Consider the following 144179-nt stretch of genomic DNA (forward strand, 5'->3'; position numbering starts at 1 on the left):
CGCGTTATAGGCTAGGTCCTTTGAAAAACTTTGGAATTTATTGTTATTAACATTTAGTAGTACTTAAGAACAGTAAATTTTTCTTTTTTTTAAAAATTTTTGGCAAATAACCATACATTTTTCTTCACAATTATTTTGTTATCGTTGACGGAATTCAATAATTTGAAAATTAAATATATATTTTTATATGATAAATAAAAACATATATTAAGTTATATAATAAAATAGTAATTATTTTTGATAAGTACATATATATATATATATGCAAATGCGTTTGTATTATGTAATTTGTAAATAATTAATATTTATATATATAATTTTTATAATTAACAAAAGATGAATATATTAATATATATTAAAACATAAAAATAAAAAATATTTTAATAAAAAATTATTTAATATGATTTAATTTAAATTATTCCTATATTAATTTAATTATAATATTAAAAAATAATTAAATATAAAAATTACTCTTATACTATACATTTTCTATCAATTTGGTATAAAAATAAAATAAACTTTTTAGTTTAGTACTTCAACTTTCATTTCACTTTAATTTTTTTAATTTTTAAAAGTATTTCAGATTTTTTAAAATTTTTTACAATTTTGAAGAATTTTTTAAAACTTTTTTTATTTTATATGATAATTAATTATATAACATTGACTAAATTTTTTTAACACATATTAGTATCTTATTGATATTTATACCACATCAACGAATTCACTAATAATATTAGTCTAAAATACCAAAATGAATGATAGAATTGAAGTACAAAAATAAAAATTTTATTTTTTATAAATCAAACTGACAAAACATATAATATAAAAATTATTTTTATATATAACCCTAAAAAACTCCAAGCAAAGTTCTAGTAACAAAAGTTCTTCTCAACAGGGGTACCAACCAATTGAGCCCAAACTTTAGTTTTATTGCTTAGACAGGTGAGCCCATTCCACGATAGTTTCAGGCCCCTCTTATCTTTATTATGGATTGAAAGACACCGCCTGGTTCTGTTTATCAAAACAAAATTTTGGCCCAATCTCTTTATAAATACAAAAAATTAATTGTGAAATTTTTTAATTTTATAAGTGAAATTAATAGAATAACATATATATTTTATTATATATTTTTTAAAAAATAAGACATGTATTTCTTAGTTAATTTTATTTGTAGAGTTAAAAAAATTACAATTTATTAAATAATTGCTCATATATATCATATAGAAAAACTGTTATTTCTAAATCATGAATTTTGAATTATGGATCCTAAGATGCATATGTAATTACGTGTTCTTCCTTTTGTTTATGTTGTAGATTATACAACCCAAAGTTTTCTTCTTTTTTTTTTTTCTTGTGTATGCTAATAAAAATGATGAGCACTCAAAGCATAGCCAGGGCAAACTCAAACACAAACGAAAAATATGTGGGTGCAATGCAAAGGTGCAATGCAATCCGCCAAGACCTTGATTTTTGACGAGTCAACCCACTGCCATGCAACAAAGTTGCAATGCAATCCGGCAATCATTATTTTAATTTCAAAGAGGTATCTTTGCTGAACATGTCTCCATTTTTCTCTTTTCTTTTGTCTTCCACAACATCTTTTCATCGGCTTCAAAATTAGTATGAAACAACGGATCGAGTGGTTTTAACAAAATCAAAAGGGTAATCAATAATATCCCAAACTATTGTCCAATTCCAAAATCACATATAATTAGTTTAGTTAACTTCATGTTTAATAATGAAACTGAATTAATTAGTTTTTGTCGTTAAAATAATGTGAAATAAATTTGTAATGAAAGAAAAGAAAGCAAATTTGAATTTAATATAATTGGTTTATATAATTATTTTTATATAAAAATGACATTCAGCATGTCCAATATTTAAATTTTAGCATTTATAATTATTTTATCTATTCTTAAATTACAACTTCCTTTGAAAAACAAATGCAACCTTCAAATAAAAACAACACTTATTTGGAAAGTTAATTTTAGTATTACAAAGGAAAATATCAAGATACGTATGTGGAAAGTTCGATAAAAAATAAAGTACATATCCGAGCTCATTGAAAAGAGCGAACTGAGGCTTTGACTAGATAGAACTCTTTGATAGTTTAGAATATTGTGCATCCTGAATAGATTTAATATTCGTTTTAATCATTTATAGTTTAAATAATTATATTTGATTAAAAAATTTTGTTTAAAATAGTTATGTAACAAAAGAGTTATAACTATTAAATGAATAATTATGTTAGAACAAAAATAATTATTTATAATAGTTATTTAACAAAAAAAGTTATAATTATTTAAACAAACTAATATGGTTATTTATCAAAAGGACATGTATGTTCATCACCTATAAATAGATTTTTATGCATAACCATTTTTATTACTTTTAATTGGAGAGTTTGTGGTTTTATTATATTGTAAAGACATAATTGCTCTTAAGAAAGTATTCTTCATACTTCAAACTAAAATTCTTTCTATTTTTTATATTCTCTTATTTATTTTTTCTAAAAATTTAAAGGTAATTATGTAAAATTCATATTTCACATAAAAAAAGATACAAAGAAAACAAATGATAAAAACAACTTTTGAAACATGCATGAAATGTTTCAAATATCTAAATATTTTTTTGTTTTTATTTTTGCATGGAAAGAAAATTGCAAGTATTGCAAATTCATTGCTGTTTAGGTATGCAACTAATTCATTATTTCATCTTGTTGCATGTATTTAATTTCGTGATTATTTTTATATTGCTTAGGCTAAAATTTATTAATTGATAATTTCAAAAGTTCAATTGGAATAGATTTGAAATTCTGATGGGTGGTACTGCAAAATTAATGGGTTGGAATTGTCTTGTTTGGGCTTTTATAAATTGCTATATCTATAATCAGGTGTAATTTATTTTGTGCATAATTGCTTGTAAAAAAAATTTGACTCGATGCAATACATATTTTGTTAAATTCTTATATCAAAATATTGGTTATATCCTGATCATACCCAACCCTTAGCTTTAAAAGAATCAATTCCCAAAGAATGAATGTACATGAAAGAAATGAAGTAATTGGTGACAAGTTCTAACTTGAAACTTGAAACTGAATGAATAGCTGACTTCTGTCCAGTTTTCTTGAAAACCATTTGAAATTAAATTTATGTATATCCATAGATATTATCAAAAAGTGGTATTTCATGGATTATTTGATAGATAATAAACCAAACAACACTTTATTATATATAAGGCATGTCATTATGGTAGCCCCAAAAGTTTAAAGTATTATCATCAAAAGTGTCGGTAATGTGGTAGAGCATGTCTTCTACTTGCTGGATGTGTTGTATTAGAAGTGGTTTTTGCAAAAAAGGATTTTGTTGTGGACCAATACAAAGTGGAAATCATAAAAGAGTCAGGCTGCACGGAGCGCTATTACTTTCAGAATATGGGAATTGATAAGCCAAATTAATAATATATAAGACATTTCTAAATAAAATTTGTAGTCCACGTTAAAAGGATTAAATAAAATTATGAATTTAAAATTATTTAAACTATTTCATATTTGCCAAATAAATTAATGTTGGCTTTATGAAAGAAAAAGATTGGACTATCTTGTAAATTCTATTATGGATTAAGAAATGATTTTGAATAAAAAAAATTATATACTATTTGCATGATTGAATTTTCTAATCAAAGTAGAATAGTGAGAAAATATGAGCTTTTTATAATAATATTACTATTCTGATATAAAAAATAAAATTTTCTATTGAAATGTGTTACAAGGTGGCCCTAAGTTTAGACCAAATGATGCTATTTTATGCAAAATGACTCTTTGGAATCATGTTTCATGACTTACTTTGGCATGGTGATATGGATATGACCATATAGATCACAAAATGATTATAAAAGCATTTAAATTTAGAGTTAAATATACCATTAACTCTTATTATGCATAGGCATATTGGTCCTATGAATAAAGTTTGAATTCATTATATATTCATAAATGTTATGACCAATTAAAAGTGATAAGTGATAAATGATAAAGATATATACTTAGGTTGCACAATGGTGGAGAAATAAAGTTCTGATAAAAATTTGAAATCAAATTTGGAAGTTTTCAATAGCCATGAACTTGGAATTGATAATTAGGCAGTTAATGTGTGCATTTGAAACTTATGGATAACATTTGAAACTGTTGTTTTTCACTAAAAGCCATCAATACAAATGAAATAGTCTCAATAGCAAGATCTACATGATTTCTAGGTAGGTGTGGATTATTTTGAGCCAAAAATGATGCCAAAATCTTGATCGCATTTTGCTAATTTTGGTTATATACATGGTCTAATTCATGGCTTGCTCAAAAAATTTATCATCTATTGTTTTATTAAATGTTTTGAAATATAGTGAAAATTTAAAAGTATATTTACTTTGGAAGCTATGAGCGATTCAAAGATTTTGTGAATATAAAAATTTTTTATAATAGCAAAATAAATGTTATTTGATCTTTTTGGGTGATGGAAATGGTTTTATTTATGGTAATAAAATTATTAATAATATCAATGATGAAATGGATTATATAAGTATTTTTAAGTTGGCATGAAAGTCTCAAAAGGAGATTATAAAAGCATGAGTTTACTAAAAGAAAAAATAATTTTGAGGGCAATTATATTTGATATCCTACTTATTGATGTATATTTTCATATTGAGTTCAAATAAAAGTTTTGAAACTTTTATGAGAAGCCAACATTAAAATATAAAATATTTGTTAGTTATTTTTCACTATGGATGGATTTAGGGCCTTCTACTAAAAAAAGGGTCAAATAGTGAAAAGATAAATGAAATATCAAATTGATTATATATATATATATATGATATCTTGATAATTGAACAGGACATTCTTTAATAAAAGAATACATATTTGCAAATGGCAGAGGTAACAATTTCTTATAAATTTTAAAAATAAATAAGTAAAAGAAAATTGTCATCATAATGTCGTAAGATTTTAAGTATAATTTACTATGAGCAAATTATACAAGCTAATAAGTTTAGTGAAACTTATTAAAGTATAATCATAAAAAAGTCATTAAATAGCATAAAAGAACTAAAATGGCTTGGTCAACTCATTCAATTTATTCAATTGTATTAGAAGTATAATTGTATTAAAGATGTATAAAAAAATATATGAAAATGGAATGGTTAAAATTTGTGAGTATACAGTTGTGCTCACAATCAATAACAACTATTTTTTAAAATGACAAAAATGAGGTAACAATATCTAAAGTATATAAATAATATGCAAAATGAAATGTTTGGATATGTTGTCATAACATTCAAGTCTGAGAACCTACTCATTAGACACAAAAAATATGAAATTGCCATCGATTTTTTTAATTAGGTGTGATTGGCCACCAAGTAAATCTGTTTTTTTTAATGTTATCTTAGGCTTAACTAAAGGTTCCTAAAAAGAATAAGTTATGGTATACACCTTCAAAACTAAGTTTGGGAGTCAATTTTTGTAGAAAAGGTTTTAGTATCCCTATAACACTCACAAATCGATACCAAATTATTCTTATGTTATCTTGTATAATACTTAATCAAAAATGGTTTTTTTATAAATTTCAATATTTAAATATCGAAAAAAGTCTTTAAGCTTTCACTAAAAGGAAAATTTCCTTACCTTAACTGTATTCAAGGTGAATTCATTGTTTACTTGAAGAGACTCCGTCTCAAATTAAATATCTTATGACAAAGAAATCAATTTATCTTTTTCATTTATTTACAAAATAATTTTATACAAAAATAAAATAAAAAATATCATAAAAAATCATTAAAACATCATAATAAAAATATCATAAAAAAATATCATGGAAAAAAATCATAAAACATCATGGAATAGTATCATAATAAAATCATGCAATGATATCATAATAAAATCATGCAAAAAAATCACAATAAATATCATTCAAAAATATAAAAATTCAATCAAAATTTCTTTATCTTTTCATATTTTTCCTCATTTTTTCAATTAAATAAAAAATAAAATAAAATAGTAAATAAATATATACCAAAATATAATAAAATTTAAAATAGCAAAATTTAAAAAAATAAAAAAATAAAAAAGGGAAAACTTACGATCGATTCAATCTGAAACCAGTGCAGTACAAAGGTTTGTCAACTAAGGCGTGAGTTAACAGCTTTTTTTACTCAAAACCCAACTGTTTGATCCAAAAGTATTTTTAAAAAATAGTTTTTTTTACTTTTCATCTCCACTTTCTCCATACAATAAATTCTCTCCCTTTTTTTTTTCAAACTTATCAAGAATATCAATAGCCTATCCTAGAAAATGGTGAAATGCCATTGCACCACCACTATTAGTTGTTACCTTTAGTCATTACGTGCTATTGTTACGGGCTAAGACTTTAGCTCCAAGCTTGTGCGACTTCTGGGTTTGGGAATGGACTCATCTGATGCCCAAGATCAGCCTAACACTTAGACTAGTGCTTAGGTACTCAATTCTTCAGGACCAGTCACTTAAGCTACTTCTAAACAAGGTTGCACATAAAGTGTTTAAAGAAAAGCTAAAGAGAAAAAAGAAGATAAGGCAAGACCAAACTTGTATTCATTTAAGTTGTGTACATCATGAAGGTAGGGGAACCCCTTATTTATAGTTGAAGTCCCTTTATATGAACAACTAAGATTAATCTTATCTAATGGCTTATAAGGAGTCTAAATATTACAAGAGATTACAATGGAGAGTTCAAAATTACAAAGATTTTATCTAAAAAAAGTTTGAACCTAGTGGAACTTTTCTTTCAATAGTGCCCACTTATGGGCCCCTCTCTAGGCCCATACTTGGATCTATTCTACCCACATCTAGGCTCGTACTCATACCCTTACTTGGGCTTGCCTGAAAGTTGTCGAATAAGATCCCCTAGCCTAGGCTCTTAGATCCTATTTTAGCACCTGCACACCTTTTCTAAGTCATAGTCCTACCTCCAAGACCTTCATTGCATCTTTAGGCTAGTTCTTCCTTACAATCTAACTCAGTCTTGCTTAACTTAGAACTACTTCTTATCTTAGAGAGAACCTCTAGGCCTGGTTTATCCTGTGGACTATGATAATGTCCCTTACTCATTCTAGTAATGCTCTCATTACTAAGGGGATATTAAGCCTGAACTGTACACTCTTATGCACGTCAGCTCCATCTTTTACCCTAGGACCATTTTTTTATCATTTAGGTCCTAAACTTGAACAAGTATTCTACTAGTCTTCACTGTTCTCAATCAGAGTATCAGTAGCACTATGCTACAATGGTCTCTTTTGCTATGCTTTTAATGTTTCCTTTTTTTCTTCTAAGTTGCCTATTGCACACATTCTCTAAAGGGATCTAGCTGCACCTAGGGACTTATGCTGTGGCATTTTGCTACCACTTTCTTCTCAGCTCTTAAAAAGGTCCTAACATCTTAATAGAATTGAAAAGCACTGAGTTGCATCATTTTGAGCTCTTCCTAATGCTCATCAGTATTATTACTCTTACCTTCGAACAACATTTCTGTCCGCTCAAGGTTGAAAGCTTCGCATGCTTCAGGCATTCCCTAACCCTATATAGACTTACACATAAAAAGTAACTCCTCCCTCTTTGCCCTTATTCATGATGGCTCTATTTGTCTTAGCCTTTTGAAATCTAGGTTTGCCCACAGCCCTTTATCAGATAAACAACTACCATCAAGTCTCCTCTACTATTACTTTTTCCTTTAGGCTTGGAAACTAAATACATTAAAACTCAATCTTCGATTTCATAGCAGCAATAGCCTAACTCAACTCATACATACTTCTTCATTGTAATTCAGCCTTTACCCATGGCTTCAGTCCATCCATGAAATAAACAAAGCCTCATCCTGGCTCATACTTGGGACCATCAGTAACAACTTTGAGAACTCTCTACAGTAGTCTTAAACTATTCCCCTTTAAGTAAGCCTACGGAGCTCACTTTAAGCTTTATCTTTCATATATTTTCCCTTAAACTGTTATGTAAATTCCTCCATGAATTGGTACCATGTGGTGATTACTCGTTCACCACGTTTGACACCATCATCCCTGTGGCACCACCATAAAAGAGCATTATCACTTAAAAACATAGTAGCTAAGCTTACCTTAACGTCATTTACTATCCTTGCCATTCGAAAGTACTATTCTATGCCTTATACAAAGTTGTCCACATGTTTGGCTCAGTAACTTTTTTATGAATGGCTTTGGCTTAGGCAACTCCACTTTAGGTCTTAAACTCGCACTACCAATCATGGTAGCTTGTAACATAGTATGATCAACCTTGAGCCTTTGTAGTTCTTTCCATAAAGTTGCCATCATGGCTTTCAATGCTTCATTCACTACATGAGTCTTTCATTGCCTCATTTAAAGATCCTCTATTGTCTATGAACCTATCCCTTATGTCAGCAATGACCACCTTGCATTTTCATAGTTGGGTGTCCAAGGACATCATCATATCTCTCAAACTAGCCTTCTTTCCTTTAACTGTAGCTGGGTGCTCCTCAAGGCTATCACCTTGGCTTTTTGTTTGGTTTTCACTAGCCACACCACAACCCTAAACACAAACTATTAAATCACGAATGTACAAACTAAATGAATTACCTCAATCTTCTCACGGCACTTAAGCAATCTTAATTCTAGTCTTAGAAAACCAGTATACCATTTTGTTAGCATAGCACACCAATACAACAAACACTATTAAGCATCAATCTACACATTAGCTCAGCATGCCCTACACTCTATCAAGCACTAGTTTGAACACCTTCATAAAACACCTAACACACTTATAACACCACAGCAATAAATTATTGAGCACTTGTTTTACACTCTAGCACGTCTATACTTAGCACATTGAAGGGCGTTTCACTAACATATGAGCACAACAACAATTTAAGATACTCGTACCACATAATAGAATACTTGCACCACATGTCCAAACCTCTCCTAAGGTTAACTCTAGTTCTTACAACACCATGTACTGATCACCTCCTTTGGACCAATTTTCATTACTGACTCTAAACCAAGCTCTAGCCACTAACTTCAATCTGAACCAGGCTTCGATACTAACTATCACTGGTCGAGACTGTAACTCCAGGCTAGTGCAGTTTTTGGGTCCGAGAATGAACTTGTTCATCGCCTAAGATCAGTCTAACACTCATATTAGTGCTCAAGCACTTAATACTCCAAGACTAGTTACCCAAGCAGCTGCTAAACAAGGCTGCACATAAAGTGTTTAAGGAAAGGCTAAAGAGAAAAAAAAAGAGATAAGGCAAAAATAAACGTGTATTCACTCAAGTTGTAGTGTACATCATTATGGTAGGGGAACCCTTTATTTATAGTTGAGGCCCTCTTAAATGAATGGCTAAGATTAATCCTATCTAATGGCTCATAAAAAGTCTAAAGATTACAAAAGATTACAATGTAAAGTTTAAAATTACAAGAACTTTATCATAAATAAGTTTGAATCAAGTAGGACTCTTCCTTCAGTAATGCCAGCATTTGGACCCCTCTTTGGGCCTGCGCCTGGACCTATTCTGCCCATGCTTGGGCCTATCTAAAAGCTACCAAATCAGATCCCTTAGCCTGGGCTTCTAGAGCCTATTTAAGCATCGCATACTATTCTCGGTTATGGTCTTGCCTTTAGGACCTCTATTTCTAGGTTATGGTTTATGGCATGTTCTCCATTGTAGTCTGATTTAGTTTCTCTTGACTTGGAACTACTTCCTATCTTGGAGAAAACTCATAAGCCTGGTCCATCCTATAAACCATGACACCAGTGCCAGCATTTAAAAAAAACACCTTTAAACTCTTCTCATTCTCTTTTTTTCCCTTAAATTTTTTCTTTAAATTTTTTTTAGAAACCCAAATCACAAGAACACCAATAGCCCAACCAAAAATTGACAAGATCGCATCACTTGCCACTATTCACCCTTTTGTCGAACCATCAATGACTTTTTTTAGCTTTTTATTTTAGCTTTCTCTATTTAAAAAGCTAAAAAAAAAAAAAAAAAACCCTAAAATCCCAAAGACTTAAACCAAAAACACTGTAAATTTTTCTTGTAATTTTTCTATTAATTGCTTATTGTTTATATTGTATGTGTCTTGTGATTGTCTACTCTTGCTTTTGTTTGCTATGTCTACTTATTGTGCTACTACTTGGATATAAAAGATTGCGATCAATTACTTTTATCAATCATGCTTGGGTTATTAAATTTTGGTTTGAGGTTGTTTGATGGGGAATTAGGTTTTTGGCTTTTGTGTTTCTAGTCTTTAAAGCTAGGAATTAGGTTGATTTTCTAGGCTATTGAATTTGCATAGGCAATAGGTAATCACATCTAGATTTTGCTTTAGGTTATGAATTACAGAATTGTTTGCTGTATGCCTGATTTTTTTTCCTGGTGCTTGTTGCCCAATTATCTTTGTAATGATTCAAATCCAAGAATTAGTATGAAAATCTCCACTTAATCAAATCTATCAAGATCTAGTTTTTTTAAAGTTCCTTCCCTTTTGTAAAAGATTGGTGCTCAAGTCTTTCCTAGTATAAGTACCATTTAATGTCCTCAAATCTTTGAAAATTCTACCAAATCATGAAGAGAAATCCCACATTTTTCCTTTTTATTTTTGATGATTGATTTTATTTTTTGACCTTTTTTATTCATTGACTTTAACCAAATAATAAAAATGAAAATAAATAAAATAAAATAAAATAAAGAGGTCTTTTAGGCCTTTCAATTTAGGCTAAAAAGTTAATTTCATAAATTAAAGTCCAATATCAAATTTGAGGCCAATAATGTTCAAATGACCCAAACAAAATATGGTATCTACAATTGCCCTCTTTTCGCACATTTGTTGTTAAACAAGAATTATACAAAGACAAAACGCATCCATTTTGTCTGGATATCACTTGTCCAACAAAATTTAAAGGAACAAGCTGAAACTTCAAAAATTCACAATTTGAAAAAAAAAAAAAAGAAAAAAAATTCAAAGATTCACATGTTGAAATCAAATATATGATAAAATTCAAAGATTCATAACTTGAAAGTTTCAAAATTTAAAATTCAATGGTTCACAATTGAAAATTTCAAGATTTACAAAATATTCAAAGAAATTCAAAGACCAAAAATATTTAGTGATTTGTAAAAGTAAAGATTCGCAAAAATATAGATTCACAAGAGTTCAAAGATTAGCAAGAAATCAAAAATTGCAAGAGTTCAAAGATTAGCAAAAATTCAATGATTTGGAAATGTTCAAAGATTTGCAAGAGATAAAAAACTCATAAGAATTCAAAAATTCACAACAATTTAAAGATTTATAAGAATTCAAAGATTTGTAAATAATTTCAAAGATTCACTAATAAAAATTTAAAAATTTGCAATTGTAAAGATTCACAAATAATTTCAAAGTTTCATTAATTGCAAAGATTCATAAATAATTCAAAGATTCACAAGTGAAATTTCTAAGTTTCACATCAAAATTCAAAGATTCACGTTCAAAAATTTTGAAAAATTCACATCTAAATTTTTTTTAAAAAAAATTCACATTCAAATTTTAAAAAATTCTTATTCAAAAATTTTAGAGATTCACATCTAAAACTCATACATTACATTGGAAAGTTCCACATTGAAAGATTTGCATTCAAAAGATTCACATCCAAGATTCTTATTCAAAAATTTTAGAGATTTGCATCTAAAACTCATACATTCGCATTGCAAAGATTCACATTCAAATATTTGCATTCGAAATATTCACATCCAAGATTCCCATTTAAAAGTTTCACATCCATAATTCAAAAATTTATATTTGAAAATTTTTAAAAACCTTCACTGAGAATAATCCTTCCTCACAAAGGCATTGAAACTTTAAAAATCTTGATTAAAAAAAGCACTTCCATAACAAAGGTATTGAAACTTTAAAAATCTTCTTAAAATATTTTCCCCATCCATATCTTAAAAATTCTTTTATATCTAGAGAATCAGAATCTCATCAAAAAAGATTTTAATATGAGGGCCAAAATCTTATCCTGAAAGAAATTTCCTTAACCAAAGATTGAAATCTTATCTTTGAACAAATTTTCACAATTGATGATTAAAATCTCATTCATTTTTTTGCCAAAAGTTTTTCAATTGAAGTTCAAAATCTCATTTTTCAACATTCTTTTTTAATCAAGAATTATCGAGACTAAATTTTTTCATGAAAAACTCTAAGTATTTCAAAAGTTAGAATTGATTGCAATGAATACCATGCAATTAATGAAATGCAAGAACCAATGTTATGTATATCTAATTATGGTAAAAGGTCTTCAAGACTCTTCTTCATGTCTTCTCTTTTTTCCAGCTTCTTATTTTGCTCTTCAACTTTTATTAGAACTACAATAAAGTGTATTAACCAATTTACAAGCCACAGGGATCAACATCTTTTTAGACTTCTTTCATCATTCTCATTTCATTTTCAATTTGCCCACATCACTTTCAACTCTTTTCGAAATAATGTTAAAATCTTTCATATTAGTCATTTATTCATTCATCATCATTCTAATTTGATGACAAATGTAATCTATCACAGTTCCTTAATTTATTATGGGAAGGTAAAAATGGTAGAGAATGAGAAAATTTGAAAACAAAAAAAAAAGATATTCATTGTGGGAACAAGTTTAGTAAGGAACAAATAACCCAAAGAATAATTTCAAAATAAATCTCTAAGATAAGTGTTTGGAGAGGTTCACAACATCCAAGATAATGAATATTCAGACAATTCTATACAAATTAATTCAAAATTCTTTCTCAAAAACTCATTCCATTGGTATCCTTAATTTGTTGAGCTCATCAATCTAAACATTGCCCCTACTTCATAAGATCTTTAAATGATATTAATCTTCATAAGTTAAAGCTATTTTTTAAGTCTTTAACTCAAATATCCTTTGTTGACTTAAATCATCCTTAAGAATTTTTAATTTAATTAAGTCTTCATTTTTTTTTTTTTTGCACATATTTCTCTCATCTTTTTTTTTTCATTTTTTTTCTTTTCATCAATCAGTGACATCTCCATCAAAATACCAATTGATCCTATTGTCCTTTAATAGCATCACAAGCATGCTGTAGTTTAATATATGACTCTAATTCAAGCATTCATATTTGATCAAAATAAACTTTTAAAGTACATAATATAAGAGAAAGTAAGCAATAATGAAAAAAATAGATAAAATAGGCCTAAAATATATTTGAAAGGTCATAAACCAAATAATCATTTCTTATCATGTGAAGCACCTTGGTATCTTGACCTATCCTTCATAAACTTTTTTTTTCTCATTTTTTCTTTTTTCTTTATATTTTTTCTTTTTTTGTTTTTGTTTTTTTTTTTTTTTTTTTTTTGCACTTTTCATCAATTTTTCTTAAAGGATTTAAACATAAAATTGATTTTTGTGAACAAGTCAATTTTTCTAAAATTTGACTTCTAGTGTGGAAGGTGATTTTTTTTTTTTTTTATTTCTTTAAAAAAAATTTGTAACAAGCTCAAATGAGTAACAATTAGAAATTTTTACTTTTTATATAATAGGTAGAAGAAAGACGACTATTTCTAATCTTAAACATGAATACTTTCATTGAAGAATATTTATTGAATAAAAGCAAGCTTATGAATACCACCATATATACTGCCATACTTTCATATTTCAATAGGTAAAATTTCATGCCAAAATTCATTTCATAGAATTTGTCTTTTTTACACTTCAAGAATCCTAACAGATTGAGAATCTCCAAATCATCAATTGAGAATCTTCAAATCATCAATATCACCATGAATTATGTTTTCAAAATTGAATCCTGAATTAGTATTATGATTGTCTAAACATTCATTATTTGAAATATAAGAATGGATGAAATAAGAAAGTATATTTAAAGGCAGTGAAATAAAAAAAAATTTAATGAAAACGCATCTGTCATTTTATTGAAATGATGAGAGATAAATAAAAGAATAACAATTAATGTCTAAAATATTTAAAAACTTGCATTATTTCCTAAAACTCCTAAAGTGACAGACAATCATAAAAGTTTTTTTCAAAATTATGCCATATGTGGTTAGTTAAAGGGTTTCTACTAACACTTGACCCTACTTTTTTATCAAAATTCAACAATCTAGCTTTGACCAAACTATGTACCTTATGCATGAAAATAGGGTAACTTTCTATGGAATGGCCCATATTCCCATTATGATAGTCACATGTGGCATAGGCATCATACCATTTAGATAGGGTGGCTTCAAAAGTTCCAAATGAACTGGTGTTACTAGGTTATTTTTAACCAGTTTTGGGAATAGCTCATTATATCATGGTGATAAAATCAATGTGAGCTCTCTCTTGATTGTTTAGAGGTCTCTTTGAACCACTTGGCAACTGGTCCTTAAGCTTTAAAACCAATATTGTAACTAGTGCAATGGTAGGACTAGGCACATATGTAAGTGTTTGATAATGAAAAGTTGGCTAAAAAACTAACTAAAGTTTTGGTTGATAGGGATAAGGGTATCATACATTACTTATGAAAAAATAGTGAGGCTGATATATTGGATACTAGTGGTATGGGAAAAAGCTATAACTTGTTCCTTTCATAAGTTACAACTTGAGTATCTTCTTTTTTTTTTTTTCAGTGTAGCCTATTTCTTTTCATTAGTTGCATCTCCTCCTTCAAGCTTACCATTCTTGATTGCATTTTCTATTATCTTTCTACAAATCATAATGTCAATAAAGTTCTTGGTGGCATTTCCAATCTTCTTTTCATAAGATAAAGCTTTAGGGTATTGATAAACAAAACTGTAGTCTTTTTTTTAGTGAGTAATGGTTGAACTTGGATAACATCCCTGATAGCACCTAAAATTCTAGTGATTTTACATGGTAAAATTAGAGTTTAATTTTAAATTTTTTTTATGGATTTTGGTACTTTTAATGTTATTTTCATGTTTTTAAGGTTTAAAGGCTTGTGGATTTGATTTTCATGTAAATCATGCATACAAGCATACAAGGTGCACATTCGACCTTATCACAGAAGCTAATAGTCGAATCCTAGTTGTTTCTCTTCACCTATCCATGCAACCAAAGAAAAGTTCACATGCACAAGGTTACTTTCATTTGGCTATGGCAAGAAAATTTGAAATGTTTAGTATGTACAAATGTCACGGACCTAAAGAGGAGTCATGAATCCCACATCGGACATAAAATGAGGGTCACTGGGGTATAAAAGGGTTCACACCACCTTTTCCTTATGAAACACCTTTTGTAGGATAAAATCATAAAGTCAAGAGGGTCAGAGCAGACAATACTTCACAAGAGTATAAACCGTGGTAGGTAAGCTAATTTAGGTTGCTAGATGAGTGCATACCCGGGTCCTGAAGTCGCACGAGCCTAAAATTTAAGTCTCGACATGTGACATGTGGTATTAGAGCTACCTTTAAACCATTCAACCCACGTCAAGCGTCTCGAGGAAGGTAGGTAGGGTGACCAACCTCCATGATGAGGGCGTCACAAGGTTGGGTAGCGGAGAATGTCATGAACCTAAAGAGAAGTCATGAACCTAAAGAGAAGTCTTGAATCTCACATCGAACATAAAATGAGGGTCACTAGGATATAAAAGGGTTCACACCACCTTTCCCTTGTACGGCACCTTTTGTAAGATAAAACCGTAAGACCAAAAGGGCCAGAACGGATAATATTTCACAATGGTGTGAATCATGATTGGTAGGTTGATCTGGGATGTCGGATAGTGCATGCTCGGGTTCTGGAGCCGTACAATCCTGGAGCTTAAGTCTCAACATGCGACACAAGAACTCTATCACATTCGGCCATTTCAAATGTAAAAAATGATAATGCTCATTTGTAAAAGTTTGCAAGCTCAAGGACTCCCCAATCTCTATCATATTCAACCATACCTATTTTAAGAAGAGTTGATATATCATTTGAAACTTTTCAAGCCTAAATGGACTCTTGTATATTTAGCTAAAAGAGTTTGAACTTCACCATGATTCTTTTACTTAGCTTTGAAGACTTTAAATTGGATGAAGACTTTATCTATTTGAATTTTAAAAGTTTAATAAAAAGTAAATACCTTATCTTGAATCCTATTTTAGTCAAACCTATGAGGGAGTTTTAATCAAGAATGAATACTAGTAAGATCAAAAGCCAAGATTGCTCCCTAAAGACCCCATTCGACCAAACTCTCTAAAGATGAAGAGTCCATATTTGGCATACCTCATTTGAAGATTAAGATAAACTTTTTATCTATCAACATTTGAAATGAAGTTCAACTCTTATACATTTATCCCCAATGGCCTAACCCCTCTCTATAAAGAGGGAGGCCATTCACTTGTATCATACATCATTCATCCTTCATCTTTCATCCCTCACTTCTTATTTATTTTCCTTTCTTTAGTTATTTTCTTTAGTTTTTTTAGTTTTTTTTATAGTTCTTATTATTAGCTTAAATGACAGATTTGCCAATACAAGATTATTTTCTCAACTATTTTTTTCAATCAAAGTTCTATTCATTCGAGCTTTATTTTTTGTAAAAGTTCTATTTCTTTTTTACTTAGCAACATTGTTTACATTCATTCTTTTATGCTTTATAAGTTTTAGCCAATGCTATATTTCTCCTACAAGTTTTAGTTTCAATCTTGTATACTCATTTCATCTAAATTTTAGTTTATGCAATCTTGCTTTATGTTTCATTATTTTTTAAATTTACAAGTTTATTTGTTTCCAAGATTTCTAATCTTTGTTCTTTTTATCTAGTTTGGCTACAATTTTTAGCTTAACAAGTGAAAATTGGTGAAGCTAAGATCTAAGCCTAAATTGTTTTCAATATTTCATTTTTTGTTTTGCAACCCAATCCTAAATTTTCATTTGTTTAGGAATAGAAGCTCAAGATTTCACCTTTGGTAATTGAAGCTACCCAACATCACAATATATAATAACTTGGGAGATGATACTAGAATATTATCACTTTATTACTTGATCTGTACACTTGTAGTTATTGCAAAAATAGTCTATCAATTCCTCTACCTCTGGGCATATTCTTTAAAGCTCTCAGTATTTTTCTTTTCCATGCTTTGTAAGGACAAATGATATAGAGCCAACTCTATGATATGCTTGTACTATGTGATAAACAACCTTGGTAATTCCCTTAGTAATGAATGTGAGTTCTATCTAGTTGAACATATCATCTTACAACAAAACCAAGGCACTATCTTGAAAAACATAAATAAGTAGCTTTTTATCATGTACATGTGCAATCATCTTACGGTAGTGCATAATGACATGTGTTATTGGGCATTTAATTCCATCATATTTTTCAAATTTAGGCACCTTGAATTTGGGTGAAATTACCATATAATGAACTAGGCACAGTTTGCAGCATCTATCAAACTATAAAAATCCATCCCCTTAATAACTGAAAGCTTTTCCTCTATGGAATCCATCTTTAATTAAGATTTTGAGCCTTTTTAATTTATAATGTAGTTATTTCCAATTGCTCTTACTCTTTTGAATCATTCAAATTATAAACTTGAGTTAGACCAGATGCTTTCATATCAAGGATATAAGTGATGTGTCTTTGAAAATGAGTAAGAATGACTGCTGAAGGCATGTCAGTATGCATATAGGGTTAACCTCTAGTAAATGGAATTTGAGTCTGTGCTCCTTTAGATGTTTGAGCTTGATATGGGCCAAAACTAGGTGAATATATGGGATATCAACATTTTCATTTTGAAGAATTGCTTCTTTAACCACTAACTTCTCTTTGTTCAAAATGTTTTAGCAATTCAACTATGTTTTCCAATTGTCTTTCTATCTCTTCTTATGCCTTTTACATCTCTTAGATGCTGGGAGCTCGTCTTTTTGCATTAATTCTAACTTGATATCAATTGTTGTATTGCCTTAGATTATTCGAATATTAACCTATCTTTGAACTTTCATCACCACAATTAAGGTATCATATTATGAGTGAATATGCATGAATGAGTATGATGCAACACAATTTAAAAATTTAACTATGATGATGCACGAATATATAATTAAAAAAATATGTTAGAATATATAATGTACACAAAAATAAAGAAAAGAAAAAAAATACAATTTTCTAGTAAAAGGTAAAGGATGTCCTTTAATAGATCCTATTGTAGGGTTTCTATACAAAATGAATGGTTGGGTTCTAACTTAGGGTTAGATTCTTAGGGTTTATTTACATGTTGGGTTTGAAGGCCTAGACAATCTTAGGTAATTGTTCTTCCCATTATTGTTCATTATAGACTAGTAAAACACCTTAACCCTCACCCATTATAAGCTCAAATGGAAAAAGGTTCAATTTAAGTGGAAGTCTTTCACTAGCTCAAATGGAGATTATCACCTCACGAGAGTGTAATTACTCGTTCCCTCTTAATAAATGATAAAACTTGGCTCTAGAGCTTATACATGAATGTGTAGTGTGTGGGAATGGACATACCAACCATTTTGACTTTTCACAAATCCAATCTTACATGCCCCAAATTAAATGCTATACAAAATAATAAACAAATAGATTAGTACATATGAAAAAATAAAATAAATACAAAATAAATAAGCAAAATAAAAACCATTAAATTGAGGCTTAAGAAAACATATAACTAACAACTGACTTAACTCTCTATCAATCCCCACTAATGTTGTCAAACGGTCATAATGCTCAAATTTGAGAACATATCTATTAGATACAAAAAATATAAAGTCACTATCAATCTTTTTTAGCTAAGTGTAATTAGTCATTTAAATGAATTTATCTATTTTAAGGTTATCCTAAGCATGAGTAAATGTCCCTAAAAAGAAAAGGTTTTAATCTACATTTTCAAGATTAGGTTCAGAAAGCAATTATATATAAAGAAGGTTTTAGCACCCTTACAATATTCACAAATTGATACCAAATTAGTCTTATATTATCTTGTCTGAACTTTAGTAAAAAAAATTACTTTTATAAATTTTGATATTTAAATATTGAAAAAAAAAACTTTAAGATTTCACCCAAAAGAAATTTTTTTCACTACAAAAATAGACAAGATAATTACATTATTTACTTAAAAAGACTCTATTATTGAATTAAATATTTTATGAAAAAGAAATCATTTTATCTTTTTTTATTTATTTACAAAATAATTTCATACAAAAATACTATAAAAAAACATCATAGAAAAAAATTATTGAAACATTATAATAAAAATATCATAAAAAATATCATGTAAAAAATTCATAAAATATCATAATAAAATCATGCAAAAAATCATCATAAATATCATGCAAAAATATAAAAATTGAATCAAAGTTCCTTGTTTCTTTTTTTTCTTTTTCCTCAAATTTTTAATTAAATCAAAATTAAAATAAAAAACAAAATAATAAATATACCAAAACATAATAAAAAATTTTAAATAAAAATTTAAAACAATGGAATTTAAAGAAAAACAAAATAAAAAATAAAAAAGGAAAACCTGCGGGTCTATGGGCTGAGGCACGGGTTAGCAACTCTTTTTACTCAAAACACAATCGTTTAATCCAAGCTATTTAAAAAAAAAGGCCTTTTTTTAAAAAAAATTTGTCAGCATCATCTCCCTTCTCTACAATAAACTCTCCTTTCACTCTTCTTTTCAAACCTAACCAAGAACATCAACAGCCTAATCGGTGAAGTGCGACCGCACCGACACCATAAGTAGCTACCTTCAGTCGTCGTGCGCCAACGTCGGGACCAAAAGAAAACACTTCCAAACTCCTTTCGTTCTCCTTTTCTTTTTCCCTAAAGCTTCTCTCCAAATTCTCTCCAAAAACCCAAAATGCAAGAACACTAGTAGCTCAACCCAAAAACCAGCAAGATCCCGTTCTTTTATCACCACTTGCCGTCGTTCTCCCCTTTGCCGAGACCACCAAGGACTTCTTCTGGCTTTTTCCCTCAGCTTTCTCTATTTAGAAAATCCAAAAAAAACCCCTTCAAAAATCCCATAGACTCAAACCAAAAACACTACAAATTTTTCTTGTAATCTTTTCTATGTAGTTGTTTATTGAATGTGCTGTATGTGTCTTGTGATTATTTTCTCTAGCTTTTGTCTGTTATGTTTGTTTATTGTGCTGCTAGTTGGATATGGGAGATTGCTGTCAATTGCTTCTGTCAATCGTGCTTGGATTGTTGAATTCTGGTTTGAGGTCGTTTGATGGGAAATTGGTTTTTGGCTTTTGTGCTTTTGGTCTTTGAAACTAGGAAATTGGTTGATTTTCTAAGCTGTTGAATTCAGGTGGGTATTGGGTAGTCACATCTAGATTTTGCAGTCTAGATTAATGATGGCATCGAATCGGGTGGAGCGAGATTTTGTTCCTCTATAATATTTAAATTTAATTTAATTCAAAATTTTTTTTATTTTTTAATATTTAAATGTGATTTGATTTAATATTATATAAATACGTATTTAATTTGATTTGATTTATAAAATAATAAAATATTATTTTTTAATATAAATATAAAATTAAATAAATAATTTTAAAACAAATTTTTATATATATCGAATCAAATTTATTTAAAATTTGATTTTAATTTGACGTCAATATTTTTTTTATTATGATCCAACTCAAAACGCAATTTAAAAAAAAAAATCGATTTTAAAAAGTTAAATTAAATCAAAACTCGAGAACTACCGATCCTTATGTAGGCTGTGAATTACATAATTGTTTGCTATAAGTACCTTTTTGATACTTAGATTTTTTTTTCCTGGTACTTGCCGCCCCACTATTTTTTTTATTAAGGATTCAAATTCTAGAATTAGTAGGAAAATCTTCAATCAATAGGATCTATAGAGGTCTGATTTTTTTTTTTTTTAAGTTCCTTCCTTTTTTTCAAAAGATTGGTGACAAGTCTCTGCTTCAAGCACAATTTAATATCTTCAAATTTCTATCAAATCTTAATGAAAAATCATATTTTTTTTATTTTTTATTTTTGATTTCTTTTACAAGTAAAATGAACTTAAATATTTACTATTAGACACCAATAATGTGACATAATTTTAAATCAATAACCTTTAATTTCAAAATTTAACAATTAAAAATAAATTATTATTATATGTTTTTTAAATATTAATAAAATTTATTCAAATTTTAAAAACAAATATGATTCGTAACATTGGAAGGATAGGTATTTTATGCTTTTAATGAAATTTATTATTTAAATGTCTAAATTAATAAAAATATCATAAAAACTCTATTTATATAAACATAAAAATGATACTACTTCAATAAAAAATTGGAGTCTCACTTATTAATATTTATTAATAGAATAAGCACATGATTATAATAATATTACGATGATTATAAACTTTCGACAAAAGAAAAAATAAGTATTATGTATGTTATATCTATAGTTCTAATATTAAGAGTTAAAATTTAATCTGTTGATACCAATTAACTTTGTTAGAATTTTAAAATATATATGCTAATTAAAGTTTTAAATCAAAAGATATTTTTTTATATTCATAATATTTATTTATGTTAAAGATTAAAGATAAAGCACTAACATTCCAAATTAGTAAGAAATTATTGTTAGTTTAAATTGTTATGCACCGTCAAATATATTTAATATTTGTTTTAATTATTCATAGTTTGAATAATTATATGTGAATAAAAAACATTTGTTTAAAATAGTTATATAACAAAAGAGTTACAACTATTAAATAAATAATTATATTTGAATAGAAATATTTGTTTATAATAATTATATAATAAAAAGAGTTATAACTATTTAAACAAAATTATTTATCAAAAAGATATATTTATTCATCAACTATAAATAGATCTTTACACATTTTTACTATTTTTGATTGGATAGTTTAAAGATTTTTTGTATCTCAAAAATATAATTATCTTTTAGAAAGTGTTATTCACACCTTAAATCTAAAATTCTTTTCCGTTCTACTTTTTTTTTTTTTTCTAACAAGATCCCCTCAACCTAGCATCACATTACATCTTTCTGTTTGCATGAATGAAACTGAATATTTGTTGAACCAAGTTCGCAATATCTTCTGCGCTGAACCTAGATTCACTAGCAACCTGCATATGAAGAGTTAAAACAATTTTTTTATTATTATTATCATAGCGTAGGGATAAAGGCCTTTATGGTAATAACAAGAATGATTAAATTAGAAGAAGAAAAAGATTATAGATATATACCTTGACATTGAAGGAATATAGAATTGTTTGTTCAATGGTGGTGATGTTGGTGCGAAGCATATTAAGCTGCAAATCTTCTAGAGCTGCAATTGTCTTAACGAGTTGGCCTGGTCTTCTCCTACACAGGATCTTAATCATTGCATCAAACTTTAAAGCTTGACTCTAACATCTGCCAAGCAAGATTTATTTTTAGCTGTTTCTTCGCGGAGTCCAGTATCGTTGTCCATGATAGGAGGAAAGAACGGTGGTTGTTGTTGCTGTTGAATTGCCATATAGGAAGCTTCTCCATACAATATTCTCCTCTTATGAGATTCCAAGCATCGAAGAAGTTGATCTAATTCTCTCACAAACTCTATGGCTCCACCAATAATTGAGGTTTGATCTCCCTGCAAAACCCCAACACTCCAATAACCTGGCTTTTTACAAAACAAAGATTAGAAAAAAAAAAAAAAAAAAAAAAAAAGATAAGATTGATTCTTCATTAATCATTTTTGAGAATGCCCGTTGAACGTATGAGCCTGGCATGAGGGATCTCAAGACTCGAATATGCTCATTCATCTCCTTCCTTCGATTTCTTTCAACAGCTATATGAGTCATCCGCTGGCTCTCAACTTCTTAACTTGTTTTGATGGTTTCAGGTCTCTTCCTCTTGTTCTTAGCTTCAAGTATTGGGTTTTTTGTTTTGAACATCTCGTCTAAGAAAACGAAGTTGTTGCACTGAAGCATCATCTGAAAACCTAACTTCATCATCTTCTCTAATATTCCCCTTTTCTTCTTCTGCAGCTTTATCCTCCACATTTTCAATCCCAGATGGACGTACAGGAACCATTAACGATTGATTCTTTAACTTGTCATTTAAAACTGGAAACTTGACGAAGTAACCAGCAGGGCCAATCCCAGTTTCCATTTATGGGATCCTTGTTTGGTTTAATGCTAATTTGGGACCAAAAAAAGAAATAATAATTTAATTTGGCACCAGCATGTACCTTTCTTTGGAAATAATAATTTAATAATAACAAAAGAAATAAATTAGAGGGAGAATTCAATAAAACTAATTTATCGTCCAAACAATAACACAATATTATCTCGCTATTTAAGTTTATACCAAATATATCTTATTCCCTAATTAGAAGTTTAATAATATTTTTATTTCGGTGTGTGTATATATATATATATATATATAGAAGTGTAATTAGAAGTGGATACAGAGGCCAACAATGCAAAGTTATAGCAAGCAATGTGGGCGGCAGAACTTCCTAGCAAAATCAAAGCACTAGTATGGAGAATTTATAATGGTTTTATTCTAGTAAAGGTGAACTTACATAACAGGGAACTGGATGTGAATAAGATTTGTTTCATGTGCGGGACAGCAGAAGAAACCGTGATACATGCTATTAGAACATTCCTGCTTGCTAACCATTTTTGGAACTCTTTGAAAATAGACTATGTACGTCAACTGATAAAGAGAAGTTACATGTTTGCGTGATTACTATATGGGCTATATATGGAATGAAAGGAACAACGTCTTGCATGGGGAAAAGAAGAGAAATTTGCAAGAAATGGTGCATTTTACTCATTAGTACTACAGGGAGGAAATTAATGCAGCACAGGTGAAAAACATGGTATTGCAGAATAGACATGTGCGAAGGACACCGCCCAATGGTACCGTCAAGGTCAATTTTGATGAGGCAGTAGACATGAAACTGAAGAAGGGAGGAGCGGGCGTTGTAATACGTGATTGCATAGCAGAAATTCTTGCAGCAGCCTCCATTTCTATGACATATAGCCCAGGCAGCTATCCATGCACTAATGTTTGCAACTGAGATGGGTTTCATGAAGATAAAAGGAGACGCTCTGGGAATAATTAAAACATTTAATGCAACAGAACCAGACTTATCACGAATTGGTGTTATGACAGAAGCAGTAAAGGAAAAGAAGAAACAATTTGAAGTCTGTCTCAGTAAGCATATTCAGAGGAAAGGCAACATGGCAGCTCATTTGCTAAAAAAGAATAGCTTAGAGGCTGTAAATAATAGATTTTGGATTGAGGAATGCCCAGAAATTATAGCTAATGTTATTCTTGAAGAATATATAAACCAAATGAATGAATCCCATTTTTCTGTTCAAAAATAAATATTTTATTTCAGTAAATATATTCATTATAATGTATAGTTCGAAATTCCCATACCTATCATAATAAATATGGTTAAACTTTTGTAGTTCTGTTCAATATATTTGATTGCTGATTTGCTTCAATTATTGATCATGTTAATAGTTATATTTATAAGGCTAAAATATCCTTTAAACAACGATTTTAACTTTATTTAATGGCCAAATATTCATTTCAATAACTTGAAAGGAAAAAGAAAATCATACCTCAACGAACAATTGTATCAAGAGGAAGTGCGGTAAATTGGAAGAAAGACAATGAAAGATGTAGCTACCATGCCTTGGTAGGAGTGACATATCATCATTTTAGTAATCGAATCTTGGGTATTCCTTTGAATATTCCAAATTAGTTGGAAAAATAAGCTTGCATTAGTCTTGAGATTATAATGTTTATGAAAACTTTAATTATTTTTCTCAATCCACAGACCAATATATTATAATTTGAAAGGATTGCAGTTAGATATGATAATTTGTGCTTTTATATCATAATTATTTTATATTAAATACATATAAAATATAAAAATTTATCGTGTTATAATTCATGTCGACATATCAACATGAAACATATTTTTTAATTTGAGTAAATATACAATTAGTCACTCAATTATGATCATGTTTATAAAATGATCATCTAATTATTAAATTTTTTTATTTAATTACTAAAATTTGAGTAAGTTTTTTTTTTTTTTACCTAATCATTAATCTCTAATGGTTTACTATATTGAAATTGTCATACCAATTATCAAGTATCACGTGATATTATCTCAATATTTAATATGTCATATGACATTACTATCGTGACATTAAAAATAAATTTTCAAGACATCATAATACCACTTGGCACCTGGTAGTTAATGTGTTATTGTCACGTTAGCACCTCGTTAAAGACCAATAGTTGGATAAAAAAACACTTACTCAAATTTTAATAATTACTGTCACCATATTACATTCCCTTTGCTTTACCTTAAAGAGAAATAAGCTGTCATCTGCAAAAATTGAGTGATTCTTCGGCCTCGAGCACTAGCTCTAACTCCTTGTAGCAGGCCCTCCTTCCGGTGATTAGATAAAAGTGCCGACAATCCCTCTATACATATCAAGAACAAATAAGGTGAAAGGGGATCCCCTTGTCGAATACCCCTTTCAGGAGAAAATTTGTCAATCACAAAATTGTTTATAACCACCCTATAAGAGACAAAAAGTACAACTCATAATCAGGGATCTCCATTTACTAGTAAAGCCTAGTTTACCATAATATCATCAAGACACTGCCGTTTCACCCAGTCATATGCTTTGCTCATATTCAGTTTAAGTGAGACCCAACCATCCTTATCTTTCCTTTTTTATTTCATAGTATGCAGTAACTCATAAGTTATAAGGACATTAACAGATATAAGCCTACTTGGGACAAAGATACTTTAGTTTTCACTAATACAAGTTGATAACACCAGCTTTAATCTATAGCTAAAGTTTTAGCAATAATTTTGTAAAGCACATTGGCTGATTGGTCTATACTGGGTCATTTTCCTAGGACTACTAGTTTTGGGAATGAGAACAATATGGGTTTCATTGACGCTATCCAGGCTACCAATTCCATTAAGAAAATCTAAATAGAAATTAATAACTTCAGGTCCTACAATATGCCAAAATTTATGATAAAATAATGCATGCATACCATCAAGTCCCTAAGCTTTAGTAGGATGAATCTGTTTTACTGCTTCCTAAATCTCTTTGGTTGTGAAATCTCTTTGGTTGTAAACTCTGATAGGAGAGACTCATTCATCTCATTTGTGACACAAAAAGTAATTAATCTCAGAATATAAGCTAGATCTGGTGGTCGTGGAGACTTAAATATATTTTTAAAATATCTCATTGCTTGTTCAACCATTTCATGTTATCTTTCATGCCAAACCCCATTCTCGTCTTCTACTCCACTCAATCTATTCCACTCTTCTACACTGAGATGTCTATGCATGGAAGAATCCTGTAATTTTATCCTCATCCTTCAACCAATTAATCCAGGATCTCTATTTCTTAAATAATTTTTCTTGTTGAAGCAAATAGCTAAGCCACGCTTTAAGCTCATTCACCTTGCTCAAATCAACATCTTCAATAGCTTTTTGTTACGCCACCTTCAGTTGGTCGCATAGCTCCTGTACACGTTTCTTTAAAACTTGGAATTTGTTTGAATACCAATAATGAAGCTTGGCTTGGGTCAATATAACTCATTTCTCAAATCTATGAAATCCTCATTAGTCGACTCTTTATCCACAATATCCGTGGTACGCCACACGACTTCAAAGTATTTTCTTCTCCTCGTTGACCCGTTCCATCTACAAGTGGTATCTTTAACTCGTAACATGACAATTTTTTTTAATTAATTTCAACTTGTTATACAAAAGAAACTGTTTTTTCAATCGAAAAAAGGAAAAGTCAAAGCCAGTTAACATGTCTAGAAACTATATTATTGGTATATCAGCGGAAGAAAACAAAAATAATAAGCATTAAGTGATTTTTGACTGGTTTTCAAGCTAAACTAAATGCTTACTGAAATACCTTAAAAAGAGAAAAATGGTTGAACAAGAGAATAAAACAAACAACAATAGGAAACAATGGGGACAGCATTCAATTAAAAATGCAAACTCATGCAGGAAAAAGGAAATCAAGATTACACTCTGAAATAAATAAGATCTCATGGGACATGAGGCCCTCTTTAGTTCCATAATCCGGCAAAATCAGGATGTGTACTCAAAAGGCTGAGGGGGCTGAGGTTCATCGTCAACGGCCATAGCTGATGAAGAACTCTGTTGTCCTGCTGTTGATCCACCAGCAGGAGATGCCATGGATGCAGGTGCATCTGTAAGAGAGAGCACCTCCGGTTCATTAGGGCGCAGGTCTCTAAGAAGAACAAACCCGGACGGTGCCAACTTCACAGGCACATATCGGCTGTCTTCTAAAAACTTGATGAACTTCTCCTGAGCAGGAACCACTCTCGCAGGGTTGGTCAAAATCTCAAATGAAGGCTCAGACTCAGCTTTCTTCTCGGAAGGGCTATCAACCTATCCAATAAAGAATCAACGACACAAGGTTAGTAAATACAACATTTTGGTTGACATTAACCTGATCACATCTCAAACAACACAAACATGCATCAGAAATATTAGACAACAATGCATTTGATGAGATATTTCATTCTTTTATTTTTAGAGTTGTAATGAAATTTAGTCCCAACCCCAACAGATCCGAAATATGAGCTATAATAAATTCAAATATTCTGACATTATATTTAAATTAATTAGTAATTGAAGTAATGCCCGGTCCACTAAAGCCCCCATCAGACCAAAGTCTTAAATTCTGTAATCTAAACAATAAAGGACAAATTTAAATATTTGTTCAAATGGATCATACAGATATAGCCATAAATAATTTTATGAATCTTACCTGCATAGCTTCCCCATCCTTCTCACTAGATGATTTCCCTTTTCCAGTATTTGGAGCAGCAGAGGACTCTGCCCCAGAAGATTTCTCAGCAATAGCCTTTTGTTCTGCCTCTTTCTTAGCCCTAGCTTTAGCCTTTGCTGAAGTTGACAGGACAGCAGTTGGAAGTTTAACAGCTGATGTAGTGGTGGGCACTGTAGTTGGTTTTGGATACTCAAAAAGAGAAGGTTTTGCATGGGATAAGAACTCAAATCTCGGAACCTTCAGGTCATAGTTCAGTCCAATAAAAGCTGTGGGTGAGAACGACAAGCTCACAAAATAGATAAGGGGATACCAATACCAAAATTGGCTAAAAACAGCAAGACCAACAATGGCAGTGAATTTGTCGTGCTTTGTCTTGGAAAGCAATCTAATGGTTACATTCCTCCCACCAGCATCAAGGATCCCTGAGGCCAAGATTGCTCCCATCTTGCTGATTGTGTCTTCATGCTTATCAAGTATTATCTTTTCCAATTGTCGCCTATATTAAGGAGATAAAATGGAGTTAGCAAAATAAAGCAATATACATACAATTGTTACTCATCCAGAGGAAAGAAATAAAAAGAACAAGATATAGTAATAGCACACCTAAATGTTCCAACACGTGAATCACTGGCTTCATTGATCTGGACCATGACCATAGCCATCGCAATGAGGGCACCCTGACGAACAAAATCAACAACATCTGATGTTAAGGGTTCTAGCAATGATATGGCTTCACTCAATCCTGTGCCAGCACATGAAATGCCCACTGCAAGTGCCGCACCATATCGAACATGTGGGTTGTAAGACTCAGATAGTAAAGAGACAATTCGAGGAGTCTGCAGTGTTGAACAGAAAACAGTGAGATCATCAGAAATTCACAGCCCAATGACAGACCCCAAAGGTACATTACAGTTAGAAAAAAAAAAGGGGGGGGGGGGGGGGATTGAAACAAACGTCAATCACACCCCACACAGATGAGGAAAAACAGCATCTACCTGCTCTGGCTCTGAGTAAAGGACAAACCCCAGTGCTAAAACAGCAGTTCTCCTAACATCATCACTCACATCTGATACGGCAAAGTGCAGCAGCTGACGAATGGCCTTATTGTTTGCAGTTCCCCTGTAGGCCAATGCTAGTGCATACATACCACCATAACGTAGTATAGGATCCTGATCCCGAGTCATCTGCTCAATTAATGTATCTGCTTCTTCTTCTCTTCCGTAAACTGTAAGAGCTATCCCTAACGCTAAACCCCTGAAACCACATGGGAACAACATAAGGAGTACAGACACTACCAGTATAAAACCCAATTAATACCAAGATCACAAAAAATCCAACTTTACCTGATAATTTTCTCATGTTGTGTCTCATGAGCATAAGCAAGCATCTCGCTTGCCTTCTCAGTTGCAGTTCCAGCCATAAGCAAACCCATACTGATGCCAGCAGCTTCACCGGCAACAGCACTGTCAAGGTAAAGCACACTTTTGATGTCATCATAGATTTCTTCTTCAGCTGTTCCTAGAGCTGCCAAACCAAGACCTAAGCATGCCCCATGTTGGATAACCTGCATAAAAAGCATCAAGTATTTTATTTCACATTTACTTAAGCATAATGCTATTTTGTCCAGCAATAGGATGGTCCAAATACTCACAAATGGCATAGAGGTAACAAATAACAAATTGATATGCATGTTTTCTTGTGAGAAGATGGAAAGTCACCACTTTAGCATTTCCCTGTACTAAAAGCCTTATTGGTCGGACAAAATGAAGCTATCATAGGCCAAGAAAGTCATATACCTCAACATTAGTGCTGCGTAAGCTATCACGAAGGAATTGCTTAATCCCCTCACCATGGTTGGCATGAATGAGACCCAAAGCATATAGTGCCCCACCTTCAGAGTATGGACTCCCACCTCCACCAGCCCCACCTTGGGGCAGGTATGGAGCCATCAGAGACCTACCCTGCTGCAGATGTCCTCTGTGAATAACACCAAGTCCAGCTGTTGCACTGAATTTGGCCCAATTGGTGGCTCTACTCAGCCAGTCCTGATGATCACAACAGTAATAGTAAGTATAAATCTAAAAATGAGTGAAGCAAAGAAACTGCAAGACAATGTTTTACCAGATTGTCCCTCAGGAATGTATCCACAGTTGTTCCAGCATGCATTATGGCATTCGCATAGATTGTAGCACTATGACAAACGCTATTCCTCATTTCAACAGACTGCTTTATTGTTTTCAAAATTAATAGATCGGATCTAAGACAAATCATAATCAGTTAATACCCTGTATATATAAGGAAGAAACACAATAAGAATTTAGTTCCACCAAAACATAGTACAAAAGAAATTGATGCCTCACTTGTTATGACTGTACAAGAATTGTAGAGTCAACTGTATTGAGGTCTCTCCAGATAAAATTCCTTTGATTTTTGTCAGCCTCTCAGCATACATAACTTCTTTAGGATCTGCCTCGAGCACATTTGTTGTAACTGCAGAAGATCCATCTGTCATCTGAGCATCCTCTGGAGCAGTAGAATTTTCATTTGGAGCGGAAGCAGGATTGCGGGATCCCAGCTGTACTGATTCTGAAGGCAGAGATTTGGGAGCGGAAAGGCGATCTCTTACATTTAAGAGAAAAGCCTGTTGCTCATTCTCCACAAGATCGAATGCAACTTGGAAAGCCAAAAGAGCATCCTCCTTATTTTCAGAATGGAGAAGTTTCTCCAATATATTAGCAACACCTTCAGGTTCATCCAAGAACATGAGACACTGAGCAGTGCTCAAATAATCAGGAGAAGGCAGTTTTTGGTACAATTTAATTAGAAGCCGAAGAACCTGCATGAACCAAAGAATAACCGGCATTATGGATCTTGCAGAATTTGCAAGGTTGCACCAAAATTGCGAGGAAAAAGAAACTAATAAAGGAATACAAATTGTTCTAATAAAAAATGTCAAAAAACTAGTGGCAATGGCATTTATACAAACTACAGATCTTCCATGAACTACTAACATAACCTCCTTACCTCTTGGCGATATTCTCGGCGATATACAAATGAATGAGAGACATGAGTGGAATACGCTAAACTTGCATGAACATTGTCACTCCTTCTTATTGCTTCCTCAAGTTTATCCAATCTCCGGCACTCAATTGCAATTCCCATTGCTTGTTGATATTTTCCATCAATAATACACCTAAATGAAAGAACAGTAAGATAGCTAGACTTACTCCAAAACATTTTCATCAGGCAAGAAAGCATGCCCTACATACTTATCCAGCATTCTCTCCACAATCGCCTCCAACCTAGGGTCAACCTTTGCCACTTCATCACCTGATTCTGCTGCCTTTGACCGAAGGCTGGCATACTCATCTATTGCCTTGGCTGCAATTAAGAGCATAACCAGTCAACTGTTTGGAATATCAAATTTAAAACAACTGAAATACAATATAATCAACAATAAGTGAATATTTAGGCTGGCCTAAACCCTTACTTGCAGCGAAATACAGCCACAACCAACATACTAAAAGATTTCAATTAATGAAATTGTTATTAATGTTCACAAATTATAGAAAATGAATCAAAGTTCTTACCAAGGAGAGTATGAACATAATCAGAATCCTCAGAAACATCAAAAAGAGGGCCAGCTCCAAGAGCATAAGACAATGAATCATTGAGTTCCCCCAAGTAATAAAAGACCTGAGGGAAAGAACAATATAGCCCAAATAAGCAAAAGTCAACAAAGTCAAAAGTAAATAAAAAAGCAATTAGAGAGAAGGCATCTACTTCTATTACTTCTCAGTTACAAATTTTAAATGGAATCAAAATAATGTTTCACATATCAAACCGCGGCATCATTTTTACATGATAAATGCATCCAATGAAAATAATAAAACTACACACACACACACACACACATGGTCTGTCATAGATTATATTAGACCTGTTTTTCTCCAATAGTCTTTCAAAAGTGGACTAGTTTTTTTGGTCATCAAAATTTCCTAAATCATCGGTTTTGGTTAAGAAAACTTGCACAGAAAATGCAAAAGATGCATAGATGAAGATCATGGAGTTCATATTTTTATTTTTCATTTTTGAAAAGAACTAATTAGTTTAATTTCCAAAAATATACTAGTTATATCCATTTAGTCACTAACAGGCACGTGTACAAACAAACAGACTAAGGGGGAAAGAGAAGAGGACCTTCGAGACAAGCAACGCAGCAATTTGTCTCTGATGCTGGCCAAATTCTTCATCTTCATATAAGCTTTCTCTGAAAAACACAAGCATAATATCAGTACTCACATCCAAAACTAATATAGTCCACGTTTTAAATTAGAATTACTCCCGTTACAGGCCACATAACTTATACAAGCTATCTAAGAATGGAATAAATTGTGCCAGATAAATTTAAAATAAGCTGAACGAAGATGAATGAGGATAAACCTAACATCCCTCTCCCCTTCTCCCCCCAGCCCAATAAATGAAATTTTCCAAATAAAGTGATCACATGACTTAATTTAGTAGAAATTTTCAAAAATCACTATCGCCATTGTTTTTATTCACTCAAAAGTTATATCGTCCTAAGTGAACAAACCATTACCCACATTGCACAATAATTGCTTTTTCTAATAACACAATAATTGCTTTTAAGTCTTCCTAATCTGAAACTTACAAAATTTGTGCAAAACATATAGCTTGACTAAAGCAATCAATAATCACATACCCAGTAAAATTGCTATAATTTAGTTGAATCACAAATCTCACCCTTTGCCAGCTAAAACCTAATTTGAAAACCAAAAATTAAAACAAGCCCAAATCTCCATAAACAAGTGAACCAACCCATGCATACCAAAATTCCAAATTTAAGCACTTAACTTACTGAATTCAAACTAAATTCTCAGTCTTTTCTATAGTAGCTAAACCAAAACAACAAAAAAAGCTTTTTTTACTTTGTTTCCTTCAATTTTCCACCTACCAATCAGATCAAAACAACCAAACCTTAAACCCTAACTGAACAGAAGAAAAAATCACATAAAAAACAACATAAAAAATACTAAGGCTTACATGATAGGAACGCTGGTGGAGATCTCAGGCCAAAACTGATCAACGAAACTTATTAGATTAGAGAGAGCATGGAACTTCAACTGGGGATGGCTCTCGTTAAGCATCGCCAGTAACCCTCCAGCCGAGCTTACCATCGTCGCCGCCGCCATTGTTATTTTTCCCGAATCAAAAACCCTAACTTTCTATAATTTTGGGGGGGTTCGTTAATAAAAGAAGAGGGCGGGGTAAATTGAAGCTTTTACTCTGGGTATTTTCGTGGGTAAAAGAGACCCGTCGACTATCCGAAGACGAACCCAGACGAGGAAGCGACGACGGAGAAGGAAAGAAATGAAGAAAGACTGGAGATGTTTTCTTACTGCTTTAGATTTAAAGTTTTAGTGAAAAAAATGGAAAGTTTTCGAGCTGTTTATAAATTATACTATGCTCTGAATCTGATTGAAGAATGCACTTATCTTGGAGGAGAAGAAATCGATTTTTTTTGGTGGTGCTATTTTGCACCAAAAAAATTTTCTCCCTGCACCCCAAAAAAAATTAATCTTTAATAAAAATATTTAAATATCCATTTATTAATTATCTTTTTATCCTTTACATTATTTTCTCAATAAATTTTAAAAATTCATTTCCCAAAAAAACAGTTATTTACCAAAAATTAATTTAAAAAAAAAATAGAAGTTTCCAAAAATTCAATTTTAAAAATTTTTTTAATATATTGAAAATTTATTTTTGAAAACTTTTTACTATAACAAAAAATGTGTTTTCGAAAAGCATTATAATTATCCGAAAATGCATATCCAACATAACTTTTTATTTCAATTTTTTTGATGCATTAGGTACAATATAATAGATTTCAATCTCTTAATCAATGTTTAGCACGAGAATGTCGAATGTCCTTTACTGCAATCACCAAATGGGTCTCTAATGATTTTTTTTTTAGGTATAGGCTATTTAAATTCGATAGTAAAAACTTCTAATATTTCAGCCGCATTGTCTGTTCAATAATGTTTGTAACATTTTTTTAATTCTAACAAACTTGCATCTGAAAAGAATCATTAATTGTGAATAAGCGTTCATGCAAGTTAGCTACTGCACCATGTGGGATGAATGTGACTGCCTCATTGCACATGGTGTAGCAGCCAACTTGTACAAGCATCTCTTCACACTTAACGATTTCTCTCTAACGCACGTTTGTTAGAATTACAAAAATGTTACAAATATTATTGAATAAACAATGCCTAGTAGTCAAAAGATTTGAGGTTTTTACTTGTAGATTTACTATTGATGACATTGTTAGGTTTAATGTTCCTTACAGTGTCAAGTTATTATGTACTGAAAATTCATTTTCATAAGTTTTTAAAGACCTCCGGAAATGAATGTTCAAAAACTATTGGAAATTTTGAAAATTCATTTCCAAAAATTCTTAAAGGTTTTCGGAAAATAGATGTTTAAAAACTTTAGGGGATTTTGGAAATGAATTTTCAAAAATTCTTAAATAATATCATACATCCATTTTTGGAAGCTTTTAATAATTTCTAAAAATGAATTTACCTTTAATTTCCAAAAACTCGAATCGCACCTTAAAACTTAAAATTTTAAATTTTACAAAACTAAACACAAAATCAAATGTAAAATAAAAAAAAATAGATGATTTACCTTTGATTCTAAGCTATCTAACATCAAATTGGTGATTAAGGTTTAGTTTGGGACTTAATTTTTTAAGATTTTTAGGATTTTTGGTTGAATGAGATGGAGTGTTGCGGTTTTTAGTAAATTTGTATTTTAAGTTTGGGGTATGTTGAGTAAAAAATTAGTTGTTAATAGTAATGAGGTGTGAATAAAAAAAGATATGATGCAAATAACACCACTATTTTTTTTTTGTTTTTATTTTAACTTTCAAGTTTTAAATTAACTTTAAAACATTTTCTATTACATGATTGGGTCCTTGTGGATTTACTTCATTCATATTTCTCCTATTGATTTTACTTTTTTTTTTCTTTAACTAATTTCAAATAAGTTAATTTAATCTAATTTAATATTAATATATAAAAAATTAAAAGAAATGATAAAATTGATTCCGAAAATCAATTTGAACAAAAAAATTAAAATTTCCATTCATTACACTCCACTCGCTATGAAAATTGTTCCCATTTTATATTTATTCAATCTTTATAAAAGGTAAAATCAAGAATATTAAATTCAAAAATGATTCATCTAAATGAATGCTATGCTTCTTAGTTTTTTGCTACTAAGAAAACAAATATAAAAACTTTTCTTTATTGTCATAAGAGTAAAGTAGCCAAAAAATAAATAAGAAATTATAAATAAAATCATGTCAATAATAATGGTTTTCCAATATATAGTTTAATAAAAAAATTAATTTTTTCCTTCATTTAGTAAAAAATTTTTTTAATATAGTAGGTAACCTTGAAATCTTAAGTTCAAGTCTTATCATGTATGGGGTTGATCTAATTTTATATTGAATTTGTCCAATTATATAGTAATTTGTTGATTGATTTATTTATATATTTTAATTAAATTTTTATATATAATATTTGATTATGATTATAATTTTTTATATACATATATAATTTCAAATTTGTATTTTTTAATCCTTAATTTACTTTTAGAAAAAGAGGCTTCTAAATACACCACAAATGCTTCTTTATACATTCCCTAAATTTTCTTCAAAAAATATTCACATAGCAGATACCAATTTTAGCTTTTATTAAATGATAAAAATACCCTCTTTCACATACACTAAACCTTAAAACATCGGAAATAGATTTTCGAAAATTGTATTGCATTTTCAAAAATAGATTTTCAAGAATACAATATAACTCTCGAAAATTCATGTTCGAGAATACAAAATAATTTTTGAAAATACTTATATTGCATTTTGGGAAATGGATTTTTGAAAGTTATATTGTATTATTATATATCCATTTCCAAAAATACATAAATTTTTGTTTAAATATATATTTAATTATAAACTCTTTATAACGTTTAATTTTAATTTAAATAAAATAAATACATTTAATCTTAAAATAAATAATACTAAAAAATTTTAATCCTAAATTAAGTCTTTAAACCGTACAAATAGTCTCCTATCATTTCAAACAAAACCAATAATTTTAAAGCAAAAATCAAAGGAAAAAGAGCACTTCATTTTCTTTATTATATTAGGTATGAGAAGGTAAATTTCAATCTCTTTGCACCATAAAGAACATTGACCCTAACAATATCCTTTGCTAGGATCTCCAAACGGGTCTCTAATAATCTCTTTAAGATATGGCTATTTAAATTCAAATTTGTCAGTGTTTCTTATTAGGGCCAGTGTTTCTTATAGTGCCAAGTTATTATTCCAGGTAAGAATTACAATTTCTCTTCCATTTGTACACATGATCAAGTAAATGAGTTCATATGTGCATATATGTTTTATTAAGTCATTCTTAATTGAGCTTCTTAGAAATGGATATTCAAGAAGTTTTAAGACTTCTCGAAAATGAATTTTTAAAAAAACTTAAGGTTTATCAAAAATAAATTTATGAGAAACCTTAGAACTTATCGAAAATTAATATTTTCAGCTTCTTGAAAATGAATATTTGAGAATCTTTTAAATTTCTCGAAAATCCATTTCCAAAAAGTCTTTCAGCTTTTCAAATATCCATTTTTGAGAAGTTCGATTTCACATAAATCCTGCCGCAAACCCTAGGTCAAAAACACAATTCATCTAAAATCAATCAAAAAAATATAGGAATCTTACCTTTAATCACTAGAAAACTAAAAAACACAAGTGATTTGGGTTAATTTAATTGATTTAAGTTGTTTGTTTTTTTAAGTGTAAAGTGAAGAAAGAAGAAGAGAGAAAGGGTAGGAATGAAAAATAAAAAGTGAAGGGTGAAGGTGTATTTAATAAAAATAGAAAATAAAATTTTGAATTTGGGGTGAAATTAGAAGTAAGATGTATATAATAATAAATGAGGTATATATAGAATTCCCTTGACAAAATCAATTGACTTCTGTACTAATAATTGATAAAATTTTTAATTCTTATATCTTTAATATATTGATTCTTATAATTGATCTATTAATTCTTATAATTCTTATAATTGATATATTAATTTTTAATTCTTATATCTTTAATCCCTAATTTAGTGTAAGTAGGGATGTCAATTTTAACTATACCAAATAAAGACTACGATTTTTATTTGAATGGAGATGGGTTTTATATTGTGGGTATAGGGATGAGGATGTAGATGAAGATGATTTTAAATTTTTATTAAGTACAAGAATAGGAATGGAAATGGATAATACAACACTTGTCCAATATCCATACCCTACATATATATATTTATACATATTTAGTACATAGATTTTTATTAAATCATTAAAATATTATTTTATATTAATTAAAATTAATATATTTTTATTGAAAAAATATATATTAATATATATTTATAAAAAATTACCTAAATATATAAGATAAAAATAAAAAAAGTTAAAAAAATTCTAGTTTTTAATTTTTTTTAAGTTATGGGTATAGAGATTATTCATACTCATTAAATATCTGCGGGGATAAGAATACGGATGAATTTAAAATACTCATTGATTATGAGTACGATGAGGGGTATTATACGAAAATTCAAGAATGAAATGAAAATTGCTCTATTCTACCAATTCCTTACCCATTGACATCTTTAAGTATAAAAATTTCAATGGACATCCAATCACATATGTAATTAAGGCACTATTGAAAGAAAAAAAAAATGAAAAACTCGCTTAACTATATATATAGAGATGGTAAAAAACCACTTATTCTAGAATAAGTGTTACATATCTTTTTTATTCTTGAATCCAAATTAAATCCATAACACTTATATTTAGTCATTTTGATCCAATGATTAAAAACATGTACCATACTATACTAATATAAATAGATCTTTCCTCATATATTATATATAATAATAATATAGTATTTTTCAACTAAGTAAATAAGAGTAATTAGGATATTTTATAGAGAATTTTTTTAAAGAATTAATTTTGGTAAAATTTAATGTGTAGGGTATTTTTTTTTTTATTTACTTCCTAACTACCCATTAAACCTAATTAATATTTTCACCAAAGTAAAATTATGTATCCATTTTTGCACATGAGGTGTTAACCCTTATTAATGTTTCCCAATGTTAAATATAGAGGTTTGTCTACAACAAAGTCACAAATTTTCAATTTTAGAATAAGATTATAAAATATCATGATATCTAATGAAAATTTGAAAATAAAAATTTGAAAATTTTTTAAAATTAGTAGAATAAATTAACATGTAAATTGAAAAAAAAAAAAAGTAAGCCTCACATAACCTCTGTGGTATTCGATTTTCTCACTTTCATCCCTTTAAAATTATTTTCCTATATATAACATTGAGATTGACAACCGTTACCAAAAGAGTAACAATGTCAAAATTAATTTGAATTTTTAGTAAATATAAAAAATGCCCCCAAACCTTTAGTTAATAATGCCAATTTAAATTTAAGTCTTCAAACCAATTTTTCTTAGAATATCGAAAATTCAAAGAAAAATCATCATTCAAAGCAAAAATCATAAAAAATTCAAACTTGTCCCGGTGATTAAAAATCGGTCTCCCAGCCAAGAAACCAATATAAAACCAAAAATCTCACAATTTCTTCGCAATTCTTAATCAATAAAAAAACCAAAAAAAATCCACACTTTCTTAAGAATTCACACTCATTTAAAAAAAAAAAAAGCAAGAAATCCAGAAATAGATGATGAAATCTCTTGCTCAAGAAACCCAAGTAAAAGAAAAAAAAAAACTCTAAATATGAAGAAACCCACGTAAAAAAGAATCAGTAATCCCATATGCTACAAAATTGGAAAGACTGTCATGAAAACGGCTACTATACTGATTTAGAAGCCAATAAATAGAGCTGCTGAGCTGAACGGCAAGTCAAAAATTGGAGTTGAGCTGAATGAAAAGCCAAGGATTGAAGTTAAGCTGACTGACAAGCGAATGATTGGAGCTGAGTCATCAAGGAGGGTAGTACAGAGGAAAGTTGGTCAACAGATGTGCATGAAGTGCTGAATATAGCAAACTCTAAAAAGGGAAGGAAGCCGGTAGGCGCAAGTTCTGGAAAAGTAAGAGAGAGGAGGGAGCTGGCAAACCGTTACAAATAAACCGATGGAGCAATTCATGATTAATTAGTTATATGCTCGCTTTTCATTTGCTTCTTGTATTTATAATACCGTTATCATCATTGGCGGCTTGTGCCTATAAGAACCAGCTATGTAATGCGATCATTATGAATGAAATGAGTAGAAGTTAATTATTTTATTACTCTCTAATTCTTTGTTCCATCACTCTTTCATTCTTTTTCTATCTCCTTCTGCTATCTTCTTCTATAATTTCCTTCTACTATTTTCTTCTCTCGATCCCATTAACTCTGAATTCTCCAGTCGCCATTATTCTATTGGTATCAGAACTAATTAGATCCAATCTGGGTAATCAAAATAGACACAAATTCATGGCTGAGGGAACTAGATTTACTAAGCTTCAAGAACAAGTCCAAGCTTTGCAAGGACAATATTGTAGCCAATGAATTAGCACCAATATTGTAGAAGGAGCAAAGAAAAGGAATATAAGCAAGGTTTGAAGCTAAAATTGCAAAGATCCACAACAACATCATCAAAATACCGGAAACTTTGCTTCTAAAAAGCACGCCAACGGATCAAGCAGATGCTAGTGGAGTTACCAACGCAAAAAGTTCTCATCCAACCCCAATCTTGCATCTAATGAAAAAAGATATGAGCCCTGTTGAAATTACTGTAGTTGATAAGCAAGGAAAATATAGTTACAACCCAAATGACCTAAACTTTTGCCAAAATACCCTCCCTCAAGATAAAAGCAAATACAACATCCAAAACAATGTCTTCCCTGTCAAAAGCAATGAGTATGTTTCTTGATCTAATTCACCATTGAATATGAACGCTTTAACCCCTAAACCAAAATTTGAACTTCTACTATTTAATGGTGATAACCCAAGAGGATGGACAAGAAAATGTAAATATTTTTCTATCTTTGCAATAGCTGATCACAAAAAATTAGAAATGGCAGCTATGTATTTGTTTGGTATAGCAAATTTTGGTTTGATGGATATGTAATGCAAAAGCCTAGATTGACTTTGTAGGAATTTTCTAATGATTTGTGCCTAAGGTTTTGTGATAAAACTTGTTCTGATGGCATAGAAGAATTTAATAAGTTGTCCTAAATGTCCACTATAGAAGAATATGAAGAAAGGTTTGAGGAGCACAAACCTGTTATGCTACTAGCTAACCCTTATCTTGATGAAACCTACTTCATATCCAGCTTTGTGAATAGATTAAAGGATGACATTAAACCCAAGGTTAAGGCTAGTGAGAGCCTAACACTAGCTGTTGGCTACATATTAGCTAAACTCCATGAGCTATCCTTAGAGGTTGAACACAAGAAGCGTAGACCACTTGTCAAACCAAGTCATTTTCCAAACACAAACTAATATTTTAGTAACTCATATACCCTCTGCAACCTGTTGCAAAACAACCAAGCCACTACAGCACCCTTAACCCACAAACAATTTGATGCAGAACCAAATTGTTAGCTTTGTATTGATCTAAGGTTTTGATATAACAAACATTAAGTTAAATTTATCATTTTCAAACTTATTCATTCAGTAATTTTTCCTTGACATTATTTTTGAATCAATTCTAAAAAATTACTAAGTGTTATTAGATCTCAAATTTTCTCAACAATTCACTCTCAAATGAATATTATTAGTAAAAATATGTTTGAGATAAATCAACCATTTTTCCTTGGTCAAAAAAGTCAAAATATGCAAATTTAGAGAAAAGGATCAATCCTGTTGTCAATAGGATTGATCCCCTATTTCTAAAATGCTCTTCCACTGTTTTCCAAGAACAAGGATCGATCATTGATCCCCTCAAGTCAAAATGCTCCTCCATGTTTTTCATGCTAAATGAATGATTTCGAGATTGATCCTATCATTTCTAACCACTATTTTTTTTTTAATCTGGAAACATGAGGATCGATCTATTTTGCTCAAATAAAGACAAATTTTGAAGGAAATAACAACTCTTTCTCAATTTCAGTGACTCACAACAGCTAAAGATGATATCCCACTATAAAAAGGAAGCCTCTAACACATTCTAAACAAAGAGAATAATGAACCAAGAGCTTTAAATCAAGAAATCAAGAGCTTTAGAGTAAATAGTGCTTCAATTCCATATTTTTTTGTAAGCCTTGTATCCAATCTTTATTTTTCTCTTTATCTTTATACTTAACAATAACAAACACTTGCCTATTAGAGGTTTTTACTAGTTTGCCAAAATCTTTGTATCCAAAAATATTAGTGAGTAAGAGGTGTAGTATCTTCTTGAAAGTTTTATAGTGAAATTGGGTAGAATCTTACTAAGGGTAAAGGTAGCTATCTAGAGCCTTGAAAAGATAGAGATTGTATCTTGTAAAAACAACTTTTTACTAGTGGATTTGAATCTTGGCTAGGAAAGCTAAGGAAGAAGACATAGGTGCCTTTGAAAAAAGACCAAACCTTTATAAATTCTTGTATTTGATCTCTCTACTCTTATCCCTTCATTTTTATTATTGTTTATTTGTGCTTAAATTTGATAATTTTCTAATATTTTCAATTTCTCATTTACATTTATTTGAAAATTTATCTTTGAGAAAGAATTTAGAAACAATCCAATTCATTGCCTTATTAGATTGTTATCTAAACTGGAACTAACAATTAATATTAAAGCTTGGACTTTATTTTTTATAGGTTTAACAACCTAAGAGTGATCGTATGGTTCAAAGTCTTTGATACAACATTTGGTGAAGGGGAATTCATCATGAAGTGTCCTATGTTTGAAAGTTTAAAATACATTCAATGGAGGATAAGAATGAAAGCTTTCATTATAGCCCATGATATAGAAGCTTGGCTGATTCTTAGCAAAAGGTTTGGTATTCCAACATAAGATAAAGAATTGGATGAAAAACACTTGAAGTTATCCAAGCAAATTACAAGATTATGGACATGTTATATTATGCCATAAATGATGAGGATTTTAACAACATTTCAAGTTGCTCCATGGCCAAAGAGACATGGGATAAACTTGAAAGGATGTATGGGGAAACAGTAAAAGAAGAAGAACCAAGTACATGCTACTCATCAAACTAGAATGTTTCATGTTTCATGGCTCTTGAAGAGCCTAAGGTAAATTCCTTACCATGTGATACAAGCTCTTATACTTTTGATGAATTGTAAGATACATTTGATGATCTAGCTATGAAATTTGAGTAAATGAGTTTGAAATACAAGAAAATGATTTTAAGATTGAATGTAGAAAATAAATTTTTAATAAAAACAAAAGATAATTTAGAAAAATAAAATGAGAAATTGAAAATGAATCTTGATGCATGCCATAAAAGCTATCTATTAATTTATTTTTAATCATTGGCCTCATCTTTTAAAAAAATAATAATTTAAATTTTACATTGCTAACTTATTTATTTAAGTTAAAATAATATCTTTTTACATTTATTAGTATCTTTTATTTTGAAATTTTCATAACTTTTTTAATATATTAAGACACTTTAAATACATTTTATATTAATTGATGTGAATTTTTGTTATTCTTATCAACAGTTTAAGTTAATAATTTTTGAAATTTTTTTTTATTTTTTAATATTAATTTGTTAAGATATTATATCTTTTTATATAATAATTTAGATAGTATTTAGTTTACCCACAAAAATTAATTCAATAGTAAAAAGATGATCTTTTTTTTTTTATCTACTAAGATTTTATTATTGTAGAGAGCATTACGAGAGTAAAACCATAAATGTATTAAAAAAAAAGTGGAGAAATACATTCTTTAAGTCTTAAGATCGCTTGAAGAAAGAACTAGACCCAAGCAAAACTTGAGAATATTTTGACCATATTATATAAAAAAGATAATGATGCTATTTAATTTGTGTATGCATGTTTTTCTTGAGGCCATTCATGCTTGTTTTCAATCTTATATCTTAATTTTACTTATTTGGGCACCAAGTGTCACCCAAAGAGTTTTTTATTTCTTTTTTATTTCTTTTCATTTTTCATGTTTTTATTTTTTTATTTTCTAGTTTCTTCTTTTCATATTTAATAAATAATTTTATTTTTTTTATTTTTTGAACATTTTATGTAGGCTTCATTTGATTTTTATTAAGAAAACTTTTTCCCAATCATTCCTCTTTTTTTAATTAGATAATTTTATAAGAAATTATGCTAATGGAGGTGTCAATATGATATTTAAATTTGTTTTTTTTTTTAAATCTATATAGCAAATTTTGTAAGAAAAAGAGATCAATGAAGATTTCCACGTGACACATCCATGTGGCTTTTTTTTTTTTGTTGTCAATTTTTTTATTTTTAACTTTTTAAAATTAGATAAATTTAATAAAAAAATCAATAGAGATATGGATGACAAAGAAATCCATATCCTATGGGTTTTAATTCATTCTAATTTAATAAATGCATTTTTAAAAAAAATTCAAGATTAGATTAAGTTTTTTTTTTTAAATAGGAGTCGAGTCAGAAGTAGATTTTAGGATGTTTTACCCCACCTTAGGTATATATAAAAACATATTTTTATTATTTTTTAATTTATATTCATATATGTATTATATTAATAAAATTATTATTTAATATCTGCATTTAGTAAAAATACTATATTTGTAATAATTAAGATATAATTTGTATTAAAAATTTTTATGAACATTATACTAATTTAAATCATTTAATTAATTTTATATTACTTTGGGTCAAATGTGGGTTATAAATTTATGTGTCAAGTCAAAATTGATTATAAAAAATAATAATGCAATATCGGATTGAATTATTAAAAATACAAGTAAGAGTTTGGAAAAACATAAACTTGTCCGAATCCAACCCGTTACTATCCTTATATAGAGGTGTCCATGTGTACCTCATTTAACTCTTTTTTTTTTTTTTTTTTTTGCTTAGGGTTTTTTTTTTTTTGGTTTTGGCTTATTTAATTTTTTGTTGTTTTAAATGTCTATTTTAGTACTTATTATATATGTTTAGAAATATAAAAGCAATCAAAGTGTCAACATGGCAACTCCATTTGGCTTTTTTTTTTCCATTATTTTTCCTTTGCTAGCAATTCCCTTTGTTTTTTTTTTTTTGTTTTTACTTTTTTAATAAGATAAATTTTAAAGAAATGAGATCAATAGAGGTAATAATGATAAAATAATCCGTATCCAATAGGTTTCAACCTGTCAATCAAGCATGAATGATTCTTTTAAAATCAAAATAGGGTCGGTGTGGGGAGGTTTTTCCTTTTTGAAAATCATAGTCGGATTGGATATGGGTTTAAAGTGCTCCATCTTGCCCACCCTTCGATATATATAAGAATATATTTTATTATTTCTTTAATTTTATATTTATATATATATGTATTATATTAATAAATTTATTATTTAATATATTAATTTAATAGAATACTATATTTATATATAATTAAGATATAATTTATATTAAAAAATAATATTTCATGGATGTTACAGTATTGAATTTATTTTATTTTTTGTTAAGTCGGACCAAATGCGAGTTATACATCTATCTATATATATGGGGTCAAGTGTAAAAAATAATAATTTGATGTTGAAACAAATATAAACTCTTCCCTATCCTACTTGTTGTCATTCTTAAGTGGAGGTGTTCACTTGACACCCCTATTTGATTCTCTTTTCCTTTTCTTTTTGCTTAGACCTTTTCCTTTTTTTTTTTTAATTTTAACTTTTTTTTTGGTTTTTTAATTATCTATTTTAATATTTTTAACTATATTTATTAAGATAAATTTAAAAGATTGAATATAGATTTGTTATATAGGTTATGAGAATAAAATGCATATATTATCCATAAATTAGTTGATGAATTTTTATTGATTATTACTTTTATTAAAAATTATAAACAAAATTATGCTTACTGATTTGTTAAATTCATAATGATATTATTAACTATAAATAAAAATTTTGGACTGGAAGCAATGCATAGGTATGTTGCTTGTATGAATTAAAATAAATAAAAAAACTTTAACTTATTTGTCAATTATAAGCTTTGATACAAAAGCCCAGTCCGGCTTGAAACAAGTCTGGCTTACAGGCCTAAGTGATGGGTTGCAGGGTCGATAAATATAATATTATTTATTCCTTATGAGTAGACTTGATAATTTAAAATATGATATAGTGACATAATATAAATATGATATGAAAAAGAATACGAAGGTAACACAGTTTAAAATTTTAATAATAACTATATCCGTTTAATAAAACTAAAAAACATATTTCATATTTTCATGTTGATACAAATTATAACACGTAGTTTTTGTATAAAATATGGATTAAACACACGAATTGCGAAATTTATTCTTGAAAAAGAATTATAACTTTTTTTAAAAGATGGGACAATAAGAGATATAATAAAAAGTGGATTTTAATTAGCGATTAACTCCAAAAAATTCTTTATCATAGTAATAATAATTAAGGATGATGTTTCATAAACACATAACCACATCTTTGAGAATTTAAAAATATGTAGTGTGGTTCAAATATTTTTTGATCGGTCCTAACTATAGATTTTTTGCTACTTAACTATAATTATTATAGTTTGGATTATCCAATTTTCTTTTCAAACCCTCTCTTCATCGTATAAAGATGATCTCATTTGAATTTGAGATTTAACTTAGTTGATTTATATGATAATTCTTAAAAAGTAATATCTAGCAAGCTTGAGATTTAAATTCTTACATTTGCAATATCTTCTCATATTTCTAGACTTATAATCTCTTCTCATATTCCCAAAGCTTGCAATTTCTTTTAATAACAAAGTTGATTACATTTTCTAAGTACTTCTCTTATCAATTATTATTATTATTATTATTATTATTATTATATTATTATTATTATTATTATTATTAGAGAAAACATAATTTGCACTCTAAATTTTCAAATTATATACCATATTAACCTAAATTCAATCATGCTAATCATATCAGCCTACATATGTGATGTTTGACAACTATTATCAAATTTTGTGTTTACCAAACATATTATCCATAGTTTTTTCAATATAAATTAAAAATATATATTGTTTAATTACCCAAACCGTAAAAAAAGTCTAAAACCGATCAATTATTTTTTGTCACATGACATCCATATGAAAGTTTTTACAAAATATTTAATACTTTTATTTAACAAATAACATGAATATAATAAAATTATACTGATTAGATACAAGAGAGATAAGTTATGTTAACAATATTAGAATTTAGATTAAATGATATATTATTTGAAAGTTCAATATGCAAATTGTACATTTTATTTCTTTAAGTATCAATTTATACATTTTTTCAAAATTCAAATGCCAAAAGTGTAATTAATTATTATTATTATTATTATAAAAAATACTTCATTTAGTTTCAAGCATGTTTATTTTTAAAATATGCTTTCCATTTTTCATCTTTATTTTTAATATTGACACGAGGAGAAATGAAGACAAACTGTTCTAAGGTTATATATATATATATATATATATATATATATATATGGTGTTTTCTGCAAATTAGGGTAGCTTAAAAATTTACCGAGTAAATTTTATTATTACTTTGTTACATTTTTATAAAAATTTATTTTCATTTGTTATATAAAGCATTTAATTTTTTCATCAATGATATTTTGAATTTGTTCGAAATTCATTTATTCATCGACATATCATTAAAATTTGAACGAAGACAATCATGTGCATATCCATCAAAATGCCACATACAAATTTCATTTATTTGGAATAGAATATTAATGGATGAATGGATTTAAGATAAATTCAAAAATCGTGATGAAAAAAATCAAAATTCTAAATTACATTATTGAAAATGAAACATTACGGAAAATAAAAGTCTAGAAGTAATGCATGCAAGTTACTAGAATACGTTAGCTATGAAGGTTCATTTAAAAATTTGCCAAAAATAAACATTTTTATTTTGTAAAAAAAAAAATAATAATTCTAGTTTTGTGTTCATTCCACTCTACTTAGGTATACCTTTGATAATCATAAACTAACTTTCTAAAGAAATATCTATTTAATCTATGTTGAGTGCATAAATAGAATTCTTAAGTAAGTATGATTAGGTTTCTTTCTGAAAAAGAAAAGAAAAAAATTATGAGCTTTCTTTAAAAAAAATTATTGCCTAAATTGAACCATAATGCTTGATAATAAATTTTTTTTAAGAAATATTCCCTTATTGGTCATTTGCATTATCCATTTTAACATAAAATTTTGCATACAAAAAGAATGAAAACAATCAATGATAGTTTTGTAAGTTGATAGTTTGTGAGAGAAACTACGTAGAGACATTCGACATAAAGAAATGTATTAATTTTAAGATTAAACTTTATTGTCATGGTCAAGACATGTGATAGTTTTTAACAAATTTTTTTTTCTTTGCTAGTGTCTTAAAATACTTTAAAGATTATTATATACAGAAATTATCATACTCACTTAGTGGGTGTTTGATTCAAAGAAAAATTAGATTATTGATTAAAATTTTATTTTTCATAATTAGATTCCTTAGTTTGATATATGGTATTTGATTCTTGGGTTATTTTAAGATTCTCAATAATGTCAAAAAAAGATGGTGGTAACTTTGAATTAAAAACCTACCTCTCCTTAAAATTTTTTAAGATTCCAGGAGAAATGTAAAATTTATCATACTTTTTACCTTAATAATAATTTTTGATAGTTTACTTTTTCATTTAAAATCAATGTAATTGTATAATAAATCTAAATCCATTCTGACATACAAAGCTATATTCTTAGCCACATGATTAGGCACTTGACAATAATCATATATATTTAAATTTTTATAAATTTAAATATTTATTTTCAATTAATAAATTAAAAAAAAACAATGTTTTTGAATTATAAATGTAGTTAAAAGATGCATAAAATAAAATCTAAATAAATCAAAAAATTTTTCATTTATACAACGTTATTAAGTTAGAAATGTAGTCATATGTTATAATATATTATAAGCAAAAATTAATTATAGTAAAAAAATGCTTTTAAAAAAAACAATAATAAATTGTTTTAAATTAGGGTTTTGAATTCTTTTTATAATTTCATAAGCATTAAGTTTTTAACATATGAAAAATAATTGATGGTAGAAAATAATAATAAAATAAATTTGATATTTTCAATATCAACAACGTTTCTTAATATAAAAATGTAATAATTAATGAAACATAAATTTTTTTATATAAAAATATATTTATTGTTGTAAAGTCAATATAATATAATATTTATTTTACTTTTAACTAAGTTTTATATGTAAAAAACATAATAATTGATAAAACTAAATTTTTGTTTCTATTTTTCTATATTAATAACTACGTTTCTTGTTATGAAAATGTAGTTATTGATAAACCATCGTAATTGATTATCTGAAACTGATATTTTTTATAATATAAAACGTAATATTTGTTAAAAATATAATAAAAATATTTTTCATAATTCAACAAAGATGACATTTCTAAAATAGAAAATGCTAGAAAATACAGTCTTTGTTGAAAACATGAAAAAAATTATTTTTTAAAATTCAATAAAGATAATGTTTCTAAAATATAAAACACAATTTTTGTTAAAAAGACGTTGTTTTTAAGATAAAAACATAGTTTTTGTGATAAAAACATAGTTTTTGTTAAAACATGAAAAATCTATATCTTTTAGAATCTAATAAAGACAACATTTCTAAGATAAAAAAATACAGTCTCTGTTTAAAATACAAAAAAATATTTTTTAAAATTCAATAAAAACGTCATTTTAAGATAAAAAAAAAAACATAAAATGTAATTTTTATTAAAAACATGAAAAATTATATTATTACATAAAAAATCTAAAATACATTTACTTAATATATTTTCTTTGCATAAAGATAATAACATATTATTCACATATTAATATTATAAATGTTATGTGTTATTAATATGTTATAAAAAATAATATGGTAAAAGCCTTTATCAGGTATTCTTACATTTTTGTAAGTCAAATTCAAATATCTTGCATTGCCTAAGTAAATAAAAACCAAGGAATCACTAATTTTCTTTTGATATTACTTCCCCTCTAAATTTTTTTTTTTTTGAAATTTAAAATTTCGTAAATCAAATGCTTCTTTATAATAAAGTTAATAAATTTTATTATTAGGATCTAGATAAGTGATAATTTTTATTTCGTTTATAAAATTGAAAAAATTTTAATATCAGTATAAAAAATGAATTAGTAATTAAAAATAATCATTTAACAATTTTAAAAAGCGTTGTTAATGCACTAATTAGCAAAATTTTTAAAATAAAATAAAAATGAAAAGGAGAGGACTGATCGACCAAACAATTCCCACAAGATATGAATGGCCTACCAAAGGCACCCCATCCACCCAACTACCCACCAAACTAAACTCATACGGAAATGACATCTCCCCTCTTTTCCCTTCCAACATTTACTGGTCTTCACCAATTTAAGTTAGCCACTACTAAAATGAAATTGAAACAGTAGAAACCAGAAACTTCTTGACTAGCTGGTTAGCCCACAGAATTAATCCCTTCTCATCCCTTTTAAAAAATTTTTAGTTTTTAACCAACAGATAGGAAGCCCATCTTTTTATCTGTCTTTCTCTCTCTCTTTGACATCCTTTCTTTTTACTTTATTTACCTATCTTGTCTCTTGCTTAACAGCTCAAGTACAACTTCAGATACAGTGAGAAAGAGAGACGCTAAACAGAAGCAAAGCTAAGCAAAATGGGTGGTGATGGAAAGGTGTTCACTTTGGCTCAAGTCTCTGATCACAACAGCCGCAAAGACTGCTGGCTCATCATCAATGGCAAGGTCATCTTTTTTTTTTTTTTTTTTTTCTATTCTGATGGCTTGATATGTTTGTTTACTGTCAAAGTTAAGGACTTTGCATGTTTTTGACATGTTGGGTACTTTCACTTTTTGCATTTTTGAATGTTTTAATTGTTGATTTTTAATTGATCTATGGACCTATGTATTAAGTATTGGAGTTTTTGAATGTGGTTGGACTTATTAGTTTATTGGAATTTATTTTCTAGCGCTTGCTGTGTTATGGTGTCTCTTTTTGTTTTTGTTTTTTTTATTTTTTAAGTTTAATCTTGTATCACTCCAATCTCGTATAGGGATATTATATATGACGTGTCTTTTGTGATAAAACCGTGAAACATTCCCACAATTCCTACAATGCCTTGCAAGGTGGGTGTGGATCTCTACAAATCTCCTGATCCATGTGGAATTTAAATTATTTTTATTGCGGTTGAACTAAGCTGTTCTGGTTAAATCTGTTAGCCAGCGTGAAACATTGATTTGCACGTTTGAAGTAACATGTCTTTTTTACATTCAAATCAGATCCTTAATCCCGTAAGCCATGATGCAAAGGGTCACATTGATGTGCTTTGTCTTGTGAGTTGTGGCAAAGATCATTTTGATAACCTTGTCAAACCTTCGGCATAGGGGGCCTAGGGTGCAGTAGTGGATTTAGAATTTTTTTCTGGGGTGTTCACTTATAATGTATGGAAAAAATTGCTGATTTATTTACCAATTTTATCAACGGAAAGGGTGTCCAGCAGAAAATTTTAGGATGTCTAGGAAAAAGTTTTCCTTCAAATTTTCTTGTTTTCCAATCTTTGGGTGTGTCCATGGATACCCTACTGCCCCATTTGTATCCACATCACACGCAGATAACCTCTAGAGTCAACTAAGAAGAGCTATCAAACTTTTATTTATTTTTTTGTCTCAGAATTAGATCTGAAGCTGCAACAATACCATTGTGGGTCTTGCCTTTTTAAAAGTATGGTAAATTCTTTTAACCTTTTTTTGTCTCACAATTAGATCTGAAGCTGCAACAATACTATTGTAGGTCTAGTTTTTCTAAAAATATGGTAAACATTAAAAGGGAGAGTTTTCATTTAAGCTTAAGAGGTTGATACTTAGAGAATGCACCCTAGTTGGATGCAGATTAACCGAGGATTTTTGAGGTATTTCAATGATTTGGTGATTTAGTTAAGGAATCATAAAGGAGTTACATCTTTTGTTAGTTATCATAGCTCCAACAATATGTTGTTGACATGATTTCTTAGAGGACTACGTTATGAAAAGCATGCTCAGATCCACGAAAGGTCTATGTCAGTTTGGATAGCTGATGAGAATTTTCAATAAAACATAACGGAGCTTGAGTGCTTAGGCTCCTTGAAGTTAACCGCTTAAATGGGGAGGGCTTTTCTTTGTTTTGGGATATGGTGCTTTTGTGATTTTTTGTTTGATTTTTCAAGGGATAGATTTGGAATTACTTTTATAAATTTTAATGTGGTAATTGGCCTTGTAGTTTGATTGAATAGGTGAATTCTGTTTCTATTTTCAGTTAGTCACTTGTTGACCTTTTGCTTCTTCATGGCAATTTTGACTATACAATTCTTTTGTGTTAATGGGCATAGTGAGTTCCAAAGCCTTCCCCTCCCCCAAGGAGTGAATGTCTTGTTGTATTCTATTTACATACAATTTAAATGTCTAAAATCAAATATGATTATTTTCCCAGTCCTAGTGCTTTAATTACGAAACATACCGACTCCAAAAGAAGCATAATTGAGCGTTCTTGCTACTTTTAAACCAAAATTAAAATAAAAGGACGAGTGTTAATATAAGCCTCAAGATTTTTCTTGTGATTAATGTTCAGATAATTCTAGTAATATTCCTTATTTTTGTGAAGATTAGACTTCGTCACAAAGTATGAACTGCCTCTAACCCAACTCTCTGGTTGAACCCAGAACTGACGTAGCCTGACTCTATTCTTTTACTGCTTGAGTTTGTTTCATGGAAACCGGATGAAATAATTGACATAAACATTTGGATTCTGAAGAACCTAAGATATATAAAAGTTGAAGTACTCTCTTATTCTGATTAGCTTCATATTTAAACATAATAATATAAATAGAATAGAGAGAAGAATCAAGGTTAAAGTGAAGCTTATTTTTTATCCAAAGAAAAAAAAAACAGTGAGAAATCAACAGACATGCACTTGCTGAGTGCTCCAATTGCAGGGAAAACAATAAAAATTTAAGGTAATCCCAAAAGTCTCTGCTGATGATTTTGCTTTTGTAGTTGTTCTCTCTTGTGGATGTGGATTAATCCATGATTTCTTTAATTGCTTCATTATTTCGTGCAAACCGGAAGCTCTTCTCTATCTTTGCTCTTATGTGGTAAAAGCTCGATTTGGGCTTGTCAATCTGAAAAGAAAACAAGAGCCCTTATATGCTGCAATCAAAGATAACTTTGACAAACTTCTGTACTTGTGTCTTTCTGAACATTAGCATCATAATTTATTAGTGAAAGATTACATGTTGTGTTTTTGAAACTTTTGAGGAGCACAATTTCTATATATTGTGTAATTTTTACTTCATTTTGGTGTCTGTCTCGAATTCTTGAAACAGGTTTATGATGTGACAAAATTTTTGGAAGACCACCCTGGGGGTGATGAAGTGTTATTATCAGCGACAGGTACAAACTTTGAGTCTATTTTTGTAGACTTTCTTTATAGTTTTCTTTACGCTTCTTAATTATGTATAGCAAAGAGCTCGACATTGTTGTAATATGAAAATTTTACAGGCAAGGATGCCACTGATGATTTTGAGGATGTTGGCCACAGCGATAGTGCCAGAGACATGATGGATAAATACCATGTTGGAAAGATTGATGTCTCAACTATCCCAAAGAAGACCAAATATAAACCTCCAAAACAGCCTCACTATAATCAGGACAAGACATCTGAGTTCATCATCAAGCTCCTGCAATTCTTAGTTCCCCTAGCCATCTTGGGATTGGCTGTTGGTATCCGAATCTACACTAAATCATCTTAAGGATATAGATTGTGTTCTGATGACAAAAAACTTGTGTTTCATTTCTACTATTCATTGAAGACTGTTTGTCCTGTCCCTATGTTGTTGTTATTGAAGACTCTATCCTGTCCCTATGTTGTTGTTATTACTGCCTTTCCTCAGGTAATGGATATAATTCAAGACACTTTACTTTTATTGAATGCAAAACAGGAAAAGTATAATTGGAAATGATGAGAAGCCTCAAGTAGCCTTAAATCTAGTTGCATGATCTTAAGATCCATGATGCATGACAGATGCATTTTTGTTACCCTGACTTTGAAGATGAGATTGGCCGGGAAGACTGTAATGTTTTTTGTAAGACCTGTTGAACTTAATGATTTTATTGCGTCTTAGGGATCTTCCAATATGAGCCTGTTTATAAATTATAGAGGGTTTAGCTGCATTGCCTTGAGTAGTCTAAAAATGGATATGGATAAGGGTTTATAAATGTTGTCTTGAATGAATTAATTAAATTAAACTTCAAGTTCGAGAAAGTGGTTATATAAATTAATTAAATTAAATGTTGAATTCAAAGAATGATTGTCTTGCTTCTACGGTGATTCAATCTGTATCACATAGCTAGTGTGATTGTTATTGCCTCTAAAGCAGCAGAGAAATTGGATGGCACTTTTCGGGGGAGAAGAAAAGGGAAAAGTTGTGATTCTTCTTTTGAAAAACTTGTAATGATAAACCAACTCCTTCCCTTTTCTAAAGGTGGACATTGTAGGTTTGAACTCACCAGAAGAGACACAGAAAGAGGAAAGTTGAGCATTGTCATTAATCTAGCAAAAAGAAAGATTTTATAGTAACGAGTCCTTTAGTTTCCTTTTTTCCTCGCATTAGAATTATTTCACTGCTCCGCTTGAGGAAAGTTGATACTGGATCTAGGAAAAGGGCGGTCCATAGCCTACTTGACACGTGACAGTCGATTTGGTGCGCATGACATCATGCAAGACTCAGTCATTTGGACTAATAGAAAGGGCCCCAGCCACCAATCAGAACCAATGGGCCATGCATGAACTTGCTTCTGTTTCATACATCAGATAATTATTATGCATTATTGTTCATTTGAGAGCCCAGCGAAAATGCCACCGAAAAATATCAAGTTGTTGGACTCTAACAAAATGTATCCTTCTTTGATGCGGTGGGACCATTCCCGTTGGGCTGTCTCAGGAGCTAGCCACCGACAAACAAGTTTTATACAATTTGCACTTTTTTTTATTAGTTAAATTATTTTTTTTTTGTAAAAATATACCCTAAATATATACATGTCAATCCTCTAAACATGTTTTTGGAGATGAGCAATTGCGCCAATGAAAAATAGTACAATAATTATAAATGCCATGAAAATGCATTAAAAAACACTGATATGGGGAAGGGGGGATCAAATTCAATCTAAGGAATGGATTCGGATTGAATGGAATCGTCTTTTTGTGGCATTTGCCAATTAATAGAAGTCTTTTACTTGAGAGTGGTCCTAAGGGAAATAGCGATCCAAAGATTCCAAAACCAAGAATATGCTGAGGAAGGCTTAATGCTTTTGTTCCCTAGTGATTTAAGCATCGAATCATTGTTCAAACTTGAAAGGCAGAATCCACAAGAAAAGATAAATCAAACTGGAAAAGTAGCCCCGAATTTGGGAGCAAAGCTACGATTTCTTGTGTTTGGTATGAAAAATTAAAACAGAAGGAAAAAAAGGTTAGAGATAAAATTATAATTAACATTTGGTAATTTAAGTTAAATGGGTATTTTCCTTTCACTTTAGAAAAATTAGATTTGAAGAGAATGAAAAGGTAAAAATTCATCTATTTTCCTTCACTCTACCTATTTTTTTCTTTAAAAAACAAAAAAAAAATGACAAAAAAAGTTTTTCCTTCTACATTTTACCTTCTTTTCTCTTTCTCTCGTACCAAACACAGGGATTATTGGTCAATTGTCTCCCAAAAAAATTAGAAAAAACTTTGTCATTCGCTGATAATAATTTTCATTTTTTAATAATTTATTTACTTTAATGGAAAATGGTGAAACATCATACAGGTTGAAATCACTTTCGGACAGCTTTCCTACTTTCCTCGTATTTTGAGGTTTTTTACTCTCTGAAAAACTGTTTTCACTTTGACCACTAAATACATTTCTGATTTTCTTCGAGAAATTCAATTTTTTTTTAATTTTTTTTATGAAAGAAGTTCAACTTTTCCAATTAAATGAGGAAAAAAAGACATGAAGATTTGTGGAAGCCAAAAACACCCTTGAGCTGCTTTATTTTATCTCTTTTTTGATACTACAATTCTGTCAATTTGGCATTCTTTTATTTTGTAATAATTTCAGCATATCACCTCATATTCACATTCTCAACTTCATCCTTTAAAAAACAAAAATAATTATATTAAGATTCAATATTAAATTTTATCATACTTCAAATTTATTGAATTTTATTTTTATATATTCAATTTCGTTGATTATTAGACAAAAACATACAAAAAAATTTTCTATTTTAATGCAAACAGCTTATGTTAAAAAACCAACAAATTGAAAGTAAAACTGTTAAAATTCATTAAAATTAAAATAAAACTACAAAATCCAATATTAATCTATATTAATATAATGATAAATTTAACAAAAAAAAATTTTCTTTTCTATTCTAGTGTTACATAGCAGAAAGGAATCCATTAAAAAGAATCTTGTAGCAGAATAAAATATAATCATCGTACAAACGTATCAATAGAAGACATTTTAAAGCAATTGGGATCAAAATTAATCCAATTATTAGCTTTGATCAGCTTCCCAATAGGGTAAACAGATCTCATTCTCTCTGCTTTCTTTTTTTTTTTCCTACCAAATCCTGTACCAAATTCTTTTTTTTTTTTGTTCTGACGGTTGACAAGCATCAGATCGTAATAATGAGTGCGAAAAGTTTTGTCTTTGAGGACCACTTTTTTGTGAAAATGGCATGCTGTTTTCCAACGGCACATGCAACATTTTTATAATTAAATTGGGAGCAGAGGCTTCTTGAAAGTTACTTTTCAATTCCTTGAAAGTCCAAAGAGGAGACGGTGCTGGTGAGTTTTTCTGTGTACTGTTTACAGTTAACAGTATAACGTCCAAAAAAACAATTAAAACAAATGACTCACCCCAACCCTTTCCCAAGAACAGTAAAGATCCAAAATCCTCCACAAATTATCGGTCAACTCGTCTCTTCCATTGAACCGGGAACGTCACTAATTGAACCTGATGTTATTCGCAGTTTATTCTATTAATTATCGAATATTAAAATATTATTCATGATAATATATTAAATTTAATAAATAAAAAAAAATTAAATTTATTTATAAATTATTGGTTTAACAATTATTTATTTATATTTTGAAATGTAAAAAAATAATTATAAAAAAATTTCATTATATTTATAATTCATTCATTTAATTAATAAATTTTAAAATATTATTTATAATAATATATTAAATTTAATAAACCAAGAAAAATCAATTATAATTTTGTTTATTTATGCTCTAAATTCATCAATTCACCGTCACGTTTTTTTATTAAAAAATGGTATTAAAAAAATTATAATGGGAAGATAGGGGTGCTTGCTTTCTTCATTTCCACAAAATGTGACGTCGTCGAATTTTGGATGCATAGATACAAGAACAGTCAAAGGGTGTTCTTTTTCTAACGGTCTTTTTTTTGTTTCATCGATAGGGAACTGGTAATAAAAACGGAGTTCGAATTCCCACCTCACATCTTATGCCTTCTTAGCCTTTACTCTAAAGATGCCGAAGACTTTTTTAACGTTCTTTCCGCTGGTAAAACAAACTATCAATGCCCAGTAGAAAGTTATTGATAAAAGCCCCATTCCTACTCACAGCTTTTGAAAACAATGAAGAAAAGGTTTCATTGGAAAATGAAGATTCCTCAGTTTCATCCAATGGCACTTGAGCAACAACACCCACCTCCACGATAACCACCAAGGCACCATCATTTTTCAATTAGAACTCCTTTGTCATTAGTGGGGTTGAACAAGATTCTATCAGATATCATAACAGGAAAGACTTGCACCATTTTGGACTGAAAGGGTGGTGGCTTCACATTGCCTAATTGGTTTTTTCTCCTCCCATAAGTCCATTCTCATGAGCTTAATCAATCCCATAAAGCTGAAAATATTGATGTTTACAATAGAACATAGCAAATAAGAAAGAAGCAATGAGCTATTAGTATAGTGGAATTGAAATCAGCTCCATGACTAAAAGTCTCCAACTCAAACTCTAGTTGCTCAAAAGAAAAAAAATCCAAACCCCTTTGAATCAAGTAATCTTCTCCATTTCAGCTTCTTTAACGATGTATAAATTTACATTTCTCCAACAGAACAAGGTGCAGAAGTCAAAAGGGCAGTGTGGACCTGATAGAGAAGATAATATTCTTCCAATACATTACCACAAAGAAAAGCTTACCCCACCACTACCTGAAACACCACCAACCATCTTTCAAATGAGGTTAAAAGGAAGCGTTCGGTCATGACTCGATGAAACGATATCATTTCAGATCATAGTGATGGGCCGCATTATTATCATCATCTTTTTAACTTAATGAAATTATCAAAGTTCCATCATCTCACATGGAGATAAAAAAAAAAAGGCCAAAACTTAAGACAAAATATAGGAGGGAAGGGATCATGTTTATTCCAAAGAGTTTTTCAAAGTTCCATCAGTACAAGTATAAGACAAAGAAGGAGAGGGAAATACAGTAAAAAAAAAAAAAAGAAATTCTGTACCAGATCAACAATCCTAATCGACCGACCCTAAAGTCCCTAAATTCTCTAACCTACACCTTCATTGCTTTCCCTTCTTAGATGATCTGTTAGACAAAGGACTTTGACTTGTATTTTTTGTGTAACTTCTTACCTCTGTTATGTTACAGACCATTAGTCTAGACATTTTTTTCAACGGTCCTACTTCTTTCTTTACAATTAAGGGTGATGGAAAATGGAAATAACACCATCACCTTTACAACTAAAGACTAATTCCTGCTAGCTGAACAAACCTAAATTTAAGATCAAGTGACAATTGGCAGGAAAATAAGTCGACCAGATGGAACACTAATGTTGTCTAAGGGTCCACTTTCTTCCATTCATAACGTCCTGGGAGCGGCTTATCATTCACAGGATCAAAGTTGTACCTGCAAATAAGCCAGCATCTTTTATTAGATCATAACCACAATAATCCCAAAGTGTTGTGCAAAAATTTCTAACAATCATAAAAGTGAGAAGCAGAGTGAAATAAATATAGTATACTTCTCAATGAATTGTCTCTGCTGCTCTTCTTCTGCAATGGAAAAGAACTCATCCATTTCATGAGCTGTTGGAATGTGTCGCTGCATTGAATTCTGTAATCTCTGGTTAGTCTCTGCTGAGCTGGTAGGCCTAGTAGTAGAACCAGGGGTTTTTAGACTCTCTGGGTCCCTTATCAAGCTGCAAGGAGTTGATTCCCTGGTGCCCCTGCACAGAAACAATAGCTATTAGTTAATGAAAAGTAACAGAATCTAAAGGTAAACACTCAATTCTAGGAAGCCAGTAAAATAATTAACTATTCTTTTTTTCTACTTTTATCTAACCCCCCCGCCCCCCCCCCCCCCCCAACAAATACCAATCATTTGATGTACAACAACTGAAAATACTAAAGCATAAGGGTTCCTCAATGTACAATAAAAAGAAGAGACTCTTTTTATCAATGTTCAAGCAAAAAGGCTCTGCGATTCAGGGAGGAATTTCTCCTGTACCCATTTTGTTTTGGATCCTGCTTCCACTTTGACATGTTTCAATCTCAAATATTTCAGCAGAAAAGACTCCACAAACACATGGAGTTCAACATACACAAAAATCATATAAAGCTGTTCTACAATTATTTCTGCAAGGACAAATTGAGTTGACAGTTTTTTTTTTTTTTTTTGAAGGGTGGGACTGGGTTACAAGTTGCAACTGAAACAAGATAAAATTTATAATAGTAATTTGGATTACTCAAGCAAATAGTTAAAAAGAAAAATCAGATAATATCAAGGAAAGAGTAATAAAGTATAAATAGAAATCTATAAAGACAGATTTTCTGATTAAAAGAATCTCCTGAAGATCATATTGTCATCCATTAACTAGATAACTCTTGTCAGAATATCCTATGCTCAAAGCATGGAAATATAAAGCAAATTAGAACCATGTCTTCCAAAGAGATAAGCTCAAGCAGCATATTAATCACCAAGAAAAAGAAAACAAACACAAAATGGTTTTGTAAATTTTTATCTCGAAAAAGTCACTGCATCCACCACATGGAAAACAACAAGACGTTTTGTTTCTTTCCATTAGAATAATGTAGCAGCATACATGCCTAAACTGCCTAAAGAACAGAACCTAGAGTGTATGATATATTTTATTTATTTGACCACATAATTAGACAAACCCAAGTTTTAAAAGCATAAAAACACCAAATTTGAAGGAAAAAAAAAAAAAAAAACAAAGGGCAGAAATCAATTATATTAACAAAACAGAAGAAGTTATTAATGGCAAGGGAAGGCTGGTAGCAATATAGTTTTGTTTCAGAAACAATGGTTTCTGTCATAATACAGAAGCTTGCTTCCACCAAAAAGAAAAGATCACTTTTAGAAGTGACCAAAACTGTAAGAATCAATAATAGCTAACTTTTCCTTGTGAAATAATAAAGAACATCAGCTTGATAGATTTGATTTCTCTACAGGAGAAGACTACAGAAACAGAAGAGAGATAAAATAACAATATTTCAGGAAAAAAAAAACTTTTCACCAATTGATTCTTGAGAATCTTAGATCAAAGTTCAATCAGAAAAGAACTCAGAATAACTCAAAAAACCCATAGTATAATTCTATTGAAAGGGGGAAGTAATCCCTTCTTTCAACCAAAAAGGAAATATAGCAGAATACCAACAGGAATTAGAAGTGCTTTTATTTTTTTTTTATTTTCCTGTTTTGGAGGGTGAATCAAAGGGTATATGACATTAATCAAAAAAAAAAAAAACAGATGCATGATTTAGTAAAATTAAAAGAAATAAATGTCCAAATATTTAAAATTCTTCATCAAAACTACAAAACTGACGAACTCTGTTGATGTAAAAGTTTATACTTTTCTTAGGTCCTAAAAACAAAATTAAAAGAGAAAATTTTTAAGCGTTTTTCATGTAAAAGAAAAAAAGAAAAAAGAACTAAAAAAGAGATTTGAAAAAAAATAAAAGAAAGGAACCAACCTTTCTCTAGCTTCAATGTCCAAAATATTTTCTCCAGAGGAAGCTTCAACACCACCAAGATCCTTAGTTCCGTTATTATTGTCGTGGTCACTATAGTTAATATTATCATTTCCATTAATCTCTTGCACAATTTCTTCTCTTGCAACTTCACCCTCCTTTTCCTCTCCCACGACCAAATCCAACCCGCTAGCCAATCGAACCCGAGAATTTGTACTAGGGTTAGGGTTATGCCCACAGCTCTCCTTCTTAATCCCTTCATGCTGTTGCTGCTGCTTCTGCCTCTTCGAATCATGGTGATGCACCATAATCGGCGGCTTCTCTAGCCGCCGACTGCGCAGCTGGAGATACGAGCCATCTGAGGAAGCCCGAGCCGAAGCCGCCGTTTCCGGAGAATTCGAGGATTTTTGTAGCCGTTGAAGCGCGAGGGTTTTGGCCCGGGTTCGGACCCCGAGGGAAGACTGCGAGACGTCCATTAAGGCAACTTCCCCTGCCGTTTTGGCCTTCCTAATGTACTTTCCCATTTGGGTTTGGACTTGTAAGGGTTTCGGGTTTTGGAAAAAAGAGGCTTAAGCTCTCATGAGAAAGAGAGAAAGAGAGAGGGAAATGAAAGGAAAAGAAAGAGAAAAATGGGGGTCAGCAGTTGTTTGTTAAGTAGAGAAAGAGAGAGAAAGATTGTACCAAAGAAAAAAAAAAAAAGAGGGAGCGAAAGAAGGTCGGATTGGGGATGGATGGGAAGGTTTTCAGGTGGCTAGGAGGACTTACTGCTTCACTGTATGAATTTTTTTTTTGTCTTCATGTAACCCATGATATTTTGCATTTTGTTTCAGTGCAAAATTTTTTTTGGCTAAATGTTACAGTATAATTTATAATTTTTTTTTATTTTTCCCATAAAATTATGAGTTAAGTGTGATTTTTTTAATTTAATAAATTGATTAAGAATCTCACATATTTCTATTATTTTAATTATTTTTTATGTGCTGCCACTTTATTAATTTTATTTGTGAAATTTAACAACTCTTAATGAATAATGATAAATGTAATAATTTTCTTGAAATTAGAGTTAAAAATTTCTCTAAACCCTAAATTTAAAAAATTTAAAAAATTTTAATTAAATCTTCAATTATTCTAATTTGTTCTAATTTAACCTTTCATTTATGAAATTATTTAAATTAAAAATAAGTACCTGCTAAAATTACGTTGATAGTATAAAATAACATTTCATATAATCATCCATATGATTAAGAATATACCTTAACTAAAAAAATATCATAATATTGAGTTAAAACGACTCTTAGTTTGCTTGAACACCAAGAAATCTCGAGATTTAAAGCCATCCAAGTTTTTGACAACTTTTTCCTTATGTTCTCCAACATGTGTGGCTAGGGTGAAAACAAGTGAAAGGAAACATGTTGGCCGCATATCTCTGTATACATCCTTAAGGGGTGCGGTAAAGGCTTAAAGTTGTCCATATATAAGTATTATCTTGCCTAAACCCTAATTTATAAGTACAATAATTCTAAATTGGACCTTAATTTAATTGAACACATCAATTAAGTTTTTCACAAATTTAACTTTTATGCAATTAAGTTCTATTTAATTGAATCCCAATTTTAAACTTGGCTTTGCAATTATTGTGTGTAACCTATTAAGTTTCCAACATGTTCATAATGAATATAAACTCAAAGCGATCAAAGATAACCGACATATATTCATAGATCATGAGCAACATCTAGTAATGCGTCATGACCATCTAAATGTCAAAGAGTCAAGATAGTCTTGACATAACATTTTAGTTTTTAGTCTATTAGTGCAATTCAGTCCTTCCATCACATATCCTTAAAGAACATGAGTATGGTGCATAATGTCTACCAATAAAAACCTTCTATGTTAGTTTTTGTAGCTTATAGTCAACATGCATGAATTTAGCTAGAAATTATTTCTTCTAAATTCATTTTGTTTTGATTGAAGACTTTATAAGTTAACTAAAGCCAAGAGCAAATGAGATATATCCTTTCATATCACTTACTTATATCACTTCAGATGATGAATTCTTTTTTGACCACTGATCCACCTTCATATGCTTCAAATCATACTCAAAAGCACGCAGATGCCTTGACTTAGAGGTAAAATCGAAGCATGATTATGAGGGATGACAATTTCACCTGCACCTGAGGAGTTACCCATTCCTTGACCCGAAAGGGTATGGGTATAAGGAGAATTTTGTACTTGATTATGTTAATGGGATAAACGAGTTCAGATATGAAGATAGGTAAGATAACACCTACCCTATGGGTCATTCGTTACTTGACATATATAATATTACTTATATATTTTTTATTTCTCCTTGCTTTTGATAATTAAAATAAATTTATTATGAAAATATATAAATTACGAAAGTATTTTACAAACTACTTCTTAGAGCACTTTAGTTAGATTATATTATTATTTAAAGATAACTTTTAGTATTTTTTATTTTCTTTAATTTACTATTTCCATTATTATTATTTAAACACCACTTTTATGTTTTTAAGGACTTGTTTAATTTTTAATTTTTGTTGGTTTTGTTACTTAAAAAATTGAAATTAATATTTTAACAATTTTGTTGGATTGAAAGTATGTATAATTTTTTAGATTATTTTATTATTTTTTAAAATTATAATTGGATATTCGGATTACCTTTTACATACCCATTGGATATGAAAATAAATATGCAAAAATATTACTTAATAGGTAAAAGTACGATACAATTATGAGTATCATAATTAGGTAAAGGGACAAAGAGTACGATACCCACCTTGATAGTGAGCCGTTGCCATCCCTAATGATGATCCACATATAAGATAGACTGGTGTCTCAAGTCTATTGACTAGTTACATGACTGACACATGAGAATATTTTTATAAACACTTGAGTGAAATACCAAATAAAGTTCTCATATCAGGTTATATTCAGTGAACTTATTCTCTAACAAGCATCCACATGTTAGCCCCAAATATCCCTATACTTTCAACCTATGAGACCGGATGCTTACTTCACAAGTAACGAGGTTTTACATGTACCAATTTTTTAGTATTATTGATGAAATGTATCAACAAAACAATGTTCAATAATAGTTTTAAGAACATGGCTTTTACGTATAAGGATCTCAAAATTGTAACTCTTTATAACTCCCTTGCAAGAACTTTGTATTTCATGGGTTTTATTTGATTAGTACTTTCATAACTTTTTATCCTCATACTAAAGATGAAAAATTTTTTTTATTACATCAATAACAAGGGATAATAATACATTAATAATAGTATATGTATATTCAATCCAATTGGCTTAGAACATACACTAACCGTGCATGTGCATGTGCATGTGGTAGAAATGTAAATAAGAGCGAAATAAGACCTGCATCCCACTAATTCCCAATTAGACAGCCTTAATCTCCTTTTTTTTTTTTTCACAATCACAAAGAATCTTTTAGGTATTAGTAGATTTTAAAAGTCTTATGGCCTACAAGTTAATTTAATTTATCTTTAGGAAAAGAAAAAAAAAAAGAAAACACATAATATACCAAAAAAAAAAAAAGAGAAAATGATAGATTAATTAAATAAGTAGTACTATTTGATTTAATCGTTAATTTAACAAGATAATGCAGTAAAGCTAAACTACATTTTAGTCACTTAATCCCAAAAACATATCCTTAATTTTTTTTAAACAAAGCCTTAATTTGACTCTTAATATAATTGTATAATTGATTTTTATTTGAAAGAGTATTTATTCTCTATCTAAAAATATTGAAAACAAGAGTAGAATTTTTTATCTTTTCTCTAAAAATGATCTTTTGTCTAATTATTGGATTTAATTTCTCTAAGATTTCATATTTTTCCTCTTGGATTGGTTTAAATAATAATAATAATAATAATAATAATAATAATAATAATAATAATAATAATAATAATATTTTCAACCTTTATCTAAACTTTCGAATTTTTCTCATATATCTAATTCCATTTAGAGTTTCATTTAATTGGATACTATTTTTTTATTGAATTAAATATGTTAAGTTTATCTAATTATGTGTTAATTTATTAATTGATTTATTTGTTTGATTTAATTTAATGATTTTTATATCAATGTAGTAACTGCAATTTTTGATCGTAAAATCGTGACAAGAGTATGAACAAAAATTACAAGAATGACATATTAAAGTATGTTATCTAATATCTAATAAATATCTAATTTTTTGTAGTTTTATATTCAGATTGGACCCATCCACTTACAGTCAATCGGTTTAATTCTCTTACTCTTTTTTCTCTTTCTCTCTATCTATCTATGTATAAAATATCATCTTTCAAGACATTTGTTAACATAAAGGATATATAATTGTCATTTATAAAAATATTGTATGAACACTTTGTTTTTAACTATAAATATTATTTAATATTGCTTGTGAAGAAAACAAAACATGTTTAAAAGTAAATGATTTAAAAGTTTTTGTATGAAGAAATTTTTATACCTTTTAATCAATTTTTTTTTTTAAATTTTCTTAACAACGATTGTAATTTGGATTTGAGAGGTTTAATCTTGAAACCGATTTGGTTATTAAATGGGTAGTGGGAACCATGCTCAAATTATCTCTTGCAATTAAACATGTAAAAATTAAAAAAGAAAAGGGTTAACAGCATCTTTAATCCCTACACTTTGATCAAAATTTTATTTTAATTCTTAAATTCTAAAAAATTTTAATTGATTATTTAATTGCCCAAAGTTGTCCTATTTTGATCATTTCATCTATGAAATTATTTAAATTGATGAAAAATACCAACTGACATCATATGATAATCATTAGTTAGCGTTTTACGTGACAAATGAAGGACCAAAAGAGAATTATCTCAAAATTTAGAAACCAAAAAAAAAAATTATCTCAAAATTTTATATATTTCATACATATGTTATATAAATATTATATTTATATTTGCATATTTTTTGTATAATATAACTTATTAAATATAATTTTGTTTTAAATAGAAAATAGATATCCAAAACTTAAAATTAAGTTAAAATTTTCAAATTCCTTTTTTAAAAATTTAATGCATTTTAAAAACAAAAAAGTTTTCTAAAAATATTATTTTACTCATAAATCATAATAAAATATATTATGTTTTATCCAAAAAATTTATTTTTTAAAATATTAAAATCTTTTATTTTTCCTTTTTAAATATATTTTATAAAATACATTTTATAAAAAATATAAAATGTTTTAAATTATATTTTTTATTTTATATGAATATAAAGTTTTTATATTTTTGAATAGATTAATCAATTTATTTTTGAAAATGATATAAAAATTTTTACTTAATTTTTTGAAATGATATGTAATTTTAACAAAATTATTTTGAAATTTTTAACTTAATTTTAATCTTTTTAAAATCTATTTTCTATTAAAAATATTATTTTATTGATAAATCATATAATAATAAAAATAAAAATATTTTAAATTATAATATTTTATAAAATATATTTGAAATATATAAAAATTAATTTTGTCTTGAATTATTTTTATCTTTTTCTTTATTTATTTTTTATAAAATATATTTGAAAAAGGAAAATAAAAGAAATTTAATATTTTAAAAATATATATTTAATGGATAGAAAATAATATTTTTATTATGATTTATGAGTAAAATAATATTTTTAATAAAAAATAATTTTTTGTATTATATTTAATTTTTATAATTTTAAATTTAAATTTTATAAGATATATATAATTTATAAAATTTTTGAGATAGTTTCATCTTTAGTTCTTAAATTTTGAAAAAAAATTATTTTGATCTTTCATCGATTATGTGAGATACTAACTAATGTTATCACGTAGTGCTTACTGATATTTATCGTTAATTTATATTATTTTATAAATAAAAAATTAAAATAAGATAATTTTAAATAATTAAAAATTTAATTAAAATTTTTTGAAACTTAAAAATTAAAATAAAATTTATATTTAAATTTAAGAATTATTGATGCTATTAACTTAAATTTTAAGGAAAAGTTGAAACCCGTTTTGAAATATTGTAAAACAAACAGCTTATTAAAATATTTAGTGGATGGGACGGGGAGCGTTGGAGTTGGACTATTGCTCTGTTCTTTGCAGTTAGAACCAAAAAATCGGGCGGGATTGAGAATCCAATGCTTCCAGCCGAGTTTTTTCTGTAAAAATCGGCTACTCTTATCTCAAATATGTTTGTCGTCGTACTTCTTTTGGCCAAAACAAAGTACGGTATCGTTTAGGAGCTACAATTTTGTTTATTTATTTATTTAAATGTGTTAAAAGTTTATATGATGTCAAATTATTAATGAAACATATAAAATTTTTGTATATATATTTTTAAAAATTTGTATATTTATTTTTTAAAAATTAGAAATTTATGTTTTTCATTAATGATGTAATGTAATATTATTAATTGTTAATGTATAAATTTTTTATATTAATAATGCATTAAATATAAATATTTTTTAAAATTAATTAAAATAATATTTATAATAATATTTTTGTCAATTTTATGAATTCAATACATTAAAACATAAATTATTTAATATAATAATATTAAAAAACCCTTAAAAGAAAAACTTAGAAAGTATGATTATCCTCAAATTAATCATATTTTATATCCCCTTGCATGTGTGAGAAAGACAACAAATTTTTTTTTTTGTTTGAACGAGGAGGAGCAAAGTTTTTACCTTGTTTTGACCTTTCACTAATCCCAATTTGCAAATAATAAAACTCCAATTAAACAAGCATTATTTGCCTCAATAAATTAATTGTTAAGTCCTAACTCTCAATTCCCTTTGTTTTGAACCCGTGGATGGGAAAATAGAGTTCCAAGGCAACGGAATTATTATATATTTTTCCACAAAAAAAAAACCCTTTGTCCTTGGTAGTCGTGGAAGTGGAGTGATTACCCACATAATTTAGAGTTGTTGTGTTGTTATTGGTGTATGTGTAGAATCGTTGATCGATAAAAGAGAAAGCAGCCAAATAAATAAAACTATTAATTTGATAGCCTATAACTTTCTTTCTTTCTTTCTTTTATAAATTATGCTTCATTTTGATGCAAAAATGAGAAACAGTCTTATTTTGGTTTTAAGTAAAATCTGATGAAATATTAACGCATGGATCATGAGAGTAATTCTCTTGATCCGCTGAAACATCAACCGATAAAACCCAAGGAGGAGAATCATCTTCAGGCTCTTGAGAACCATCATCTTCAGGCTCTTGAGAACCATCACCTTGATCCGGTTGAACACCAGCCGACCAAGTAAGGTTATGAGGAAGCATCATCAATATGTTTTGGAGCATGCAACTGAGCCATCATCATCAGATTGTTCCGAGTTCAGCCTGAAGTTAAAGTCACTTATGCTTAAAGGCTGTGCAATTTCAAGCTTATGTTCTGGTTTATGCAGCTGATTAATCGGGATCTTAGCCAAGGATCGATGACAAAAGAGATTTTCCACTGATTGCTCTGGATACAGTCATGTGCATATCGGTTTCAGTACATTGTTCTCCAATCCTGAATGTTGGAAATTCTCTTTAGATCCTCTACCCTCGTCATTAGTAATTGTTTTTGTTGGTGCCAAGCTATTCTTTTGGGGGTAAAACTAAAACAGAAAAAAAGAGAAAGAGAATTATTAAAGATAAAGGTCACGAGTGTTTTCAACGTTTGTACATTGACACTCAAATTAAAAATCGATCAATGAGAAAAATAGGAAGGAAATTGTAATAAAGTATTAGAAAAGCAAGAAAATAAAATAGCATCGGATGGTATTATTTATACATATGAAATGGGGGGTTTTGGGTAGTCTAGGTTGCCCAAGGTCCACTCTAGGGTCAATGATGACTTAATAGATTGAGCTAAGCTGAACATTGACTACCCAATTAGAAAGTGACGAGTTACCATTTTAGGAAGTTTAGTGAGTAAGTTGGTGACGTGGCTGAGCTGACATAGCCTTGTGAATTCAAGTCGACCTGACATGTCAACTCGATCCAAAAGTTAAAAATATTCTTGGTTGTCTACTGATTGTCTTTAATGAGAAAAAAAACTAATATACCTTTTAGACCTAAAAATTGCCTTTAACATTTTGTCCCTTTATTGAGCAATCTAAGTATTGAACTATTAAGTGTAAATTTGATCGATCTGGCTCGTACCAATTTAATTCATACTTAAATTTGATTGATCTTACTTGTACCAATTTGATTCATACTTGCTGATACCGAGCTTAAATTATTAAGCATGGACTTTAAGAATTTCATTTAGGTGATCCAATCTTGAGTTACTGAGGTGAATGACTGTGGATATCGATGTAGACAAGGGTTAGATTAGGTAAGCTTATGAGTGGTTGCCAACGTGTTTTGGATATCTGACATCACATTGGATTATGACATCACATTGGATTATGATTTATTGATCTATTACCATGGTGGTCGACGCGAGATTTTATGTATTTTTTTCTTTGTCTTGAATTTTCCTTTGTACTAATACATGATTGACCTGACGTGTCATAGGTGTTTGGTCAATGGGATTACATGTCTTTTTGAACAGTGAAATTCTTGCTGAAATGACTAGTGCCCTTTCTACCAATTTATCTATATCTAAAGAGGTATCTGTATCTACATTTAATTACAAGAGAGAAAAATTGGCAGTTAAATGAATTAAGGTTGAAAATGTAAAGAGTCGTCCTTGGTAGCTATTTTAGCTACATGGCATAATTTGGGCCAATTATCTGAACCTTGAGTTAGCTATATAAAAGGCCCTTTAGGGCTTTCATATCTCATATCATAGTCTTCTAGCTCTTAAACCTACTAGATTTAATCGATCTCCAATATTTTTAGCCTTATTTCAACTAACCATCTCACTTTTAAACTTTTTTGTATGTTTTTTTTCTTTTTTTTATGTCTTTTGATTCTACCATTTCTAATAACTTTAAGGTAAAAGTAAAAGGAGGTCAGTTCAAACATGAAGCTTTCTTTTGAATGATCAAGTCCCCTTTATTATTACAGAAAGGGACTATAGTTGAGCTATTTATTGGTTAAATTCGATATCTGCTGAAGGCAAAAAATGATCGAAGACAACCCTCAGGCAAGATGAGAATAGGTTTATCATGGGATGGATAAACTTATTGCCGTATTAGATTTTGAACTTCGGAATCCTTGAGCCCACATTTCAAAAGTAAGTTTGGTTTCTTTGGCTGACCTTCCTTCTTCCTCTGTCCCCCCTATCACTATTCATCACCCTTCTCATTCTGATCTTTATTCTTTCCCAACAAGCGGACAATACGAGCTTAAGGTCTAACTCTAGCTCATCTGAGGAGTCTAAAAAGTCTTCTACTTCTTTTTTTACTTTTTCTTCTTCTAATGTAATGGAAGTTCTTACCCCTGTTTGAATTTAAAGGCTTGCTTTTTTAGAAGTTGAGGAACTAAAGGATGTAGCTTTTGAAGTTAAGTAGGCTCCAGGAACCGAGTAGGTTGAAAAAAGGGTGAAGGTGGGGAAAAAGCAGAGGTCACCAATGACAATGATAATGAATACCTCCCTTTTTTTTATACCCTTTGCTCCTTAAGAATTACCCTAAAAGAGGTGATGCAGAGCTTAAAAGGCAGAGCCAATCCATAGGGCTGCCCTAATATGTGTTCGATGCATTATCTTCTACTTTGAAGGTCAAATTTGACTTTTCCAAAAAATGGTACAATGTACTTTTACCAAACTCCAATGATTGCATCACTACTCCCTTAGATGACGACAAGATTTAGGTGTATTGGGAGTTTATAATGGCCAGTTTAAGGTTTTTTTTTATATTTTTTCATTATAGAGCTTTTTCTTTCTTATAATTTAATTATCATTCAGTTTGCCCTAAAATTCTTTTTGATATATAGTATGTTTTGTTATTCTTTGTAAAGAATTAGGTTTAGTTCCCACTATATATCCCTTTATTTAGGAAACTTTTTATGGTAAAGAAGCATCATCGTGAGAAGGTGCTCATCCTTTGTATAAAAAAATTGAAAGGGGTTTAGAAAATAAATAATGGGCCTTACATATTCAAAAAAGTCTAGGTCGACCTCTTTACAGTAGAAGAGCTTAGTGGTCGGGACACAATAATAGAATTCCTCTAAGGGGGAAGTTAATTGTAGATGCTAATGAGTTGACCTCTCTTAGTGTCATTAGGGAGGCCAAGTATTGGGATAGGTGAGAGATAATTTTCCATTACTTTTATTTTTCATAAATTTTTCTAAATTTTATCTCTTTTTTCTTTTGTAGATATGTCTAACCAAGGTGGAGCTTTTGATGCAACTTAGTTCTTATAGGTTCCCAAAGGGAAAGGGATGGGCAAAGCCCCTATTCAACTTGGTGCCCTCTCGAAGGGTATAAAAATAATAAATCCACCACCCCCTCAGCCCAGCTAGGTTACTGGTAAAAGCTTTGTCGTGTTCCAAAAGCTAAAGCAAAAGAGCATGACACAAAGGGGCCATAAAAGGTCAATGACCAAGGCCTCCTTTTTTAGGCTGATGGCTAAGCTATAGCTCACCTTGAAGAGAGTGACAATCACCATAAAGGTTGACTTATAGAAGAATGCCTATGAGGATCCTAAAGAGGTGAAGAAAATTACATGGGTCATTCTCTTTAAAAAAGGTCAGTAGTTTTTTAGCTCAATTTTCTTTTGTTTTGAGTTTATTTTATTCTACTAATTCTGAGTTTAGTTATTAATTTTTATAGTCTCTGAATGACTCCCTACCTTTGTCTCCCAAAATATAGGGTAAAGTCTGATGAATTACTATCAAACTTTCATTCACTATAACAAAATGAAGCAAATCTCAATACCTATGCTCGAGACCTTAACCTCTTCCAAGAGATGAACATGAGGTTTAAGGCTTTTTTTATGCTGATGTGCAAAAAACCAATGAAGAGCTTGACAAGAAGGTCGAGGACTTAGTTCAAAAGCTTGATGACATGTTAGTCCAAAAGGCCATAGCTAAGTCGTTGTAGCAACAGTTTGACCTCAAACTGAGTGAAGCATTGACCAAGGTGGAGAGGTTATATAGTACAAAGTTGAAGCAACAAAAAAGGTTGAGTAGCAAGTCGTGGAAAATTTCCTCATATCCAATGAGTTCTATAACATACAGACCAAATTTGCTTAATAATAGGTCTTTGGCTTCTTTGATTTGGCATTGAAAAAGGTGAATTTTCCTTTTTCTTATTTGAACTTGTCCTCAATTAGCTTAAACAACCTGAAGACCCAGCAAGTCTCAGCACCAACCGATGCTGTTAAGGATGAGGAGGACATGAAGATCGAGGATGCTATAAACATTGCCTTTGAAGCTGAAACTGAGGATTCACAAGGTAAGGAGCCTGAAATTGGTAAACATTAGACCCTAGTTACGTTGAAGAGCAGCTCGAAGAGAAGGCTTAGGATAGTGTTCTTTTTTTTTTTTTGATAAATTTTGTAATTTTTGTTTGATCGTTGTAAATAATACATTTTTTTCAATCAAATAGAAGCATTTTTTGCATAAGTCTCAACTCAGAACTTCTTTATCTTAGTTTATAACTTATCTTTCCAAGATATATAAACCAAATAATTTCTCAAGTCTTAGCTCAGTAACTTATAGACAAGATAAAAGCAATTAAATAAGTAATAAAATAACTTTAAAATCTAAGTTGACAATTAGACAAGTATCAGCTCAGGATTGGATGTTAGCTGAGGTTCCCACTTAAATTACAAATCAACTTTGCAATTTTAGCGCTTCTATTTGATGATTTATTAACTAATTTGTTTAAAGAATTGAAAAATAAATAGGTATAAGGTCAGACAACATGTATTGCCGACCTAGATAAAAGACTTCAAACATTGAACTTTGTTATTTGCTTGGTTGTTCGTATTATAAGGACTCAAATTTTAATTCCTATTCCCAAGTGTGAGTTCAATTGGTGACAAGCTTCAAACTTCATGAATAATATTATCTTTAAATCTAGTATTTAATAAATGAATATTTTGAGTAAAGTTAAAGCTTTTATTCAATTCAGAAATTAAATAGTACAAACGTCATTTAAAATTACAAGTATTAGTTCAACATTATGGCCTTTATTGGTAATAATTTTTTAGATTATTTGTATTCCATGGCCTCAGAATAGGATTCCCATTCATGTCCTACAATTTATAAGCCATGTCATGGACAACCTATTCAACAATGTAGGGACCTTCCTAATTTGAGGCTAGTTTTTCACCTCGATCATCAACTCCTGAGGCTTCCACCTTTTTTAGCACTAGGTCATCCTTTTTTATATTTTTTCATCAGACTCTTTTGTTGTAAAAATTAGATACTTTCTATTGATAGACAGTTATTCTAATCAAAGCTATATCTCTTTGTTCTTCAATCAAATTTAAATTGGCCATGAGGGCATCCTTATTTCCCTTTTCAATTTTGAGCTCAACTTAAAGACTAGAGAGGCCATTCTCTATAGGCACCATGGCTTCAATTCCAAAAGTTAAATTGAAAGAGGTTTCTCCTATGGAAACTTTTATGATTGTCTTGAGGGCCTGCAATACTCTAGGTAACTCATTGGCCCATTTGCCCTAAGCTTTATCTAGTCTCTTCTTAAAGACGTCTAATATGGTCTTATTAGCTACCTCATTCTAGCCATTAGACTAAAGATGTGCAATTGAGGTGAACTTTAGATCAATGCTAAGGTTAGAGCACTATGTTTTAAACTTCGAATTGTTGAATTGTTTCCTATTGTCTGTTACTATGGCTTGAAGTAGACCAAATTGGTAAATTATGTTTTTCTAGACAAACTTCTTAGCTTGGGTTCAATTATTGTAACTAGGGCTTCAACATCAAGCACTTGGTAAAATAATTGATTGTTATTAACATAAATCTCCTCTACCCTATGAACAAGGTGAAAAGGGTCGAAGACGTCTATTCTCCACTGTATGAAAGGCCAAGGACTAGTGATGAGAATCAATTTAGTTGATGGGGGATGTTGTAAGTGTGTGAATCTTTTTCACTTATCACATATTTTCACCAGATTGGTTACATTTTTCCTGATGGTCGGCTAGTGGTAACCTTGTCTAAGCATCTTATAGGTTAATGGTCAAGGTCTGAGATGATTACCACATATTCATTCATAGATTTCTTTGAATATATAGTTTGCCTCCTCTTTATCTACACATTTTAAGTTGGGTAAACTAAAGGATCTTTGTATAGTTTCCTATTGATCATTATATACTGAAGAGCTTTTCTCATTAGAGTATTACCTTGTACTTTATATTCTGGTAATTCACCAGTCATCAAGTAACCTCTGATTGAGGTCATCTATGACTTATTCTCTTCAATTTAGTAAACCAATTTCTCATCAATGCTTTTCTTTGTCAGCTCTTCCACCAAAGCATGAGCTAAACTATCAGTTACTATTCTAGATGCCAGCTTAGACAATGAGTCAACAAAGGTATTCTCTGACCTTAATATTTTTTTAACTTCAGCCTTGAAAAATACAGCCAAGTATGTCAATGCCTTGTCTAAATATTTCTTTATTTTTTCTTATCAAGCCCTAAATTCCCCATTTATCTGGCTAATGACTAGTTAAGAATCATTGTATACAATGATATTCTTTACATTCAAATCGATAACTAATCTTAGACTTGCAATCGATGCTTTATATTCATCCTCATTATTTGAAACTTTGAATACGAACTTTAAGGCATATTGAAATTGTAAATTTTCTAAACTAATAAGAATTAGACTAGCTCCACTTCTCTGATTGCTAGCTGACCTATCAAAAAAAGTTTTCACATTTCCTCATCTTTTAGTTCATTAGCCTTTTCAAGCTGTTTATTATATTCAATCGAGGTACATTTAGCAACAACATCTGCTAGCACTTGTGATTTAAGAGCCACCATAGGTAAAATATGCAAGTCATATTCACTGAGTTCTATTGTCTATTTGATCAATCTTTCTATGAGCTTAGGCTTTTGTAAAATTTATCTAAGTGGCTAGTCAGTCAAAACATTAATTGTGTAAGCTTGAAAGTATGATTTAAGCTTTCTGTTCGATGTGATAATAGCATAGGCCAATTTCTCTATTCTGGAATAGTTCATCTTGAAGCCTATCAATAACTTGCTCACAAAGTATACTGGTCTTTGCCTTCCCTTTTTTTTCTCAAACTAATATTAAATTGATGGCTTGGTTGGTTATAACAATATACAAGTATAGCTTTTCATCGAGCCTTGGTTTAATAGGATAGGTGGAAAGGAAAAGAATTGTTTAAGCTCTTCAACGATATTTTGACACTGAGGTATCCACTTGAAATCCGAGATGTTCCTAAAAATTTTAAAGAATAGTAGGCACTGATTTGTCGATCTAGACATAAATCTACTCAAGGCAGTGATTTTTCCAATTAACCTTTGTACCTCATTTATTAAAGTCGATACTTTCATATTAAGGATGGTTGAAACCTTCTCAGGATTTATCTCTATCACGCTTTTATTGATCATATAATTGAAATTTTTTTTCGACATGACCTTAAAGACACTTGCTCGAACTGAGCCTTATGTTATATCTTCTAAAGGTGTTAAAGGTGTAGACACCCATTTTAGCTTGGGCTTAATCAAGCCCATTTTGGTCTGGCCCATCTTGGTTCAGGCCCATCTTGGTCCAATTAGATGCTTTTATTATTATTATTATTATTATTATTATTATTATTATTATTATTATTATTATTATTTATTTTTATTTTTCATTTTCTTTTTTGTTTTTTCTTTGATGTTTTCTTTTTCGATTCAACTTGCACGTGGAGAAAAAAATCAGGATCAGAATCTTTTTGGTCAACATAGAATCAAATCAATATGATTGCTAAAATTTTAGACCTAAAATCTCATATGGATAAAAGGCAATTCTAGGATTTAAGCTTGGGATTGATTTTGTCCATTGCTTAAAATTATTCATAGGACTACCTATAAATTGGACTGATTTTGACACTGAGGAACAAGGAAAGAAACACAACAAAAGAAACAGGGAAAAATTATAAAAAAAATATGAAGAGTTTTGGCATAAAGGCTTTTGGCAGTTTAATTTTGGGGTTTTGGATTTCAATATGAAATTGTAGGTTCAATTTTAGCTTTCTGGGTTAGGATTAGGTTTCGGGATGATTCTGGGAGGTTCTAGGAATAATTAAGACCAAATTTGGAGAAATCTGGGTTTTTTGGATTTTTTTGGGTTTAAGATGAATTTTTTGGTGAAAGATGAATTTTTCGGTTGAATTTTTTGGCAGGGTTAGAATTTTTCAGTGGAATTCTGGTAGATTTTTCAAAAACTGATGGTTTTCAAATTTTTGACTAAATTTTTTTTATGACTTTTCCAGAAATCAGTGGAACTCCTAGTTTTCGATGAATGGTTTGAAGAATTCTCGAGAGAAGGCTGAGCTTCTCGATTTAGAAAGAGAGAGAGTGCAGAAAAAATTTTGAACCAAAAGTGTTGGAATCGGTTTATATAGCTGCCTGAAACAACACCATTTTCAATAAGCCAGGATCCACGCATTGACCCTAAATCCTGCACATCAACGTTAAGACTCGTGTCCTGACCCTATCCGATCGCAAGTTTTCTTTTTTTCATTTTATTTTTATTTTTATTTTTTGATTTGATTTTATTTTATTTTTGACCTTTTTTGTTATTTTTTATTTTTTTTAAAGGGAAGATTATTTCCACCATTTTTATTTTAAAAAAAAAGGGTAAAAAAATGAAGATAAAAAAATTTTCTAATAACAAAAAAATCAATAATTCATTATTAAATTATTTGATAAAGCATAAAAATAATCAATGCTTGGATAATTCGAAATCAAATTAGTACCAACTTTTGGATGGGCATTATAGGAGTGCTACAACTTTCTTCATGCATAATCAACTTCCAAATCTAACCTCTGTTTTGTAGATTAGCTTCAATTAGGTGGTCAATCACACCTAATAAAAAAAGATTTGTGGCGATTCCTTTTCATTTCAAGTCTAGTAGCAGGTCCATGAATCTATACGTTATAATAATTCGATGACTCCATTGAGGACATTAAAGAGTCAAGCCAGTAAGAGATTTCTTATTATCCAAACCTTATTCAACAAATTTGAAAAAATTATAAAAAAAAATATGATGAGTTTTGGCAAAAAGGGTTTTGGCAGTTTAATTTTGGGGTTTTGGATTTCAATATGAAATTTTAGGTTCAATTTTAGGTTTCTAGGTTAAGATTATGATTCAGGATGATTCTGGGAGGTTCTGAGAGTGATTAGGACCAAATTTGGAGAAATCTGGGTTTTTTGAGTTTTTTTGGGTTTGGGATGAATTTTCCAGCAAAAGATGAATTTTTTGATTGAATTTTTCGGTGGAATTCTGGTAGATTTTCCAAAAACTAATGGTTTTTTATTGAATTTTTTGGTGACTTTTTTAGAAATCGATAGAACTCTCAGTTTTCGATGGGTGGTTTGAAGAATTCTAGAGAGAAGGCAGAGCTTCTCGATTTAGAAAGAGAGAGTGCAGAAAGAATTCTAAAGCAAATGGGCATTGGAATTGGTTTATATAGCTGCCTAAAATGACATCATTTTGGATAAACCAGGATCCGCACATTAACCCGAAGACCCACACGTCGACTCGTGTCCTGACCATACCCGATTGCAAGTTTTCCTTTTTTTATTTTATTTTTATTTTTTGATTTTGTTTGATTTTATTTTATTTTTAACTTTTTTTGTTATTTTGTTATTTTATTTTTTTTTAAAAAAGGGGAAGATTATTTCCATCGTTTTTATTTATAAAAAAAAGGGTAAAAAAATAAAAAAAAATATATAATTCTAATAACAAAAAAAATCAATAATTCATTATTAAATTATTTGGTAAAGCATAAAAATAATCAAGGCTTGGATAATTCGAAATCAAACTGGTATCATCCTTTGGATGGGCATTATGGGAGTGCTACAATCTTTCTTATGCGCAATCAACTTTCGAACCTATCCTCTATTTTACAGATCAACTTCAATCAAGTGGCCAATCACACCTAATAAAAAAAGATTGGTAGGGACTCATTTTTGTTCCAAGTCTAGTGGTAGGTCCATAAATCTATACGTTATGACAGTTTGACGACTCCACTAGGGACATTAGAGAGTCAAGCCAGTAAAAGATTTCTTATTATCCAAGCTTAGTTCAACAAATTTGAAATTATCTTTTTCCATTACTTATATATGCTTTATTATTTATTACATAATTGTTTATTTGTCTGCCTTATTATTCATTACTTATATTTGCTTAAATATCTGCTTATTATATCTATCATTCATTTGTATGTGCATAACATAAGCCCTCCACCCGAGCTTTATCTTTAGGAGGGAGTAAAGTACCTATGCCTTCATGAGATTTCATGTATCTGTATGGCCTATAAAATACTTCCACTTAGATTGAACCCTTTCCGCTTGAAGCCTGTGATGGGTGAAGATTGGGGTGCCTTATTAGTCTGTAATGAACTATGATATAGGGAATAATTTGGGAACCTTTTAGAAATAGCCTAAACCACATATAGTTAACTTTAGAAGCCCAACCATAGATAAAGCCTTATTTTCCCACCCTTTGTAGATAATCCAAAATTCTAGGTCATATTGTTATCTTAACTGTTATGTGATTTTTCCTTATATTTTATTGAAGTGACTAACTAATTTTTTTGTCTTCTTTTATTTCTTTTGGTACATATTCATAAACATGTTTACAGATTGCATATTATTCTTACCCCAAAGCTATTTCAACAAAAACCTTTATAGATTCCACAAAACATCAGGTTTGCACCTCATTTATGTTGTCTAAATATGACTTTCCCATAAAAGTGAGAGTGGAATAAGAAAAGAGGCAGCTAAAAGAAAAAGACTGTTTGCCACCTGGTCATGTCCCTACACTATTAGGAGAAGTCCGCCTACTTCTAAAACACAATGACTTGAAAAGACTATCAAACACATGGAATAGTATAACCTCTTCAAGGCAGAAGGGTTTTTGTGAGAAGTTTGGGCATATTGCATATCTTTTGTCAGCATAGGTTGACCACTCACTTATTAGGGTGATAGTACAATTTTGGGATCCTTCTTACCAATGTTTCATCTTTAATGAAGTTGATCTAGTACCAATAGTAGAAGAGTATTCAACTATGGTGGATATACATCTATTGTATCCAGACAGAATATACATGAAGAAATATAAATTAAAAAGTCGCAAGAAGCTGGGCTAAATGCTAAGAGTGCGAAAGAAGACTATAGATTCATACATTTGGGAAAAAGGAGATCACAAGGGTATTCTGTGAAAGTTTTCCAAGATTTCATTATTAAGCATCCAGATAGTGATTAGGGAATAAATGCATTCACTCTAGCCATATATGGGTTGGTTATTCTCCCCAAGGTTTTAAGACACATTAAAATAGAAATGGTGGATCTATTTGAGGAAATTAAAAAATGGTGTAATCATTCACCAGTTATCTTGACAGAAACTATCAGATCTTTTAATTTTTGTAGACAGATGGACAAAGCACGTTTCATGGGCTGTTTACCCTTATTATATGTATGGATGAAGAGCCATTTTGAATGCAAGAAAAGTGCCTTTACCAAACTTTATTTCTACACTCAAAATTCAATTAAGAAATTCTGCCAGAGTACCTGGCCAGAAGCAAAGACCCAAAAGAAGTGGAAATGTCTGCTACAAAGGCTTACAACTGGTCAGGTAAAATAGTTAGCTCCATAGATGGACAGGAAACATATGTTGTATCAATGTGGAGATGAGACAGAGGTTCTATTTTTAGGCTTATGGGGGTCAACAAGTTATGCACCATTAATGGTAAGGAGACAGCATAGAGCTGAACAATTCACTCTTATGACCTACAAGCTCAATGACCTACAAGCTCAACCAGTTTGATTGCTTATATGGGGAACTCGAAACTTTCCTAAAGATTGATAGCATATTTAAGGCCTGGAAGAAACCCAAGAGAGTAAGCTCAGGGTCATTTACTGATAGAGTCACTCAGGGATATCTGATTTAGAGAAATAAAAGAGGTCAAAAGATTATATTTATACCTTAGGATCATCACATACCAGTGAGTCGAGAGTCATATAGTAAGCTTTTTAAGTTAGAGCATAAAATGAAAAAGGAGAAACTGAAGCAAGAATTTTAAAGCTGTAGGGAGAAAAAGATCAGTGACAGAATAAAGCAAAAAAAATTAGAGATCTAAGTCCACAAGATTTTTAAAAAGTGTAGTAAGTCCTAAAAAGTTGTTAAAGAAAGGGATGATGCCTTAAAAGAGCTGAAGAAGTTATGACATAAGTATAAAAGGTTAGGCATACAGGTACAAGTCAAAGAAATAAACAATACAAAGTTGGTTCATGAAAATGAAGAGCTGAAAGAAGAGTGTGACCAAATAGAAAATGCTTTCATAAAGGTTAAGCAGGAGAATCAATGGCTTTTAGACCATATTCTAACTCTAACATCAAAGTTGAGTGAACAAAAAGATCATGTTAAAATTCTTATAGAAAGGCACAGAGAATTATCCTATTAGGTGTGCTGCAACAAAAGAGAAGGATTGGGAAGACAAAGATACATAGAGCACCTCACTGCTCAGATAGGCAAAGCTGTGATCAAAGCAGGTAGATGACAGAAAAGGCTGAAGCACTAAAAACTTCGATTACACCAGTAAAAGAGCATGGATAGAAACTGTTAAACTTTATTGAGGAGACTAAAGACCATTATGAGCAAGTTAGGCATTTCTATAGAGGAACAATATTAGGTTTGATATAAAACAGACTCTTGTGGAATAAATGAAAATTTTCTTTTGTTGGATTTTTTTTAAGGGGTAAATATTTTTTTCCTTTCTTTTCATTTTCATACATTTGCATCACATTCACTCATGCATTCATTATCATAACATTATCATTGAATCTTTAATTGTGGTACTAAGGTGCAAGAATAACTACACATCAATACAATACTCGAGCTCGAGCTAGAAAGATAGAACAGGATAATGCAAGTCACTTTAAAAAGATAGAAAAAGCCTAAAAAGCATTAGAGGGAAAGCTGAGCCAAATTCTAGAGGCCCTAGAAAGGGTAAATAGAGAAAAATCAGTGAAAGAAGATACTTTATAAGAAGCTACTAATTTGGCATATCCTCCAAGCTTCGACCCACAACAAAATCAAATTACACCATTCTTCCAACCTCAATAGGCAACTTTTCCAAAATATAACTACCCAGGAATAACCTATACACCATGTCATGAGAATGTCCAAAGTTATGATAATCCTATCTTTGCCAAAAAGACAGCTGAGCCCATTCAACTCCTTACTGCAGATGAAGTAAAAGAGAAAGAAAAGCCATAGGTAGCTATGCCCTTGGAAAATTCTAAAACTGATTAGGCTATGAATAGACTTGAAGAAAGATTAAGGGCTGTAAAGGAAATACATTTCTATGGATCCATGGATGCAATGAGACTTTGCTTAGTACCTGATGTGGTGATGCCATAAAAGTTTAAAGTACCAAAGTTTAAAAAGTACGATGGTACCAAGTGTCCTATCACGCATATCACCATATACTATCACAAAATGGTGGCACATACCAATAATAAGCAACTACTTATACATGTGTTTTAAAACAGTTTGATTGGATATGTAGTAAGATGATACATCTAATTAGATAGAACTAGCATTAAGACATAGAAAGATCTAATCAAATCTTTTATTAATCATTACCATCATATCATTGACATGGTTTCCAACTGTCTTTCTTTACAAGCTATGAAAAAAAAGACGTCTGAATCCTTCAAGCAATATGCTCAAAGGTGGCGGGATATGGCTGCCCAAGTACAACCCCCTTTAATAGAGAAAGAAACCATTGTGTTGTTTGTGAGCACTCTAAAGTTACCTTATTATGAGAAGATGATTGGAACTGCAAGTAAGAATTTTACTGAAATGGTGATTTCGGGAGAGATCATTGAAAATGCCATAAAAATGGAAAGCTTGAAGGAGGTGAGTCTTCCAAAAGAGCACCTAAAAAGAAGAAAAGTGAGACTCAAGCTGTAAGTCTTAAAGGATAGCAATTCAAAAGTTACACTCGACTTACTTACCCTATATACCACCACACAATAAATCATACTTTTGCATCTCTATACCAATCAACTACTCGACCATTTTATCCATATTTTTTAAAATCTTTTGCTCACCCAATCAGCACCATAAGTAATACTAGAGAACCATGAACTAGAGAAAGACCAACCTTTAACCCCATACTCATAAGCTACACATAGCTATATCAAGAGCTCTATAAAAACCATTGAATAACCCTTGTCCCTACAAAATAACTTAAACCTCCTTACCCTAAATGGTATGATCCTAATGCCTATTGTGACTACCATTTCAAAGTGGCAAGACATTCTACTAAAAACTATATTCCCTTTAAACATAGGGTATAAAATTTGATTAAAAAATGGCTAATAAGCTTTGATACTAGTGAAAATTTAGCACTTAATATCAGTGGAAATCTTTTACCCAGTCTTGCAGTCAATGCTTTAGACACAGGTAAAAATAAAAGAGCTTAAGATATCATTCGACCAGCTATTGAAGTCTTATGTAAAGCTAAGATGATACAACTAGTGGCTCCATGCACTCATCTGTGAAAACACATCTCAAATCAAATATGTAAATATCATGACGGGGCACCAGGTCATTCAATTGATGTCTACAAACAATTCCATGGTGAAATCTAAAACCTAATAGACTCTTACAAAATAGAGCTGTATGAAGAGTCAAGAGCCTTAAAAGACACCAAGATGGCTATGATAGACAGGTGGGTGCCAAAACTTGTCACTATAAGTTGTAAAAAAAAGCCACAATCAACTGAGAATAAGTTTGTTCTTAAACCAGTAGCCCTCAAAGTTCCATGCCTATTTCTTTATAAAGATAACAAAATGGTGCCTTGAAACTATGAATGTGGGGTGACAATACAAGGGTAGCAAAAGGATATGCTAAAAGCTGAAACTGCCCATATAATTGAAGTAGGGTGTATAACTAGAAGTAAGAGATGTTATACTCTAAAAATTTTGAATAAAAAAAAAAAAAAGTAAACTGAACCAGAGATCTCAAAGAAGGATACGTCAAAATCTATGCTTAAAAAAGAAGCCTGTAAGTTTTTGAAGCTAATCAAACACAGTGAGTACTCTGTGGTGAAGTAATTGAATAATATGTCAGCCATAATTTTTTTATTATCACTTCTCTTAAACTATGAACTACATCGCAATGCTTTGTTAAATGTATTGAATTAGGCTTATATGGCCCATAATATTTTTATGGAGTATATGAATTATTTGGCAGGCAATCTAGTGGTGCCATACTATATCTCTTTCAGTGATGATGAGATTTCATCAGAAGGTAGAAGAAGCACCAAGGCATTGCATATCACTGTTAAATGTAAATGCCATATAGTAGCCAAGGTCCTTGTTGATAATGGGTTAGCTATTAATGTTATACTAGTATTTATTTTGGTAGAGTTACCCTTTGATATGTCTCATATCCAAAATAGTCAAATAGTAATCTAAGCATTTGATGATACTAGGTGAGAAGTATTGAGAGATGTTGAGCTACCCATACAGATTGGTCCATATGTTTTCAATATAAAATTTTAAGTTATAGATATTTCTCCATTATACAATTACTTATTAGGGAGACCATAGATCCACAAAGCAGAAATCATTCCTTCTTTATTGCATCAAAAAATCAAATTCAATGTAAAAAGATAATTGATGATTGTGGCTGGGGAAAAATATTTATGGGTGACCAATCCATAAATGCCCTCTATGTGGAAGTGGCAAAAGAATCATTGAAATGCTCTTACCGATCTTTTGAACCTGTTAATACAGTGGATGAAAGACTTAAGTTCAGCTGAATTGTGATCAATTAGATGGTTAACAAAGGTTAGAGTATCAGGTTTGGCCTAGGCAAAAACCTTCAAGAGATAAAAGAAATTTTTAAGATTAAAGATTACAGTTGCAGATCTGATTAGATTATGAGATCGAGGAATGGCAAAGCAACAACAAAAGGGCAAAGAAAGAAGCAATAATTTTTCCTTATTTGAACAAAACTTTCATTCTTGAAAGATAAATGCACTAGGAAACTAAAAAGTACACAAAAAAAGAACCAAAATGGGAGAAAGCTTTTGCTAAGCTATCCATCACATGGTGGATGATGGAAGCCATAATGAGGAAGCCTTAATTTACCCCTGTCCACTAGGATATGAGTTATAGAATTAGAAGGTCATCTTAATGCCTATGATTTCTGATTTTTCTTCAATGCAACCATATCTCCTAATTTCTTATGCCCAAAAGCATTAGGATGAACTTTTATGTTTGGGCCTTTTATTTTTCATTATTTCAATAAAAGTAGAAGTATACATTTTATTCATTTCTTCCATTCCATTCATTTTACCATCAAAATTTCTTGTCAATATCTCTTATTCTATTAACTTTCAGGTCCCCAAATGAATGTGAAGGTAATCATGACAATGATTTAAGGTTTAACTTTGAAAATTTAATTAATACCGATGAACTCGATACTGAAGAAGATTCTGAGGAATATATTTTATCTTTGGATTTAATGAGGCTAATTGAATAGGAAGATAAATCCATTGAGCTTCATTAAAAATGGTCAAATTGGTTAATTTGAGTGATGTTGAAAACAAGAATGAAGTCAAGATTGGTACTTCACTTTCAGTTATTGATCGACAGCGGTTAGTAGATTTACTCCAAGAATTTATGGATGTATTTGCTTGGTCTTACCAAGATATGTTTGGACTCAACATCAAAATAGTAGAGCATAAGTTACCATTGAAGCCAGAATGTAAACTGGTGCAGCAAAAGCTAAGAAAAATGAAATTGGAGATGCTGTTGAAAATCAAAAAGAAAGTTAAAAAGTAATTTGATGTAGGCTTTTTGCAAGTGGTCAAATATCCTGAATGGCTGGCTAATATAGTACCTATCCCTAAAAAGGATGGCAAGGTGCAGATGTGTGTATACTATAGAGATATGAACAGAGCTAGCCTTAAGGATAATTTTTCTTTGTCTTACATTGATACTTTGGCAGATAATACAACTTGACATTCGGTATTCTCTTTCATGGATGGATTATCTAGCTATAATCAGATAAAAATAACCTCAGATGACATGAAAAATATTACTTTTATCACCATATAGGAAACTTTTTGCTATAAAATTATGCCTTTTGGATTAAAGAATGCTGGAGTAACTTATCAAAGGGTTATGGTAACACTCCTCCATGATATGATGCATAAAAAGATTAAAGTTTATATGGATGACATGATTACCAAGTCCCAAAAAAGAGAGGATCATGTAATCAACCTCAAAAAATTATTCAAAAGATTGAGGAAGTTTCAGCTTAAATTGAATTTGGTTAAATGTACATTCGGAGCTAGATCAGAAAAGTTACTGGGATTTATAGTCAGTGAAAGAGGGATAGAAGTGGATCCAAACAAAATTCAAGCTATCTATAATTTATGTTCGCCAAGCATACAAAAAGAGGTTCATGGTTTCTTGGGTAGATTGAATTATATTTCTCGATTTATTTCTCAACTCACTCTCAAATGTGACCTCATTTTTAAACTCCTTCGAAAGAAATTCCTGGGGAATGGAATGAACAATGTTAAGAAGCCTTTAATAAAATTAAGCAATACTTATCAAACCCTTCGATATTAACATCCCTTGTCCCTGAAAAACCATTGATTCTATACCTAGTGGTACATGAGGGGTCAACAGGCTGTGTGCTGGACTAACAAGATGAATCTAGTAAAAAAGAGAAAGCTATTTATTACCTAAGTAAGAAATTCATAGAATATGAGTCCAAGTATTCATCACTAGAGAAAATATGTTGTGCTTTGGCTTAGACAGCTAAAAGACTCAGGCAGTATATGCTTTACCATACAACTTGGCTCATAGCTAAACTAGATCCCATCAAATATATCTTTGAGAAACCTTTACTATTAAGAAGAATCGCAAGATGGCAAGTTATGTTTTCAAAATATGATATAGTATATGTGAGCCAAGAGATGATAAAAAAAAAATGTCATTACTGAATTTTTGACAAACAGGGTCATTGATCATTAGAGCCGATGAAGCTTGATTTTCTAGATGAGAAACTAATGGTCATCTCAAAATTAGAAGAAGATGATGATGATGAAGATATATGAAAAATGTATTTTGATAAAGCTGTCAATGCCATGGGACATGAGATTTAAGCAGTGTTAATATCTCCAACAGAGAATTACTATCTTATTACAGCAAGATTAAACTTCAACTGCACCAATAATGTAGCTGAATATGAGGCTTGTGTTATAGGACTACATGTAGCTTTAGACAAAAAAAATTGAAGCATTAAAGGTGTTTGGGGATTCGACTGTAGTAATTTATCAACTAAAAGATAAATGGGAAATAAGGGATTCAAAACTCATCCCTTATCATAGATACCTCTTAGAGCTGTGCAAGCAATTCAAGATAATTCAATTTGAACACTTACCTTAGAAAGAAAATCATATTGCAGATGTCTTCGCTACCCTGGCTACAATAGTACAGATCGATGATACTATTGAAATTCAGCCTATCAAATTAGATATCAAGGATATGCCAATGCATTGTGCCAATTTGGATGAAAAAAAAATGGCCACCCTTGGTATCATAATATTATGTAATATCTAAAAAACCAGCAGTACCCAGATCTAGCCACAGAAAATGATAAAAAAATTTTGAGAAGATTGGCTATGGGATTCGTTTTAGATAAAAAAATTCTATACAAATGAGGTAAGGACCAGATGTTATTATGGTGTGTATGTGCCTCTGAAGCTAAAATGATTATTGAAAAAATCCATGATGGCATATGTGGAGCACATGTAAATGGGTATATGATGGCAAGGTAGGTCATGTATGTTAGATATTATTGGTTGAAAATAGAGAAAGACCGTATAGATTATGCTAAGAAATATCACAAATGTTAGATTTATACTAATAAGATCCATGCTCCACCCAATATTTTACATGCTATAGCTTCACCTTGGCTATTTTTTATGTGGGGAATGGATGCCATTGGCCCCATCACACCAAAGGCTTCAAATGGAAATACATTTATTTTTGTGATGATTGACTATTTCACCAAGTAGGTTGAAGCTGCCTCTTTCACGACAGTGACTAGATCAGTGGTCTGTAAATTCATCGAAAGAGAAATAATTTACAGATATAGACTTCCAGAAAGAATCATATCTGACAATCCAAAAAATTTGAATAGCAAAAGGATGTAAAAAAATATGTTCAGTTCAAAATCAAGCACCATAATTCAGCTTTATATCATTCAAAAATGAATGGGACAGTAAAAGCTGCAAATAAAAACATCAAAAGAATTTTAAAAAAATGACTAAAACATATAAGGATTGGCACGAAAAATTACCTTTTGCCTTATATGTGTATAAAACTTTCGTATGCACCTCTACTGAGGTAATTCCTTTTTTTTTGTTTGTGGGATGAAAATTATACTGTCAGTAGAAGTAAAAATCTCATCTCTAAGGGTCTTAAGAGAAGTGGGATTAGAAGAAGCAGAATGGATCCAAGAGCGCTATGAGCAATTGAACTTTATTGATGATAAGAGATTAACAGCACTTTGTCATGGCCAACTATACGAAAATAGAATGATGAGAGCTCGTGATAGACCTCTCAGTTTCAAGAAGGAGAGCTAGTATTAAAAAAAATTCTTCTAAGTCAGCATGATGATAGAGAAAAATAAACCTCGAATTAAGAATGACCAGATGTTATGAAAAAGGCCTTTTCAGGAGGAGTTTTAATTTTGGTAAAAATGGATGGAGATGAACTTTCTAGCCCTATTAATTCAAATACAGTAAAGAAGTACTTTGCTTGATTCAAAAAAAAGTTCAAGTTGAAAACCTGAAAGAGTGGCCTAAGCCACAAAAAAAAAAAAAAGAGTTTAAGTCAAAAACCCAAAAGGGCGGCTTGAATCCAAATGGAAAAGGTTTAAGTCAAAAACCTTGAAAGGCAGCATGAATGAAATTCAACATCACTTGAAAGGCATAGTGAATTTTAAAGAGCTTTTAGATGTCGAGGCATCATATTTTAATTGAGTCTTTAAAGAAGATCTAAGATCTATTGTCATGATTATCTTGTCATTTTTTTTAGGGCATGGCTACCTTAAATAGCCACCTTTGTACACTCTATTTTTAGATTTATACCATCATTTGTAAATTTTTGCTTATCCCAATAAATGAAAACTGTCTTATTGTTCTTTTTTGGTTATATACATCGTCAATATATTTGACCTTTCTCTTTATATCTTACTATGGATGGAAAAAAATACATGATTTGCATCCCACACTTTGAAAATAGGATAATGATTAATAATTGAACAAAGTCATAAGAAGTTATGTGTTGCCTTGAAGAATTAAAGGAGACAAAAACAAATGATGAATGCCTCTAAAAATAAAAATTAAAAAGAAGAAGGGAATTGATTTCCATGGCTTTCTTTGGGGTAAAGATAAACAATCAAATTGATTTTTGTGCCAAAGATATGTGCTCAAATGGTTTCTTCGTCGAAGATGTGTATTTAGGTTAATGATTTCTTCGCTAAAGTGTGCGGTGGAGATAAGTATTCAAACTAATTGAAGAGAGTTTCTTTGCCAAAAAGTGTACCAAAGTAAAAGGGCAAAAGCCTTAGTACCACAATTAATGATTCATTTACATCTTAGATAAGGCATGCATTTATTTTATTCACTTACGTGATCTTGGCTCAGTCTAGATCATTTTTTATTTTTATTCTGATCATTTATTTTCGATCTTGACTCGGTCTTGGTCTCTTTATTTTGACTTATGGTTTCATCTCGATAATTTATTTTCGACCTCGACTCGATCCTGGTCACTTTATTTTGACTTATGGTTTCGTCTTGATCACTTGATCTTGGCTCAATCCAAATCATTCGTGTTCTATCCTGATCATTTATTTTTGATCTCGACTCAGTCCTGATCATTTTATTTTGACTGTGGTTTTATTCTAGTCACTTGATCTTGGCTCAGTCCAGATCATTCATGGTTTCATCTCGGTCATCTACTTTTGACCTCGACTCGATCTTGGTTGCTACATTGTGACTTGTGGTTTTGTCCCAATCATTTGATCTTAGCTTAGTCTAGATCATTTTTCAGATCCATTAATCATTTTTTATTTAAATCGACCAGAATAGGTGTTTAGGTCTTTACACTATCCTTGTCTAATAAATATATACAAAGAGGGGTAACTGTAGACACCTATTTTGATCTGGGCCTTAATTAGACCCATTTTGGTCTAGGCCCAATTAGGCCAATTTTGGTCAGGCCCATCTTGGTTCGGGCCCATTCTAGCCTATTTGGTCCAATTAGATGCTTTTATTATTATTATTTTATTATTATTATTTATTTTTATTTTTTGTTTCCTTTTCTGTTTTTTTTACTGCTTTTCTTTTCAATTCAACTTGCATGTGGATGAAAAAAATCAGGATCAAAATCTTTTTGGTCAACACAGAATAAAATCAATATGATTGCTAAAATTTTATACCTAAAATCTCGTTTAGACAAAAGGTAATTTCAGGATTCAAACCTGTGATTGATTCTGTCCATTTCTTAAAATTGTTCCTAGGACTGCCTATAAATTAGACTAATTCTAACACTGAGGAACAGGGAAAAAAACACAACAGAAGAAACATGGAGAAAATTATAAAAAAAAAATATAGGGAGTTTTGGCAGAAAATGTTCTAACAATTTAATTTTGGGGTTCTAGATTTCAATATGAAATTGTAGGTTCAATTTTAGGCTTTTAGGTTATGATTAGCATTCAAGATGCTTTTGGGAGGTTTTGAGAGTGATTAGGATCAAATTTGGAGAAATTTGGGAAAAATTCAAAGAAATCTGGGTTTTTTGGTTTTTTCTGGGTTTGAGATGAATTTTTCGACGAAAAATGAATTTTTTTGTTGAAATTTTTGGCAGGATTTGAATTTTTCGATGGAATTTCGGTTGATTTTCTGGAAATCGGTAGTTTTCCAATTTTCGATTGAATTTTTTAATGACTTTTCTAGAAACTGGTGGAATTTTTAGTTTTTGATTGAAGTTTTTGGTTGGTGGTTTGAAAAATTCTAGAGAGAAGGCAGAGCTTTTCGATCTAGAGAGAGTGTAGAAAGAATTCTAAAGCAAAGGCATTGGAATTGGTTTATATAGCTGCCTGGCACGACACCGTTTTGAATAAGCTAGGATGCGCGCGTTGACCTAAAAACCCATGCATCGAACCGCATCCTGACTCGACCTGATGGCAGGTTTTTCTTTTTTCATTTTATTTTTATTTTTATTTTTTGATTTTGTTTTATTTTATTTTATTTTTAACCTTTTTTGCTATTTTTTGGTTTTTTTTTTAAGGAAAGATTATTTTCACCATTTTTATTTCTAAAAAAAAAGGGCTAAAAAAATGAAGATAAAAATATATATAATTCTAATAACAAAAAAATCAATAATTCATTATTAAATTATTTGGTAAAGCACAAAAATAATCAAGGCTTGGATAATTCAAAATCAAACTGGTATTATCCTTTGGATGGGCATTATGAAGGTGCTACAACTTTCTCTATGCGCAATCGACTTATGAACCTAACCTCTATTTTGCAAATCAGCTTTAATCAAGTGGCCAATCACACCTAACCAAAAATATTGGTGGTGACTTCTTTTTCATTCCAAGTCTAGTGATAGGTCCACGGATCTATACGTTATGGTAAAAGGTTTTCTTTAAATCCTTCAAGTGTTCGATCGAGCTCTTACTCTTCACAATTATGTCATCAACATATACGTCAACATTTCGGTTCATCTGATCCTTAAAGACTTTATTAACTAGTCTTTGCTAGGTGACCCTTAATTTTTTTAAACCAAAGGAAATTACCTTGTAACACTATAGGCCTTTTTTTATTATAAAGGTTGTTTTCTCCTCGTATTCCTTCAACATTTTAATTTGATTGTAACCTAAGTAAGCAACCATAAAATTAAGTAAGTGATGCTTGAAACTATCATCTACTAACTAATCTAAGCTAGGTAAAGAAAAATTATCTTCTAGGCAAGTTTTTTTAAGGTTAGTAAAATCCACGCACATCTTTTATTTTCCATTGAGCTTCTTTACCATTATATCATTAGCAATCCATTTAGGGTAATATGCTTCCCTGATGAAGTCTGCCTTTAGTAACTTGTCGACCTCTTTCTCTATTACCTTTTGCCTCTCTAGGGTAAAAGACTTTTTCTTTTGCCAAATTAATTTCATGTTTAAATCAGTGTGCACCCTATGGACCATGACCATGGGATCTATCCTAAGCATGTCTTATGGGGTCGAAACAAACAAATCAACATTGTTTCTTAAGAGTTGAATTAACTGTTCTTTGTGATCAAACTTTGCCCCAATTTGTATGTATTGTTCAAAATTATTCTCTCAAAATGACACAAAGATTAGATTTTTTGCTGGTTTTGATCGGTTATCATCGACTTTAAGTCTTTGATCGATGATCTTTTTTTGCTTGGTTAGGTCAAAATTATTTTCTCTCAAAAGGATGAATCATTACATGGTAGTTAGCTGATGTGTTAGTAGAATAATACATAGTAAAAGAGAAAAACTGATCAAAATGTATTATTGTATTCTTTTAATCAAAGTAAAAGTGCAGTTCTGTTGACATGTATATACTGGTTTAAAAGCTTAGCTTCAATAGCTTTGTTCAAAAAATTAAAATCTATAGTATTTACAAGTGTTGAGCTTAAAAGCTCAGAGTGGCTTAAGAGCTCGCTTTTTTCTTCTTTTCAATTTCATGTTGCTTATTACCTAAACTTTTCTTACCTTTCATCATACTCATATAACATTGTTGCATCATAGGCTAGTCTTCTCTAACCTCTTCAACCCCATTTGGTGTTGAAAACTTGATTTTCAAATGTCGAGCCAAGCCAATCATTCTCATAATAGATTTACTAGGTTAGCCTAATATCTATGGTAGGTTGGAAGGACATCTACCACATAAATTCAATAACCAAAGTAATGCTCCTCAATTCAATACCTAATGAGATCGGTAACTTAATAATTCTTTTTACTGGCACTTGTTCATTTTTAAAGCCAATCAATGTGGTGGTGAACAGTTTCAACATCTCCTCTTTCATGCCCATCTTCAATATTGTTAAATAGTACAAAACATCGGTCGAACTTGCACTATTACAAAAATATCCTTTTCACTAAATGATTGTATACAACAACTGTAACTATAATAACATCATTATGTGCAAACTGGATTCTTTCAAGATCTTTCAAAGTGAAATAGATCAGCTCGTCTTTTCAACTCTTATATTCCTTGGCCAAAGATTTAATTGCCATTACCATCCCTTAATCAAAATTTTTCTTGGCTAAAGTAAAGGTTCATTCAGTTATCACATTAATGATGCCTACAATAGGTTAGTTATTACCGCTACCTCGATTTCCTTATTCTCTATTCCCTTAATCCTTTTTTATCCTTTTTGTGTGGTTTCCCCTTCTAAAATTTGCTCTGTTTTGACCTAGTCTTGTTTGATTAACAAACCTGCTTAGACGACCTATTTTGATCAAATTCTCAATTTCATACTTTAGGTCAATACAGTTCTTAGTGTTATGAACGAAGTCTTTATGAAAAGCACATCTTTCTATAGGGTTTTTCCTGGTATTTTACCTCAATTGCTTCGGCCATTTAAGCTCAGGGTCTGTTTCAATATGCATCAAAATCTTCTCATGGGACGCATTTAGTGCAATGTAGCTTCTGTGTATGCTTGACCTTTTGGTCCTAAGGTACCCCAATATTTTTCCTCTTTGAGGATCGTAGATCTTTTTTTCTTTTCATGAGCTAAAAAGGAAAGTTCAGCCTCTCTCACCTCAACTGCTTTTCATTGTAGCTTCAGTGTTGATATACTTTTTAACAATAAATAGAACATTGACTAATGCCTTTGGTGTCTTTAGGGAAATGCTAAGCTTGAAATGGTACTCTTTGCCACTGAGTCTACTGGTCAGAGCAGTAACTATGACAATCTATTCTAGGTCTTACACTTAAAGAGCTTACATGTTAAAACCATGATGTAGTCTTTCAAAAACTTGTTTTGACCCTAGTAGATCGATATTAAGCTCAAAGTAGTTTTCGTTATTCATCGACTGTTAATGAATTTGGATAAAAAAAAATGGCTAAGCTATTTAAATGTAGTTAAGGACCTTAGTTTTAAAGTGCAGTACTATGATTGAGCTACCTCTATAAGCGTGGTGACAATCCTTTGCACATTAGAGCTTTATCGACCCCTAGCATCATTGTATTAGTTTAATAAAGCTTTAAATGATCAAAAGGGTTAAATATATTGTCATATGTCTCAAAGATTGACATCTTGAACCTTTTTAAGGGTATAGTTTGATCTATCTTCTCAATGAAGGATGAGATTTCCAAAAGCTTTAGCTTGTCATCAAATGTAGAGGCATTTTCTTTTAATTCCTTTTTCATAGCTTACATCTGAGCTTTCAAGTCTTTGCTTGGTTAGGACTTTGGAGTAATTTGTTTAATTTTTAGGTGGTGGTTTGTTTTGAGGTATGGGTTTGGTAATGGGTAACTAGAGTAATATGTTTGTCATCTCTTAAAGCCGACGAAGCTTCAATATTATCATAGCTCAATAGCTTTTCTATGTGCAAATATTTTAAGGTGATTGGATAAAGTGCTTTAGACATTTGTGGTGGGGTAAGGATTTGGATCATCTCTTTAAAAGACTATAATTATTGGTTGAGAGCTAAAAATTACTCTATTGTGGGGCTTGCTAGAGCAAGTCAACTTGGGAGTTGACTAACTTAGGTTTCAATTTCAGTTACTGCAGTTGGTTTTCCTTTCTTAGCATCTCTCTTTCTTGGTGGCATATTGCTTTAGCTTAACTAAAAAAGAAGTCCCCATACCTGGCATGCTAGATATTGGTGCTAATCTATTCCTTTAGGGATAAAACCCTGAAAATAAAAGAAAGAGAAAAAGAGTTATTAAAGACAAATGTTATGAGTGTTCCTAGCATTTATGCTTTGACATTCAAGTCAGAGATTGGTTAAGGAGGAAAACAGGAAAGAGATTGTAAAGAAGTATTAGATAAGAAATATGGTAAAATAACGTCTAGATAGTGTTATTTATACTTTTGAAATGGGAGGTTTTGGATAGTCTAGGCTACTCGAGATTAGCTTTAGGGTCAAGGATGACTTGATAGGCCGAGCTGAGCTGGACATTGACTATCCAATTAAGAAGCGACAAGTCAATATTTTGGGAAGGCTACTGGGTAGGCTGGTGAGGTGGCAAGCTGATGTGGCCCTATGAATTCAAGTCGACCTGGCATGTCAACTCGGTCCAAAAGTTAAAAATACCCATAGCTGTTTGTTGATTGTCTCTAATGAAAGAAAAGTTTATTTTGCTTAAACCCAAAAATATCCCTAATAGTTTAAAAAACTAAAGAATATTCCTTTCATTTTCAAATATAGTTACCAATCACTCTAAGGCATCATGTAACCCTAGTAAAAAGAAATACCATTTAAATTCGATCAATTAAAATTTGATTTGCCTAATTAAAATAAAATAATTAAAAGATAAATTCATGTAAGATATATATGAATATAATCATATATACATACTTGTTTAGCACAAGTGAAAGCGAAAATGAAAGCTTGACTTGAATTACTGGTTATTGAACATGATTATAGTACAAAAGTTATTTGTTTTCATAGCGTAAGTCTTTCAATACCCCGAATGCAAGAATTCTTCTTAAGAGTCGTAAACTACAGATCTCTCTTTCTCTTTTTCTCTTTTTCTTCTTATTGTGTAAAAAATTTATCTTTTCATTGTTTTTTTCTTAATGGTTGAATGCTATACAATGAGAAAGTAGGGCAACCATATTTTTTTTATTAGTCATAAACTATTCAAGATAGTTTTTATTCAAAGAAGTAAACTATCTAATAGCAATTACTTCATGCGTGGGGGTTGGGCCACCCATTGTGGGTGGACTTGCATCTCTAATTTCCTTCAATAATATAATTCAACTTGAAATTAATCGAATTTATTGAATAAACACACAATATGACCGTTCACACAAATGTTTGAGTTTTGCTACAAGCTTTCAGTGAAATTGAAAATAATGATGGGTTGAGATTGGATACTGTAGTAATGAGATTAAAATCAGGGTAAGACATGCGTTTAGGTACAAAGCAGCGCTGTGACGAGATAAAATGTAGTGAAAAGAAAAAATGATTATTAAATATATTAAATTAAAATTTGTACATAATAAAATTTTTAGATTATTTGACATTTATGAAAATAATTAAAAAATTAAAATTATTTTATAACAAATAATATTTTTTAATAAATAATTAAAATTTAATAAAAATGATAATAATCTATAAATTTTTTTATTTAAATATATATTGAATTCTCAACTTTTTGTTTACTATATATTTTATTACTAATTTGTGTATTAATTTTATTTATTAATCTTATTCACTTATTTAATTATAGACAAATATATTTATTTATTATTATTTCGATTAGATTTTATGATTTTAAGGGACATTTTGGAAAAAAATATTAATTACTTAAAGGTACTATTAGATAAAATAATAATGTGATAAAAATAAAATATTATTTTTCAAAATAAAAAAAAGGTTATTTTAATTTTAAACTTTGAAATATATGAATAAAATTGTATTAAAAAGATATGAAAAGATAAAAATGTTCAAAGTAAGGTGTGGTGACTTACCACACTCCTTCCTCAACAATGGAGAATCGACCATCCATTGTTATCATGTAGACATAACCAAACCCTAATTTTACTACCCAAACAAAAATCATGATGCAATTGCACAAAAAAGTGCTTCATGACGCTAAATTGTGATAGCGATTGAATCCATATCTGACCTAGTCAAGAAAGGAAAGGAAATAAATGGTAGAAGAAAGCAAAAATAAACAATAAGACTCGTATATCTATAAACTCAAAGTTATAGAGAATGAGGAAGGTGGGGGTGTCCATGTTGCACCCATAATTTATTCCATTCTCTATTCTTTTTATTTATTTTTATTAATTTTTTTTTGTTTTTAATTAATTTATTAATTTTTTATCAAATAAATTTAAAAAAAAAGTTAATTGAAGTAGAGATAACGAAATAATCTATATTCGATTAGTTTTAATACATATCAATTCAACATAACTATTTTTTTTAAAAAATCAAGACTAGATTGAGGTTTTTCTTTCTTTTTAAATGAGGTTGGGTTGGAAACGGATTTAAATTGTTCTTTCGTCTTGGGTATCTACGTGGCACCTCCCTCTTTTTCTTCATTTTCTTTGTTTTTTTTTTTTTTTAAGTTTTTGCCCTTTTTTTGGATTTTTTTATTTTGCTTTTTATTAGATAAATTTTATAATAAAAAAAATCAATTAAAATAAAAATGACAAAATAATCTATTTCCAATTAGTTTTGATTTATCTCAAATCAATTGATGTACTTTTTTTTAATTCAAGATAATTGAGTTGAGTTATTTTTAAATCAAGCTCAAGTCGAAATAAAGTTTTAAAAATTACACATTTACCTTAGTATATATAAAAATATATATTATTATTTATTTAATTTTATATTTATATATTATTCAAAAATATTATTTAATATATTAATTTAATAAACCACATGCCCTCTCATTTGTGTTTTTTTTTTTTTTTGTCATTCTTTTATTTTTTAAAATTTATTTATTAGATAGATTTTGTAAAAAAAATTCAATACATATAAGAATGACAAATCAACTTATATTTGATAGATTTTAATTTATCACAATCTAATTGATACGATTTTTTAAATAAAGATTGAATTAAATTTTGAACAATTTAAGTTAAGCCAAAATCGAATTTGGAGTGTTTTGTCGCAACCTTCATTAAGATATATAAAAAATATATATTTTATTATTTATTTAATTCATATTTATATATGTATATATTAATAAACATATTACTTAATACATTAATTTAATAAAAAATTATATTTATATATAATTAAATTATAATTTATATTAAAAAAATAAATACACTTATATTTTCTATATATCATCATCCATTAAAACTTAACATAAAAATTTTACATTTCTCATGTTTAAAATATAATTTAAAAAATAAAAAGTTATTTTCTAGCGACACACTGGTCTAATTCAAGTTTTATTTAAAGATGAATAAGATTAAAAAAAATTATACATTCACAAAGAAATGAAATAAAATAAAATAACTCCACATCAGTCAAATATTCTTTCTTTTCTCCCCTGGACGTCCGCAATTGTCTATCTTCTACATTTAGGGGCGGAATGCATTTTTTTTTAAATGATAAAAAAGAAAACCATAGAGAGTAATGGAGTGCAGTTGCAAAGCCCCATTCCTTCATCTAACAAAAAATAATTATATTAATGCATTTTCAATGTGCATAATTTTCTAATAATACGGAAAAGTGTACAAAATGCAAAAAAAAAAAAAAAAGGGAATAAAATGCAATCCACAATTTACTAATGCCGTAAGCTTGTAAAAACTAAAATTTCATTGATGGTGAGATTAAAAGATACATACGCATTAAAAGGATTTACGATACAAAAAACATTAAAAGGATTTCCAATCTAAGCAGTACCATGTTGAAATTTTAATTCAAAAGAATATTGTTTGATAAAAAAAAATAAAAATTAACAATTAAAGAATAATTAAAATTTTATTTATGCTTATATGACTTTTCGTAAGATCATTAACAAAACTTTCCATTTAATGCTGAAAAAAGATCCAGTTGAGAGACATCATCCTCTGTTCAAAGAGAAAATTTTAAGTCATCCATCTCAAATAAAAATAACATGCATTACCCATGTAATAAAAAAAAAAAAAATCATCACATTACTGATAAAAAAATTTCTAAATTTCACTATTAGCATTAATAAGATAACACATAATCCTTAAAGTGTAATTAAAAATAAAATATAAAATATATATTAATATTTTGATCCCATTTATAAAATTAAAAAATTAACTATTAGTGTATAAAAAGGAACTCAGAAATTTAGCAGAAAAATATTACACCAACCATTTTATCTCTTCAAATATAACAATATTTTCCATAATTTTATTTGTCAAATTAACTCATAATTCGATGATTTATTGTCTTGATAGTAATTGTAAATATACTGGCTAAATAAATGTACTTCAAAATGTCCAAAAGCTGAATCAGATTCTCTTCCATATCAGAATAATCACCATGCCAGGAAAAAAAAAATAAAAAAGCTGTCTTCCAACAAATTGAGTAAAATATAGAACTGCACCGGACAAACCAACATTGCAAATCCGCCCAACGGAAAACTGACATTCACCTTATTAAGCTAAAGAAGAAAAAAATGAAATGAAATGAAATGAAATTTCTTTTGTCCCCACAAACTTCTGCTGCTGTTGAGAATTAAAGAAAACGGCAGATTTGTTGCCTGATGATCAGTTCCAACTAAATGCCGTTGGGGTTATTTCCAGATTTTGACGGATTTGTCGTAACTCGCAGAGGCAACCATCCCTGTTACTTGTGAATTTGCCAGGGCTGATATCACGCAGTCATGAGCTGAAACCGTCAAACACTTATTCTCAGCTGTGTTCCAAAGCTCCAATGACTGCGAATGAGAAGGTTAAAGGGGAGAGAAAAAAAAGAATAAGGAAATTAGTGATAATGAGATATTTCACATAGAACAATTGAGGTAAAAGGATTGCATATATGGAAATACAACCATTGATAATCAACAAGAACGAGTAGAAGAGTGGGTAAAATGAATTACTCAACTCCTAACTAGAATGGCAATGATATCAATTAGTTCCTCACATATCACCCTAAGAAAAAGAAATGGCACCTGATAACCACCAATAACCAAGAGAGCATTGAAGCCAGGATGAAAGACACAAGAATGAAACTTGTTTCCACTAGCATTGAGCTCGTGAATGCATTCTCCCGAGGCCAGTGACCACACTCTGACAGACTCTTGACTGACAGATGCTAAAAAGTCTCCATTTGTGTCCCAACAAACAGAGTGTACCTCTGTATTGTGGCCCTGATGGTCAAAAAGTTACTCCAGATGAAACCATAAACTGTCAAATTTGATATACCTGAAAACTACAAATGATGTAAAGCACTCCTTTCCAAAATTTACAAATTTAACAATATTCTACCTGCAATAAGTGAATTCTTCTGTCAGTCTCTACATCAAATATAGACACAACATTCTCTGCTGCTGCAGCTAATAATTGTCCTATTCTTGGTTGAAATCTGATAGTAGTGCTGCCTCCCTGCTTCATTTAGTGCAAGTAATTTAGATGAAAAACTTCATAACCAAAAGAACATGCAGTGTTTAGAAAAGAACAAAGCTTAAGGATTTAGAAGGCTAGCCCTGGAGATACGAGTGCAAGAAAACTTATTGATGTTCCACAAGCGAATCTCACTGTTACCATCACAAGAGCAGAAAAGTTCATTCTTCTTAGGGTGGAAATCAAGGGACATAACTTGTGACATATGCCCTGTAAATTTCCAGATGGAATAACTTGGCTGCAAAAATGACAAAAATAAGTACGCCGGACACATAAACCATAATATTGATCACATTTGAACAAAGTAGAATTCCTAAGTCTTTTCTATAATGGTAGGAACTTTGCTAGTCTTCCAACAAACAATGTCAGGTTTAATGGTGTGAACATTCATTCAGCCTAGGCAACAGGCAGCTTCTATACAAACCTGATTTGAGGATAACAGACATAGATTCAAAAAGAAAAGAAATAGAAGTTATACTTGTGCAGCATCCCAAACTCGCAATGTTGTATCAAAAGAAGATGTTGCCAGCTGAGTGGAATTTGGTCTGAAGCGAATATCAGTTATAATATGAGTGTGCTCCTCTGATGTGCACTCAGTTTGCAGAGTGTCCATGTTCCAAAGAACAGCCTACTGACAGGAAATAGACCAGCAAGAACATCATCATTCCATAATTCCATTTAAGACCCTTTTTTTATTAGTCATAAATATTCTCCCAACTGTTCTGCTGAGGACCCAAGGAAAAGAAGTATGGCATCACACAGCCACATCATTTATGAAAAGAAAACAGTCAAAATGACAAAAATAATTATAATTTGAACTTATCAGGCGTGCTAGATAAAGAAAATTCAGCCCTTCAATGCTACAATGCATTATACCTTCTTGTCATGCCCAGCACTGGCCAGTAGCTTTCCATCTGAAGAGAAATGACAGCAGGTGACTTTGCCATTGCTTGTACGTATTGAACCAACTTCATTGAAGCCAATACCTGAAATACAGAAAAAGATTCATTGCTGTGGTCAACATGAAGAATAAGAGTTTTAAAAGCATGAGATCATATTATTACCCTTTGAAGTCTCAGTAGCAAGTTCAGAAGGGTTTCGTTTTAGGGTGCCAAACAAATTCCCTCCATCCCCATCATCATGTGAGAGAAAAGATTCCACATTGTCATCCAAGGAGCCAACATCTCCAAAATGTTCAATGTCTTCCTGAAATTAGGAATTACATCATAAGCAGGATTTTGAAATGACTTATTCAAGGCTACACTTAAGGTAAATGTTTCAAATTCTGACAGCAGTTAAGTGAAGGGCAGCACGTGAAAAAGGCGAGGCAGATTAAGTACAAAAATGAAAGAATAATAGTGAAGAAACAAGGCTATTTCAGGTTTATTTGCTTGATCTGAATATTGAATTGAATTTGACTCTAAATTGTAAGAAAGAGAAAGAAGTAACAAGCGACTAGAGATTAAGAAACAAAGGCCTAATGAAAACTTGCTAACAACAAAATTTCATGTAGAAATACTTGATCTAGGCAATTCTTCAAAGAGGGCATAAGGATCACCGCATAGCCTCAAATCCCTTAAGACATCAAATTTATTGACTTAGAAAATAAAACATAGACATTTATAGCGAGTCCAACCTCAAGGGACCAAAATACCCAGATATTTTCAATACTATAGCAAGAAGAGCTCCTGAATGAACAATGTTGTATTATAATAATTAGATTCATCCTTAACCATACAAAAAAATAACAACAAACTCAAAAACTTAAAAACAAGTTTTATGAAATTCTGAACAATTTCCATAGAACTCAAATAGTATTGGGGCAAAGGGACAATGTGCCTCCATCCATGTCACCGCTATGGCATCAATATTTCAGCCAGATACAGAAACAATGCTTAAACATTGAGAGCAACATAAATCACATCATTCTCAAGACATTAAGCAAGGATATTACAAACCAACATTTCAAGAAATAATTGTTAGTCCTAGTGCATGAAATGTGATGAGAAGGGCATTCTGGATCTAAGTTTAGATGTTAGAAAAAGAAAGATGATTTAGCTTATATTATCCAAACCATAGAATGTTAGAAAATAAGCTTTTTTATTGCTTACTTGTCATTTTTGGAACAAGTAGATATTTATTTGGTGGTTAATTAACTCTGATACAACAAGAACTAGATGCCTAGAACATTCACAAGAATGCACATAATCATGGTCATAAGATGCAGACCATCAATTTAAAATTTTACAGGCTTTTCAAAACCAAATGACAATTTGCCAACAAGCTTATGACAACACTGGGTACTTGTACCAATTTAGCATCCAAAGGTTTTATGTGCGATGCATGAACGAGGGATTGCTTTGGGGTTCTTAGTATTGCAGTTTCAAAATGTTTAATACACACCCTTGAGGCTACAAATTAGAATTACATACCAGCTGGTTGGTTGATGATGCAATACCACCTGTTCCATCAGACCCATATGTCATCAAATTTTTTGACATGCTGTTACCATGCTGCACGTTGCCCACCATAGCTACTCCATCACCAGGTGTATGAGTTGAAGGCGTTGATGGCTGAGAGTTAGGGGAAGGGCCCACTGTGTTTCCAGTACCGGTGCTATTAGCAGGTCCAGAAGATGAAGGCCCTTTTCTTTTCCGGTTATTCTAACACACCATACAAGTAATAGTCATCAATTTACAGGACAATTAGGGAATAAAAAGATAAAGCATCAAGAAATATTCCCATCATTAATTCATGTGATTTTTTATGAAGATCAGCTGGCAGCCTACTCTAACAAGAAGCATTGTGATAACCAAGAGACAAAACTAAATAAGCTCAACCTGTTGCACTTGCTGTGGCTGCAATGGGTCCTGTTGAGAGGAAGATTGTCTTATTGGGGGCATGTTCATCTGCTGAAAAACCACAAAAAGGCTCAGATGAAATTTAGCACAAGGAGTATTGACCATTCTTAACCAAATTTATAACAATCATGACTTGTTAAGAACTACTAAACTAGTGCAACCATCATTCTGTGCCCATAAACAAAATAAAGTTGGCCACAAATTTTCAGAGAAAAAGTATAAAATAATCACCTAACACTGAAGTGGCATGTAGAACAGTAATGGCATGCATATTATTTTGGTTAAATAAAGTCATGGCAGATGGTATGACAATAAACTGACACAACTATATACTGAGAATCTTATTTTATTTTTTGCACTTGAACGTGAACTAAAGACGTGTATATTTCTCATCCATTAACAAGATTGCAGGATACTGTAACTTCTCTCTACTGCACCTTTTGCACTTGTTGATTTTGAATGAAAACTATTGGGGTTCATTTGGATATAGGAAATAACACAACAGTTATAAGTGGTTCTGGAATGGAAATCTTACTTTTGATGAGGTTGATTGCATTGGAGACCCTATAGATCCATCATTAGCAGTTGGTTGGCCGTCTTTGGTATTTAAGGTGCCTCGAGATAATCCTGAAAACCTTTGAGGATCCATATCTCCGTACATGGGTGAACTACCCATATTTCCTTGTGCCTGAACCTGTGCTAAGAGCTGTTGTTGTTGCTGCTGTGGCAGAAGCTGAAACTGGTTTGCATTCTGTGGGAATGGCTTTTGCACTTGTGCACCTAAACTTGGCCGAATTTGATCAATGCCCTGTAAATTAGTTAAGAGTCAGTTAAGGACAACCACTCAGATAAGGAAAATAAATATTCCAGTTTAGAGCTTACAGTTAATGGCCAACCCTTCAGTGGAAGGCTACCTACTCCAGGGTTCAAACCTTGAAGAAGAACAGTAAGCATGGAAGTATGAGAATATTTACAGGGATGCCTTGAGTTAATAAACCACAGAGCCAAATGTATCAAATATGTTGCCTTCATCTCAGAAGAGAAATAAACTTGACAAAAATAGAAACAGTAACTTCATGCAGTGTTTTCTAGAGTAGATAGATTTAGTACTCAGTAGAGCCAAACTAGAGAATCACCCAATAATCTTACGTTGCAGCAGCACTAATCACATTAGCAATAGCCCACAAACAAACACCTTGCCTACTGGCTTTTCTATTGAAATTTTATGGATAATATTATAACAGTTTAGAGAAGAACATGAGTTGTATATAGAAGGAAAGATGTGATTCTCTGTGATGAAACAAATAATACATGTTTCTGTGAGGCCGAATGCAAATGACATAATGGGACACTAAACGTATAAATCCATGACAAAAGTTAAGTAATAAGAAGTTTGGGTTATGGAAATGAAACTCATTAGTATCTAGTAGGGTTAATGGTGCAAACAGAATATAACACCATTAGTTATAATTACCTGTATTTCCTATTCCAGGTTTCAACTGCACGATTCCCTGCCCATAAATTGAGGAAGGATCCATAGGCATGGATCTCTGTGTACCACCCAAGTTCACTTCACCTTTAATGTCCTGCAAGGAGAATAAATAAATAAATAAATAAAAGAATAATTAGTTCAAGCAAAGTGAAAGATTATAATAGTGAGGTTGCAAAATGTTGCAGCAAATGCAGGACAATTTTTCTCCAAGTAGCAATAGCAGTTTGCAGAGTCCATGCCTGAATTTGTTGCAATGCTGCAGTTACAGTTCCAGGATTTCCTTGAACCAACTGACTGCACCAGAGACAGAGCTTGTGTGTCATTAACCAGAAAAAAAGGTTAATTACAGCAAAACAAAACATTTTATCTGAAATTTAATATTATATTTACCCAGGATGATTTGTAGCTGATTTTAAGAGGGCCATCTTAGCATCCAAAAGTGGTTGCGACGTTTCTGAATTCATTGCATTTGGGTGTTTCATTCGCTCTTCATACATTTTTGCTGCCAATGCACTTGCATTTGACTGTCCAAGCATTCCTTCAGAGCCAATAGCATTTACAGGACCACCCAGAGAAGGATGATTAGGATCCCTACGCTGCAACTGAGCTTGACGCAACAGCTGCAATTGCTGCATCTGCAGCTGTTGCTGCTCCTTTGCTTTGATTTGTTGTGCCTGTACATAATACCATAACAGTTTAAAAACAATCAGCATAAATTGCAAAATTTACAAAAATTTACAGCAATACTTGCTAAAGTCGTAAGAAGACACCTCTATGTATCCTGCAGCAGCCTCTGAATGCTTGTCATTTGTTCTCGATATAAATATGTCCCAAAAGACAGACCACCACTCAAAAAGAAACCCACCAGGAGCATCAATTGCTGGATAAATAAGCAAGTTCTACATGAATCAATTACTCAAACTAAATTCCCTCAACCAACAATATGCTACACTAACTACAACATAACGAAGCAACTGGAATCAAATTTAACCTTTAATTTTGAAGCAAAAATCCCTGTCATACCATCATTAATTTAAAAATAAAAATAAAATTAAAACACATTACTCCTACCCAGTTAAAAGCTATGGTACATGGACTTGGGACTGAGCATCTGACACAGGAATGTAATTTTTTTTGGCAATTTTTGCATTAATGTTAAGAATCTAAGCGTCATAACCCAAGTAAATTTAAAGTGTCCAAGAAGTATTAGACATCAGTACTTTAAGGGAAATTGAAGAATCCATGCAGCATAGGCTCCAATAAGAAATCTTCAGTCACAAAATTTCATGAATTAACTAACAGAATTTATATATTTCAGCCAAAGCCAATTCTTACCTACTGGATCCGGGGCGACTTTTCCCTCTGTCATGAAGGACTTTGCAGTAGCATGCAATTTTTTCTTTACCAAATAATCATATATATAAACATCAAGCCTACCAAGCAAAAGAATAAAAGAGAAAAAATTAAAGACTAAATAAAATTAAAATTAAAATTGATTTTCTGAAATAACATATATAAATACATCTTATCTGCTTCCCAATTACTCTGCGACATCGTTTCAGCACAAAAGCAAATCAATTAACTGTTCAAAACAAAATAAAACAAAAAACATTGATTAAAAGTAAAATTAAAAATTCAATTTTTCCATAAAAATCTATAAATACAGTGCAAAAAATATATAATCGTAAAACTAGAATCTACATTGATCAAAACTAACCTTATAGGGAGCAATTCAGATGGATCAAAGCCTACAAATAGAAATTTATGAAGCGATCTTGAGCTCGTGATGAAGCGATCTTTATTGATCAACCATTGGTTTATGCATTCAAGATGAAACAATTCCAAAAAAATTCAATCAAAATTCATAAATTTCTTTTAAGGATCTTAAAATTGATGAGATCAAAGTAGAAAAGAGTTAAGAACTTTCGAATTCAGGAACTCGCAGCTACAAATAGAGAGGAAAATTACTAAATTAGGGTTTTTTATTAGGAGAATTAAAATTATTGAAGCTTCGAAGGTCAGTTTTATTTTTAACGGAAGAGAAACTAGGGAGAGTTTGAGTAAGATCCGAATCGGAGGTTCGGTTGCTCCAAGTCTTAGGTGTATGAGCCGAATCTTAGGTTTGTAGTCTTTGAGGTTCGGATGGGTATGTTCGAAGATGGTAAGTCCACTTTTCTCAGTTTCACCACCACGTCGGCTAATAGGACCCGTCACATGCGTTCATGTACTTGGTATGACGAATTTCTTTTATAATTTTTTCTTTAAATTATTATTTTACACATTGTGAATGAAATTTTTAAGCTTGTAAAATTAAATATTATTATGTATTTTTATCATATTAATTTATTAATTATTTTAAATAAACTTCAATCGCGTTTGTGATCATTTTTTTTTATTTCGTTGGCAAATTTTTAAAACTCTCTTAATCATATTTTATTTTTTATAAATAAATTTTTTTAAAATTCATATAAATAAATTATCGCATATTTAAACTCATTTATTTAATTACTTATTTTTATATATATATTACGATCTAAAGTATTATAAATAAAATTTTTTGAAGTTAGTTTGAATTCAAATATCAAATTTAATAAATTTGACGAATAAATTTATAATTGATTTTAAGGTCATTAGTTAAAATTTTCCCAAATTCATTTGACATAAATTTATTTATGAATAATTTTACATGAAACGGCCTTTAGTTCTTCATTCATTCATAATAAGGGAGAAGAGATTTGAAATTTAGAAGGTCAACCTTCTTTTTTTTTTTTAAGTTCTTAAAATTATAATGATAACAACATTTATATAAATAAATTTGAATTTTTTTTGTAGAATTAACAATTATTATTGCTAATAATTATGTAATTTATTAATAAAATATTAAAATTTTAATTTTAATCATCAATATTTAAATCCTTATAGCATCAAATGAAAAAATAACGTTTTATAATTCCCACCTAAAAGAGTTGGAACTCCTCCATGGTATTCAATTAAAGTTATATTTTAATAAATAAATAGGCTTTAGTAGTTTAGTTCTCAGAATATTTTAAAGTAAAAATACAAATATATATATACATATATATGAATAATGATTTAATCAATCTGAGAAGTATTGTTTAATTAGTTCAATGAAAAGTATTCTCTATTCTTTAATTATAATTTATAATATTCATTCTATCTCATTTTTTTTGTTTTTTTTTTAGATGTTCCAAAATTATGTCTTTTTTTTTTTTATCATCTAAAATTTTTACTTTTATATTTTAAAATTATATTTTATGATTTTTTTTTTACTTTTTTGTATTAATGTCATGAAATTTTAATTTTATAAAAAAAATTAAATTTTAATATTAAATATATTAAAATTAAAACCTTTTTTTTTTAATTTCGTAAAAATCGATACCGTCCAAAAAATTTAAAACGAAAGGGGTAATCGTTGAAATTATTAATTTAACTTTAATTAAATGTCCCATAGAGGTTAAGTCTACAACTAATTAATTTATGTTTCCAAGTAATAATTCAACATTTCATAAAAAAGTTGTTTTTAGCTATTAAATAGTTTATTTTTATTTATTTTTAATTTAAAAATATTTTAAAAACATTAATGATTATAAATTTTTAATTAAATATTGTATCAGTCAAATTAAACCAAAACTATAAATTTATAATTAAATATTGAAGTTTTAGATTCTCTTCTAATGTGAATTTGGTTAATGCTCGACATATTCGAACAAAATGGAATCATAGCTGGGATGACATCCAAAGGAGCATCTCTTTCTTTCCAAAATCCAAAACTCACCAAACTTAATTATGATAATTGAACACTTAGAATGAAGGTCATATATATTTGGTTATCCCAAGAGCGGTTGACAAAGGTTTTGAGGAACCAGAAAATGAAGCAAACCAAAAAGAATCCTTGGAGAATTAATGATGAGAAGAAAGATCAAATGTGCGCTCACCATCATCCGTCAAGCCTTTAATCATGACATCCTATTACGCGTGAAAGACGCTTCGTAATTCCATCATGGGAATATACAGAGAAAGTAAAAAAAAAAGTTGGACTTCAAACTCTTTTTTATGAATTAAAGTGAATCCATTTCGGATTATTATTTTGTAGGAGTCTTGGCAATGGAAAACCAAATGAATTAAGAGACTTGAAGAAACTGTGTCGGATGTTTGTGCAGTGGAGACAATCCTTTGCTTTTGGAGACCATGAGCGTTGATCAATTAAATGGATCGTTATGAGCCAGCCCATGAAGAGAGAATGTATCGTGATATGGCAAGCAAAGTTGACTTAGAAGTTCAAAGGAGATGGCTCCGGTAGAAATTTTGGACATCGTCCTGAGGACAGCCCAAACACGGATGGAATAGACAATCCTGTGTTAGAAAATATATATAAAAAAAAAAAAATTGACTTTGAGATGTGAAAAATATTTTTTAAAAAATAATTATGCTTTTAGATAGAATAAAACTTCAAATTTTCTAATTAGAATTAGTAAAAATACTGAAATATTTATTTATAACGAATAAACAGATATAGACTTTTATTCAGATAATTATGAGTTTCTGTATAATTATGACTGTAGACATCCTATTTGATCCAGGCCTAAGGTCATTGGGCCTGGTCCAATAGGGTTTGGGCTTAAGCTTATTGGGTCCGATTCAGGATCCAATTAGTAGGCCCAATTGGCTTTTATTTTTATTTTTATTATTTGTTTATTTATTAATATATATTTTTATTTTTATTTTTTTTATCTATTAATATTTTTATTATTTATCTACTTTTATTTTTTTATTATTATTTATCTATTTCTTTTATTTATCTAATTATTTTTTGTTATCTATTAATATATTTATCTTTTTTATTTTGATTAATTTTCAGTTAAGATTAGGATTAGGATAAAAAAATTGAAATGAATTTGACCGTGATTTGAGAATTAGCAGACTTGGGATTGAATTCAAAGATTGAATCCAAATCACAAAAGGAGTTGGATTGATTAGAAACTCTTCTGATCATTTTCTATAAATAGGTCTATAAATCACACATAAGGGAAAAAAAAAAAACAAAGAGGTGAAACAGAAGCAAAAAGTGTTTAGAGATAGTATAGGATTTTTAGAAGTTTTTTTTTAATTTTTGGAGTTCTTTTTCTAGAAAATTTATGGAAATTTTTCAGAATCTGACGAAATTTTTCGATAAATTTTGAATTTTTTGACGAGTTTTTCTATCAAATTTGAAGATTCCAGTGGCTTTTTCTAGATTTCGATAGAAATTCAACCGAAATTTGAAATTGTTTAGAGAGAAGGAGGAGAAAAGAAGGAAAGAGAGAGAAAGGGAGAAGGGAATTCTGAAAAAAAAAATCGATCTTCAGCCTTATATACCATCTCCAAAATGACGTCGTTTTTACGTTAGTAAACCCATAAGATCCACGCGTTTTGTCAAGATCCGACGCGACCCGTAGCGCACCGAAATCAGTGATCCGTTTTTTCACCTGGGTTACAACCGAGCCAAGATCTCGAGCCGCGCATCTGAGCCGTGATTTTTGTCTTGAGCCAAGCTGTATCCCAAGCCTGAGCCGAGCCGTTTTCAAATTTTTGATATTTTTTTATTTATTTTATTTTATTTATTTGTTTTACTTGTTTTTTTATTTTATCAAAATAAAATAAAATTAATAAAAATAAAATTTTTAGGAATGAATATTAATTATCTAATGATGAAATTTATAAAAATTTCAAATGAAAATTTTTATAAAATTCCTATGTGAGAAATTTTGTCTAGATTTATCCCAAATGGTGAAATAATATAAATAAAATTTCAATAACAATAATTAATATTTATTTTCAAACAAAAAAATTAAAAACATAAAAAGCATAAAAATATAAAAAAATTTTGAAATTCAATACAAATTACCCAAAGATGAGATTTTTAGAAATTTCAAATGATAAATTCCTAAGAAATCTCTAGGTTAGAAATTTTCTCTAAATTTGTCCCAAATGGTGAAATGATTTAGATGAAATTTCAATACAAGTAATTGTATTTTTTTCACATAAAAATTTAGATTGAAAATATTTGATAATTATCTAAGGATGAGATTCTTAGAAATTTCAAATGGTAATTTTTTAAAAAATCTCTAGGTGATAAATTTTCTTTAAATTTGACCCAAATTGTGGAATAATTTAGATGAAATTTCAATAAAAATAATTGTCATATTATTTTCTTTCCAAGGAAAAAAGAGAAAAATGAAATTTCTAAATAGACCCAAATGGTGAAAATTTTAGAAATTCAAAAGAAAAAATATTTCTAATTTGGCCCAAATAGTGGAATAATTAGATTTATTTCCAATAAAAAAAATAAAAAAAAATCTTTTTCCGACGACGAAGCCTCTTCAAGAAATCAAATGGGATTCTTGAATACTATTGAGGTGAGAAAATATTTTTTAAGAGTTCTACCAGATTGATGGAGAATCTTAAAAATTGTTTTCAATATTTAACATAAAATTTGAAACCATTAGACTCCAAACCTTAGGATAAATTTGAAATAATATGGTACCATCCTTGGGATGGGCATGTGGGTGTGCTATAACCTTCCTCACATGTAACTAAATTCTCGAACCCTGTTCTGGTTAGTAGACCCGAACGTATTCTTTTAGGGATCCTTAGTTAAGCTTAGGAGTTCTTTAAAAGGATAGATTCCCTAAGTGACCAATCACACCTAATAAAAGATTGGTGGTAACTCCATTCATTTGTTAAATCTAGCTATAGATTTTTGAATCTATATGTTATGACAATGACCTTTATGATAATTTTTTTCTGTTTAATCATAATTATTTAAAATATGAATAAAATTAATATAAAAATTAATTTTATTCATCAATAATTAAATATTTTTATCCAATGTGAAATATACTACATTCTAAACTACCAACAATCCTCCATTAGTTTGGAATGTTGGTGCTTAGTTTTTAATCTTTTACACAAATAAATATTATGAATACAAAAATATATCTCTTAATTTAAATATTAAATTAGCGTATATATTTTAGAATTCTAACAAAGATGGTGTTCATAGATTAAACATTAACTCTTAGTGTTAGAATTGAAGATATAACAAATATAATACTTATTTATTCTTATGTTAAAGGTTTATAATTGCTTTTAGCATTATTCTGGTAATGTGCTTATCCGATTCATAAAACATTTATAAGAGAGACCACAATTATTTTTGTTGAAACGGCATCACTTCTATGTTTATATAAGTAGAGTTTCTATTATATCTGCATTACTTTAGATATTTAAAACTCCATTAAGAATATAAAAACCCATCCTCCTCACGTAATGAATCATATTAGTTTTCAAATTTTGAATAGATTTTATTAGTGCTTAATAGATACATAATAATAACTTATTTTTCCCATTAAACTTTGTACTTAAAGGTTACTAATTCAAAGTTGGATTCCCATCATTGGTGTCTAATAATAAGAGTTTAAATCCATTCTACTTGTAGTTTTACTAACTAAATATCTTGAAATTTAATTTTCTTTTATGGTAATTACTCCCACTTAAAATTGAATCTCTAATATAATCACTTCAGGCTAATATGTTTAAACTTTTTATTTTGCGTATCATTTATATGCTCTAAACATTGTTGTCTCATTCTTATCGTTTTAAGAAATAGTTCGTTTTGGTTATAGCCACAACTCTATACTTATAAATTTCAACCACTCTATTTTCATACTTTTATACATCTTTAATACAATTATACATCTAGTATAATTAGATAAACTCAATGAATAAACCAAATCATTTTAGTCTTTTTAAGATTTTTAAAGACTTTTTATGATTTTACTTTAATAAATGTCTAAACTTATTAACTTGTATAATTTACTCATAAAATTATATTGAAATCTTACAACACTATGGTGGTAATTTTTTATATTTTTTTATTCTTATCACCCCCACCATGTGCAAGTATGCATTTCTTTATTAAAGAATATCTCATTCAATTGTCAAGATATCATATTTATTTAATTAGTTTCAATTTCATTTATCTTTTTCACTATTTGATGATTTTTTTTAAAGTAAATAGCCTCCAAATCTACTCTTAGTGAAAGATAACTAGTAAATATCTTAATATTTCTATAAAAGTTTCAAAATTTTTATATTTTAACTCAATATAAGAGTTTACATCAATAAATAGATTTCAAATATAATCATGCTACTATATTCTCTTTTTAAGACTTTATGTCAATTCATAAATACTTAGTATGAATCTATTTCATCATGGACGCTATTAATAATTTTTTATTACAATGAACAAAACCATTTTTATCACCCAAATGGATCAAATAACATTCCTTTTGCTATTATAAAAGTTTTCATATTAACATAATCTTTGAATTACTCATGGCTTTCAAAGTAAATATACTTTAAAATTTTCACTATAGAAACCTATAGATGATATATCATTTTGTACAATCCATGAAATAAACCATATATATAACAAAAATTTACCACAACATGATCAAGGTTGTGGCATCAATTTTAGCTTATGGCTATTTTAAGCCAACCATAATAATCTACATCATACCTACAAATCATGTAAATTTGGCTATTGAAGTTATCTCATTTATAGTGATGGCTTTTAGTGAAAATCAATTATCTCAAATGTTATCATGAGTTTTCAATGCATATATTAATTGTCTAATAGCCAATTCCAAGTTCATGACTATTGAAACCTTTAAACTTGATTTCAAAATTTTATGAGAACTTTATTTCTCCACCATTGTGTAGCATATATATCTCTGTTGTTTATCACTTTTAATTGGTCATAACATTTTTGGATATATAATAAATACAAACTTTATTCATAGGATCAATATGCTTATGTATAATAAGAGCTCATAGTATATTTAACTTCAATTTCAAATACTTTCACAATAATTTTGTGATCAATATGTTCATATCTAGATCACCATATCAACGCAAGTTATAAAATATGAATCCAAAGAATCATTTTCATAAAATAGTATAAACAATAATTATAATATGAGTTCTACACATATTTCATGGAAAAACTTATGATGAATTTGCATTGGTTTAAATCATTGATTAACTAACTCTAAGGCTTATGGCTTTCACAAACTAATATAATTATCTAAGCCCATATATTAATTTGGTGTATAACTCACCATATCCTTACCATTGTCATGAAACTATTGAAAACCTTGAAAACTTGTTCACTTTTTATTTTAACAACCTGCAAAAAATCATTTTTTGGCTACAAGAAGCAAAAAAGTCTTCATTGTTTTTAACCAATTATATATTAATTTGATGATGGCATTCTATCTCCATAGTCCATATCTTTTTTAACATATAAGAAAGAAAATTTCATCCCATTCATTTCATTTTCATAATATATGGCAAATTGCACCAATATTCTCCATACCATCACAAAATGGAATTAACACATACATATATCGATGCCTTTAGAACATTGAATTTGGTTGTTCTTTTCTAATTTATAAACATAACTAATTTAGATATTGATGAGCATCCTTCAAAATGCTAATAACCGACAAATGCTTCAATATTTTTAATAACATATTTTATCTTTTAATCAATCATCTAATTAGCCCAAATTGTTGGCCAAAATTTAGTTAGTGATACCAACATAGAAGTTACAAAATATAAAGATGCCATAGATATACATACTTAATATATTTTACATTACCACCAACCACAATTCTTCATGAAATTATATATTCATTGCATATAATAAACTTGTATTAACTTATTATATTATAAATTCAAACAATTTATAAATGCTATCATTAACAGGAATAATATTTCAAAACCCAAAATTTTATAAACCTAATAGTTATAATAATTTGATATTTTCTTTTTAAACAAGTATCTCTTTAATCTCTTACCTTTTATAAGCTAGTTTCATCAATCTTAGTTATACAACAGGAACATTTATATTCTAAATTCTTGAGTTTATTTGTTTTTTGTTTTAGCCATCAAACACAAATTGAATTGTACTTTAAACTTTCTTTTTTTGGTGATTATTCACAATAAAATTTTATTTTGTAAAATTATTTCTAGTGTAATACACCTAGTAGGCAAAATACATCTCATATTGCCCATATTTCTAATAATAACAATTATTTGGTTTATTATCTATCAATTAATTCATGAAACATCATATCTTAATAATAATTATTCACATATATCAATTTAATTTTAATTGATTTTCATGAAAATTGAACATTAGCCAAAATTTAAACCAATAATAAATTTTAAAAAATATATATCAACCTTTGATTTATAAATGACTAATAAAGATAAAACTAAACAAATAGCTAGACTCAACTTATTATCTCAATTTTGGCGCCATGATTTAAAAATAAAATTAATCTTGTAGCAAAATCTTATTTTCTGCATATATTCTCCACTTACAACTAATTTTTCATGATAAATTCCTTTACCCATTTCTAATTGTTTTTTTTTTTTATATAGAAACCATAAGACAATTTATCTGTTCTATATATAAGTAAGATATGACAATTAAACAATCGATCATTTCATTAGAATCCAATTTAATTTGTAACTTAATAACAAGTGATAATTCTTTGGATTGTAGATCAATTCACATCTTTCTCTTTTATGTTTTTAGGCTATTTCCCATCTTAGTCTTTATAAGTATTGATTTTTCAAATAGATATAATACAATTCATTAAACCCCATTGTGGAGCCAATTTCAGTATATATATAAACTTATACAATGTAATCAATATTTTGCATATTGTATTTTTACTTTACACACTAATGAAATTAAATGTCAACGTGTTTATATCATTTAATCAATCTTCTTACCATCAATTATGCAAAAAATAAAATACATATATCTGATGAAGATCTTTATGAAAAATAACATTTTGGTTCATAAAAATATTAATCTTTTGACACCTTGAGCCTCATTTGATTTCCAAATCATGCAAATTTCTTTTTCTTGTATCTTCGTCATGAGAAATATGAATTTCTCATAATTGCCTTTAAATTGTTAGAAAAAATAAATAATAAAAGAGAAATAATAAAAAAAATTTTGGCTATAAGGCGTAAAAAATATTTTTTCAAAGACAATTATATCTTTAGGATATAATAGAATTTCAAACTCTCCAATTTGAAGTAGTAAAAATGATTATATTGAAAGATTTATTTATAATAAATAAATTGATATAAATTTTTATTCAGATGGTTATAATTTTTTGAATAATCATAACTTTTATGGATAATAATTTATTTATATTCAAATAGTTATAACAATTTATCATATGATAATTGTTTCTATTCAAATATAATTATTTAAAATATAAATAAAATTAATACAAAAATTAATTTTATTCATTAACAATTAAATATTTTTGTAAATGTAAGATGCACCATATTCTAAACTATCAACATCTTGCTTCTACCAGTACTAAATTTCAAGATTCTCACATTAAAACTGATTAGCGGTCTCCAATCCAAAGCTTTATTTTGGCCCAACTTTCTGCAGTTTCTGATTTTTTTTTTTTTTTTTGGCATTTCTTGTTCCACTCGGTGATGACTGTGTTGCTATCAACGGTGGTTCTTCTTTTATCAACATCGGACCAGGCCAAGGTATCAGGTCTCCGTTCATTGCCCTGTTTTCTCTCATTCTTGAAAAGAAAACTTTCCTTGCTAGCAACCTTTTTTTTTTAGCCAAGCCCTTTGGAATGTGTGTCGGAGATTTTATATGTTGAACATTTGAACCAACAGCAACCGATCCGAGATTTAGTAGATTGACTTGCTTACTCCTAAAATCCCTATCCATTTTGCAGTATTTGGAGCCTCGAAGATGGAGCTTATGACACAGTTCAAGATGTACATGTAAAAAACAGCAATTTGAAATGTGAAAATTTACACTCATCTCACAAGATATTATCACTTTTATTCAAAAGTCTAACGATTATATTTTATAAAAAACGTTTTACAATTATCAATTCAAATATCTATATATATTATAATGGACTTTTGTAATATTTCAATTACACAAAGTTGAAAAAAAAACTCAAGATGGATTGAGAAATGAGACATTTCAGGTGATTAAAAACTGAATTGCTGAATTAGCTGATTTGCTGATGATGAATTGATGATAGCATTTTATGTATAAATTTTTTAAAGGTGGATCAGGTTTTGCGCATTGGCTTGGAAAATGTCAAAATCCCATTATTATTGACCAATTTTATCAAGATAAGAGCTGACATTCTTAAGAAACAGTGGTAATTACATCTACGGTAATACCTTTAAATAGTTCAAATCCAAAATTAATCCACTGATCTCTTTTACAAACTTTTTACATATTGATATTGCAGAAAGCTGCAGCAATTCAAGTAAGCCATGTTACCTACTCTGATCTTCATGGAACATGATCTGTCGGCTGTCGTGGAATCGATCTGAGCTTCGTTGATGTTGTGGGTTGCAGCAACATAGTAATGCATACTATTAACATAACCTCAGCTGTTCTTGGTCAGGATATTTTATGGCTCCTGCAACAATGCTAGAGGAACTGCTGCTTCAATTCACCCAAAAGTATCATGCCTATCATGACTCTTGGACAATGAACAAAATATTCATCTATCCCCTATTTATCTATTTCTTTTTTGGATAAACTTGGTGTTTTTTTATTCATTCAAGCAAGAAATTTGCTAAAAAAAATGTGAATACATGAAAGAAAATCTATAATTTGCATTTTGAACCTTTAAATTTTTATATTATATTTTTTAAAAATATTTTTAAAATATAAAAATAATATAATTAAGTAAAGGCTTTATTAAAAAAAATTATATTAAATTATAAAATAGCTTAAGGTAAAGTTCCAAAATCAATAATATGATTCTAGATTTAAAAAATCTAATTAAGAAGATCGCTCATGTAAGCGATTGATTGCTATACACAAAGGAGTCAATTGCCTTACACTTCTACGAGGAACAATCAACCAATAAGTTATTAGTCAACTGCTTTGATAAATAGAAGTTAAGTATGGTTTTTGTATAAGTAAGCAGTAGACTGCTAGCATAAGGTAATCAACTACTATGCTTTAAAATCAGACCAATCAATTCCTAACCCTAGGAAAGTTGACTGTAATTGTTTAGGAGTTTTCTAGATGTTGATTTAGGGAATACCACTTGATTGCTATAAAAGAGAAGTCATATGCTTTATTTGAAGAACTATTCTAGAAAATGATAATTTAAATATCGAAAATCTAAAGACTAATTTATTTTAAATATTCTTAAGGTGAAAAAAAAAATTTTTTGATAAAAATTTAAATTTTTTTTAATATTTAAATATCTAAATTAATACAAATAAATAATAAAAACCATTTTAATTAAGATTTAAATAAAATAACATAAAATTAATTTGATATTAATTTTGGACACTATGAAAGTATTAAAATCTTTTTTACACGTAATCGATTCTTGAATTTAATTTTGTTGACGTACACTATAACTTATTACTTTTAAAAATCTTTAGTTAAGTTTAAAATAATCTTAAAAGAGGATACCTTCTATGAATTAAATGTTAAATTATGATATTATGTAATTGTATTAAAATTTTTATGAATGATTTTTATAAAGTTTGAACTGAGATCTAAGAAATGGAATCAATCTTCAATCAACAAGTATAGATCCTCACGATATGGTAAAATTACTAAGCATTTGCGATAGAAATCTACCTTTTGACGATGAAAGTTTCGTCGTTAAAAGATGTAAACCAAGTTTTTAGAGCTCTAAAATTTTTGTCTATAAAACTCACTTTTGTCGATAAAAAAATTTTTAGCAACGGATTATTCTATTGCATTAAAATTATTAAATTATGTACACACTACATGAAGTATCAACTTCTGTTTCAACATTAATTAAAAAATTTATACTTTGGTAATGGAAATCGAGTCATGAAAATAGCCTCTTGTAAAACTATAAGGTAAAAATGTCTATATTAAATTTAGTAGATTTGATCATTCCCTAAAGCCTGAGTGTGGTGGAAGCTTTACGTACCGAGCTGCTCTTATTTTAGCAAAAATCTTGTTAAATTGTTGGATACCACATGGCACATGTAAAATTTTTAAAAAATATTTACACAAAAATATTTTTACAAAATATTTAATTTTTTATTTAACAAATTATATTTATACTGTGTAAGTATATTGATCACATATCAGACTTAGATTCACAATATTAGATTTTGAGTGAAATAGCTTACGTTCCTAGCTAGCTAGATTTAACCATTTCCCCCTTACTACCAATTAATTAAAGAATAATGCAGTTTTATATAGGTTAAAATAGTAAAAAAAAAAAGACTGTAATTTAAAAAAAAAAATTTAGATAAACCTTTATCATATTGTTATACTTAATTAAATCTTTAAAATATTATTTTATATAATTAAAATTTTGAAATATTATGTTTATTTAATTATGCCCTTGTATTGCATGAAATCATACAAATCCATTATTTCTTTACCACCTCAACGTAATCATTATCTTTGCCACTTCAGCATCTATATACATATATGTGGCAAAAAAAAATTGTAAAAGTTGATGTGAAATGCTATATAAGTCTATGCTATGTTGCTCGGTATGAATTGTTTTTATTTTTTTTATATGAACACTTGGTTTGAAAAAATAGAGGTAATTGTTGAGGGGGCAGAAACAACCAGTTTTGTGATTTTCATGTAAAATAAATATTTAATTATAAAAATTAATATTTAAAATTTAAAATTTAAAGAGTTAAAATTAGATATCTATGGTTACCTATTAATTATAAAATTATATAAGAGTTAAAATTAATTATAAAAATTAATTTCTTTTTGGTTTTGGACTGAAGTAACTGGTTTGAGATTCTATTTGGTCCACATTAGAAAAATAATTCTTAGCTTGGCCCAATTTAAATATCATCCTATGTATTGGACAATCAAGTCCAATATTAAGCCCAAAGCCCCAAAGTAAAAAATGAATCTTGAAAATTTTTCATTGAGCTATATTTATTATAATATTTATTATGTTCTTTAATGATTTTTTCTATTATTATTATTATTATTACTATAATTTATTCAATTATTTTATAAAAAATATAATTTAAAAATTTAACAAAATTATATATTTAATAATATTTTTATAATTTTAAATTGATATAAATTATAACATACAATTCTTTTATAAATCATGAAAAAGGTACATAAATTATTAGTACATTACACGTGTAATTATTATGCAATGTATTCCATTATACAGATGATTTCCCACTAGTAATAGTAAATAGGGATGACCAAATCATATCTTATGACTTTGTTGTTTTAGATTTCTTGGGCCCTGTGTTTTGAAAAGACGAATGTAGAAAAACAAAAATCAATGTTCCATTTTAATCAGAATAATTTTCCAAAAGCTTAAAAAAGCAAAAGGGAAAGAAACCCACCCCCACTATCCACAAACAACGATGTCATATCTGTCGCCATTTTCAGCTTTTACAAATGCACATATATATATATATATATATATATAAAGCAGTGGGAGTGATTAATTTATGTTAAAGTAAAATTAAAAAATTTATATTTTTTTAATCATTAATTTAAATAAATTTAAGAGAGGAGAGAATAAAAAATTTTTTAATTTTATCTTTTAAATTTATTAAAATTAATAATTAAAAAAATATAAAACTTTTTGTTATAAATTGTTTTATATGCATCTTTCTTTCTCTCATGACATGACTGACAACCTTGCTTGAAAACCCTACAGCTGGATGGACATACATTTAGAAATCAAGATTTAGATTCATGAAGATGATTCTATGCTTAATACGGTTTAATTCACATGGGAGATAATAAGAACTGGCTTTGAGTTTGTACCCTAACCAAAATTCCATATCGAAAACTATTGAACTAAGAGACGGATGTATCCTTTGAAATAGGATGCTTATAAATACTTCAAAAAATTGAAAATAAAAGTATTTAAAGAAAAATTTTCACATAAATACTTTTAAAAATGGAAAATAAAAAATCTTTTAAACACTAAAATTTTTCATGAATTTTTTTAACAAAATTAATAAATTTGTCAATAATTATATATTATAAGTGAAAAAAAATGTTTTGGATCCATCAACGATCGAATTGAAATATATTTACTTCTCCTAGAGTAAACTACGACAAAGTAAAACCAAGTATTGCTATATGGAGTTTTTTTTTTAGAAAATGTCTTAAATGATGGTATATAATTATATCATAAAACAATTATCAAAATTTCCATGCATGGAACTGTGTAACACAGCCAGGCAAAGTGAAAATTGAGAAAAATATTCAAAGTATTACTGCTACTACGACTTGCTATGTGGTCTTTATATACATCAATCTTACAGCATTTAAAAAAAAAAAAAAAAAGAAGGAAAGATCAGATTACAGAATAAGGACAATGGAAAGCCGAATGTTGGTGAAAATTTGATGCTGCTTTTGCTTACTTGTTGGATTCAGGATTTGGCCCACTAGGCACTGTGTGAGCAGCTGCCTTGAACTCTTGACCTCTAGTAGTAGCAAGAGCACTGCTGCTGCTAGTCCTGGTGGTGGTAGTAGCTGGGGTAGAAGAACTGGAAAATGAGTGCAAATTTGTAGCTGATTGTTGAGGTGATGATGGGAAAGAAGATGAGAAAAGTTGCCTGTAAGAGGAAGAGAAATAAGCTGGACGAGCTAAGAGAGGAGAAATCAGGAGAAGAACAAGAAATAGCAGTAGGGCATGGGCATATTGTGACTTTGTTGAAGCTTCACTGCAGATTGATTTGTTAGCTGTTGCCATGAAATTGTTATGACAAAGTAGAAACCACCCCCCAGTAATCCAGAAGGGATCAATATCCATGAACCAGTCGGACCACCAATTCTGGTTTCCTACTGCAACAAGAAGAGAACAGAAAACGAAAACAATAACAAGTGCTAGTAATGGTAAAATGGTGGAGTGTGAAAGTTGAAACACAAATTTTTGATGCATTCCAGGAGCTTATTATATAGTGAGGCTAAAAGTTATATTACCTGTTTGTGAAATACCCTTAATGCCCTACTCTTGTCATTTGGATAAGAATACATTCATTTTCACATTCCATCCTCTCATTCACTTTCTCAACAGCCCTTTCTCATTTATGTTTAAGAACAAAAAAAGTTATTGGTACATTAATTTGAAAAACTCTACAAAAAAATTTCAATCTCTTTGGATTTCAATCTCTTTTTGGAACATATTATTGTTTCAGACTAAGTTTTTTTTTTTTTTTGCCAATCTTTTAAGAAGAAATAATAATCACTTTCTATTAAAAAATCAATAAATCAAATTTGTGACTGCTTAGAAGGGTTAATTTAATTGGTAAGAAAAATTTTCTCTTTCATTAATTATCAATTAGGATTCGTTATTATGAGAAATACTCCAGAAGTAAAATTTCAGATATGGAAAAATGAACACTTAACAATCGTAAAAAAAAAAAGATTAACTAAAACTTGTGGATACCAAATTGAATTATATAAAAAAAAAAACTAAAATTGCAACATTAAATGTAAAATACACCATAATTATGCATGTTACATGAAACAGTGTATATATCAAAGTTAGATTAATTCAATAAAACTTGAGATTAATTACAATTCAGCACTTATATAATGATAAAGAATAAATCTCTAGTTATGAAATGAACCTAGATATTAAGCTAAATGAACATTTCATATATAAAGAATAAAAATTAACTTGTATAGTTGTTATAATATCCCAAGAGTATTGTACTATATCCAAAAATAAGTTATATATATGTGTATATATAAATGTGATTGTAACATGAGAATAAAAGAGGTTGTAAATGAGATTTAAACTTTAAATATGTTAGATCTCATAATTTTATGAACTAATTAAATTAAATTTCAAATTAAAAAATAAAATTTTATTTTGATTAAACAGAGTCTTTATGGTGGACAAAATACAGAACAGGAGAAAACAATATTCAACTTGGGTAATATGGTCAAGTAGGAAAAAAGCAATCCTGGAAAGATAAAGCAGGATGGCTAGCTAGGTAGATAGATAGAAGAATGAAAAGAGATGAAAGATGGTGGGTTTTTCTTTATTGGCTTCTTCTGCAGGAAATCCCTTCTTTGACTTTTTGAACCTAATGGGAAAATCATGTAACTTGCAAATACTTAGTTGGCATTGTGTCTTGTTGCCTTTTTATTAAATTCGAATTAAAGAAACCAGACAAAGCAAAGCATCGTATCCCCCATTACTGCTTTTCTGAGCTTGTGAAAATCAAGGCTTGTCTCCATGATCTGATGCTAAGGGTCCCCACTTCCTTTATAGCCTGCTGCTCAGCAATGTTATGCATGATATACGTCAAGGTCATATTGGTAAATATATTACAACATTTTCCTTTAGCTTTTTCTTTCATTTTTATATGGAAAAGAAAAATTCAAAGTTAATATTTTAATAAAAAATAATGCATTTATCATTGAGTAATTATTGAGTATTGTATAGATTTTTTTTCTTTTGGTTTTTCTTGCTTAGCTACTCTTGCATTATTCAATTGTGATGACAAAGTTGGGAAAAGAAAACTCTTGTATGCTAAGTTTGTACTTGCCATATATAATTTTAGAACTAGAAACTATGTCATATTTGGGAATCACTTTTGAGAATTCTGTTTCAAAAGAATCAAAACTAAATACTATAAATCTTTCTATCTTTCCTATGCTGATTCAATTTGGTTAGAAAATGGAGGAGAAAAGAAGATTAAAAAAGAGTTTTAATATCGCAAATGATCTTTAAATTATAATGAAAATGTTTAATGACATATCTTAATTTTAAAAATTTTTAATATGATATTTAAATTATAAATTTATTAACTAATATGATATTCAATCCTAATATTGTTAACTTTGAATAATTACATTGGCTAACAAATAAATTTTCAAATACCACATTAATTAATATGTTCATAATTAAGATATTATACTAAAGATTTTTAAAATTTAAGTATCATATTGAACATTTGATCATAGTTTAAAAGTTATTTGCGATATTATTTAAAAAAAAAAAAAACTATCAATACTATGATCTAGTAATATTCTTGTATCCTCCAAATCTAAAATGAAAAATATTGGTTTTAAATTAGACCTAATTACATACTCCAGCATGTTTAAGAATTATTAACCAGTTTGAAGCAACCACCAATTAAAAATTTTTCCTTTTTAATCTAATCCTGCTGCTTTAATCTATAATAGGTAAAGCAGTCAAGATATAGAATTCATCAACCGACAATATGATTATTAATATATAATCCTCCCACCAACATCAGATATATATATATATATATTTATATAAACCTATATTTCACTTGTTTAATTTGATCTTAAACAACAAAACAACCATACGTTACAAATCTCCCAACCTCCCAACCCGGCCCCCCCATACTATGAAAAAAAAAAAACAAAAAGAGGGACAAAGTTGTTCTTACGCGTGATCCATAAATAATATTATTTGATTTGATATTATATGATATTGACATTGAAGTAGGTGGATAGGTTGATGTTTGGACTTAATTTGGTTTATAGACGATTGTAAGTTTCACATGAAATGCACTTAAAATTTGCGAAGTGTTTTGAGATATGTAAAGCAAAAAAATCAACTTTTTTTAATTTTCCTTGAAAGGGCATTAATTCCATAATTATAGAAGAAACTTACAATGTAGATAGCTAGAATAATGTGGAATTGTGGCATTGATAGAGCAATGATAGCTAGGGTTCATTTCATTCCCGAGATAAACTATTCCAACAAACATGGAGACGAAGTAATGTTCCCCTTTTTTTTTCTTTTCTTTTCTTCTTTTCCTTTTTAATTTCTCTTTTACATTCTGGCCCGAACCAATCATTAGCTAGGTTTCTGTGTATGCTTAATTTGACTGTTAAGATAACCTCGTGCAGCCACGCCTCATAGCTCTTTGGTAGAGCTCGCCAGCAACACTCGTTGGTAGCGCTCCCTGGTCATGCTCGATGGCATCTTGACAACTTTCCCACTCTTATTTATAACTTTTCCTGGCTTACATAGTGATCCTGATGCTTCATTTAGGCACTTTAGCCAAAGTTGGCAACTTTGGCCTTTAGAATTCTCTTTGCAACGTTCTTGGTATTTCTTTATGTAATTATCTCAACCACCATATTTTCCACCTTCCTCAACCACCGTATTCCTTCACCACCACCTGCTATTACACTTGTTCTTCAGTGTTTGTTCCAGTTTTTCTCCCTACCACTTCCAATACACTTCATTTTGTAGGTTTGCAATGTTTCCTCACCCTATCACAAATACCCTTTTACAAGGTTTTACTTGGTTTTTATGGGATATGTGTGTTTGGACCTGACTTGTATTAAAATAGATAAAGTTAAAGCCTCGAATCTCTTACATTTTAATTGGTAAAAGCCATCTTGCATTTTCTATTTACAACACATTGGATTTATAAGCAGTTATCTTTTTAATTGATTCATATATGTTTTGCATTTTTTTAAAGTATTTCAGCTCAATATACACTTTTGTGTATCAAATTTTAAATTTTGATTATTAAAATTAATAATTTAATATATTTTTTGAAATTATTAGATATTGAATCTTAATTATTAAAATTAATAGTACGATTTATCAATATATCATATAATATCCGTAACTGAAACTTATAAAATTAAATTTAAAGAGCCTTTAGGAAAAGAGAAGAATTAATAATTTAGGTTAAAAAATCAGTGTCACGGCTTTAATTAGGGAGGGGGCAAATGTGATTGCGGCATTCATGTCATGTCAGTTGATAATTGCTTGTTGATTGTAAGGAGTGATGGCGACCATAGGAAATTTAGTCATAAGAGCGCATATCTCGCTTTTTATTCGGTGAGCTACCTAGGGTAGCGTATGGTACATGGAAATTCATTTATATAGGGTGAATAAATTATTATATTTGATAATTGTTTAGAGATTTTTGAATTATTAAAAGTGAGTAGATTATTATTATGAAAGATTATGTAATTCTCAATAAAAACCGTTATTATGAAATAAATTGATATATAAAATTAAAAATAATTAATTTTATATATTTAGTTTGTGAATTAAAAATTTATTACATCTTAAAATTATAATTATTTTATACTATAAATTTTGATATTTTCAAACTAATATTCATTGTAATAAGTTTAAAAATAATTTTTATAATTTTTATTTTTTTAATATTTTATATATAATACAAATTTTTTTATTATAAATTTAATGTATTGGTTTTATTTTCTAATTCAAATATTTTTTTACATAATTTAAATAGTTGGCCTTGAATTGATTTTTATTTTGAAATGATAAAATATTAAGCTAAATAAATTTGATCAAGATTTTGAAGAAAATTTATTTAGTACATGTTTTTAAGTTTTATATTTTGATACTAAATAAATAATATAATTTTCAAAGCTTAAACAAACCTTTCTTTATTTTCATATTTCTCAAACCAAATTTATCTTTAAAGATTATTTATTTGAGCTTAAATGAAAGTCCAATTGTTGTTTTTAAAGTGAACTTATTCATTTTGGACTTAATATAATTTTAACAATATTGGTTTTGAGAAATATATTAATTTAAGAAAGCTGTTTTACAATAATAAAGTTTTCTAATAAAGAATAAAGTTTTCTAATATTAAACTTATTTTATTTTTTTGTATTAATTCACAAAATTTTAATATTTGAATTTTATATGGTTGGAAAGCTCTTTGAGTCTACTTTCTAATAGATCAAACAAAATTAAAATCTAAATTTTTTAAGAAAAGATTTTGAATTTTTACTAGACACTCTGTAGTTGTTAAAAAAACTATATAAGGGGTAAATTTGAAAATTCACTATAATTCATACTTAATGAATTAGGTGATGAATTTTATATTGATAGAAAGCCCTTTAAGTCTAGTTTCTAAATCTTCAAATGGTTTGTGATTTGGATTTATATAACTCAAGATATGATCAAATTAGTGAGTAGAGTGTAAAATAAGATACAACTACCTAGCCATTGACAGGATTGATCCGCTCATGGAAGGGATCAATCAGGTCATGTTTTTTAAGCATGAAATGGCATAAAACTTGAACCAACGGATCCCCTCAAGGAAGAGATCGATCGGTTCTGAGCAGAATCACACCAACGGCTATTTTTTCATGCTTTCAATGGCTATTTTCTTCTTACAAGCATCCCCAACGCCTATTCTTTCAATTTCTCTATAAATTGGGCATTCCAATACACCAAAAAGATTGATGCATTAAGAGAGCAAGAGCCAACAAGCCATATTTTCATTCTTTCAAATAATCAAGAGTTTTTAGAGCTTCAAAATCTATATCTTTGTATTTATTGTATCCAAATTATATTTTTTATTCATTCATCATTTTCTTTTACTTAAACTTAGCAAACACTTAGCCTTAGAGAGGTTGCTCCATTATTTACAAAATTACTTTTGATATACAAGAGTGAAAGAGAACAAGAAGTGAGATATTCTCTAGAGAGTTTTATAGTGAGATTGGGTAAAATACTACAAAAGATAGAAGTTTCTATCTTAAGCCTTAGAAAGAAAAAGATAAGTTGTATTTTCAATTAAGAATAGTGGATTGAAGCCTTGGTGTGGATAACTAAGAAGAAAGGACGTAGGTGCCTTGTAAAAAAGGATCGAACCTCTATAAATCATTGTATTTGATTTTTTTATCCCTATCTCCTTATAATTTATTGTTATTTATATTTGATTTTAGTCATTAATTGTTATTGTTTGCATTATATTTTCATCAACAGTGCTATTGTTTTAATTTTCATTCAACTATATTGAAATCATTGTTTAGGAAGAATTTGGATAAATCCAATTCACCTCCCTCTTGGCTCATCATCTTACCTAAAAAGCTAACAATTCGTATAAGAGCTTTGGTATCTTTTTGTAGGTTTAACCACATTGAGTAAAGATCCTATTGCTCAATTTTGGTTCCAAGATGGTGACAAAGTCCTCAAAACTCCTTTAGTTGATAAATTTAAATTTTGTGAATGAAAAACAAAGATAAAGGTGTTCATTATAGCTCAGGATTTTAAAAGATGAAATGTGATGGAAAAAGCACTTAATACTTCTTTCAAATATGCAAAATATATGAAGCAAATAATAGATGATGCAAAGTTCAAGTACATTTTTTATGGAGCTTTAGATGATTACAACTTCAACTTGGTCTCAAAATGCTCAACCTCAAATAAGATATGGAGAAAGTTGGATGAGCTACATGAAAGATAAATTTCCAACCAACATCCATCATGTCTCATGACTATTGAGGAACCAAAGGCAACCTATAATTCTATTGATTCAAATTCATATGCTTTTGATAAATTACAAGATGCTTATAATGAGCTATATGTTAAATGTGAATTAATGAAGAGGAAATATAAGAAAATGATTTCAAAGTTGAATATAGAGAATCAGTTTTTAATGAATGCAAAAAATGTTTTGGAAAAATAAAATTAAAAATTAAAAATAAACTTTGAAACCTCTCAAAATAGGTATGAAATTTTAAAAAATGAAAATTTTGATTTGAAAAAGAAATTTGATGCTTTGATGAATGAAAAACAAGAGTTTTTATATAAGAGTTTAAGTGCCGAAATGATTAAATACAATTTTTGTAATTTTCATGGTCATACTATACATACTTATCCTATTAGAAGAAAATTTCCATTTGGAATTAGGCAAGTAAGGGTTTCTAAAGGAACAAGAGACTTGGTCACTAACTCTCAAGGACCTAAAGTAATTTGGGTACCAAAAATCAAATAAAAAATGTCACTTGTAGGTGTGCTAGAGTAAGGAGCTATAATGTGAGATTGAAGATTGAATACTTTAGACACACAATGGAGATGGACAACCTCTAAACTTTATTTGAAGAGAATTTAAATTTAGTTATCTCTTCTTGATGAAATTTGAATGCTTGATTGATTATGCAAAATTTGGTTAACATTGATAACAAGACATATGTTGCATAATCTTAAAAAAAAAAAGTGAGCTTGAATTGAATATGCATTTGTTTTGCTCTTAAATATGTTTGAATTGCTTGTTGAAATTAATTGTGATATAAAACTTTTCTAAATGGTTTTAAGAACTTAAATGTGTATTTAAACATATTTGCCTATCTTAATAGCCTTTTTCAAGGAAATATGAGGATTAAGAATTGACTTTTTGATTTCCTTGTTTCTAATGCTAAATGACCATTGGAACAACTTTACTTTGTCATTTGAAATTTGTTGGAATGGTTCAAGTTAGTTAAAAATAAGCTTGACTAGTTTTGAGATTTATTAAGGTATTTTTCAAGCAAAAATAAATTTTAAAGTGCAAAAATCAAAATCCTAAACCTATTAAGCTTTGAATGGTTTATGCTATGGTATTTTACATAAATATACTTGTTTGAATGATTTTAGTATAATGAAAATTATTTTTGTGACTTTTATGCATATTGATTTGTAATTGTTGAATATGCTTATATGATCATATTGATTAAAATTACTCAATTTGTTCTCAATACTTTGATAGTGTGAATTTTTTTTTGTTTGTTATATTTTAAATTGTTATAACTCTTGATTTGTGAATTGATGAATATCTTGTGCTTAAGTGATATATATATTGATTTTTTGTTCATCTATATTTTTTGTCAAAGTATGTGCTCATATAATGATTGATTCAACTTGACCTTAATACTTGTGATTTGAAAGTACTTAAATTGTTTATTTTTTAATTTGTGAAATACCTTTGTGATGTGCTTGCTCTTGTGCTTAAATCATAAATATTGATGTTTGATTGTTCATCTTTTGATTTTTTTTATAGTTTTGAAATATGTTTTAATTCTTTATCCTTATTAATTCAAGATTTATTTCTTCTCTTGTGTTTATGAATTGATGAACATTATGTGCTTAAATGGAATATATTGATTCTTAGTTCATCTTTAGTCTTGGTCAAGATATATGCTTGTATGATCATTAATTCAATTTGACCTTAATGCTTGTGGTTTAAAATGCTTGAATTGTTTATCTTTTGATTTTGAAAGATATTTTGTGAAATATGCTTATTTTTGTGCTTAAATATTTTATTAATTTTGTAAAATATTTTGGATCTTTGTACTCAATTGATGTATCTCTTGATTTGTGAATTTGAATATGATGAACTACTTGTTTGTAAATGAAATATGTTGTTAGTTCATCTATTATTCTTATAAAGTGTGTACATATATGATAAATATGATTTTTCTTGATTTGACATGGTTGCAACATGACTTAAGTAAATGATTATCTTATGATACTTCTTTTTAGCTTAAGTCATTGTTGATTATGGCTTATAATTTGTTTAACATATTTATGTTTTTGTATTAAAATTTTCTTAAATTTTTTTATAAATATGTCTTCCACGAGTTTTTAGTTTTTATATGGCCTAAAATTTATTTTGACATATTTTTTGGTGATTTATTAAATATATATGAATATTGAATATGTCTATTTTGTGTTCATGAATGATCTAAAAGGTTTGATTTTTGCACATTACATGAGAACTTTTGCTTACTGCCAATCTTGTGCTATTTGATGTTTAAATTGATATATGACCTCTAGCTTAAGTATATATCTCCCTTGTAATTGGTAATTTGTACTTAGTGAATAAATTTTCTTTTGCCTATAATGACTTAGAATATAAAATTGTTTTTTAACAAGTGGTGTAATTTTTATCAATTTATTTTCTTGGTGCTTTTAATGAAAATCCTTTGTCAAGAAATTGTTCTACGTCTATGTTAGGAGAGCTTAAAATGAGCATGAATGAGTCTACATTTTTTAAATTTCAAGTATAGCAAGCAAAGTATGTCATCCTTATCAATCAAGCCTAGTTTTGCTCAAACGAAGTGGATTGGAGAATTCAAAGCCAAATGAGCACAACAACAAAGCTTGACATGGATTGAGATAAATGTATCAACTTTATGATATGATGTATGAGTTTGAATACATATACATGCTTACTTTAATATGTGTAAATATATGATTTTGTAGTTGAATATATGAACACATTGCACAAATTAATCACCAAGCTACTCGGTAGATATTGTTATAATATATATATATATATATTAAGCTTGAATTGATTAACTCACCTTCATTGATATTCATGCCTAGTTCTTAATTGCTTTGATGAGATTGATAGTTTTAATGCATGAATATTTAGTCAATGCATGAATCTTTGAACATGGATATAAGTTAAAGTGATTGATTTCTTTATACGTGTTCATTGATTGAGTTCATTGAAATAGCATATACAACATTATGTCTAAATGTTTGTATCTTTATTGATATATTGTTATATGTGATTTGAAATATTTTTGCATATGCTTTTATGATTTTGATTGAAATATATATTTAGATACTTGCATATGTTTAGATTAAGTTCATTGCTATGCATTGAAATAATTTGAAATATATTTGAATAATTATACTTTTATTATTTCTTTGCTATAGCATATATGTTCATCATGTTTGGAAATTACTTGAATAATCTTTGTTATGACATGATGATAATTGAACCATATTGCTTATTAGTATTCATGCTTTATTAAATCCATATAAGCTTTTAGGTTCTTGTTTGGATATGATAGCTTATGAAAGATTACTATTATCATTTATGCATGTATTGAATAAATTTTTTATATGCTTGAAGTATATGTGTTCTAAGAAAGTTTTTGAATAAAATTGCTAACAATTGGTAACAATTGATATCAAAATTGCTAAAGATTTTTTTTTTAACTTTCATAGACTCTTGTTTATATGCCTATCCTTGATATAGCTTATACATTTCATGCAAAATTGTGTGTACCTTAAATTAATTAATCCTTATTTTGAAAAGGAGAGAAATCTCATAATACAATTTTGCTTGATTTGTTTTGTGATAACAATCGGTATGCTTTTGATGACATATCTTTAACAATTGGTATCCATAACAATTGGTATAAGCTTGTATACATGTGCTTGAATTTATGCTTAATTGCTATTAATGTTTTAGGTTGTAATCACATCTTATGATAACATGATTTATAAATAGGTTGTATATCTTTTATTATCCTTTTGCTCATAAATTTCATGTAGTTAGGTTGAATGAATGATTTTGTGCTATAACATCTTAATTGGATGCACTTATGGTTTTGTACTTGAATACATGTCTGTGAACTTCATTGTGCATATTATACTTGGTTACATGCATTCAAAATACTCTTGATATTATTGGTATTAAGCATTTTGTCTCATGCCTTGAATTGATTTCTTTTTCTTTTGAAATGATAAAAAAAGGAAGAGAGTTTAGAGATATTTCTTCTTGTATGCTTATAGCAATTGATATAGGAGCTTAAACATTTGGTATAAAGAACATAAACAAATGAGAGGAGAAATGTTTCATGAATATATTTGTAAATAATGCCTCTTTGTATTTATTTGCTTATTAATATGCTCATACTTTTTTGCTATGACAAAAAAGAGGAGAAATATGATACAGATAAATTTGCTTATGCTTGACATGCATATGTTTGATTGTGCTTATTTGATATATATGCTCTAACATATGTTTGGTGAGTTGTGTTGGATTAGGATGCAAAAATTAAGGGAGAGTTTTGCCATGCATTATTTAAGGGGGAGTTTTCCAAAATGTCTTTCAAAATCTTAAATGTTTCGAAAAAAGTTTTTCATTAAGCAAATTTATCTTTAAGTTCTGTCATATCAAAAAGGGAGAGATTGTTAGCCTTGAATTGATCCTTATTTTGAAATGATAAAACATTAAGCTAAATAAGCTTGATCAAGATTTTGAAAAAGATTTATTTAATACATGTTTTTAAGTTTTATATTTTGGTACTAAATAAATAATATGATTTTCAAAGCTTAAACAAACCTTTCTTTGTTTTCATATTTTTGAAACCAAATCTATCTTTAAAGATTATTTATTTGAGCTTAAATGAAAGTCCAATTGTTGTTTTTAAAGTGAACTTATTCATTTTTAACTTAATACAATTTTGACAATATTGGTTTTGAGAAATAAATTAACTTAAGAAAGTTATTTTACAAGAACAAAGTTTTCCAACATTAAAATTATTTTATTTTTCTATGTTAATTCACAAAGTTCTAATATTTAAATTTTATATGGTTGGAAAGCTCTTTGAGTCTATTTTCTAATGGATCAAACAAATTCAAAATTCAAATTTTCTAAGAAAACATTCTGAATTTTTACTAGACACTCTGTAGTTGTTAGAAAAACTGCATAAAGGATAATTTTGAAAATTTACTATAATTCGTACTCAATAAATTAGTGATAAATTTTATATGGATATAAAGCCCTTTAAGTCTAGTTTCTAAATCTTCAAAAGGTTTGTGATTTGGATTTATATAACTCAAGATATGATCAAATTAGTGAGTAAAGTACAAAATAAGAGACAACCAACCAGTCATTAACAGGATCGATCCCCTCATGGAAGGGATTGGTCAGGTCGTGTTTGTTAAGCATGAAATGGCATAAAACTTAAACCAATGGATCCCCTCAAGGAACGGATTGATCGATTCTAAGCAGAATAACACAACAACTATTTTTTCATGCTTTCAATGGCTATTTTCTTCTCTCAAGCATCCTCAATAGCTACTCCTTCAATTTCTCTATAAATTGGGCATTCTAACACACCAAAAAGATTGATGCATTAAGAGAGCAAGAGTTAACAAGCCATATTTTCATTCTCTCAAATAATCAAGAGTTTTTAGAGCTTTAAAATCTATATCTTTGTATTTATTGTATCCAAATTATATTTGTTGTTCATTCATCATTTTCTTCTACTTAAACTTAGCAAACACTTAGCCTTAGAGAGGTTGCTCTATTATTTGCAAAATTTCCTTTGATATATAAGGGTGAAAGAGAACAAAAGGTGAGATATTCTCTAGAGAGTTTTGTAGTGAGATTTGGTAAAATACTACAAAAGGTAGAAGCTTTTATCTTCAGCCTTAGAAAGAAAAAGATAAGTTGTATTTTCAATTCAAGAATAGTGGATTGAAGCTTTGGTGTGGATAACTAAGAAGAGAGGACGTAGGTGCCTTGTAAAAAAATATCGAACCTCTATAAATTATTATGTTTGATTTTACTATCCCTATCTCCTTACAATTTATTGTTATTTATATTTTATTTTAGTTCATTAATTTTATTGTTTGCATTATATTTTTATCACAAGTGTTTATTGTTTTAATTTTCATTCAACTATATTGAAATCATTGTTTGGAAATAATTTGGAGAAATCCAATTTACCCCCTTCTTGGATCACCATCTCCCCTAAAAAGCCACACCATCTCCCCTAAAAAGCTAACATATATTGGAAAACTTAATTCACCTATTAATAAATATATTTATTAATTTATTAATTTAATTATATTTTATTATAAAATAAATAACTATTATTAATATTTTACAAGTTATTATCTTTGAACAATTTTTAAATTATTAATTTGTATAACTATTACAATATATATGATTATTTTAATACTTTTAAATAAAATAATTTTTAATTTTTAATAAAACAAAACATTGTGATTTTTAATTCCTAAGAATTAATGATTGTTAACCAAATAAAATGATTGCATTACCATGACAATCTTACAAAAGATACCACATGTTATCTAAATTTGCTTGCCATTCTTAATCTTGACTTGGCACACTATAAAAAAATTAACATATACTGGCACTTAAAAAAACATTGATAAAACCAAAAAAATCTATTAGTATAGCACAATAAATCCTATACTTACGGTCAAAACGTGTATTCCGAAGAATTTTTAATTGTCAATATATTCTTTGTGGGTATAGACCTATATTAACAATTTTTATGGTGTCGAAATAACTTATAGATAAATAATTACGGTTCAATACCGTTAGAAATTTTTATTTGTCGGTATAGCATCTGTTGTGTGTTCAAACGTTATATTTTTCACCGATTGTTAACACTTGTCAATATAAACTTGTATGTTTTAATTTTTTTTACCTATACCGATGGTTAATGCCCGTCAATATAGACTTATAATTTTTCTTACCTATATTGATACTTAAAGCCTGTCAATATAGATTTGTATATTTTAATTTTTTTTTACCTATATCGACAACTAGTGCCTGTCAGTATAGACTTATATGTTTTAATTTTTCTTACCTATACCGATAGTTAGCTCTTTTCAGTATAGACTTGTAATTTTTCATACTTATACTGATGCTTAGCATCCATTAGTATAGCCTTGTATTTTTTAATTTGCTTACCTATATCAATAGTTAGAGACTATAAGTATAGACTTGTATATTTTAATTTTTTTACCTATACCGACGACTAGTGATTGTTAGTATAGACTTATATATTTTAATTTTCTTATTATATTTTATTGATAGTTGGTGACTGTTAGTATCGCTTGAAATCTTCCAACGATCAAATACGTTAGTATAAATGTTAAGACATTGATAAATTTTTTTAAAAGTTATATTTTTAATTATTAATATTAATTTATTTATAATCATAATATGTTATGATTTCATATAAAAAATACAATAAAGTAAAATATATTTAAGAACATTAAAACTACAAGTAAATTATTTATAATCCACAAACTTAGTATAAATAAAAAACTAAAGTCATTGTATCAAGTCTGATAAAAAAATTGATAAAACAAACATCATGACAAGATGGATAAAGAGTTACATCACCTCACCTTTAAAAACACAATCATAAGTTTGCACCACTAGATACCTAAAGATCTTTTGATCACCTTAAAACTTTAATAAAACTCTGAACAAAATAATTTTAAAAAACTCAATAAACTAACAAATAATTGCAAAACCACCTCAATAAGAAAAAACATACATGCACCTATTACAAGCTCTTTCCAAAACCAAAATATTTTAATTCACACAAAGTATCATAAGTCTTGAAAAAGTCAACAAGTATACCCACATCATATAACTAATAAGCTTAATGAACCTAGCTCACTAACAATATTCAATATACCAATCAAGCATCACAAAACATAACAGTTTTATTTCAACAAAGTACATAACATCCAAAACAAAACCAAATCCCTTTACAAACATAATGCTAAGAGTAAATAAATAACTTCATAAAATAAATGATCCCATAAAATTTCTACAAAGAAGCATCTGCATAGCATAAAAAAATTTAATTAGATAATTTTTGTAAATTATCTTATATATATATAAGGTAAAAAGGTTATACTAGTAAAAATAATTTTATAAACGTCTTATTCATTCATATATATAGAAAGTAATCATCTATTTATATACCAACAAAAATAATTTTGTAAACATCCTATTCATTACTATAATGCATGAATGAATAAGAAATAATCTAATTTGCATGTGTAATCTACTTAAAGTCTACAAATACAAAGCATGCCTATATCATAGGAAAACCTTTTCAAAGAAAAAAAAAAAAAGCGAGAAAGCCTTCTTAAGGGAAAAATAGCAGGCTTTAAATCATAGTGTAATTTAATGATTATGGCAAAAATGATAGGTAATGTTTCAAGAATACAATTACTTTATTCAAAACCAAGATTCAAAATTGATTTTGGCATTTTATATAAGAAACAATTATTAAGCAAAGTATTTTCACATATATATCATGTGATGACGACTTTACCATTTTCATTTTGATTAGGGTGATGACTTGAATTTGAAGAATGGTAGTTTTCACGTGTGATTTTTGAAACACTATTAGCATCAAGAATCTAAAAATAATTCAGAAGCAATTTCAATAAGATTCAAAATTTATGAGCCAGATGACAATTTACATATATGTATAAATAAGTTTATATATATCTCTTTATTCACCATGTAAGCAACAATATTCAAGATATTCATATTTTCATTAGAAAATTATCTTTTAAGTACTGATAAGACAGTACTTAAAGTTTCTTTAAGTTTTTAATTTCAGCATTCAACTCTTGTACTTTTTTCTTATGTTGAACCAATTCAAAAAATGAAAGACCACATTGTCTAAATGAAATAGATACTGTATCTATGCAACGAACACACTTTTCTCTCTCAAATCGTTTAATTTTTGAATAAACATCATCTTTCCATGAACTCCCTTCAGAATTTTAAGCACTAGTTTCGCTCAAGCTTTTTTTCATAGGTTTTTAAAATTGTAAACAAACATTTTAGTATAAAAAACTAAACATAAGTAAAAGCAAGCAATAACTAAATTAAATACTACAATTTTAGCTACCTTGTTATTTACAAGATTTTTATCTTTACGTGTACAAGAAAAAAAATACACCTCAACACGTGATGGTAAAATTCTATTAGCTTCTTGTTTCTATAAAGGTACATGATTAATTATTGTAATGACAAAATCGTACATATAAACAGTGAACTTCATATTCATTTAACCAAGTGTGACAAAAAAAATTGATATATGTACCAAGGTTTGAATGATCCTCGAGAATAATTTTGTTCCTGTGCAATGAGACTCATCTAATTTTGAGCGATTTGTTTTGTTTGTCTCACTTTGTTCCTTTAACAAATGAACAAGAAAAGATATATTACAATAACTTTGTAATTATTATCATAATGTTAAAATAAAGTAAATAGTATATTTTGTAAATATTTACCTTCATTTTATTAGTTAATTAATATGCAACAAGAAACAAGAATTGACTTTTATCTACTTGAGAATCATCAACCTTTGGTGTCTTGTGTTCATCATAAAATTTAGACTCTAATTCGTTCTTTCATTGCTTCCACTTAGCACCCATGTTTCTTATTGCCTAAGACTTAATTTTTTGAAATATTTCTTCATCAATGAGCTCATCAAAATCAAATTTGTAAAATTCAAACTTAAACTACTATTTGAAAAAGGTAATTGGAAAGAAAATGTCAATATATATTATATGAATTGATACTATTAACTAAAAACTAAAAGATTATTGCCATGGCATTAGTTAGCAACTAAAATATTATTGTATTGATACCTCTAATGTTTTTCACATTTCTTACTTCTATCATCTGACATTTCATGCTAATTTGTATAATTAATTGGAGCAAAGCTATGCATTTTCACTATGCTACCAATGAATCGAGTTAAATAGCAAAATTCATCACTAATAGGTATAACATCATCATCAACCTTAACAACAACATACTCCTCTTTTTTCAAATCCTAAATATTAGCCATACATGTAGGACCTCGAGCTTTTTTTATGTTGAACATTTCCTACATAAAAAAATCACATGTAAAGAAAGTAATTAAATTCATTAAAAAAATATAATTATATAATATTATAACACATAAAGAATTATACTAACAGAATATAATATTTTTATACCTAAATTATGTTCAACTTGTTCATCTTGATTTTCATTATTTGTAGATTGAAAAATTAGTTCTTGAAATTCTTGTAGAGCTTATGTTGTGAAGCTGTGGATCTAGAAGCACATGTTGTTCTTTAGATTATGCTTATAATTGAGAACTAGAGGCACGATTTGCCCTAGTGATATTCAATCGTCTACATTTTGTCATCTCAAGTCTAATAATACACAAAATATATTAAGTATAATTAAAAGAGAACTTGATAGTGACAACTTGATAGTGGCAAACCATATAAAACACTAAATACGATTTAATAGATTATATGATCACACAAAATTAAGTAATTCAAGTTAGTAACACAAACACAAAATAATAGTGAACTATGTCTTACATTGCAAAACCTTAACAAAAAGGTAAACTGTTACATAAAATTAAAAAATGTCCTCCCAATATGTTCATCTATGGGATCTTCTTTTGCATGCTTATTTTTCATCTCTGTGTGACCTCTATTCCTTCATCATCAACTTCACTTCTAACCCAATTTGAAGTACTATGTGTATCATCAAATTCAACATGAATTTTTCCATTCTCTTGTTCTCTATATAAGGATGATTCATCACTTATATCAAATACATTTCTAAATTTTGCATGCTGAACAATAACCCAACTATTATGTCTTTTATCCTTAACATAAAAAACTTTCTTAGCTTGTGATCCTAAGAAAAAAGGATCATGAATCAAATTAGTTCCACTATGAGCTAGATGTGAAAAATTTATAAAAGTGAAATCAAACTTATTTTTCTTGCAACCTCTATTTATATCAATCCAATCACATTTAAATAATATAACCTTTAATCTACTAGTATAATTCAACTGAATGATGTCTTTTAAAATACCATAACAATTAACTTCCCCCTCAATAGGTTGTGCATCTTTTGTTCTTACATAACTCATCATTTGGTTGTTACAACAACCCCACTATTTTGAGTTTTCAAGTATCTCTTATGTGCCTTTGTATGAAATCTAAAACCATTAATGATATAATCAGTGTATTTCTTAACAATATCAGTTGGATTACGAGCAAGCCATCTAAGTTGATCTATGATGTTTGCATCTCTTTATTGATCCAAATTAGCAATCTATCCAATTTCATATTTAGTTAAAATAATAATTTAACTATAAAAACTTTAATTACATATTCTAAACCATGATGTGTGACTTACATGATCACGAAACTAATCATAAAAAGTTTTATTTTGTAACTTTTGTATCTCATATAGCGTAAGCCGATGAAATCGATTACACTTTTTAATAAATTGCTCATGCTTTCTACATTAAAAAAATTATTGGAAGACTATCCAATATACTACAAAAAAAAATTATCAAGTATAATATGCATATAGATAAGTGTTTTTACTTTATAAAATAAACAACCTGATCAGAATTAAATAGCACATATCGATGTGCTTGAACCAAAGTTATAGCATCAATTACAATTCTTGAGACCCTTTTATGCTTATTAACATTAAAACATTTACGTTTTAATGTTCCCAATAGTCTTCCTATAGTAGAAAGAATGGATATTTCTTCCTCTACAAAGAGATTCTTGTCTTCATTTTGGATGAGTTGATTAAAAATAGTTCTCATCCTATCAAGCATCTTGAACAAAAAGTTATGCATTTATTTGTTAAGTAGCCTTCTGCAATTAAACTGTTAGGACAAGCTCTATTGCGCACATATGATTTAAGAGCAAGAAAAAACCGATATAAATAAAAATTCAATAAAAAAGATCATTAGCAAACATCGCGGTTGAAATTTAAGTATAAAAATCTATAACATTTTAAGATATACCTCTCAATAGGATATATCCATCAATAAATGATTGGATCGATCATTTTTGCTTCATTTGCCAAATAAATAACTAAATGTACCATTATTGTGAAAAAAGATGAAGAAAAAATCTTTTCTATTTCACATACAATTGATGCAACCTAAGTCTTAAGTAATTCAAGCTTATGTTTTTTGATAACTTTAGAACAAAGTTCTTTAAAAAGGATACACAAATTAATAAGAACCTAACACACTTTATCAAGTAAAAACCATCGTATTGCTATAAGAAAAAAGTCTTGCATTAAGAGATGATAATCATAACTTTTAAGTCCTATTAGCTTTCGTTGTTTAAGTTGTACACAAAGTGAGATATTTAAAAAGTATTCATCCAGAGTTTTCATTTCTTTGAGAATCTTTAAAAAAAAAATTTTCAATTAAGCTCATTTGATATGAAGCTTAAGGCAAGTATTGGGTGTTAGTGCCATGATGAGTCTTTGGATAAGGAACACTTCTAATGCCAATTTCTACAAGGTCAAGTCGCATTTTGTAATTATCTTTTGACTTCACTTCTTGCCTAATCAATTTACCAAGATTGTTATCACAAACATTCTTTTCTATATGCATCACATCAAGATTGTGACATAATAGAAGAGGTTCCCTATAAGGTAATGTGAACAAAATACTCTTCTTCTTCCATGACCCATCTTCATTAACATTCTATTATTTTAACGTCTCAACACTTCACTCCATGGTGGTGGTGAATGAGCATTTTTAAATTCTCAAATCCCATCAAATGGGTTTTTATCATTCCAAAACCTATGATTAGGTTGTAACCACCTACGATGACACATGTAATAATACTTTTTACCATGTTATAACTACTTAGATGCAGTATAGTACTCCACGCAAACAAATTGGCATATGCAAGAAAGTTATTAATGTTCCAAATTAATGCTGCACGTAGTTGAAAGTTTAATTTTTTTAGGCATCAAAAGTTTGAATACCAACTTTCTAAAGTTCCTGTAACTATTTTACCAAAGGTTGCAAGTATATATCTATGTTGTTGCTAAGACCTTTTTAACTAGAAATAATTAGGAAAAGAAAAAAGTTTAATTGTTTTATACACATCCATAGAGATAAGTTATAAGGTATCAATATAACAACCCAAGTGCTATGTGTCACACTCATAGTTTTGAAAGGATTAAAGCCATCATAAGCCAATCCTAAGCTAATATTACAAGGGTCAACGAAAAACTCAAGATACCGAGAATCTAATTCTTTTCAAGCTAGTGAATCTATAAGATGTCTTGCACGTCCATCCTTAGTATACTTATATTCATGTGCCAAGTCATTAAATGAGTAATCTTGAAATTAAAGGAAACCAACATAAAATCTTGGTAGCTTTTTTGGTTTTCTCTGATACTATACTATGGGGATCATTTTCTACATCATTCAAGCTCTCTTTTCACCTAGAAATGTGACATTTTAAACATATTTCTTCATTTGCCTTATCTTTTCAAAACAACATGCAATCATTAGGATAAACATGAATTTTTTCATATCCCACACTTAAGATAGAGCTCATTTTTTTCAATTCTTGATAAGTCCTTGGCAAAGTATTACCTTCTGGTAGAGTAAGTTTCAAAACTTCTAACAATGTATTGAAAGATTTATTTGTCTAACCATTAAAATACTTAATGTAAAACAAATAGATTACAAATGAGAACTTTGTGAAGGTTTTTTGTAATTTGGATACAATTTCTCCTCCGCATCTTTAAGTAAACCATAAAATTTATCACTATCAATTCTATGACTATGGTGTTACTCTCCACTAGTATCTCCAGGTTATGTGTTACCCACATCAACATTCATAGCTTTTTCAACCATCATATCGTATAATAAATCATAAATGTTAGGACCTAACTCTCTTTCATCCTCATTAGTTGTTCTAGTAGGCAAATATACATTTGAGACCTCCCCATGAAATACCCATCAAACATATCTTTTAAGAAAATCATCACATATGATGTGATCAAATGCATCTTTCCTACATATTCTATATGTGTGGACACATTTAACACAAGGATACTAAATTTTTTCATCTTCAGATGATCTTATAAAGGCAAAGTCTAGAAAACTAGTAACTCATTTTATATATTCTTCACTAGCTCTTGATGTCAGATTTATTCACGTGTAATCCGTTAAATGGAAGATGATCTGCTCTAATAATAAAATTATATTTAAATACTCAAAATGTATCATCTCTTAAAAAACTTAAAAATTGAAGCAAATTTAACATTGACAATAGCAATAAAAGTTACCTAAAAATGTCAACTTAAGTAGTTTGTTTTATACATCTACCCAATCAAAGTTATCTAAATATTAACTTAATTATTAGTAAGTGATGAGAAATAGTTACATTATTATTGATAACTATTCACAATTGAATGTATTATCTCTTACCAAAGAGATTCCAAAGAAAAGCAAGAAGGAATGATTGTTGAACTCCAAATACTATGTGAATGTAGACCTAAAAATCAATTTCATAATAATCAATAATAAATTTAAAAATATATATAAAAATCAAATGAAAAAATGTAAGAAAAAATGAAAGTTTACCTAAGAATAAAATCATTAGATACAAAATCGCAGTTCTGCTAATGATTATATGAAGCAAAACAACAACTTACAATATAGAAATTAGCAGTCATCTTTTTGCATTGCTTTATTTTTCTTAAATGTAAAGGATCTTTTGATAGTTGACATTAACAAATTTGAATCTTGTTATTTGAACAAAAGTACAGATATGAATGTTGCAACCCTTAATAAAAACATTCAATCAAAAGTTTTAAGGCTCAATAAACATATGTGCTCAATGCAAGTGCACCACATCTATAGCTATATGGTCTATTATAGTTGGACTAAATATCGTGTTTAACAATTAATACAACTGTCATCTAGGAACGATTCATCCATCCAAGGCATTTTTTGCTGATATGGCTGTTTCTGCATTTGAAAACTACACCAATGCTTGCACAAAAGAAAGGGTATTGAATGAACTTATTTTCCAAGGCTGAAGCAAACCAACCAATACCAAAAGAAAGAGAATTGATTTGGAATCTAGCTGTCTTCTCAAAGGTAGTAATTTTATGCACAAATCCAAAAACCAAAAATACCTACGTTATTAACTACTTTAAAAAAAGGAACAGATAAAATCAAGTAAAAGAACAACAAAAGGCAATTTCAAACTATAATCCATCTAACAGATTTGTCAGAAACTAAGGAATGGGGATAAGTCCAACATATCCTGATCTTCAGCATAGAGACATGAGTAAAAGAACTTGTTAACAGAATACAGCAGCACTGATACATTTAAGATTTTCTAATAAGGTTAACAATATATTAGTATATGTAAAATCAATGATTTCACCAGGGTATTAGAATGCCACAAAAGATAAATAAAAATTAAGGATGAAAGAATTAACCAAGTAGTGCTAAGAAATCTCACATCTTTCCAAATAAAAAAAGCTACACTTCAGGCTGCTCAAATTTCAATCTTTATCAAGTTTTCATGGAAATAAATAACTCTATCAGCTTCAAAGTAAAAAATCTGATCCAATCATTGTTGGTTCTAAAGATAAAAGATAAAACTCTACCAGCTTCAAATAAATTGAAGCAAAATACAGATGCAAGGACTGATATTAATCGCTCTAGCATTTAAAATGTTAAAGCCCATATCCAAGGAAGTCAAAGGCAAATGTTGCAATAAGCCCTAGATTCTAGGATTAATCAAGGTGCGAGGAACAAAGAAACTCTCATTAACTGACAATTACGGATGGGCACCTAATTGTAAAACAAGTTCATATATATGTCTCAGGAAATCTGTGTCTCTATATGACAAAGTTGCAAAGTAGGTACATTTTCAACATCAAGCACTAAAGAAGATTAAACTTGTAGATTACATACTTCTTTAAGAAAAATAACTACTATTATTTAATATGGATCTTTTCATTTTCAAGGGCTATTATTGGTGATATTCATTCATTTTGTGAATAAAAGATATCGGCGGATAATAAACAATGCTGATTACATGAATGACTGGCCAACTAATAATGGGTATTCAAACTTTCTACAAAATAACAGCCAATTTAGGGAGGCATTTGGCTTAAGCACCTTTTGTTCTACTAAAATGGTCAGCAATGCATAAAACATCCTATGTCTTATTGATTTGACTGCTAAGAAAATGGAGACCAATCATAAAAAGCATATATGATTTCAATTTTAAAACTAAATTCAAGTAATTCTTAGCCAAACATCCTATATTTTTTCAAACACCAAATAGAACATCACTATTACATATTCTCAGCATGCCAAAAGTTGTAGACAATGGATAACTAAAATTGAAAATAACTAGGCCAGAGAATCATCGTATGTACTAAAAGTCCTCAACCACATATCACTAAAAAAAAAATCATATGGCAAGAAACGATCCTATCCTGTTAAGTGCTACCCGAAAACTGATTCAAAGGAAAGTTGAAAGGCATTAGGAACAGAAAGAATACTAAGGCTTGAATAGTAATTTTATGCACAAATCCAAAAGCTGAAGCAAACCAACCAATATCAAAAGAAGGAGAATTGACCTGGAATCTAGCTGTCTTCTCAAAGGTAGTAATTTTATGCACAATTCCAAAAACTAAAAACACCTATGTTATTAACTACTTTAAAAAGAGAAATAGAAAAAATCAAGTAAAAGAACAGTAAAAGGCAATTTCAAACTATAATTCACTCTAATAGATTTGCCAAAAACTAAGGAATGGGGATAAGTCCAACATATCCTAATCTTCAACATAGAGACATGAGCAAAAAAACTTGTTAACGGAATACAGCTTGACAATTGCACTAATACATTTCAGATTTTCCAAGGAGGTTAACAATATATTAGTATATGTAAAATCAATGACTTCACCACGGTATTAGAATGCTGCAAAAGATAAATAAAATGGAGGGTGAAAGAACTAACCAAGTAGTGCTATGAAATCTCACATATTTGCAAATAAAAAAAACTACATTTCAGGTTGCTCAAATTTCAATTTTTATCAAGTTTTCATGGAATAAATAACTCTGTCAACTTCAAAATAAAAATATGGTCCAATCACTATTTTTTCTAAAGATAAAAGATAAAGATCTACCAGCTTCAAATAAATTGAAGCAAAATATAGATGCAGGGACTGATATTAATCGCTCTCACATTTAAAATGTTAAAGCCCATATCCGAGGAAGTCAAAGGCAAATGTTGCAATAAGCCCCAGATTTTAGGATCAATCAAGGTGTAAGGAACAAAGAAAGTTTCACTAACTGACAACTATGGATGGGCACCTAGTTGTAAAACAAGTTCATAGATATGTCTCTAGAAATCTGTGTCTTTATATAACAAAGTTGCAGAGTAGGTATATTTTCAACATCAAGTACTAAAAAAGATTAAACTTGTACATTTCATACTTCCTTGAGAAAAATAACTACTATTCTTTAAAATGGATCTTTCCATCTTCAAAGGCTATTATTGATGATATTCATTCATTCTATGAATAAAGGACATTAGTGGACAATAACCAGTGCTGATTACAGGAATGATTGGCTAACTAATCATGGGTCTTCAAACTTTTTACAAAATAACTGCCAATTTAGGGAGGAACTTGGCTTAAGCACTTTTTGTTCCACTAAAATGGTAAGCTATGCACAAAACATCCTATGTCTTATTTATTTGACTGCTAAGACAATGGAGAACAATCATAAAAAGCATATATGATTTCAATT

At 29.3% G+C, this 144179-nt stretch overlaps 5 protein-coding genes across 10 annotated transcripts; 1 reads left to right on the plus strand and 4 right to left on the minus strand.

Annotated features, from left to right (window-relative positions):
• Positions 1 to 22392: 22392 nt before the first annotated feature.
• Positions 22393 to 23150, minus strand: LOC111288934 (transcription factor FAMA-like). Its single transcript, XM_089760245.1, has 2 exons — positions 22932 to 23150; positions 22393 to 22629 (listed from the first exon to the last, which is right to left on the minus strand). The coding sequence occupies exons 1-2, from the start codon at positions 23148 to 23150 to the stop codon at positions 22393 to 22395; spliced, it is 456 nt and encodes a 151-aa protein (XP_089616371.1).
• A 3708-nt stretch (positions 23151 to 26858) lies between these two features.
• On the minus strand, positions 26859 to 33458 carry LOC111287211 (26S proteasome non-ATPase regulatory subunit 1 homolog A-like). The gene is made up of 13 exons (XM_022877565.2): positions 32936 to 33458; positions 32072 to 32141; positions 31462 to 31567; positions 31141 to 31252; positions 30896 to 31064; positions 30232 to 30707; positions 29993 to 30128; positions 29668 to 29916; positions 29215 to 29435; positions 28867 to 29125; positions 28475 to 28707; positions 27851 to 28367; positions 26859 to 27468 (listed from the first exon to the last, which is right to left on the minus strand). The coding sequence occupies exons 1-13, from the start codon at positions 33082 to 33084 to the stop codon at positions 27145 to 27147; spliced, it is 3021 nt and encodes a 1006-aa protein (XP_022733300.1). The 5' UTR covers positions 33085 to 33458; the 3' UTR covers positions 26859 to 27144.
• Positions 33459 to 49491: 16033 nt separating this feature from the next.
• Positions 49492 to 53179, plus strand: LOC111288615 (cytochrome b5-like). Of its 2 annotated transcripts, XM_089759758.1 has the most exons (4): positions 49492 to 49630; positions 49785 to 49934; positions 52547 to 52613; positions 52722 to 53179. In XM_089759758.1, exons 2-4 carry the CDS (start codon positions 49848 to 49850, stop codon positions 52970 to 52972), a joined length of 405 nt encoding a protein of 134 aa, XP_089615884.1. In that variant the 5' UTR covers positions 49492 to 49630; positions 49785 to 49847; the 3' UTR covers positions 52973 to 53179. The 2 variants fall into 2 exon arrangements, with proteins under 2 accessions (XP_089615884.1, XP_022735311.1); XM_022879576.2 differs by lacking the exon at positions 49492 to 49630 and having other exon boundaries at positions 49678 to 49934.
• Positions 53180 to 57643: 4464 nt separating this feature from the next.
• Positions 57644 to 60905, minus strand: LOC111288574 (cyclin-dependent kinase inhibitor 5-like). 2 transcript variants are annotated; one of them, XM_022879511.2, is made up of 3 exons: positions 60250 to 60905; positions 58278 to 58472; positions 57644 to 58162 (listed from the first exon to the last, which is right to left on the minus strand). In XM_022879511.2, the coding sequence occupies exons 1-3, from the start codon at positions 60768 to 60770 to the stop codon at positions 58093 to 58095; spliced, it is 786 nt and encodes a 261-aa protein (XP_022735246.2). In that variant the 5' UTR covers positions 60771 to 60905; the 3' UTR covers positions 57644 to 58092. The 2 variants fall into 2 exon arrangements, with proteins under 2 accessions (XP_022735246.2, XP_022735245.2); XM_022879510.2 differs by having other exon boundaries at positions 58278 to 58481.
• Positions 60906 to 97609: 36704 nt separating this feature from the next.
• LOC111287210 (transcriptional corepressor LEUNIG_HOMOLOG-like) lies at positions 97610 to 105092 on the minus strand. Of its 4 annotated transcripts, none has more exons than XR_016341631.1 (18): positions 104808 to 105092; positions 104613 to 104672; positions 104426 to 104523; positions 103861 to 103970; positions 103481 to 103764; positions 103330 to 103384; positions 103073 to 103184; positions 102481 to 102530; positions 102134 to 102406; positions 101578 to 101649; positions 101170 to 101400; positions 99802 to 99943; positions 99614 to 99723; positions 99216 to 99365; positions 98820 to 98975; positions 98603 to 98719; positions 98287 to 98539; positions 97610 to 98052 (listed from the first exon to the last, which is right to left on the minus strand). XR_016341631.1 is itself a non-coding variant. In XM_022877561.2 (18 exons), the coding sequence occupies exons 2-18, from the start codon at positions 104642 to 104644 to the stop codon at positions 97909 to 97911; spliced, it is 2331 nt and encodes a 776-aa protein (XP_022733296.2). In that variant the 5' UTR covers positions 104645 to 104672; positions 104808 to 105092; the 3' UTR covers positions 97610 to 97908. The 4 variants fall into 4 exon arrangements, 3 of the variants coding, with proteins under 3 accessions (XP_022733296.2, XP_022733295.2, XP_089615885.1); XM_022877561.2 differs by having other exon boundaries at positions 98287 to 98484; positions 101578 to 101646; XM_022877560.2 differs by having other exon boundaries at positions 98287 to 98484.
• Positions 105093 to 144179: the final 39087 nt, after the last annotated feature.

Source organism: Durio zibethinus, chromosome 4, assembly GCF_047325235.1.
Source record: "Durio zibethinus cultivar Kanyao isolate XHJ-2024 chromosome 4, ASM4732523v1, whole genome shotgun sequence".
Classification (NCBI taxonomy): Eukaryota; Viridiplantae; Streptophyta; class Magnoliopsida; order Malvales; family Malvaceae; genus Durio; species Durio zibethinus.

Coding starts and splice junctions, on each gene's coding strand:
- LOC111288574 (XM_022879510.2), bottom strand. CDS start 60,770: ATGGGAAAGTACATTAGGAAGGCCAAAACGGCAGGGGAAGTTGCCTTA. Junction 58,482..60,249: donor GACATTGAAGCTAGAGAAAG/GTTGGTTCCTTT, acceptor GTTTCTGTGCAG/GGGCACCAGGGAATCAACTC. Junction 58,163..58,277: donor CAGAGACAATTCATTGAGAA/GTATACTATATT, acceptor GCTTATTTGCAG/GTACAACTTTGATCCTGTGA.
- LOC111288615 (XM_089759758.1), top strand. CDS start 49,848: ATGGGTGGTGATGGAAAGGTGTTCACTTTGGCTCAAGTCTCTGATCAC. Junction 49,935..52,546: donor GGCTCATCATCAATGGCAAG/GTCATCTTTTTT, acceptor TTCTTGAAACAG/GTTTATGATGTGACAAAATT. Junction 52,614..52,721: donor AGTGTTATTATCAGCGACAG/GTACAAACTTTG, acceptor AAAATTTTACAG/GCAAGGATGCCACTGATGAT.
- LOC111288934 (XM_089760245.1), bottom strand. CDS start 23,150: ATGGAAACTGGGATTGGCCCTGCTGGTTACTTCGTCAAGTTTCCAGTT. Junction 22,630..22,931: donor TTCGTTTTCTTAGACGAGAT/GTTCAAAACAAA, acceptor GGGGTTTTGCAG/GGAGATCAAACCTCAATTAT.
- LOC111287211 (XM_022877565.2), bottom strand. CDS start 33,084: ATGGCGGCGGCGACGATGGTAAGCTCGGCTGGAGGGTTACTGGCGATG. Junction 29,917..29,992: donor CATTCCTGAGGGACAATCTG/GTAAAACATTGT, acceptor TGTGATCATCAG/GACTGGCTGAGTAGAGCCAC. Junction 28,708..28,866: donor TTTACTCAGAGCCAGAGCAG/GTAGATGCTGTT, acceptor TCAACACTGCAG/ACTCCTCGAATTGTCTCTTT.
- LOC111287210 (XM_022877560.2), bottom strand. CDS start 104,644: ATGTCGCAGAGTAATTGGGAAGCAGATAAGAT. Junction 103,971..104,425: donor AGTCGCCCCGGATCCAGTAG/GTAAGAATTGGC, acceptor TTATTTATCCAG/CAATTGATGCTCCTGGTGGG. Junction 101,650..102,133: donor TGCAATCAACCTCATCAAAA/GTAAGATTTCCA, acceptor GTGGTTTTTCAG/CAGATGAACATGCCCCCAAT.